This window comes from Stylophora pistillata, chromosome 1 (genome assembly GCF_964205215.1).
Source record: "Stylophora pistillata chromosome 1, jaStyPist1.2, whole genome shotgun sequence".
In the NCBI taxonomy this organism is placed as follows: domain Eukaryota; kingdom Metazoa; phylum Cnidaria; class Anthozoa; order Scleractinia; family Pocilloporidae; genus Stylophora; species Stylophora pistillata.
The window spans coordinates 41,663,561-41,807,739 of record NC_142519.1 but is presented as its reverse complement, the minus strand read 5'-3'; the positions used below and the strand labels follow the sequence as shown (position 1 = coordinate 41,807,739).

Sequence of the window (144,179 nt, the reverse complement as noted above, 5' to 3'; positions counted from 1 at the left end):
AATCAGGGTTCTTTTCAGCTCTGTTTTTATTGCAATGATTTCGCAGAGCTATGACAGTGCGATGAAGATTATATCAGTGTTTTTGGTAATTCTCGTGATATTTAAGAGCTATTCACCGCGTGAGGGTGGCTATGCAGCGAGGTGAATATCCACCGCTGGCTACATGTAAGACACATTAGTCTTTCAGTGTTAACGCCACGCGCCATTTTAATTTGCCGCATATGTTGACTAAGCGTTTGCTAAAGTTTTCATTATAACAATTCAACTTCCGTTTGTTTCCAGTATGGAGCATTTCTTTCAATGATTCTAAGGTCCATTTTTGGAGGTCATTTCTGTTGGCCATCATCTCTACACTGTGATGTTTCGTATGTTTGTTTGTTTGTTTGTTTGTTTGTTTTTTAAAAACCTTAAAGAGTACCTACGTAAGCTGCGCAACGCAGAAAAATATAGACAACTTACTTATATTTTCCAAGTTTCTATGTTATACTACATATTGCTCAGTTCACAAATTTGTAAGCCGCGCAAGATGCATTTATGGTTTGCTTTGTGCCGATTTCTAAAAGCCCCTTATCAAAATACTTTATTTTTAGAGGGGACTGCTGATCACTTTCTAAAAGCTGTGGATAGTGCGTGTGTCTTCCATAACACAAGCACTACATTTTCCGATGGGTATCCCTTTGGCCTGGGTAAGTATGAAACAGTGTGCTTAGCTATTACAGGAACACAATTGCCGTTAATTAAGTAAAATGAAAGATTCAGTTCGTGGAGCGCAAAATTGATTAGTGACCCGATGGGAGGAGAAATTTGCTTCGGTTCCAGTAACAAGGGTTCTAGTTATGGAGTGTGAAGGGTTAAAAGATTATCCCGAAGGGAAATAAAAATCTTGTCGAATTTTCGGGAGGCTTGAAGCAAAAAAAATGTAACCTGCGACGATCCTTAATTGGTAAAAAGGGATACTTTTGCTCATAGATATCAGAGGTCCGGGAAACAGGTTGCAGGCGCGCAACTACGGCAGTTATGGAATTGGATTTCTTATTTTGACACCGTAATGATGATGACATCCTCCATTCCCAGTGTTCTTCTTGTAGCGTGGCACCTTTCGTATTCTTTTTATGTAATCATTTAGAATTTAGAAGCTTGTAAACCTTTAACTTCCGTCATTGTCTGGGGGTCCGTTTCTCGAAGGTACAGTCAAAGTAACGGGCCGGTAAAGCTGTTCTGTTTTTGCGGCTACTGTTTCCTATAGGAGGAATATGTTGTTATTCAATGTGGGGTTTCAGAAGATTTGTAAATTGTGCAATAAAACTATCAGCTAAAGGAACAAATTGTACTGGTTAGAGTGCCACGAACCTGCGAATCTATTTTCTAAATTTTGATTGTAAAATATGGCTTCGGGCCTGTTCAGTTAATGGGACTTTCGGAAAACGGGCCCCAGAATTTCTCCTTAGGGAATTATTTCTTGATCCAATACCAAATTCTCCGAACTAGTTTCATACTATTTGTATGGCTGCCTGTGAGGAGAATTGCTAATGATATCTTGAGAGTGAACGCGTTAATCTCATTAGATACGCATGGGTAGGATTTTTCAAAGGCGGTGGGAAGAGGGATAGGGACGCTGTCACGAGTTTCCGCGCTCTTATGTGAAATGGCTCATACTGCGTATTTGCGCGTTTGCATGCAAGCGGCGAGAATGACGAACAAGTGGAGTATCTAGCCACGGAAAACATATTATGCCATGACGATTCTTTGGATTTGGGCAGTTTTCCAAAAGTGATTCTGAAGATTTGAATGTTGTTGACCTGAAAAGATCGTTTTACAAAGGGAGGGGAAATTATGCGCGCATCGGGACTCCTACCTTCCAGGTACACCCGTGAGTCCATTAGAACCTTGAAACCCCGGTATAGCTCCAGTGCTTTGGTCGGGGATGCACTTTGCCCGTTTTTCTACCTGTTGATTATCGTGGGTTTTGTTGCCCTGCGTAGGAGCATAGTTTGTCGCGGAACTTGCTATAGGTAGCGGGGATGGGAATTCAACGAGTCCTTCAAAGGTACAGGATACTAACTAAACATCATTATTTTATTTAGGTGCTAAAGTAGGTATCAGCACGGGTCTTATCCACGCCCGGGGTCCTGTGGGTGTGGAAGGATTACTGACCACTAGATAAGTAATGACTGGCCAGGGATACACAGACGATGACTTTGCTGATGGAGACCTGCTCAAGTATCTTCACGAGACCCTCCCGATTGAAGGCACTCCTCAGGATTCTATTGACGAAGAAATGACTTCGGATAATGGCGACAGCGAAGTAATACAGAAATAATTACGTAATGCTAAACGTGTGCTTCAGTTTGCGCACAGTACTCGTTATACGAGTCAATGTTATGCTTTTGATGAGCGTATGTTTTGAAACGTCCCGCCCAAGAACGTATTATTATGTTGAATTAATTTAACTATTGCTCTCATGCTTGTATCTCAGTTATCCGTTTTTGTTATCCAACTACAATCCGTAGAGTACAAATAACGCAAAAGACGAGTACAAATATCATGCGGTATTTGTACACCTGAGAACCCGTTAGACAGGTTTTCTCTCATCGCGCAAGCGAAGAATTGGATTAAAGTTACGGGAAAAAAGATGGCGGACAATTTGAATCATATTTCTGACGACGAAGAGTCGGAATGGATGGCAAATATAAATTTAAGTTTATTAGTTGAATCGAACGAGGAAAAAAAAGCTAGACGACCAGGAAACTTTCATTTATTGAAGAAAATAGAAACAGTAACACGACAACGCGTCAATTCCGTCCCACCTCCTGAAATAACAGTTTGGCGGGTTGGATAATAAATAACTCATTAGACGTTTGGTTGTGTAGTATCGCTGAGTATTTTTACTAAGTACGGCACAACTCGTAAAAATACTCAGCAATAATACACAACAAAACGTCTAATAAGATATATATATATCCTATTGCTACACACTAAAAATATCATTGACAAGGAACTTTTTTCTATGTGGATAGCTAAAGCGGAACCCCATTTTTAAGAAAATAGGAATATTTAAAACTGTTTGGTTGGCTTTGCGTTCGACTTAACGCGATCTTGATACCTTGTTTCCGTTCTTGTGCTCCATGCTCAAGCGATACTGATGAATATACCGTAATAATAACTGTACGTTGACCCCAATAGTTGACTGTCACGTTCTCAGGACAGACTATGCAAAGCAGAAAACCTGACTCTTGATTAAGGATACAAAACTGTACGAGAGTTTTCGTGATAATAATAGTTGTTATATTGGTATTACCGAGATGTTGCTGTCAACCCCGAGAAAGCAAGATATTGGTTTACTTCGTAACTCGGTTCTTAAGTCAATCCCGTGCATTTTCCACGATTGTCCGCGGAGGAAAGGGGCAGCTGAAAAGTCCCTGGTCCTGATGCCTGTTACAAGAACATGCACAGTTTGAAAATAGTTCTTAAAGCAGACTCTTTGTGTGTTCGGGGGGAGGGGGGAGAGATAGGATCTGTGCAATCAGTTCTGACATGTGGAAAATGCACAGGACACAACTCTGCTATTTTAGTACGGTTATCGTTATCAGGCACAATGAGAATTACATGAAAAAAATTAATAAATAAAACGGAACAGAATCGTTGAGACAGAATCGTTACGACATCAATGGGTTCTCTCCATCTTCTATTTTCTATCTGCCCTTTCGCCCTCTCTTCCCCTCCCCACGTACAAAACAAAGATCTGGTCGGCTTGCTGACAAGTATTATTATTAACAGTTTCAACTAGCCGTAGCGTATTGTAACGTGAAGGGTATTTTCTCTTGCGAAATACTATTTATTAACAGTTTTATCACCGATGAAGGAGACAGGTTCTACGTAACAGAGACTAAATAATGTAACATTCAGAATAAAACCCAATTAATCAAATACGTTTGATAAGTTCCTTTCTTAGCTGGTGCATATTCGCTCACGTTTAAACCAATCGTGTTCAAGCAAAATTATATGATGGATTAACTATCTGAACGGATCTTGGACATCACTGTCCGCCTGTTATCCTTTTTTTCGAGAGGTAATAATCATAGTCACGTCATTTGCAGCTTGGAGACGAAAGATTCCGGTAGCCCGGCTAAAGATAATACGGTTCTTCACAGCAGTGTCAGTACGCTTTCCCCTATTCTCTCCCAGATCAGAACATGTGGACCGCTATGTAAAGAAATACTGCAAAGTAGTAGAATGATTATAGATTTATTCTTCAGTTTAAACTTATCTTACGTTTGTTCATAGAAGCCAAATGTTCATATTTTTTCTTAATTAAGGTCGACATACTTCGAAGATGATACTGATCGTATAAAAAGTCGTAATTGCTGATCACGCCTTTCAAACTGCCATATTCCTAGCCTCGATCGGATGATAAAGTAGAATTATTGCGTCTCACTGTAAGCCACACGTTGGTAAGTATTCCTTCGCACTTTTCTTCGCACTAATTAAACGGAACAAAAGAGCAAGGACTAGAACCAACTTGTCACCGTGATACTGGAACATGTAACCATTGGACCTTACCACGTAGTTTCTACTGTAGCACTGTATCATTCTGTGTGAGTCCTAGGAGTCTTATTCCTCTTTGTCTATATCTTCCTGCGTAGTAGGTGATGCCCATGGCTAGCGTTCTCCTAAACAAGGCTGTGTGTAGAAAATTACGGCGTTAACATAACAAGTGTGTTCCAGAACACTATCCTCCAATCTTCTTGTATCTAAATGAGAAAAACAATTACAGCCTTTAAGCTTGCGGAATGGACTACGACTTTAAACAGTCGAATGTACAGGGCAGAAAAGTGCAGACTCAGTTTCGAAACAAAGCATGCGTGGTTGGTTACTTGAGGTCCCTCTTATACATGTCTACTTACTCGGTTATAAATCCAGGAGCTGATGCAAAGGGTGGGGCAATGTCCAAATGATCGACGGCGTAACCAATAGCATTTAAACCAGAAAATTCAACACCCAACACAAGGAATATAACATTTGTTCTCCTTAGCCAAATATAGCCTGTTGCCACGATAAATATTCCAGCTAATAAACCTATGGACAGAATCGGAGAAGATTTATCTTTAAGTGAATCTTGAAGTCAAAATTTCATCCAGTATCAAGTGGGGTTTACGCATGGCCCGCATACATCTCTCCACATACGCTCAGACTATATGTTTTGAAAATTTGAAAAGTTTGTTTTGACTAAAATGGAACGCCATAGATTGGCGCGCGCGAAATACCACAAAAACGATTCTACAATAAAAAAAAAAATTTCATTTATTTTCTCAAGTCAGAACAAGAAACTCGCAATTCATCGAAAACATTACTTATTTTCTCTTTTTTTTTTTTCACTGTCGTCACTCTTTTTTTTTTTTTTTTGCAACACATGCGAAGAATGTTCGTTTGTTTTTTTGTGCATCAAAGGCGTACAAGAGAACCAGAGCCGCATGGCTTTCTCCCGACCGGCTCACGTCAACCCGTCTAGCCCTGCACACGTCAGCTTTTGGTACACTTTTCTATGGGTCATATGATAATTTTACTAATCCCTGCGACAAAGACGATCATATGCGAGCCTTAACAGAATCACAGTTTATGCTACTGGCCTTAGCGATTGCTAACTACTTACAGATATACAAATGTAAGAATTACCTGCCCCGTAGAAAATTTTCCTTATTGTACCAACTTTACAAATCTTGTATCTTATGAGCATATCAGCTGTTATTCTTCCTACTGGACCTAGAATGGCTTTAAACAAATACGGACAAGCTGCTAGGAATCCGGCCAGTCTGAAACGAGAAAAAAATAGAAATTGTCTTTGCGTCGGCAGGTGAATTCATAACTTTTATGTACATCCTAAAAAAGCATACGTCTCTTTGGTGGTTTTGATAATGTTTTCTTCGTTTAGCTTTTCATGTCTTAGTCTTGCCTAATTTCTATGAGAATTTACTTTAAGGAGATGCGGAGAAAAGGTTACTGGTAAGGCTCATTTTTTCAGCGTCTCGAGTTGGCCCGCCTGACCAAGACCAACAATGTGGCAATTAGAGAAAAAAAAAAGCAAATTTAAAAACTGCCAGGGAGCTGGATTAAATCAAAGTCATCAACAATGGATAGTTCTCATTTGACTTTAATCCATGGGTTTTAAGGAACTTAATCACAATATATTTAATCACAAAATAATGCTCTCAAAAACAAACATCTGACAGAGTAATGGTAGCAAATTTTAAAATGTCGATTATTTCAGCGATATTCCCTCGTCATAGATCTAACAGAGGGTTAATTAAAGCTCAAGTCTTCTTCTAAACTTTTCAAAACTCGCCACAGTTGCTTACCTAACTCTTGAGAGTCATAAGGAAAAATGCTTATTGTTTGACTTTGCCGCAGAGGCCGGATCCAGTAAGGTGACAGTTTTGATGACAGTTTAATGATATATTACAATATTACAAGAAATATGCACTGCCCGCAGTTAGCAAAGACTAGTCGAGGCGGGCAGTGTTTAATACATATATATAGAGGATATTACATGGCCGCTTGGGGATACGAATTTTATCTTCGAGTGCTTAAAGTATCTCTCACTCGTTCGCTGCGCTCACTCGTGAGAGATACTTTCAGCACTCGAAGATAACATTCGTATCCCCAAGCGGCCATGTAATGTTCCGTTTATTATATAGATACTGATGAAATTTCCATATAAAAGACAAATTTTTTTATTCATTTTCGAAACAGCAATTGGGGAATTATGTTGGTAACCATGGCCACACCAATATCCTCACACGTGAAAGATAAAAATAGTATCTTCATTGCGCGCGGTGAAGATATGATTTTTTAGTACAAAGAGAAATCCTGGTATTTCATCAGTATCTATATAATAATAAAAATATAAAATAAAAAAGATTTAAAAATCGGCAACAGCAATTTAGGGTTTCAAAAATCCTTTTTTTATTTCAACCATGCCCCAGTTAAGTGGAAATCAGTGGCGACGCTGAGCGAAGAAATCAAATACACAGCTTGCACAAAAAGAAAAGAAAGTTTATTTCCTAGGCTCTTAGTTGTAAAATACGGGAAAAAATGATTTACTATTTATCTAAAGTCAGGCAACGTTAGAGCTCTACAACTTAGGCCTAGTTTATACGTCGCTTCAGTCGAATTTAACTCGGACCAATTTAATTCCATTAAATTCGTCGTTCCTTCGACGTAAACCGTGGCGTGGTTTTAAATACGATCGAATTTAATTCTTTTCCCAAATGCAGTACCTCGGGTCGCTGCGGGCTCGCCAAAATAAATTGAAATACATTAAGAAAATGTATGCATTTCATTCGACGCGGCGCTAGTGGGACGTTAAAACTGAAGACGCGTTATCGCTATTTTATCCGTCTTACCAAGACGGATAAAACGTCAAGGACGAATTTAATTTACCAGACGAATTTAATTCGTTTTAGACGTCGCGCTATCGTCAAATTTAATTGCTTGTGGGACCTTGAATTAAATTCGACTGTAGCGCGACGTATAAGCTAGGCCTAATACTTGTCCAATCGCACAACTTCGATCATCTTTTTCCTTGTCCGAATGGAAAAGTTACCGGTCTCGGACGTTAACGCGGGCCAAGTTTTCTGCCCTGCAACTACATTAATACATTTAAGATAAGGCAAGAAAACAGAACAAGCTGGGGTCTTATAGTTGTGCTATTAAAGTAGACAAATCATATTTTTCGAGTCTCTGCATTTTGATAAGGTCCAAATTACATAAAACAACTTTGTGTTCTATAATAATTATGTGGTTGCCATGACACCAACACATGAGAATTTTAACAGTGAGAAACAGTGATAAGAGTTTCCATCGGAAGGTCAACCAGCAAAACTAACATGTATTGTAAATAGTAAAGGAGACAAAACACTATTTGATATGGTGTTAATGCTAAAGTAATCTAAAATTGTGGACAGAGGAACTAAGTTGAGGTAACAGCTAAATGCAAGCTTGGTGTTTGTCTAAGCCTGTGTATCACTGTACAGCATGTATATGTCACACCATTTTGACCCCTACTTCATTCTTCAATGTTGTTTTATAAGTGACTGTGGTTTTTTTTTTTTTTCTTGGATAACATTGATGCTAATGTACATGTACTGTGGATTAGTTTTATTCACATTATAGTGACTTTTGATCCCAAAATGCACAAGTACTTTGCTGAAAACAATACCATTAGTACTCAATGTAACAGTATAAGACTGCTGGTTTAATTAATAGTTGCGAGCATATACAACTTTGTAAGGGGTTTTAGGAGGGCTTATAAATAAAGGGCCTTACAAACACAATGTATATATCTAAGGGAGCTTAAATTTACCAGAACAGAAACACTTTGATACAAGCTGTGGCAGCACTCGTCAAAATATGTTTTACATTTGAGAAATTGAATTCATCTCCTTACATTTGGAACAGAATTAAATTAAAGCTTAACAACTTGAACAAATTAAGCTGGAATGTAACAAAAAAGTAGTTCAGACCTTTAGCTTGAAGCTCATCTTTTCTCTTAATTATTAAAATTTTAATGTTGAATTCGAAGCTGTGAGTGAGGCTTCCAGTTTTGTTATAATTAAAAGAAGAAAAACCATATAATTTTATCTCAGCCAGTAAGAAGTACATTATTATGAAATAACAACATTGACCACACTTTGTAATGGCAATTATGATCTGCCTGGACAATTAGATGCTACAAATGTTTTTTTACTGACGTAAATAATGATCTCTTTTTTTTTAAATGTCCAGAGCAGCAGCTGCTTGTGAACCGCTTGACGTGGTTATTGCGAGTTGTTGGTTTGCGGCAAGATTATCAAGTTGATTTTGAAAATGGCCATTTCTTACCTCTTGATTGTGTTTTTTATTTTTTTGAGATCTCAAGACACAATAATAGCATTCAAAAGATATATTTTTAAAAGTGAAGACCGATTATAACAATCGACTCAGTTTTACTTCCTTTAAAAAGAATAGACAGCATTCTCATCTTCCGACTGCTGTCATCAAACTATTTGATTCCGAGAACACCTTCGCGACGTAGAAATGAATGACAAGGGCACATCAAAACCAGTTGCCAGACACTTTATCTACCTATAATCATTCTAAGCAGTGTCAATGAATGCTGTTCATTTCTACTTAAATTCATTCTTCTTTTTCTCGTCACCCGGTTCCCACCCAGCATTTAAGCTCCACTTTCTGCATATAAACACACACAACACACGATTCTCTCATTCGCTCTGAGGAAGGACTAATGCTCCAAACGTCAGCTTTTTAACTCTTTTACGGTGGTGGCCAATTTAAAATTTCAACTTAATTGATAAAACCAAATTACCATGTTACCCCAACCGACACAGCACCACAGTTTCTTTAGAAACTTACCTCTTTTATTCCTTAATTCTCACATTTAGAAAACAGAGGAGATTTAAGTATGTTGAAGTCATACATGTTTTTACTCAGAGTGTTTGGAAGGTGTATTTAGTAAGCTCAAATAACAAATTGTAGAGGAATCATGATCATTTTTTGCTCAGGTTGACCGAGGACAATAAATAAACAGAACACTTAACTGTCCGAGATAAACACAGGTGCATGATGTTGTCATTAGTAAGCTTGGAAAGAAATTAGTGAAGGACCCAATTTTGTTTATTAATTCAGTTGCAGCCTAAGCATACATGCGAGTCATTAAGTTAGTTGTTAAACACACGTCATGGTTTTTTTAATTGATGTATACTCTTTCGTCAACAATTCCGAAAGAGTTATTTGAGGCTTGATGCTCATGACGATGTTAAGGATTTCCTAAATTTTAAAAGGAATTAATAAAGAAATGATCTTTTATAAGATGTTAACTTACTTGAACCCTTTTCAAATGGTTCCAAAGGTTGTACTTCATAGAAATCACAGACAAGTGCAGCCAAATCATCTGCTCTTCATTGTGTCATCTGTTATAAAAGACAAAACAAAACTAAACTAAAGCAAAAATACACGAGGGAAATAAATTCAATTTTTCATATCCTTATCAGCAAATGTGACTGATTAAGTGTTGTTCAGTTATCACAGAAGATATAGATTTAATGTAGCAAATTTGATCTGCAGATGATATTCAAGCAAAGAAACGATCCTCACAAGTAGACTGTAATTCATATACTTATTATAAGCAATTGCAGAAAAGAAACCAGAAAACATTCAGGCTTTGAAAGGATTCGAGCCCCTGCCTCCAAGATACTAGTTGAGCAGTCCACTACCAACTATCAACTACAAAGCCACATGTTAATAGGCAAAATTTTGAAGCAAATCTAATCAAAATTTTCAATGAATAATCAATTTGAGCTGCAGGTGAAAATTAAGGAATGAAACGGTCCTTGCTGGTGGACTGGACACTACGTCCAGTACCAAGACAGAGAACTGAGCCATGAAGCCTGATTCAGAGCAAAAACTAAGAAAAATTAACTCAGTTGCCCCCAAAAGCTAAAAAGGAAAGATTTTCAACAAGGGTTGTCATAGGGATGCCCAGCATCACTACTGAAAGCTTAACCAGTAAGGTTGAAATTACATAAAAAATTTTGTGTTGACTTCTATAATAAATATGTGGTTGCCATGACACCAACACATGAGAACTGTAACAGTCAGAGAAACAACTTGAACATGCAGTGATAAAAGTTTCCATCAGAAAGTCAACCAGCAAAACTAACATGTATTGTAAATGGTACAGGGGACAAAACACTATTAGACATGGTGTTAATGCTAAAGCAATCTCAAAATGTGGACAAAGAAATCAAGATGAGGCAAGAGAGCTGTCTGTCTGAGCCAAATATATGTACAACTGTACAGCATGCATGTATGTCACACCATTTCGACCCCTAATTCATTCTTCAATGTTGTTTTATTGGCAACTGTTTTTTTCTTGGATAACATTGATGCGGATGTACATGTATTGCAGATCAGTTTATTTCACATTATAGTAACTTTGGACCCCAAAATGTAACAAATACATCTGTATACAAGTACTGCACTGAAAACAATACCATTAATACTCAGCATAACAGTATAAAACTGCTGCTTTAATTAATAGTCTGAGCATATACAACTTTGTAAGGGGCTTGAGAAGGGCTTATAAATAAATGGCCTACTTCATTCTTCAATGTTGTTTTATAAGTGACTGTGGTTTTTTTTTTCTTGGATAACATTGATGCTAATGTACATGTACTGTAGATTAGTTTTATTCACATTATAGTGACTTTTGACCCCAAAATGCACAAGTACTTTGCTGAAAACAATACCATTAATACTCAGTGTAACAGTATAAGACTGCTGGTTTAATTAATAGTACTAGCATATACAACTTTGTAAGAGGTTTGAGAAGGGCTTATAAATAAAGGGCTTTACAAACACAATAAGGGAACTAAGGGAGCTTGAATTTACCAGAACAGAAACACTTTCAATTGATACAAGCTGTGGCAGCACTCGTCAAAATATGTTTTACATTTGAAAAATTGAATTCATGAAAATTTCAATTCATGAAGCTCTTGATACATTTTGTTTCTAGTACACACTGTAAGTCAATATATATATTGTTTTGTTGTGTAGTATTGCTGAGTATTTTTACAAGTTGTGCTGTATTTTGACGAGTCCGTAGGGCAAGTCAAAATACAAACAATGAGTAAAAAACTACTCAGCGATACTACACAACAAAACATCTAAGACGAGATTTATTATCCAACTCGCTAAATTGTTATTTCAGTGTGAGAGAATTTTGCAGATATTTCTGGAGTACAAATATCGCGTGATATTTGTGCTTGCACGTATTGCACGTTATTTGTACTCTTCAAAACACAATTGGATAATAAATATATCTTACTAGTCAGACGTTTTTTGTGTATATAGTATATTGCTGAGTATTTTTACGAGTTGTGCTGTATTTTAACTAGCCCATAGGGCGAGTCAAATACAAACAACGACTAAAAATGCTCAGTGATTCTACATAACAAAACGTCTAATAAGAGATCATTATCCAACACGCCAAATTGTTATTTCAGTGCGGGCGAATTTCGTGGACATTTCTGAAGTACAAATATCGCGTGCTATCTGTACTCGTCTCGCGCGTTATTTGTACTCTACGAAGCACAATTGGATAATAAACGTATATCATACTGACGGACCAAACAGCTCATTTTATCGATTTCTCGCCTCACTTCATGACCGATACTGAGGGAGGTTAAATGACTTTGCACTATATTTCGATGGAAGAATTTAGAATATTTAAAATAATCGCCTAAATTTCGTGGTGTTTGTTGTGACTAACAAAAAGCAAAACGAAAAAATCAAAAGGTAATGGTCTATGTACTTTGAGTTGTCCAACGAGGTTAGGTAAATGGACTGGAGGTCATTGTTTTGTCCACCAATCCATTGCTTGGTGATCAGTTCTTTCAACATTTGTTAAAGGATAAGTACGCAGTGGTACTAATAAGATACATGTCATAGACATTGAATAAGTTGAAAGTCTTTTTATTGGACCTCACCTGTCGAAGTATAAATTCGAATTTTCATCCAGGAGGGTTTGAAGTTACTTCCCACATCCGATGTACAGAGTGAAGAGGAGAATACTCTTTTTTTAGAAAAGGTTGCCAAATGTAACACAGCTGTCGAAACCAACCGTCCTGACTATACAGTGCGACATCAATACTTTCAGTATTCAATCCACAGCCCTCCGCCATTGTGAATGTGGTTGCTAGGTAACTGAGTCGAGACGAACTCATGGCCAATCAGAAATAAGAAACCGCGTTCAAAGAAATCTTTGCTTTTCATTGGAAAATCTGGATTTTGGAAATCCAGATTTCGGATTTTAGGGTGATTCCCTCGTTTTGCACTGCGCAACCTTTTCTGCTCATAACATTGCGACATCGAAGATGGCGGCCGTTCTTCCCGCTAGCGTGAAAAGAACAGACAAGGGACGCTTTGGCGGAGCAAAAGCTTTTATTCGTAATAAGAATGCCGCAAATCGGCTGACACTTCCAGGTCTGCTCTCGAAAAACAAGAAAATGAAAAGGAAGTGCGTGATCCGGAAGTCTGCAGTAGATTTCCATTTCGCGGCCGTCGAGTTGTAGAATTAAATATCCTCACTGAGGCTTTGGACGGCAGCTGTGAAGTGTGTGGGGCAGCTCTAAAGCTCTCCGACTGCGTTAAAGAAACAGTCTCTGGGCTAGGATCACTACTCTACATAAACTGTTTAAACTCCGAGTGTGGAGAGACAAGTATCTGTAGAAGAAATAAGACCCACGGCAGGTTGCACCGGAACAACGCGAGGGAGACCAATCTTTGATGTAAACACGAAGCTCGCTGCGGGTTTGTTTACATTTAATGTTGCTAAGAATATTGTTTTCCACAATAAAAGCACCCATTTAACATCTAGCCAATTCTTAGATAAATTTTAACTTATTATGCCGATTTAAAAATCGACATATTCATGGGGATGCTACACGCAAGCGTAGGTCCTACTCACCATCACTTGGAGAGTCCACGCTGAAGGCTCGCGAGAGGGAAGTAGGGCCCGAAATCGAAAAGTCGGCAAAGGAATCATGTCTGGAAAGTTTAGAAAGCAAAAGAAACCTGTGGAAAGAGAATAATGAAAAGGAAAATGTGGCGATGGGCTAGGAGCGTCATATGACAGGGGATGACTGCGATCTCAAAACCATATCCACCTTTCACGGCAGTTTGTGAGGAAACAAGCACGGTGACGCCCGATTTTTTTTCAGGTGTTTGCTAAGAACAGTCCAATAAAGAATATTTTGGAAGAAAAAATTTTTTTTAGTAGAACATGAATTTTTTTGGGATAATAGTTCCGTACTTGGTCTATTTTGGCCAAGGTCAGGATTCAAGCTAAGAACGGAACTGTCAGAAAAAGTGAAAAATCCCCACAACCAGGCAATCAAAAACAGCTAAAATGAAGCAATACTGCTTATTTTAATAAAAGAAGCTTTAATTTCAAAGTAAAATTTTGTGTCTTTCAAGTTACCACGGCTAAATTCTGATACAGGGTATTCGAGATTTTAACGCACAACCAGGGATAAATATCCCATTTTAGGCGCCTGCTAACGTGTAAACAAGAACGGTGACCCCCATTTTTTTTTATTTCATGAATGTTAAATAAACCAAATTTCAAAAAAGTTTGATAGTCGAAAAATTTGAAGGAAATTACCTTAAGGCAGAACGTGGAATCTAAAAACGGAATACGACGCTGAGAAAACCCGTCCTCAAGCTGGATTTCAATTGAGAAATCCAATTCTGGAGCGCGTGGGTTTTTATGTTTCACGTCTTTTGAGAAATCCAGAGAGGGATTTGCGAAACTGCACCTGTTCAACGAAGGGTCTCCCTAGAAAGTTTCTTTCTCTTTTGACTTCAATTTCGCTTCTCCCCTCTCCCCCCGCGTTGTTTTGTTTTCACGCCTGGCGTGCGTGATTTTTTGTGAACTCGCCAATCGCGTCGGGGACATTGGGCTTGGCCTTGACATTGAAAAGAGGCTGTCGTGTTCATTTTGCTCTTGTATCCTAGTCTTTTTTATTTATTTTCAGTACGCAGTTTACTTTGAATTGTTGTTGTCTAATTCCTCAGTTTGGAATTTTTACAAGTTTAAGGAGTTTTATTCAACTAACCAATGTGAATTTCAATGACATAATTTCCAGGGAGTAAAATGTTAAAATAAAATGTTAATAAATGTTACTAAATTGTTATGATTTCAGAAATTTCTCTGTAGTTCAGCTCTGCCCTGAAATCATACTGAAACAATTGTTCGCCTCAGGTTCGGTAAATTTTTTCGAATAATCTCCTCGAATTCGTGGCTAAAGAACTACCTTAAACGAGCGCACAGTACTCAAGGTCGTGGCCAAGTTATACGATCCACTGGCTGAATTTCACCTCTTTTCACAACGATTGAGACACTCTTCCAAGATCTATGCAAACTGAAAAATGGCTGGGACGACCTTCTCCACGAGGGACTTTCTTTCAGATACTCGCAATAGTTATCTGATCTGTCAAAGGCCGTAGGTATCCAGATCCAAAGATGTTATCTTTCAGACGAGAGCGTAATTTCAATTCAATTACGCTATTTTGGAGATGGATCGGAAGCTGCGTATGCGGCAACAGTTCATCTAAGAGTTGAGACGAGACAAAGAGTCTACATTTGTTATTGTTGTTTTTGATTTTTCGTTCACGCCTATTTTAAATCCCTCAGTTTGGAATTTTTTACGAAGTGAAAGGAGTTTTATTAAAACTGTGATCATTTTAATTACTTATTTTCCGTTGTGAAGAGCGCACCTGTAGGCGAATGATGAGTTGAAAAAAGCGTTCAAGATGACTTGGCAAGGACAATGGTTAGGGACTTAAGCAAATTTTCTTCTTCAAGAAGTTTTCTATGAAGCGTCTTTGATAAGTTCCTTTTACTGGAAAAATGTGTGCAGCGGTAACTTTCCACTGAAACTTTCTGGTGAAAGAATCCTGTAAATGAATACGGCTTATGCTTTTTCTCTTATACGCGTGTTCTCTTTCTCTTGAATGTCAACATAGAGTCATATATTTTTAGCGCTTTGTTTAGCCAAAGACTGGAAACATTTTTAAGACGTATTTGTTTGCAAGTGTCTTATTACTTGACTTTTCCTCGCTCACGGCGCCCTAAAAGGCTTAGAGCAAAATGTGCTCGTTAAAAAGTAATTCTGATTCCATTAACTATATCGATCAAATATCATAAAAAAGCATATGCCTGCCTCAATGAAGGAAAGAGAAACTGCTCACAGCAAAGTAGTCGAAGCCAGGCAATTGAAAGCCACTACATTAGTATAAACTGAGTTTGGTCAGTTGGGAGAGCAAAGATACCGATCACAGACACTTTCTAACAAGCACCACAGGAAATAAGGCAATCTATGAACTGGTTTTAGGGTTGATATGACATTCGTACTTAGCTGCCCGCTCCCGATATTGACGATGATCTTTATTTTGACAGATATACTCTACGAAATGAATATTGATAGATGATTAAATAAGTAATAAAAGGCAATACAAAATAATTAAAAAGCTAACTTCTTGAGTATAAGCTCTTCCTCAGAGCGAATGGGGGAATTGTAGGTTGTGTGGGGGTCTTATGCAGAAAGTAGAGCTACGCTATTGGTGGGAACATGATGACGAGATAAACATGAATAGATTAGTAGAATGAAGAGCGTTCGTTGATACCTATGGGGTTAATAGTGCCCATTTGAAAGATAAAATTTTGTTCAAGAGTTTTGCGGCTCTCCGAGCTACCTAAATGTAAGGAAATAACGCAGATTGCCATACGCTAGTCAGAATGATTAGGTAGATTAAAAGGTCTGGCGTTTTTCTCGTCACCATGTTCCCACTAATAGCGCAGCTCCACTTTCGGCATAAAACCCCCACACAACCCATAATTCCTCCATTCGCTCTGACGAAGGGCTAATGATCGAAACGTCAGCTTTTTAACTCTTTATGGTGGCCAATTTACAATTTCAACTTAGTTGATATTACCAAATGACCTTGTTACCCCCACCGACGCAGAATCACAGTTTCTTTAGAAACTTACCCCTTTATTCAATAGAAAATAATGTCTGTCAGCATCCCCTTTAAAATTGCTAAGATTTTCCTTCCTTGGAGTTTGACTAAAAGAAAAAATAGACAGATAGGTAAAGAGATGAATTTTTAATATAATGAACTATTGATCAATAGAGAGAGCGATAACTCCGATGAATGGAATTTCCTTCTGTATTTGATTTTGACGGACAGGGTAATAAAATTAACTAAAACTGATAGTGAGGATCACGCACATGAGAATATCAGCTGAGAGTTCATACAGCTGAGAGTTCATATTCTCTTGAAACAAGATGATGATGACGTTAAACGGGATAAGTTGAGCGTCACTGATTCACACTGTCACAGGTCACGGATAAAGTTATGAGTTAGGGCCTGTTTACACGGAGGTGCAGGACCCTAGGTAGATGAGGTAACCCGCCTAGCCGTGGTCGGAAAATAAAATGCCTTTACATACAATCTTATAACCCTGTGGTGCCGGGGTGAAGTTCATCGAGGTTATTGTTGCGCTTGTAATTAGGGACTTTAAGAATAGGCGTCCCAAGCTGACGTCTCGAGAAAGACGAAAGATTTATTCTCGGAAACGTTCGTGTTTATTCATAAAAGCGCCACGCGATGTGTTACACGGTGTTAGGTTACGCAAGGAACGTACCGTTGACAATTTGAACCTGTTTTGAACCTAAAAGATTAAGATCTAATTCTAAGCGTGAGCGTGGGACGTTAAAAAAAAAGGAAAAAACAAAAAAAAATTAAGAAAATTAAAAAGGATAATAAAAGCAACGAATATAACGTGTTGAGTCTCCTTACTTTTTTTTCCTCGGCTGCTTTGTCGTTTACAGTCCTTTTAACGCTTTGCTAATACCTACCCGTTCGAGCAGCATTATTATTAGGTATTGATAAAGCACTCTCACGGATGGAAATTTGAGGGATATCGGTCGACTTTTGTAGAATTTATCAGCCTTCGACTGGAGATGGTTGGTGTTCGGGACAGGTTGAAGTGATCAGCCTCCGGTTTTTCTTTATACAGTACAGTAGACTGGTAACACACACTACACCAGTTACAAAGAACGTCGTTAAAACAGTGTTGTAACGACCGTTGGCGATAGAGCGGCCACGGAAATATAATAAGGAGACTTGACATGTTATGTATCCGTTCTAATTTTTACTAATTTTTTTTATAATTTTTTCCCTTTCTTAACGGCTCACGCTTACGCTTAATTCGATCTTATTATGTTAGGTATTGCCGTTAATGACCTTTAGACCCCAAAATCACAAAGCACGCTTGGGTCGCCTGTGTTGATACGTTATACGGAAAAGTAGTGATAACGAAATATGGTTGATTTACAACGCTAATTATTCCGAAATGTGAATATTTTAGACTCCTTGTGTGTCCGTTGCAATTTCTGGTGATCTCTGCTGTTTTGGACTTGCATTGCCATCACTGTTATTCCTATTAGACTCCGTCTTATGGGACGTCATTTGTTTTTCCATAAGATTTTCACCAATAGGTCGATAACATATGAATGCGTGCAGTGTTGAGTTCAAAGTAAAAATGTAAGTTAATCACTTCCGAGGTTTCATTGGTAAGAGGACGTAAAATCTGGTGTTTTACGTTTTAATTCTGTATGGGACAGCTAGGAAAGTTTTACAACACGCTTGTTTCGTATCAGAGCTTTTTACCATGGACGTGGCCTGGCTAGGCGGGTTGGCCCACTCTGAAGCGTTTGCGTGGCAAATTGTCACCTCGGCTGACAGAGTTACCCTACTTGGTAGACCGGGCTACCCGCTTAGGCGGGTCATCCCACTTAAGCGGGTCACTCCACTTAGACAGGCTACCACACCTACCTGGGGTCCCCCACCTCCATGTAAACAGGCCCTTATTCACTTTCTCACTGACAGTTTCTAATTGAACGTTACTAAAGGCTTCTCACTAAGAGAATACGGTTTATAATCTTTTGCTTCTCACTGCCTTTAAACGATGGTGGGGAATTAGTTTTAAAAACTAACTTTAAATGTCATAAGACACAGAAAAGGAGAAATGGATGGTATATTAATTCTAATGCTTCCGTTATGTTTGTCCTTGTATTCGTTTATCTGCGAACGAACGAGAGTATGCAATGATGAGCGAAGCTTCTGCCAACATGACAAGCACTTGATACTCAAAATGTTTCAGAGTTTTAGAGCTAAGACGCGAATGGTGTCTTCTGATCAGTTTCAAGTTATCTTGAATGAATTGTTTTTTTATCTTTTTCTTATACCTTGGGTCCGAGACAAAATAATAATAGTATAGTGATACAAGCTTGGGATATTCAAGAACTTGATAAATTGTAGATTTCAAAAAAAACAAATGGGGATTAATCAGGATAAGCATTGTGCAGAAAGCTTCTGTGTGAAATTTGGTTTGTGTGTTTGTGTACATGAGCGTGAGTATGTCTTTACTTACAGGTACAATATCAGAGACTGTACAAGTTCATTAGCACCAAAATTAGTATTCCAAAGTTGACCGACTTAGCATCACCTAGATGATTATAGACTGAAATAAGCAGTCTATTCTCATTTGCGTGAAGGCCGCCGCACGTCGAATTAGTAGATCGAATAACTCCGCACTCTCGTGGCTGAAATGCTATTGGCCGTAGAAGTCCTCAGGGAAATTCTCAAGACCCTTTATACGCTTTTTGCAAGCATAACTTCTCTCTCCTCGCACGTCTACTGACGCCACGGTCACAAGAACCTACTGATTCGCTGAGATTTGGAAGAAAGCATAGCTTTCTTTGCTGTTGCTTGTGTATAGAATCAACCTGTCTCTATGTCTTTGATAAGAACTCCTAATTGAAAAGTCGACAGAAGGGGCGTTGGTCCCGCGATATTCTTTGGTGCCTAATATTTGGAAACCATGCTTTATTGTGCAAGGTGACTTAACTCACTTTAAAGCAGCTGATCTTTCACATTTCCTGAAATAACAGGAAATTCATTTTAATTCTGAGACGAATCTTTGATCAAAGGCATTGTGGAAGAACTTTCTTAGCGTAAAGCTGGAAACGTTCACCACAAAGGAAATAGCCTTAACCAGTTGATGGTAATATCATTATATCAGATTGACCTAAACTTATGATTATGCTCAAAGAGCGAAACAATGCTTCGCTTGTTAGCTCAATCTACTCTGCTTTCAGTTTGGGTCAGTTATACCAGAGCGGAGTACTGGTGGCTCCTTATCAATTCAGTACAAGATTTAAGATGGAATAAACATGAAACCTGAAATGAACACAAATTAACAAAGGGTAAACACCACAGCGTACACTATTAGAGTTATAGATACACATTGGTGGTTGCTAAGCACGAAAGGGCCGTAAGAGTTGTGCGTGGCGATAGCCGACAGCGACTCTAGCTTCTTGAATGCTAAGTAAACCTCCCCAAGTGCATTAATAACTAAATAATGAACGCTGTAGCGTTTACCATTTGTTTTATAACATATCACTGATAGATTGTAGCAAAGAGTTTTCTTTTATTTAACAAGTCTTGCGTGACCAGAAAAAACAAGCGCGCGCGGAAAACTAGCCTTTGCATTTGCTCACGTCAGCAGCGTACACTAATAGGCAAATGGTGGACACTGAATTGACCAATCAGAGCGCGCGCTTTACTTTGGTTATATTATAGTTCAGTTTAATTTCGTAATAAACTGGCCTCAAGCTTGTAGATTATTTAGATCTTTCCCTTCGCAGTTTTCTGGCTTTATACGAGGAAGTTTCTACCACTTTATCTTTGTCCACATGCGCGTTATTATCTCAAAAAATTAAAACTTCTCTGTTTCCCTCGAGTGATAACCCAGAAAAAGATAAGGAAGGTCTTCTTGCCTATCATAATTATCATAGGAAAGCACAGCTTTCCCCCTCTTTCGTTGCGCTAATTATAACTATTAAAGGAAAGTACAGCTTTCCAACTCTTTCATTGATGCATATCGATTGGACTTAATTTGCACCGCCACGTGCAAAATAAATCTCAAGTGAATGACCATGAATGGCACCTAATTATAAAATGCACCACATAAGTAAGTTCTGCTCGCTAATTGTAACTATTAAAGGAAAGCACAGCTTTCCCCGGCGCCAGTGATAGAATAGGAAAACTATATATATGCTTCCTTATATTTATCATTTTATTAGGTTAGGCTATTTCTAATGAACGCAATCAATTATCTACCTTGCAGTAACATAATGGACTGCTCTTTTGTGATAAGGCAACAAGGTCCTACAGCTTAAACCATATGTAATAGGTGATAAACGCTGATAATTCTCCGAAAGCTATCCAAGTAATGATCTTGGCGAGCATAGTAAAAGGTTTCTGTAGTGTGCAAACCAACAGTTTTCATTATAAGAAACGTGACTAGGAAAGAAGGGTTGGTGCCATGCTGTGACGAATCCGCGCCACAAAGGTGGGTGCCCCCTAACACAAACAAAACACAGAACATAAACGAGTCCGAGAACACACGCCACAATACAACTAAACGTAGGCCTAGAGATATTTATTATGCTAATAAAACAATAAAGCGACTAACAATAACGATAATACAATGATCTAATTAATTTACAGGAATACGCTAACTTAAACTACAGTACACTAAAACTATTTACAAGATTATTACTATTAAGATAAAAAAAAAAAGGTTTTTTTTTTTTTTTTAGTTCAGTTCGGTTGGGTTTCACCTTACGCCCGCGTCCGTGTTCTTCTCTTGTCCACAAATCACCACGCTCCACCAACAAACAGTGCCCTGACAAACCAAACTCCCGTTTCTCCAACCAGGTTCCTGTCTCACCAGTTCTCAACTTTGCTCGTTTCCTTCGTTTCAACTTTGCTTCGTCTTCTGACAACTTTGCAGTTTTCAACTTTTTACTTCTCGTAACTTGACTCGCTCAGACTTGTTATTGAATTAGTTACTATCTCTTCTTCCTTTAGCTCACAGTCTGGTAGATTCTTTGCACACCCGTTCCCCCGCAAATGGTTTTCTACCGTGAAATGGAACGATTGTTCTGAATGAATTTCTCAGAAATGATACTGTGCCGAGTCTCCGTCGACTCAAATTTTTTCCACGCTCTTCGCTCGTAACTCACAAACCTTCACCTCACTTCCTCAAAAAAAAACCACCCAAATCCTTAAATACACATGGACGCAAGGTGCCCGAAAAGAATGAAGAAAACTATTTGATATACACAATAAAGGTTAATTACACAACAGTTTACACAAGTGAAGAATAAAAACTACGTAACAGATACAAATAATCACGAACTACACTGATCCTAAGAGAATAAAAAAAATAATTTACATTAAATAAATAAATTCCTAACACTTCCATGACACATGCCCGAGTGATGATGTTAGTTTTCCAACATTAAAACTTGTACATGTCACCGACCTTTCTTTGCTAGTCACGCTTCTTATAACGAATACTGTACTCAGTGTGTTGTTTTGCACTTTGCACAAACTTTTCGCCGAACTCTTCAAGATGGAATTACATTTATTGCATAGGCGTTGAACATATGTTGACTCCAACGAAGTACTATTACGATTGTACTTGGAGAGGAAGTTAGTGATGCAAAATTTTTGGTTACGTGCGCCAGCAATAGAGTAGGAAAGTTGTGCTTACTTGCATTTATACGTTTATCGCTAGGCTATGTTTTAATTACTCATGTAATTATCTACCTTGCAGTAACAACTGACTGCTCTATTATGAGAAAATAACAAGGTCTAATGACCACCTTACCGCGGTTAGTGATAACCCGATAATTGTCAGAAGGCATAGCTTTCCAACATTATCACTCGTGCATGTCACCAACCTTTCTTTCTATCGTAGTTTCCATTCAAAAGACTTTCCCTTAATTTCATTCGAAATAGAATTAACAAAAACGTTCATTACTACAGTTTCCTACAAATACCCTCAGTAACAAGTTTTCTTCTTGGTGTTAATCTCTAAAAGGGTATATTTAAAAATAAGGACCTTCTTGTTTGAGACACTTGAATAAACACCATGAAGCGCTTTACAAGATATCATCGCCTCTTGAGCAAACTGAATGGGCTGCAGAATGCAATCAAATTGTTAACTTTGTCACTGGTGCATGTCTAATGAGATGTTCAATGCCATAAAACAACTCCTTTATCGAGAATTGCGAGGCATTTTATTTTCTTGAACTTCTTGTGAAGACACTTCCTCAGAAAGGTAACTCCGTTTTAGAAAACTAATGGCGGAAAATAGACAAAAGTTAAGGTCTTGCAGTCAGTTTTTTTTTTTTATATCTCCCTCTTGTTTGTTCATGGCTGCACGAGATTTTATCTTCATATTTAGTTGCGTTTAGAGCAATTGACCCTCACCATTTTGCCATGTCTAAGTTAATTTAACGACACACATTCGTCAGTGTTGTTGCCTACATGTTTTCCTCCCAATAATAATAATTACAACAGAACACAAAAACCCATAAACGGGCTAACGTATAATTTCTTTATTTTATTTTATCTAGATTTGTCTGCCATGTCTCCCAAGTTTGGATTATTGTTGCTTATGTTGGTGCTAATGTGCAGCATTCAATATTGTAAGTATAAACATACGCATGCATGTACAAGCACGCACTGACAGAATTATGCACACACGCGAAGCAACAACTACACCGGGGAGTCCTGACTTCTTAAGTCTGAGGTATGTCGCTTATATACCGAATTTCTCAAAAATTACATTACAACGCTGTGACCTGTGGATTTTCATGTCATGAACCAACGGTATGGGTCACGCTGAGAAATTTTTTCAGGGTTATGGTCTTGCCAACAATGGGAAAGAGACGTGTTTTATCCGTAAGACTTCTTGAGAATTTTGAAAATAAATTGCTCTCCTTACGAGAGAAGATTCATGCTTTGAAACAGGGAGTCGCTCATTCCTGTGTACACAAATCACGGGCAAAAACTGTTTTTCTTTATCGACACAACTAAGACACTGAGCAAAATTAATTCAAGTATTTCCAGTTTCTTCTCTTTAGTTAGTTCAGTTTTAATTATTTTTCTTGTAGGTGGAGCACACGGTATGTTTTTAGATTTGCTGAGTCTACAGAGCAGGTTACCAAGAGGAACTACAAACAGACTTACTTTCCTAGTTGATGGATGATTGTCCCTTCCAGGGATAAAAACTATCGCTTTTTAACAAATGGTAAACACCACAGCGTACACTATTGAGTTATGGATGCACGCGGGAGGTTGCTAAGCACGAAAGAAGCGTAAGAGTCGCTCGAGGCGATAGCCGAGAGCGACTCTAGCTTCTTGAGTGCTTAGCAAACCTCCCAAGTGCATCCATAACTCAATAGTGTACGCTGTGGTGTTTACCATTTGTTTTATAACATAACATTGATACATTGTAGTTAAAGAGTTCCCTTTTATTTAACAAATCTTACGTGACCAGAAAAAACAAGCGCGCGCGGAAAAATAGTCTTTGCATTTGCTCACGTCAGCAGCGTACACTCATGGGCAAATGGGGGACGCTAAATTGACCAATCAGAGCGCGCGCTTTACTTTGGTTATGTTATAATATCTTTTAGCACTGTTATGTAGGATCAAAGAAAGAATGTCTTATTTTTCGGTGTTTCACCGTGACCTGGTTTAAGTAGATGTATTTTACAGTTTATTTTAGATGGTAGTAAGCTCTTCACTTGAAACTGGCAGATCACAACGATATCCCTCCTTAGGCCTTCGATATCAAAGAGCTAAGAACATCATAACAACGTAATATCATAACACTATCATGACAAATGAACTTGCTAAAGTGAACCCAAACACAATCTACGGTATGTACGTCCTCCTGAAGTTTTCTATCGGTGATATTTCCCCCCAAGTACTTTCGAGTGTTTAGCTCGTTTAATCAAAAAAACATAAACATAGGATTATCAATATTAATTTTCTTCCCAGAATGCTTTGACAAACAAGATTGTCCAGGGAAACAACATGATGATTGCTATAATAGCTATGACAAGTTGATGGCTTGTCCCAGAACCTGTGGCGTATGTGGTGAGGATTTTATTGTTTCAATTTATAATAACTTGTTATGCATTGGGTTAGCAGCCTTAACATTATTTTAAATTAGAAATCCCTATTGACAGGCGAGGAGCCGACAAAATGAACTTTAAACAACAACAAACATATGAAACATATGAGTGAACTGCGGTTATGAGACGTATATAAGAACGATCCTTCGCAGTAAAGCACTATTTGAGCAATAGTGGAAATCAGACCTGAAAAAAATTTCAGGCCTGTACGGGATTCGAACCACTGACCTCAATTGAGCTTGTTAGCTCAATTGGTAGAGCGCTGCACTAGTATCGCAGAGGTCAGTGGTTCGAATCCCGTACAGGCCTGAAATTTTTTTCAGGTCTGATTTCCACTATTGCTCAAATAGTGCTTTACTGCGAAGGATCGTTCTTATATACGTCTCATAACCGCAGTTCACTCATATGTTTCATATGTTTGTTGTTGTTTGATTTATCATCTACGGGTTTATATCGAATTAATTTGATGGCCTGCTCCCAGTTGGCTTGTTAGCTCAATTGGTAGAGCGCTGCACTAGTATCGCAGAGGTCAGTGGTTCGAATCCCGTACAGGCCTGAAATTTTTTTCAGGTCTGATTTCCACTATTGCTCAAATAGTGCTTTACTGCGAAGGATCGTTCTTATATACGTAAAATGAACTTTGTCAGTGGGACTGATGCAAAATTGTACCACTCAAATACCGTTCAACGTGTTAGAAATAACCTGTAAAGTATGTTTTCACAAGAGAAGGAAAAATCTTTGTCATCTACGAGTGGTCCACCAGTGTACATTTTTGAACGTTCAACTGAGATTTGAAAGGTTGAGCAATTATTAGCAGAAAACCTCTACTTCTAAGAAAGTGAACAATTATGAGGAGGCCATGGAAGACCACGCAGGCAGTCTTTTCCAATCATTATTTTTGGAAATAAATCGATGAAAATGAATCTACAAAAGGACTTTCTGATGCAGCGGAATTAAAAAACTATATGATCGAGTCTCACTAGCACTTAATTCCAGAACTTACCTAATTTCATTAAAATCTCGTTCGTCACAATCAAGCATTTCACTGAAGTGGAGGCAAATTATTCTTTTTCATATATGCATGGGGGAATAGGTTCAAGGGTTGGTTATTTACTTATTTATCTTTCATTTTTTATTTTTATTTTTATTTCATACATTTATTTTTTACTTTATACAATTATTTAATTTTGATTTTGATACTACAACTACTACTTTTTGTGATTTCTTAATTTAAGTTGCATTAGAAATACGAAACCACTGGCAAATATTAACTGGTTCCTCTGACGATTGACCGTCCCGAGACCCTACAATTAGTATGATAACACAGTGCTATTAATACGAAAATCGGAATCAAAACCAACTTCCCACCTGTAAAATATCCTTTTGCTACCTTTGAATGTCATTCCTTAGGGACCAGTGATTATGTATCTCCTGTGGCGGGAATGAGGATCATAAGAACATTTCAGACCTTTGTTGTGGGAACAGACACAATTTTATTGTGACATAAGTAAAATCTTCCGAACCCCGTCCTCTCCCCTCCCTGGCGGCCCCTTAAAGAGTATTTTCAGCTGTATTCTGTAGTATTGGATTTAAGTTTAAAAAAAACAACAACAACAACAACAACCAATACAACAAAAACAACTAAACAAGAAAACAAAGCAAATCCAAAATCAAACAAAACAAAATAGCTTTCCTTTATTTTTTTTTTATTAGAGTCCTGCTGTGAGGATCACCATCCTGGCTGTAAGGCTTGGGCAGATAGGGGTGACTGTCGTTATAATCCAGATACCTTGATCAGGATGTGCCCTGCTTCTTGTGGTGCCTGTTAGTGATTTTTAGAGACTGTGATCGGTATGTATATCGTCTTTTAGCTACGCAATATTTTTTGTTCACCTTTTTGCTTTCGGTCTATTTGCCTTCCGTTATTTGCTGAAAGCACAATAGAAAAAATGCCTGGTATAAATACCCTCGGTCTCTGGAAAAAAATCATAAAAAATATTGTCAGCTTTTGGATGAACAAAAGAGAATAAAAACATTGTGGAGCCAAGAAAAAATAATCATAACCTGCATTTATTTGCAGTAAAAAGTGTTCCTTAGATATTCAACTCAGTTTTAAGAGGGAAAAAGTGAAATTATTTAAAGCATCAATTTAAGCAGCTAAAAAAACCTACCAAGCTGTTTTTTATAGAAACCATGCTGAGGAAGAACTTTTCAGTTTTTTAGGTTTTTTGTTTTCTTCATCACACTGATGGTCTTCGCAGAAGATGTATTTTATTTCATCTTATTATATTACACGTTCTTCACTCTTAGAGAGAGCAGGTTGAGTTGCGAGACCAAACAACTGTTACAAAGGGGACGGCCATTATACAAGGCAATCAGAATTTATTACATATATCTTGTGGAGGCCTTGTGGTTAATTTCGATGCGAGCTCTGTTTAAGGCCAGCTGACTTTTTTCTTCTTCTTCTTAATGTTTTTTAATTTTTTTTTTAAGGCTCGGAGGGATAGCTCAACCGATTTTACAACAGACTTTCAAGAAAACGGAGCGATGCTTTTATTCACTGCAACTGTGTACAGCAGTCAATACTAAAATGCTGACAATTAAACTGGGTTAAAAGTTGAATTTTTGTACTCTTGGTTTTTTTTAAGAGGGTTAGCTTGATGCTTTTTAAGTTCAGTCCAAGTTTTTTAGGAAAAATCTGATAATTGAGATTTAACTCGGACAACATAATGTTTCGTTACATGAAGTCCATGGCCACTAAAGACATGGCAGTGAACGTGCGTCAGACCACTTATAAATAAGTTTGCTGGGATAAGGAAAAGTTTAAATTTCTTTTTTTTTTTTTGAGATGGGTCTGTAGAAACAGGCACAATGGCAGAGCTTTCTCGGCATAAACTCGGAAAACTTTCTTGACAAAGAAAACTTTCCTAATAATGTAATCTCTGTAAATGGATTAAGCATAAATACTGTTGGAAGCTGCAATGTCGACCAGCTGAGGAGCTTAGAATATTGAACGCCTATTATTTTTGAACTTTTGTCAAACAAAAGTAGTCGCTCTGATAAAAAAAGAATTATCACCGTGTGACGAATCCGCGCCACAAAAGTGGGCGCTCTCCAACATACATAAAACACTAAACATAAACAAGCCCGAGAAGACACTCCGAAACACAACTAAATGTAGGCCTAGAAATATTTATTACTGTAACTAAGACAATATGGCAATTAAAAATTACAAACAATAAAATTAAAAAACAATAAACTAAATTATTTACTCTAATTACAATACTACAATAAAACTAAATTGCTAAATTATTTACCTAAATTACTTTATAAGAGTTTACAAGAACGTAATAATTTTAAACTAGAATGCGCTAACTATATTTAGAAGAGTATTATTAAGATAAAAAGGAGGGTTTTTTTTTTCAGTTCAGTTCGGTTAGGTTTAACCTTACGCCTGCGTCCGTGTTCTTGTCTTGTCCACAACTCACCATGCTCCACCAACAAACGGTGCCCTGCCGAAACAAACTCCCGTTTCTCCCACCAGGTTCCCGTCTCATTAGTTTTCAAATTTGCTCGTTTCCTTCGTTTCAGCTTTGCTCCGTCTTCTGAAAACTTTGCAGTTTTCAACTTTTTACTTCTCATAACTTGACTCACTCAAACTTGTCGTAACTTGACTCACTCAGACTTGTCGTAACTTGACTCACTCAAACTTGTCGTAACTTGACTCACTCAAACTTGTCGTAACTTGACTCACTCAAACTTTTCGTAACTTGACTCACTCAAACTTGTCGTAACTTGACTCACTCAGACTGGTCGTAACTTGACTCACTCAAACTTGTCGTAACTTGACTCACTCAAACTTGTCGTAACTTGACTCACTCAGACTGGTCTTAACTTGACTCACTCAAACTTGTCGTAACTTGACTCACTCAAACTTGTCGTAACTTGACTCACTCAAACTTGTCGTAACTTGACTCGCTTAAACTTGTCGTAACTTGACTCACTCAGACTTTCGTAACTTGACTCAGTCAAACTTGTCGTAACTTGACTCAGTCAAACTTGTCGTAACTTGACTCATTCAAACTTGTGATAACTTGACTCAGTCAAACTTGTCGTAACTTGACTCACTCAGACTTGTCGTAACTTGACTCAGTCAAACTTGTCGTAACTTGACTCACTCAAACTTATCGTAACTTGACTCAGTTAAACTTGTCGTAACTTGACTCACTCAAACTTGTCGTAACTTGACTCACTCAGACTTGTCGTAACTGGACTCACTCAGACTGGTCGTAACTTGACTCACTCAAACTTGTCGTAACTTGGCTTAGTCAAACTTGTCGTAGCTTGACTCACTCAAACTTGTCGTAACTTGACTCACTCAGAGTTGTCGTAACTTGACTCAGTCAAACTTGTCGTAACTTGACTCGCTCAAACTTGTCGTAACTTGACTCGCTCAGACTTGTTGTTGAATAAGTTACTGTCTCTTCTTCCTTTAGCTCACAGTCTGGTAGATTCTTTGCACACCCGTTCCCAGGAAAATGGTTACCTACCGTAAAGTGGAACGATTTCTCTGAATGAATTTGTTAGAAATGATATTGTGCCTAGTCTTCGTTCCCTCAAATTTATCCACGCTCTTCGCTCGTAACTCGCCAACCCTCACCTCATTTCTTCGTAACCTTGGCCAAGTCCTTCATTAAATACGGATGCAAAGTGCGAGAAAAAAAGGGAAGAAAACTACTGAATATTTAGAATAAATAAATTACATAAGTAAAGAATAGGAATTACTTGACTGATACAAATACCACACATTAGACATATCCTCAGAGAGTAAAAAAATGCATTACATAATCCTAAGTTAATTCTTTTGAATGCGTTCATGACACTCTCCGAATTTTCGCAAGCTGGCTGTTTGGCTAGCTGTTGTTTTTTGCCTAGTATAAGAAACTCTGTTTTGTCGTCATTTAGCATTAGATTGTCCGATATCATCCAGCTCCTGAAATCACTGATGCAGTCAGTCAGACTTTATAGCAGCATCCGCTTATGGCGACTTTGTCGTCGACATTATCCAAAAGTTACGAACTTTGTAAGTCCGCTCCACGCACTTTTTCTCTTGCACGGGATGAAAGCGGGAAATCCAGAGCAGGTAAGATGGGCCCATCTTGCCCGCTCGGGTAACCAATCAGAACATACGATTCGCTTCGTCTTGCCAGCTCGGGTAGCCAATCAGAACATAAGATTTCGCTTCATCTTGCTTGTGGGCGCTGCCAGCTCTATCAGCCAGCTATATAATGAATTAAATCATCGCGCCATATTTTATTTCTATCGCTCGATAAAATGTGACATGTCTTCTATAGGCCACAGTAGAAAACAGTTTTTTCAGTCTTCCTAACAGTTTTCTTAAGAAAATGCGGTTGTAAAACAAATCACCTCCGTTTCTGTTGCAAACAGCCCAAAGAAAGAAAAACCTTCATGAGCACATTTTTGGTTTTTGAAATTTTTTTTGGTCGTTCGGGACAGCGAGATTTTAGTCTTTTTCTTCAGACAAAGTTCACCAAGAGAACTAAGTCCATGATCAGCCATCTTGAGCTCCCCTCTACCAACTAACTATAGCTACAAACTAAATCCAATATTGAAATTATTTCGAGGCAGTTTTCTCTTTTTCTCCTCCTTTGTATTTTTGGGGTATTCCAACGCGACATGCGTGACCTGATCAATTAATGACTCACGTTCAGAGACCTTGAACGTGACACTGGGATTAGCATGGACTCTCCTTTGGAATTAAGTTGAGTTTTGTGGCCTTTTCGCATCATGAATTTGTCGCTGGTTTTTTAATTGAAATGAAAGACTTTTCCAAGGCTTTATTTTCATTCAAATGCTGAACGCAACGTAAACGTAAACATATACTTCATCTTTGTTGGCGGAGTTTAAATTATAGCAAAAGAAATAACATGCCGGCAAAAGAAAAAACCTCGCGGCAAAAGAAATAACCTCGCGGCAATAAAAATAACCGAGCGGCAAAAGAAATAACCTCGCCGCAAACGGAATAACCGCACCGCAAAAGATTATCTTGCCGTAAAGGAATTAACCTCCCGGAAAAAGAAATAGTCTCGCTGCAAAATAAATAGTCTCGCAGCAAAAGAAATAAACTCGCAGCAAAAGAAATAGTTTCGCAGCAAAAGAAATAATGTCGCGGCAAAAGAAATACCCTCGCGGCAATAGAAATCGTCTCGCGGCAAAAGAAATAATCTCGCGGCAAAAGAAATAATCTCGTGGCAAAAGAAATAACCTGGCGGCAATAGAAATAACCTTGTGGCAAATGAAATAGCCTCGCGGCAATAGAGATAGTCTCGCGGCAATAGAAACAGTCTCGCGGCAAAAGAAATAGTCTCGTAGCAAAAGAAATAATCTCGTGGCGAAAGAAATAACCTCGCTGCAAGAGAAATAATCTTGCGGCAATAGAAATAATCTCGAGGCAAAAGAAATAATCCCTCGGCAAAAGAAATAATCTCGCGGCACAAGAAATAGCCTCACGGCTGAAGAAATAACGTCGCGGTAAAAGAAAATGACTTACGGCAAAGGGAAAAACCTCATAGTAAAAGAGATGATAATAATAAGTGATACTAAGGGTACTGCTTTAATACGCTCTGTAGTTTGTCTGTAGAACTTGTGACACCTACTTAACAAACAACATGCAAAGGAAAAAACAGAGCAACAGAGCTCATTGATGCCGTCGTTATCAGTGGACAGAATCCTCATCGACAACTTCAAAATATTTTTCTCACTTTTAATTGGGTGTTTTAATATCTTTCGTTTTGGGTTAACCAAAAGCGTTGAAACCTCTGCAAAGCAGTATCTATTTTTCTTTTTGTCGAGACAAAGTATGAAATGGAGGCGAGACTCACCAAGTGACGTTCCTTCTTGCTTTCCGAAGTTGGCGATCCTCTTCGATTATCTCCTTCTCTCTCTCGACTGCAACAAGACCGCATAAGTGGAGAAGAAAAGAAAAGTAGTACCTCGTCAGTAAAGTGTTTTAAAGACGATTGATTTTGAAAGAAGGTTAGTATTTGAAAACGTTCCGAACACGTTTGCGCTATTAGGAAGTTCAAGGAATGATAATAGTCATAATAATAGTCATAATAATCATGGTAATGACAAATATAATAATCATCATTATTACCATCATCAAATTAATCATAGTAATAATTGATCACTCCCCCAAAGTGGCTTTTCAGGGCCTTTTCGGTCGCCACGATATCAACAAACTTAAATTCAATCGTAGCACTAGATTTCCCAATCTTTCCTCTAAAGAGTGGCCAGCGCTAAAAAGCCTAAAAAAACGCAAAGACATTGTTATCAAAGCGGCCGACAAGGGCGGCGCGGTAGTTGTTTGGCGGACCGACCTCTACCAAAAAGAAGCTTTGCGGTAACTTTCTGACACCTCTTGTTTTCGAAAGGTTGACAAAGATCTCACCTCCATTAATCAAAACATGTCAAAAATACGATTAACAAACTCATAGCTGAAAAAGAGTAGCCGCCACTGTAAAAAATCTCATCGTTACCACTCCTAGAACCTCTTGTATTACTTTTCACCTAACATTTACAAACATAACAACCCAAGCCGACGCATTGACTCGGCTTGCATTTGTCCTATGGTCATGAAAGCATGGTAGTTAACAAAGAATTTCTTTAAGTGTAGGTGATTCATTCTTTTACTCTCCGGAGGCAGCGTGGCCTAGTGGTTAGGGTGCTGGACTTGTAATCCGGTGTCCCATTGGATTTGTTTTTGGTTTCCCTTAGTTCAACTCTTTGGGCAACGATTTATGCACTAGTGTGTATTAAAAACCTAGACTCACATAGTTACTTGCTGTAGACATCTATATTTATACAGGATAGCCCCTTCAGTGTGTTAAACACTGGTATCAACGTGGGTCCTGTTAACCACCCATCCCACCCCAGGAGAGGACATCCATCACGCAGTAATCTCGTGCGTGGGAAATTAACGTCTCCTGCCCCTAACCCTGCAGGAGACGGGACCTCCATTTATTCGTCCCTATCCGAGAAGACTAGAATATCTAGACATTTCTTGATGTTATAGAGAGGCAGCATATTCTTCTCAATTATTTTAAGACCCTGAGTATTGGTCCAGCCGGGGCTGGAATCCTCGACCTCCCGCACAACATTCCAGCTCTCTATCCATTGAGCTAACCGGGAGGCGGTTAGTATGTATCTTTGCATCCATCTTATTTCAAGAATCCCATTCCCTTTTCTCAGTTTCTAAGACTTAGTCGTTTCTGTAGTGTTGACTGATTTTGTCGACAAATCAAGGTCACTGTGCCACTTTTTCGAAAAACGTGGCCACACTGTCTCTGTCGTTCAAGTGGTTCACTACCGCGCCCAACTTATTGATCGACAGTCAGCACTACAAACGTCAAAGAAGGAAAATTCTGACCGCACCCTTACCATAAAAGATAACCTTGAAGTATAACTTCAAGTATACTACAAGCATACTGCACTCTACATCAATGATAGTTATACTGCACTCTACATCAATGATAGTTATACTGCAATCATACCTCAATAACCCTTCAATAGTACTTCACTTAGTTAAGTACAACTGCAGTACCATTTTTGAAGTACACTTTAAGTATACTGTTTAAGTGAAAATCATTTTCTTTGTTGTTAATGTAGGGTACGAGTATACTTTAAATGTCTCACACACATGTAAATCAAGGTCAGGTCTGATTAATTAGGACTGGAATAACTCTACTGAAAAGGTACTGATGCTTCAGTTGAAATATTATCAACGAACATTTTCCATTTCATTAATTCATTCTTGTTTTTCTCGTCATCATGTTCCCACCGATAGCGTAGCTCCACTTTCTGCACATAAACACACACACAACCCACAATTCCTCCATTTGGTCTGACGAAGGGCTAACGCTGCAAACTTTAGGTTTCTTAACTCTTTTACAGTGGCCAATTTACAATTTCAACTTAGTTGATAAAACCAAATTACCTTGGTAACCCCCACTGACGCAGCACCACAGTTTCTTTGCTGAGAAACTAATACCCCCATTATTACTTAGTTTTCACATTTAGAAAATTGGGGAGAAAGTATGTGCAAGTCATACATGGTTTTCCTCAGGCTGTTTGAAAGGTACATTTAGTAAGCTCAAATAAAAAAATGTAGAGGAAGCATGATCTTTTTTTAGTCAGGTTGTTGAAGGACAATAATAAAGAAAACATTATTGTCAGAGATAAACACAGATAATGTTGTCATTAGTAAGCTAATGGAAAGAAATTAGTGGAGGACCCAATTTTGCCAATTAATTTAGTTGCAGCTGAGGCATTCTTGTGGAAAAATAAAAAACATGATGAAGTAAAAAGTGCAGTAATATGTCAGCTATTCTCTCTCATGGTGGTGTGAACCTCCCAAATGTCCACACTGTGGTAAAGTCACTATACTTGAGCCGTTTAGGCAGGTTTCCAAATTTCACATATGAGACCTGGCAAGCTATTCCTAATGGTTATTTTAATAAATATGGAGGATTATCTTTCCTACTGAAATGTTCTTACAACTCTAAGCACTTTAACAAGAAAATGCCCCTTCTTTTTTATAGCGAAATGTTCGACTATTTCGAGGAATTACGCAGGGGTTATCCTGATGTGTACATTAGTGAATTTATTCTTTGGAACAATAAAGAAATTACAATAGAGAGAAAATCTATTTTCTGGATATATTTGTTGAGAAAGGAATTTATTTCATACAAGACTTATTAAATAGAGACAGTAAGTTCTTATCTCTAGAACATTTTCAAAGGAAATATAATGTTGAACTAAACTATCTAAAATATTTTCAACTTATTGCTGCAATCCCAGACTATTTCAAGAGTAAAACAGAATTATGTTAGAGGAATGGAATATTTTCTATCTGTCTAAAAACAAAGTTATCTCTTTAACTAAATGTAGATGTAAAGATTACCACAAATTACTTCAGGAAAAGATTAGGATGGGATGCCCCTCTCGATGAGGGACTTTTTTTGAGGTACTCGCAATGGTTATCGGATCTGTCAAAGGCCGAATGTATCCAGAACCAAAGATGTTATCTTTCAGACGAGAGCGTAATTTCAATTCAATTACACGGTTTTGGAGATGGATCAGAAGTTGCGTATGCGGCAGCAGTTTATCTAGCTAAGATTTGAGACGAGTCAACGAGTCTACGTTCGGTTGTTGTTGTCTTTGAGTTTTAACTCGCGCTTATTTTAAATCCCTCAGTTCTGAATTTTTACGTAGTGAAAGGGGTTTTATTCAAACCGAGTGTTGTGATCATTTTAATTACATATTTTCTACGGAGTTCGGACTGTAGTTTGTTTTTTCGCTATTTGATTTTTTACAGCAAACAAAACGGAAGGAAAGAATGTAGCATACGCAAGCATGCATCAGTTGAGTATGATCCTGGCCCCAACGCACGCGCTCACGCCGTTGCCAGACTCCTCGAATCGCTTTTTTCCCTCGAATCGCTATTTTTCCCTCGAGTCGCTATTTTCTCTTTTGTTTGTTGTTGTTGTTGTTGTTGTCACGGTTTTATCTTTGCAGGAAGGGCCTAAGTATAAAGATGGACCTCGGGATGATTGCAACGATTACAGGCCAATCTAGGTCCTTTCAGTTATTTATACAGTTATCGAAAGGCACGCTGCAAACTCTTTACTTGCTTACTTACAAGATAATGGCTTGATTTTCCGAGTGCAATCAGGATTCCGACCAAATCACCCGACGGAGACGGCTCTCATCAAGCTCACTGATAAATTTCTGTTTGACGTGGATGGTGATAAAGTATCAGGCCTTATCTTTTATTGACTTCAAAAAGGCCTTTGACCTGGTAAGTCATAAAGTTCCATTAGATAAGATTGGAATATACGGCCGACCTGTTCGATCTGTCAAGTGGTTTAAATCGTATCTGAGTCAGTCTGTTGAGGTTAATAGCACTATTTCCTCTCTTATGTCAAATAAACAAGGAGTACCCCAGGGTTCAATTGTTGGACCTATATTGTTCTTGCTTTTTGTTAATGACTTGCAACTCTATGTTAGTAATTCTAACATTGATATTTGCGAGGATGACGCAACCCTTTCATATGGTACAACCTGGAATAATGATAAATCATCACTGGAAAAGTATATCTCAGAGGATTTAGAAAACATTGGAAATTGAGCTAGAAGAAACAAAATGTTCCTCAGTGAAACGAAAAAAAATCCATGCTATCGACTGGCAAGCGTTTAAGGAAGCGGTCGGACATAGCAGAAGGAAGTCCTGATATCCACCTAAATATTACCAGGATCGAGCAATTTAGGACCCATAAACTCCTGGGTGTTGAACTTGATGCACTTACTGGTACTTAATGTAAAAAGCTATCTTAGGAAATTAGGCTTCTAAAGCAACTCAGCCCCCTTTTAAATCGCCCACAGCGGGAAACGTACTCTATCGCAGTAATCTAACCCACTCTTTAATACGGATCAAGAGTATGATCATCTACAAACAAGGTTAATCTGGACAACATTTTAAGACTTCAAAAGAGAGCAGCAAGAGTAATTCTGGATCTGCCTCTCAAATCAAGACCCGTGGACCCATTTAAAACCCTAAATTGGATCCCATTCTACCAAGACTCAAACCTCAACAGAAGCTCACTGCTTTATAAGAGAATAAAGAAGAACACTCCTAAATATATGAACGATATTTTGAAAACAAACTCAGATATTCATAGTAGAAACACTCGATATAGCAAGTTAAATCTAAGGTGCCCGACATATAAGAATGTAACTGAGGGCGGCCGAAGTTTTACCGTGCGTTCAATTCAGGAATGGAATTCCTCTCCTAAAGCACTTAGAGGATCTAAAGCATCATTAAAAAAGGACATCCTAAGTAAATAGGAAGTTGATTTAATGTTTTCCAAATCATGGATTATAGATATCTATGTGTTTCAACAGACTAGGCATTCGCCATTCTAAGTTTTCCATACGACTTTTAGGTCTCTGCAACCTCCATCTATAGTAGCTTATAGATTGAATAATTAACAATTATTCCACTAGCGTGCGTTGGATATGAGATGATAGATAGCCAACGAGGCGCGTAGCAGGCTATAGTTATCTTATATCCAACAAGCGCAAGTGGAATAATTGCTTTATTAAAAAAAAATGCCCCCAAGATATTAAACAAATCTTCTCGACTTTATTAGAGGAAACCGGATTCAACAATGTACAGATATTAGGTTATGGTATATTGGCTCATATACCATAATGGCTGAACCAATAAAAAGTCTTGAATTGCATTATCTAATGATCCAGTTTTCAATAAATAATGACTAGTAATTCTTAATTTTTATTTCAACTATTGTGATACCTTTTCATATTTTACATTTTCACATTTTTAAATCGACCTATTTATAAATTTTGGATTTATTTCTATATTTATCATATGATATATGTTTTTGTTTTGTTTTATTTGAGGGCCACCGGGTCATCAATTCATTAGTGCTGTCATGTGTCACCCACATTAAATAAAGTTACTTACTTACCTTCTTACTTACTAAGTGAGTATCGCTACGAAACTATAACATCGTCACCCAGTAAAATGTCAAAGAGTAGTGGCAAGCATGAAAGTTGACAGAGAAAATGAATTCCTACCAACATCCGCATTGTTTGGCTTTTATTGACGTGCTTTCAGCCAATACATGTATTGAAAAATGACAACAACTGATTCCTGCTTATGGAAGCGCGTGCATTATTGATCAAGTTTGGGCACCACTGCTTTTGAACGCCTCTTCAAGCAACGCAAATCTTTCAATGTGAGGACAGATAAAGCATATTTAACCTGCGGTTGCCAATAACCTTTCACTATAACCCTAACGCGAATCGCGCAAGGTAACACGTTAAAATGTTACAGACAGACACTCACGTGCTTATAAATCTCCCTAAACACGCGCGCACAAATCACACTTCACGCAAGTCACACTCCACGCAAGTTAACTGTAACGGTCTTCCTAACTAGAGACATATTCTGTCTTACGTATGATGCACGATCCTCGCAGTAGATAGCGCTATTTAAGCAATAGCGAAAATCAGACCTGAAAAATATCAGGCCTGTACGGGATTCGAACCACTGACCTCTGCGATACTAGTGCAGCGCTCTACCAATTGAGCTAACAAGCCAACTGGGAGCAGGCCGTGAGGTATATATGAAAATATATAAACATATGAATAAAAATATATAAATATATGAACTTACATAAATATATGAACTTCATATATTTCATTGTATCTGATACTCTGTCTTCTCTGAGATGGCAGAAACCCTGAGAGTACGAGTACGACTAACTTCGGATTACAAGTCAATTTGCAATTAAAATAACTTATAACCTGGTTGAAAACTTTTTCTGTGGTAGCAACTGATGAGCTGTCACAAACGTCTAAGGTAAACCCGTAAAAGTATCGATCGAATGGAAACTCCGACTTACCCGCTGGTAGATCAACCGCTCATGTCTTAAGAAATATTGGTAAAATCCGTATCAGCCAGTTATATATTTGGGACGATTTGAAATCCGCTCTTTTATAGTTTTAAATCTCCTTGATGAAAGATGTAGAGACGCAATGTGTAGGTATTCCCATAGTTTCATATCCGAGGGGCAAATGATACAGGGGAGGGAAGATTTGATCTTCTAGTTTGATATTTTACGTCTGGTCTAAGGTGAAGGGCCACTTACTTCTTCATTATGACATTACAGCAGTTGAGAATTTAATTTTTTTTTTCAGGTTTAAAATTTGAATAACAAAAACTTCTTAGATTGGAATGTACAGGTTCTTGCCCGACGAGGACTGGGAAGGGGATAGGGGAATGGCACTTACAGCTATTCTGAATGAATCGTTGAGCTTGAGATTTCTCTGCAGTGTCCGTTCGATCTGGAGAAGCCGTCGTGTGACCCTTTCCGCCTTTTCTATAAGAGGCTAAATACTTTCATTCTGATAATGATGTTAATCGAAAGGGTGAAAACTACAGTTTATCTCTACCAACCTCCCTTCAACAACAGCTAAGCATGAAAAGATAAATTTAAATAATGTTTCTTTGTCCCATTTACACTCACTTCACCCTTATAGCTAGGCTAAGCCACTTAAATAGCTTCGCTGGTTACAGGGCTTTTTTTTCTGTCTCGTTCATGAATTTTCAGATGCATTCGGGCCGTGCGAGGGGACTGGAGGTAGTTTGGGAAGTTCTGCGTCTGTACCAGGCCTTTGCACTGCCCTTGATGAAGTCCAGTGCTACTGGTAACCTGCAGCGATCCCCTGCTTAACCTGCAATGGACGACAGAGTATGTGTATCACGCAATCCGAAGGAAGTAGCTATTAGTGATATTTCCTATCCGCTGGTGTTACTTTCTGTTATAAGCCTAAGATACGATTCTGCAATATTGGTGGCTCAGCCGAATAGCAAGAGTGAAAAATTTTTATAAAGGAGACAATAAGACAGTTTCCTAGAGAGCCTTGCATTCTGTGTGCCAAGCGCAAAGTATTTTATGTCATATTACTAAAATGTGCACCACAGTTACTTATCACCAACCTATGCGTGAGCGCATCTGTATTCTGTGTAAGATTTCTGTCGTCTCGCTTGGCAAGTCCTGTTTAATAAACTTCGTTTCCATCACTTGAATAAACTTCACTTTAATAAACCTCGTTACCATCTTCATCATCATGAACATTATTATTATAACTACCGTTTCATTAAGCGCGTCAAAGAATTTTCTTTTTTAATATGGTATTAACCGAGTGTCCTGTGAGTAATGTTCCGCACTCAGAAAAGGTGAGCATAAATTTCATGCAAAGTGCTTCTTTTAGAGTTTCAAAGACAGTCAAATCAAGAGACGATCTTTAAATATTTCTAGTTAGAATATATATCTTGATTTTGAAAGAAATCTAACAAACTGAGACTATACTAGCTTGGTCCGCTTAAGGAGCGATGCACAACTGAATAAATGTCCACAGCTTCTGCTCGAGTTCCCATGATCTTAAATGTCATTGTCAGAGAAAACCGGGCCGGAGCAAAACTTCGAGGTCGGCGTTTGACCTACACCTTTTTACCATAGAAAAGCTACCTGAAAAGATTATCAAGGGTGTTATTTTCAGAAGTTGGTGGGTTTTTATTTCAAGACAAAATCTTTCCTGTAATCAGGGCTCTCCACGGACATAAAATGGCGTGATTTTCAGCCAACTTTCGTCGACCCCATATGAAAGAATGTTAAGTGAGAAAAACTTGCGATAGCTTTTTTTTCACACCTTCAATCCACAATGAACTGATTGAAGTCTAACAATCTTTCTTTTGCTAAACGCTATGTTTTCAATGTCGCACTTAATATGAGGACTGGATTGATAACGAATGTGAGCCAAATTTTTGCCCTTTTCGCAGTGCTGCTTGTGAAACGTGCGTAGTTTACTTTTAAAAGAAAATTATTGTATCAATAGCCTGTTGTGCCTTTATTAAAATACAGCAAACTTAGATCGCTAAGACCGACGTCGAAAGTTACATGAAAATGCCATTCAGCAAAACTTTTTCCGGCCGCCAAATTTTGAGAGAAGAAATAATACAAATTTTTTTTTTTACTGGACGATAGATCGAAAATTTACTGGACAGTGCTCAGCAGGGTAATCAGGTTGTTTAATTACCGGTGGACGGTATTCACTTCTAAATAGCGACATAAGTAAGCGTTTAAACACTTGAAACATGAAACACCCCTTAGACAAAACTGATTTTTTCCCCCGCTAAAAATAAGTTATGTGGCACGCGGCAGTAAATCTCCGCAGAGTTCGACCGTCACAGGCATAAGAAAAACCATTCAAAGCTAATAGTATGAAGGTGATCTGAAAAACTGTGTCAATTCAGTAAGGTAAAAATATAAATATACCAGACTAGCCGTCTTGTTTACATCTGTACTGGTGCCAACTGTTATGAACTATTTTTAATCCGTGATTTTTTTCACTTGCTTTTGCCTCTTAATAAATGTAATGCCCAAATGTAAGTCTTCAAGCTCTATCAATCACAGAGTTTTTACACTTAAAATTAACTATTGTTATATTTTGTTTTTGTTCTTTTTTTCGAGGAAGAAAATCAGTCAGTTTCGATTGTTAAAGCGTAACAAAGATTTCACTACGGACCAGCCTGGCAGTAAAAGTGACATTGTCGTTAATAACAGATGAAATATAAAGAAAACTTCCTATTCCTGAAAGTGAGTTCACCCAATATCTTTAGTTAAATTTTCCAAGGCCACGTGCTTTATAAAAGGGTTTTCCCATATTTCGTTCTCAACGGCACCTCTAATAAGTCCTTTATACTTGCTAATCGGGACTCTGTAAAACGAGGACCGGATAGATGCGGATGGCGGATGGAAAAATGCGGATGAAAAATTGCGGATGGAAAAATGCGGATAGGAAAAAAATTAGAAAGTTCTGGTTCAGAAAGCGGGGAGTTGCCTGTTTTTGAGATCACATGGTGAGTTACTGTTACACTAATGGTTTTGTCATTTTCAATTTGGCTGGTGCTTTCTAACTTCCTGAGCAAACTGTATCATTTTAAATCTGCGATTTTTTTTTTTCCGATTTGCCATTCGTTTTATTCTTACTATTTTGGTTTACCCGCAATTTTTTTCCATCCATCGTCTACAATCCGAAGAATTCTTGGAAGGACCACTCGGACAATCAGCGGCGAGGGAAAGCCGGACCTTTTTGTAGATCAGGATCAACGATATAAAGTAATATTTGAAATTGAAAGCAAGGCTGATCGGACAGCTATGGATTTTTAATAATATATAATATTAGCCCAATATTTCGACTAGACAAAACTAGTCTTCAAACGAAAACTAAGTGAGAATGGAAAAGACGGTAACATTATAAAAATAATACAAAACTTAGAAATAAAATATGATAGGTGGAGGAATACCATAGAAAAAGAAAAAACAAGTATGAAGAGGTATCATAAAAATACACGTCATAAGATTAAATCTCATCGCCTCGGTTCATTCCATAGGGTCTATCTCTGTCTGAATTAATGAATTGTAATGGGATGAGTTCTATGTCTTTTGTGGAATGATCTGGAAGGAAAAAGTGAGAAAAGTTGGAAAAGTTTATAATCGAACCGGCCTCGCTATTTCGAAGCCCCAAGGGAAATAGAAAAAAGTTCGAGATAGCGGGCTTTCGAAATAACACCGGAGAAGCGTAAAGGAAGGGTAAATCCTAGGGAAGTCGATTTTTGTTCGAAATAGCGGGACTAAGGACTTGAATTTAACCGAGTTCGACATAGCGGGGTTCGACTGTAATGAAATATTTAATGTTGTTGTCGTTGTTGTTGTTGTTGTTGTTTTTTCCAACCGATTTTTTTTTTTATATCCGCATTTTTCCATCTGCAATTTTTAATCTGCATTTTTCTATCCGCATCCGCCATCCGCAACTATCCGGTCCGCGCTTTGCAGAGTCCCCTAGCTAATCAGACACCGTTAATAACAAATGGAATCGGCATTTTTTTCTGATTAGAAGCAAACTGCATGCAAACAAAATAAAACAAGACTTAAAATGCTTTCTACTGTCTGGTTGATATCACATTTTAACTTTGAAAATACGAAAGTAAATTGTAAGTAAGGTAAAATTCAATGGTTCTTCTGATTGTAAACAAAGTATTTACTGCTTAGGGCTATTTCGAAAGACACCACAGGTCTCCATTGCGGGCTGCGCCATAATCCGTAATATTTAATTATATATTGCAAAAACTCAAGAGAGTGCTTCATAGAATTAACGATGGCATTCGCGTTAACGCTTATTTTCCGCACGCGTGAAACAGGTGCAACATTAATTTAGCGTACAAACTTAAGGATTCGATGAATGATTTCTTTCTCGCTAGTGAACCCGAGACCTCTAATTCAATACTTTCGCACATTTCTCTCAGCTCAGCTACTTTCATTATCTTGAGTTTCCGCTTTCCAAGGTTCGCACAAGCTCCTATTTCGGACAACAATAGGATACTGAGGTGCAGTCACTTGAAGGTTCACTGCTATACGTAGATTCTCAAGCGAAATTTCATTTTCTACCGCTTCTAAATCATGATCCTCCTCCGTAAATTCCTGGCTCGTAGGATTTTCACTCTGTCTTTTTCCATTTGTGTCTATAGCTGGACTGCTGATAGCCGTGAGAAAAAATTATTTATCTGCTGTGCTGTTCTCCATTGCTGTGGGGTGAACAGCAAATGTCCAGCACCGTCCTTTACAATTTTCATTTCTCGAGCGACCTGAACCGGATGTGCCTTTTGGCCAGTTCTACAGCCTGTGTCAAACTTCTGAACCAAATACGCTTTTACATGAGCCTCCATTCACGACGGCTTCTTTGCCGTTTTAAGTCCCCATCCCATTGGATGTTGATCTTTTTTGCTCGAAGGGGATATGAAAAGTCTATTTCTTCTCCGGAGTAAGTTCCAGTTTCATGAAAGCCGGCTACATTAATGCCAGTAAGCCTCTCGGCCCACTTTTTACTGATACTATCATACAGGGACTCCGATTCCAACTCTCTTACGTGTTTTCCTGAATCCATGTGTTGTTCAACCTCTTCGAGTGTTTTAAAACTGAGAACACATCCAGTTTCCGTGCTCGGGAAAATTTCAGTGAGAGGCCGAGTGTTTTCTGCAATATTACCTCGTTCTTTCGTTCTGTCACGAAAAGGCTGATATTCTCTCATTCCAGTGGCCCCTTGCCTTTCGATAATTACTTTGTCATGTGGAATGAAACAACCTGGACCAACATTGTAAGCTTTCCAAGCACGGACTCCCCTTTCCTCAAATATGAAGTTGTTCAGAAGGCTGATTCTAGGCATTTTGTTTTCCACGCCAACCTACTTAGTGGTATCAACTTGTACAACAGCTACTCTACAGCCCTCGAGGCCACCGTGGGATTCTAAAGCCTCTTTCCTATTTTCTGCAGTTATCACGTCATGCTTTTCATTCACCCATCTCTTGATGTGAGCTTTCATGGGGGCAATTTTCCGGTCGCAAATATCTTTTTCCGGCCTCGGGGTCGGACAAGTCGTAGCGTAATGGTATTACACCAGATCTTGTCCCGATGTACGGAGGGCTGAGGATCAAGGGTCCACTGTGATAACAACCAGCGTTGTCTGATCGTAAAAAAGCTTTGTTCATTGAAGGATACTCAATCATCATGTTGTTGAGTAGATGCTCAATGACTGACATAACCGTGAAGCTGTTTTGCTTGCAAGTGAAGAAGAGATGCACAAAGCATTCAACTTGACATTTGCCCTGCTCTACCCCATTTTCCAAAGAACTCAGACATCTGCTCTCTGTAGTGCTGCGGCAGATATTTCATCGCCCAGTACATGATAATCATCATGTTTCTTCGTAAAGCTGAGTAGGAGAATTCTGTTTTGCTTCTTCCTGATTAACAGAACGAAGTAAATGTGCTCTCCAGGCTTGGAATGCTCGAGAGTTCTCCTTATTCTCGAAGTTTATTCTTGCTCTCGTTTCGTCGCTGATGACTAACTCATAGATCTTTTTTAGTGTGTCGCGGAAATTCGAATCAAGGGAGTCACATCTATCACAGTGAAAGTCATGGCAGTGTGGACATTCTTCATAGAAGTCAGGATTCTCCGGGTCGCTTAAGGCATGAACGGTACAATGGTCGCTGTTGTTTTCGTTTCTACCTACGTGCGTTGAATTTTATAGTCCGTCTTCAAATATCTTTTTGCCTCTTTCAAGTCTCGTCGCATTTTTTCAGCCCAATGCTCCTCTACCTCGTTTTCCACTTAAGTGTAGACGATTGCGCGCAGGTTGTCAAATGCTTCAGTCCCTTCCGCTCTAATGTTATGAAGCCCATGAAGGGACCTCTGCATCGACGCTGAGCAAATGTCGAGCATTCTAAACAGAGAACGTGTGCTTGCCGGCTCAAGCTGCTGCTCTCTGCAGTAGCTTGTGTACTGTTCGATAATTCTGGAGGGAATCAAGGTCCGCACAACAGCCGGAATTGTAATGCGTTCGCCAGAGTCAAGCTTAAGAGTTTTTGTTCCAAATGCAACATCTTGATGCAGCTGTGGTTGTGAAATATAGCTAATGAAATGATCAACTTTCCCCGACCAATTCTTTTTCAGGAGATTGTTTGTTCGGGAAGAACTTGTCCTTTTCTTGCGTCAGTGGCATGCTGACGAGCCTGGTCAATTCTCCACTTAGTTAAACCAGGGATTAACGTTTGCCATTCTCTGCGGCTAAAGTCATTTGCGAAAAGAGATAGGATCTGGCGTTTAGTTTGCCACGACTTCTCTTGATAATGAGCTTTGATTAAGACATCAATGAGCCCAGTGTTTGTGTCGAAATGCTTTCTTTTGGATGAGCTACTCTCGTCCCTCTCGATTATGCCTATATCATTTTGGATACATTTCCAATGGTCCTTTTCTTGCCCAGGACTAATGCCTGACAGCGCAACTGCAACAGCTTCCCTGGCCTTGCGAATATAGTCCTTTTGCTGGGTAGGTGAGATATTGTCCCATGAGGCATTTAAAGTAGAAAGGATTGGACTAAAGCGTCCACTTATCAGGTTTCCCAGGGTATCGTTCAGTGCCTGTCGTCTCTGATTTTGGATTTCCTTCTCGTCGCACCAAATGCTTACTTCTTCCTCAGGACCGCTGATTTGAAAGGCCTGAGACAATAGAGTCTCGACTGCGTCTTCGCTAAGTGGCTGATCATCTTCAATCACGGTAACTTCACATTCCACTGAATTCTACCTCCTCATTTTTTCCTGGAGTTGTCACAAAGCTTTGCCCTGAAGAGGACTGTACACCAGCTTCCTGTAAAAAAAAAATAGATAGATAATAAATAACGATTACTTGCCACGCATAAGTCCAATAGTTGAATTCATTGACACGGACTGGCAATCTCCGCCCTTATTATACTGCGTTTATATGTAGTTACATTGAAAGCACTTCTTCTCTATTCTGAAGTTTCATTATTGGTCAGTTCTCAGATCACAGCAAACTAGTTGATGACATCTAACTAGGTAGTGGATTAATGAATCCTAACGTCAGTAGCCTGGGACCAGCCTCCGCAGTGGGGGGAAAAACGAAATGTCAGATCAGCAAGGGCGAAAATAAATAAAGGGCAAAATAAAGCGGTAGTCTGGGAAGGGGAAAGGGTGGCGCTCTGTTTCCTTTCGTTTTTTGACTTTTTTTCCCGCTGTGGAGCTTATAACGCTGTGCAGATTATAACGCTATTTATTTTGCACATTTTAACTCATGTAAACGAACCCATGTTTTTTATAAATTAGTCCTTACTACATAAACGCCATTTAAATAGGCTAACTCCGAGTTCCAAAAACCCTCACTTTCAAAATGAGGCCAAGTGCACAACCTTTCTTGTGAAAATGAGTTTCATTTGCATGAGCATGAGAATGAAAAATCATTTCCATGTTAAAGGCTGATCACTTAACCTCGTTTGATGCAGAGGCCCTAGTGAACTCGGAAATGGTCTATTATTCCTCAGAAGATAAATAATGTAAACAATAGCATAAAATATGCAGCCCATCATAGAAGAAAATATTTCAGTTGCCTCAGTTGGTAAGACCATTGCATCTTCAAGATGGGGTCATCGTGAGTTGGAATCCCGTCATGTCAAATTTTTGATGAGGATTTCTCGTCAAAACAAACGTTATACAAACATGGACTCGGCTATCCCCCCTTGGGTTAAAATTTTGGGAGTCAGACCGGTCTTCGAGGACTGCATGGGTCCAAATCCCTTCGTTCAGGTGTCTTTATCATTGCAAAATCACATTGTTTTCCCAATTTTAATTTCATCGACAGTTCCAACTATCTAATGTAAACTTCTAGTAAACTCAAGTAATTAGTAAGTCAACCCTCGCTTTCGTTCAGGACTGGACTTTATGCAATGCTATTTTAAAAGCTGACCTGTTCCATGCTTTTATCCAAATGCACATCAAAATCAATCACTTCAGTCTCACTTCTCTCGCGCTTTTTATAGTGTTCCAGCCTACAACTTGTGCAGATTGCTATCAAGAGTAATGAAAACCAGAAAACAGTCAGAACTGAAGCCTGCTCATTTTAAAGTGCCACACCCATACCTCTCCCTCCCAGACACTTTAGTAAAAATGAACAATGCAAGAAGATCACAATTCTTTTTGCTACACCAACAGTATTTTTTGTTTTAATTTTTATATTAACATAATGCATGTTTACTGAAAATTTTGTGTTGAGAGTTTAACATATAACTGCTAATCCTCTCACCAGTCCAATTTTTATATGAGGCATAATTCGCAGACTCCATACGGCACGCGCGCAATGCAAACAGCAACTTTAAAAGAACTTTTAGATAAGACTGATTTTTGATAAGCGTGAACGTTATCAACTTCGCTTTATTATATCGGCGTCTTTTATTCTATTGGCATATACGTTTTGTAACTCGTGTACTATTTGTGAATCACCTCCACATGGTTTTGTGCTGTTTACTTTGGCTCAATATTACATGCCTTTAAAAACTAAATTACTTGCACACGAAAGAACAATGCAATGAACCGCACGTATCAGACGTCCCATAACCTAAACAACAAGTGAGTACGCGAGAATTAACTAAATGTATAAAGAGACGTTCTTCACTTACTGACTTACCTGCTCCGATAGGAACAATCTCCTTGAACTCAACAAATATTTCTGCTGATATTTTTGCATTAACACGCCTGGGGAGACTAAGTCGCTTTTTCAACCCCTGATGAGCCGGATAAGAACAAATGTAATTCTTACGGCCAGGCCAGTCGGTAGTTAAGTGTTTTCTATGTTTGGGGAAGATGGTTAAAGCGTCTTTATCATCCTCTCTTAACTTACCAATACGTCCCGCCCGGCTTAGTATCAGTTCCGATTCGCTGAACAAACAAACGAACAAACAAACGAACAAACAAACAAACATTTTATTTACCGATGGTAGAATTCATTATTACCGGTTACCCGGTAGTTTACATAATGGCCCCCAACAAATTCTACTTAATATAAAAATACCTAATAAAAAATTCATAATACTAAAAATTGTACTTAAAACGTCCTACTGATCTTAAAATGCTCTATCGAAGTATTTTCTTTAATAAAATTTTTCAGTAACATTATCTTAAAATTTGAGTGGGAAGTTATGTTTCTAAAAGAGTTTCCTAGTTTATTCCATAGCCTACATGCATATACACTTTAGTGGAAAGTTCTAAGCCCTGAGTTTCTTTTACAAGATGGTGTTAGAGCATCATTGAGGAGAGCAGATCTTGTACAATAACCATGTGTATAGCTGACATATTTAAAATATGAACTAAAATATTCAGGACAATGACCTTGGCTAACTTTATGTAGCATACAAAGTTTTCTAACGCGTACAATGTCATCAATAGGTAACTAGCCTAATTTATTAAAAAGTTCAACGGAACTATCGTTTATGGTGGCGTCCAAAATTAATCTCCCGCATCGTTTTTGTACTTGTAATTTGTACTGACTTCTGCGTCTCCTCGACCACGCTTTGCGCTAATTCCAAGACTTATGAGGAGCGAGGTAAGTAAGTAAGATATATTCATTGTATCTGAATTATCATTACGGGTTTATTACGAATGAACTTAACGGCCTGCTCCCAGTTGGCTTGGTAGCTTAATTGGTAGAGCGCTGCACTAGTATCGCAGAGGTCAGTGGTTCGAATCCCGTACAGGCCTGATTCTTTTCAGGTCTGATTTTCGCTATTGCATAAATAGCGCTCTCTACTGTGAGGATCGTGCATCATACGTAAGTAAGTAAGTAAGTAAGTAAGTAAGTAAGTAAGTGAGTTTATTTATTCACGTTGAACACAAAAGAGCTTACGACAAAGCTCGTAAGAACGTGCACGTGCTAAATACTTAGTAAATAAACCCCTTCGGGCGGCTGGTATGTCGGCTGATAATGTCCGCGGTTGAGAGATTGTCCGAGATATTAAATTTTGAAGGCAGTCTCTCAGCCAAGGACATTATTAACCGACATACCAGCAAGCCAGAACGGGGTTTATTTATTTTATAACCCTCCCATTCATTTTCACATCGCAATTAACTTGCGCGTAAACACAGTAAAAAAGCCAGTGGTGATCTGATGGCGAATGCGCGTGATTGACGCAAGCAAGCAAAAAAAACCAGTTTTGTTTCCTTTCATGTTTTAGGAGAACGGAAAAGTTGAAACTCTTATGTTGAATATGTTTCTTTTTCACGGAAAAAATCGGAGTACAAATATCGACGCGGACGGGGGTTATTGCGTGATAACTGTCCTGTGACTATGCACCACCTGACATAAAGTAACCAATGAAATCGCGCCAAAATTAATGGGTGGGTTATAATAAAAAATATTTTATAACATATAATAAAAAGTATGAAAATCGTAATCTTTACAATTTATGATTTATGACCCGTCCTTTCCAACCCGAAAATGTGCAGTAAGAAATCCCCAACTACTAATTACTGTAATGTACTGTAATGTACAATTTATCATTAATTAACCGTCCCTACTAACCCGATTTATATATGAAATATGTAACACTAATGGAATCCCCAACTACTATAGCTATAATGTACAATTAAATATCGGTACCTCTATTATCAAAAATGCCTCTTGAAAAAGCAATTCTAAGTCAAACTTCCTCAAAGCTGTTTTAAAAGCCTTGATGTTTTCACTTTTCCTAACCTCCTTAGGTAACTTATTTCATAGCTTACTGGCAATGAAGGAGAAAGATTGATGCAGCCACTCAGGATTAAAATGAGGTTGAGCCAGATTACTACCTTGACCTCTGAGATTATAGCCTACATGTCTTAAATTTAAAAAGTCAGTAATATAACTAGGACCAATAGAATTAAGGCATTTAAATATCAAGATCAATGTCTGATACAATACCTACGCCGTCTTAAAATACTCGATTTAACTAATTCTAAAATTTATTTTTAACTTTAAATAACGTTCTCAAAATGAAATCATTAGCGTCTTCAAGTCTATTGGCCTGTAGTTTGCCAAGACCAATAAATAATATGCCACAATATTCTAAATGTGGGACAATGAATGCTTTATATAATAATATCATAGTGTTCGCTGATATGAATCGGGAAATTCTTTTTAAGGCAGCAGTCTTTGCATAAACTTTCTTAAGCTGTTCAGTGATATGCTCCTTAAAGGTAAGCCTTTTATATATCCAAGCTGACGCCCAAGATTTTCAAAGTGGGTTTAACATCTACTTTGACGCCATTAATTTGGATCTCATATTCATATGTCGAAGAACCAAGAATCAAGGCCTGAGTCTTTGTATAGTTAATAGAGAGATAATTTTGTTTAAACCATGTAATAAGGGTTAACAAGTCTTGGTTAACCATAAACTGTAATGCTATCGAAGAAGCATCAGATGAATTATAGCTGGTGGTATCATCAGCATATAATCTCAGTGCCATATTAGATGTACAATAATCAATATCATTTATGAAGATATTGAACAAAAGTGGACCAAGTAAAGACCCCTGTGGAACGCCCCCTTTAACCATTCTCCAGTCAGAACATATGCCTTCAATCTTAACTCTTTCTCGACGATCTTTTAGGTATTCACCCAGCAATTTTGTAGCTGCTTCAGAAAAACCGTAAGCTCGTATTTTAGCCAACAGCAAATCATGGTTTGCGCTTTCGAACGCTTTGCTGAGATCTACTGATACAGTTGCGACGGTTTCTCCTTTGTTCAAACTTTCACGCCAATCCTCAGTCATCAAAATTGATGTTGCAAAGTACGAAAACAGGCTTCAGACACATAAATATAACTGAAAAGACGTTATTGAGTAATTTCCTAGCGATGTATGGCTGAGTTTGTAATACTTCGAGACCATTATGTCATGATGATTTCACCATAAACCGTTACTGGTATGTTTTATAACATATTTCGTGGTTATTAGAAAAAACAACTTAAATTTCCCTCGTACCACATTATCTTAATCCATTTATGATAAAAAAAAAAAAAAGGTTAAAACCCGTTGATATTTTACCGCGGCTGCATCAGCGCTATGAAATAAATACCATCCGTTGTGCAAATAATGTACAATCTTTCAAAAGAGTTCTTAAAACTCACCCATTCCAAAAGGCTTATAGCTTAATCCAATAGTTCTATCTAGTTCTGAACTTACCTAGTTTTATGAGTTATATTTTAAATTTAATTATTATAAAAATAACTGCTGATTGTAAAGCGCAATTATAATATCACTGCTGATTGCAAGATTGCAAAGCACGAGAGAACATATCCCTATGTTTTTTTTTTGTCAAAGCAACCTTTCGCCAAATCTCTCCTTGTAGCAACTTACAATGTTTGCCCCGAGGCGATCCCAGAAATCTTCCCGCAAACTGAAGGATCCGTTCATTGATATAATCGATTTGTCGCCATACTTCATGATCATGACCAATATTGAGAGAAGGAATATGACTTGAATCGCGTTTTATTTCAAAGGAAGTATTTTGAATGCCTAAAATAGTCGCAAAAATATCGTGTGGTTAATGCTTAACAGAAAGAAAAAAATCAAAGGGTTAGTCCATGTTAGGATTTTCAATCTGAGTAGTTAAGAGGCATCATGATGCCACTTTCGATAAATTTCTAACGGACAACTTATATTTGGCTCTGTCATGCTTTGTCCTCGATACATTTTCTATTGCAAACCTTTCAGGGTAGAGTAGGTGGCGATTATAACTGAGCTTTTGATCTGGAAGGACTTTAACAAATAAATTTTTAAAGAGTGCACCTGTAGTTTAATGATGAGTTGAAAAAAGCGTGCAAGATGATTTGTCAAGGACAATGGTTAAGGATTTACGCAAAGTTTTTCTTCAACAACTTTCCTATGAAGTGTCTTTAATAAGCTCCTTTTACTGGAAAAATGTGTGGAGCGGTAACTTTCCACTGAAACTTTCTGGTGAAAAAGTGTTGCTGTAAATATATACCGCCCATGCTTTTTTTCTTGTAAGTGTGTTCTCTTCCTCTTGAATGTCTACACGTGTCAATTTTTTTTAACGCTTTGTTTAGCCAGAGACTGGAAACATTTTTAACACGCACTTGTTTGCAAGTGTTTTATTGCTGACTTCTCCACGCTCACTGAGTCCTAAAAGGCTTAGAGAAAAATGCGCTCGTAAGAAAGTAATTCCATTGCCATGAACTAAATCGAATATGTGAAGGTGTAGTCTGATCGTCCGGGTGAGTGTAGTCCTGAGAAGGACTGTTGTCGGTGGCAGTGACTGACGTTTCGACAACCTGTGCGGAAGTCATCATCAGAGTCAAGTGAATGATTGTTGTCAGTAGAATGTTCTTATTCCAGTTCGTGTGAAATGATCGGTTGGTTTTGCCGTGATGTTATTGGCTGTAAGACTCAAGTGACGTAAGTCGGTCGTGATTGGTCTGTTTCGGTCTGTCGGTAAAGCTAGGTTGTTCTTTTTCGGTCGTTTGGGATGTTTATGTCGTGAATGAGTCGTTTGTATGGGGCGGGTAGTTGTTGACATCTGTTTAGGGGAGTCTGTTTTAAGTTAGTAAACCAGCTTTCCAGAGTCAGTCGTTGAAAATAGTCAGTGCTGTAGGTTAGGCATTGCGCAGAGTCCCAGTCAATGTTGTGGTTGGTAAGTCGATGGTGTTCAGCAATGTGATTGCTGACATCACCTTTTCTCGTCGCCCGTCTGTGTTCAGTCAGTCTTGTTGTGAGGTTTCTGCCAGTCTCACCGATGTAGGAGGCTTGGCAGTCGGAACAACTGATCTTATAAATCGTTCCCTGTCTGTTCCTCGGTTCGTCTTTGTCTTTAACGTTGGTTAGTAACTGACGTAGTGTGGTGATGGGTTTGTGGGCGACGCGGATATTGAAGGGTAGTAAGGTGCGCGAGATGTTTTCAGACATGCCTTTTATGTACGGTATGGTTGCTGTAGTCGTAGGGGTTGCGGTGTCGTTTGTTTCGGTAGTGGTAGTGGGTCGGTGAGTGTTTCGTCGGATGAAGTCGTTGTTGTAGTTGTTCTTCTTAAAAACACGGTGAAGGTATTTGTTCTCGTCGGATAAGCTGTCTGTCGAGTCACATACTAGTTGTGCGTGTCGTGTTAGAGTTCTGATAGTTGTGGCTTTGTGTGATGTAGGGTTGTAGGATGACTCGTCTAGTAATTATCCTAACTATCCTTCTCAGGACTACACTCACCCGGACGATCAGACTACACCTTCACATGTTACCCCCGGGTTCAAACCATTTACTGCATAAATCGAATATCATAAAAAATATATGCCTGCCTAAATGAAGCAAAGAGAAACTGCTCACAGCAAGGCAGTCGAAGCCGAGCAATTGAAAGCTATCGCGTTAGTATAAACTGAGTTTGCAGTTGGGGAGCAAAGATACCGATCACAGACACTTTCTAACAAGCACCACAGGAAACAGGGCAATCCATGAACTAGCTTTAAGGTTGGTATGACTTTCATATTTAGCATCCCGCTCCCGACATTAACGATGGTCTTTATTCTGACAGAAATACTCTACGAAATGAGTATAGATATATTATTAAATAGGTAATAAAAGGCAGCAGAAAATAATGTCGATCATCATCCACTTTAAAATTGCTAAGATTCTCCTTCCTTGGAATTTAACCAAAAGAAAAAGAGACAGACAGGTAAAGAGATGAACTTTTAGTTGATAAGCTACGGAGTAATAGAGCGATAATTCCAGTGAATTGAATTTTCTTCCATATTTGATTTTTACGGACCGAGTAGTGAAACTTACTAATAATGATAATGATGATGATGACATAAAAGAGAATATCTGCTGAGATTTTAAATTCTCTTGCAAAGTGATGATGATGACGTTAAAGTGCATGACTTGAGCATCATTCACACTGTCACAGGTCACGAATAAACTTGTGAGTTAGGGCCTGTTTACACGGAGGTGGAGGACCCCAGGTCGGTGAGGTAACCCGCCAAGCCATGGTCGAAAAATAAAACGCGTTTGCATGCAATCTTACGACCCCGGGATGCTTGGGTTAAGTTTTTGGAGGTTGTTGTTGCGCTTGTAATTAGGGAGTTTAAGCATGAGTGTCCCAAGCTCACGTCTCCAAGCTTAAGCAACTCAAGCGCGCTGGCATAGACCGCAAGTCTCTAATTCTATTTTATTGTGCGTGCATACGTTCCGTTCTGGAATATGCATGTCAGGCCTTCCATGCTAGTTTGCCAGCCTATTTGTCTGACCAAATAGAGAAAGAGTTCAGAAAAGAGTCTTAAGGATCCTATTCCCAGGGGTTTCGTAGAGCAAGGCCCTGGAAGATGCGGGTTAAAAAACACTCTTCCATAGACCTGAGGAATTATGTAGCAGTCTGTTTAAACAAATAGTAGAGAGTGACCAGCATAAACTAGCTGGCCTGCTGCCCGCGCGCAATGACAGTGAGAGATATAATTTTAGGACTAGGCGTATGTTTTAAATCCCGAATGTGAAAACAAAGAGGTTTAGAAATACTTTCATAATGCACTTTGCAATCAAACAACAATTGTAAATAGAAAATTAATACTAGTATAGTTAGGAATTTTTAAAGTTTGAGTTTTTAAACATGTTGCATATAACACAAGTAATTCAGCTTATAGCTGCAAGTTGTGTTTTTCTTTTTTTTTTTTTAATAAACGATTTAATAAACGATTTACACGTCTCGAGAGAGACAGAAAATTTATTCCCGGACACGTTTGTGTTTATTCATAAAAGCGTCACGCGTTGTGTTAGGCGTGTTAGGTTACGCAAGGAACCGTTGACAATTTGAAACCGTTGATACGTTATATGGAAAAGTATGGGAAACGAAACATGGTCGATTTACAACGCTAAATATTCCGAAATGGGAATATTTTACACTCCTTGTATGTCCATTGCAGTTTCTGGTGATCTCTGCTGTTTTGGACTTGCTTTGCCTTCATTGTTAGTCTATCATACACTGACGTAATTTATTTTTCCCTGAGATTTTCGTCAATAAGTCGATAACATATGAATGCGCACAGTCTTAAGTTCAAGGTAAACTTTAGAGGTTTCATTGGTAAGAGGACGTAAAAGTTGGTGTTTTTTAACGTTTTAGTTCTGTATGGGACAGCTAGGAAATGTACATACTTTTAAACACGCTTGTTTCGTTTTTGAGCTTTTTTCCAGGTCAGGCGGGCTACCCCACTGTTTAATTACGAAGGAATCGTTTCAATATCTGCCATCAAGTGTTACATCAACTGACCCGTTATTAGAAAAGTCCGCCCCTTAAGTTTAAACACTAACACGAGGCTACTGCTAAACATTGCCTATTGTTACACCCACCTTGAGACGTTTACATGGTAGACTGTCACCCTGGCTGACAGGGTTACCCTACCTGGCAGACCAGGCTACCCGCTTAGGCGGGTCATCCCACTTAGGCGGCTCACCCCACTTAGGCAGGTTACCTCACGTACCTGGGGACCCCACCTCCATGTGAACAGGCCTTTATTCACTTTCTCATTAACAGTTTCTAACTGAACGTTACTAAAGGTTTCTCACTAAGAGGATATGGTTTATAACCTTTTAGTTCTCGCTGCCTTCAAACGAACCTGGTGAATTATCGCACAGTTTTAAAGAAAACTAATTTTAAACAAAATAAGCCCACAGGAAAGGAGAAATGGAAATTGCATTAATTCTAATGCTTCTGTTGTGTTTGTCCTTGTATTCGTTTATCAGCGAACGAACGAGAGTATGCAATGATTAACGAAGGTTCTGCCAATATGAAAAGCACTTGATACTCAAAATTAAGATACGAATGGTGTCTTGTGATGAGTTTCAAGTCATCTTGAATTAGTTGCTCTTTGATCTTTTTCTTATACCTTGGGTCTGAGACAAAATAAAAATAGTATAGTGATACAAGCTTGGGATTTTCATGAAACGTGATAAATTGTAGACGTGAAAAACAGAGGACTATTCAGCATACGCGTTGTGCAGAGAGCGTCTGTGCAAAATTTCGTTTGTGTCTTTGTGTAAATGCGTGTGCGTATGTTTCTGCTTACATGTACCGCCAAGTGCTATACATGTCCATTAGCACCAAAGAGTACTCCAAATTTGACAGACGTAGCATCACCTAGATAGTTATAGACTAAAATAAGCAGTCTATTCTCATTCGCGTAAAAGCTGCCGTATGTGGAATTAGCAAATCGGCTAACTCCACGCTCTCATAGCCGAAATGTTAATGAGCGTAGAAGTCCCAAGGGAAATTCTCAAAACCTTTTATGCGCCGTTGCATGTAAAATCTCTCTTCTCGCAAGTTTACTGACGCCACGGTCACAAGAACCTACTGATTCGCTGAAATTTGGGAGAAAGCAGAGCTTTCTTTGCTGTTGCTAGCGTCTTCGATAAGAACTCCTAATTAAAAAGTCGACACAAAGGGCGTTGGTCCCGCGATATTCTCTGGTACCTCATGAGTTGGAAACTATGCTTTATTTTTCAGGGTGACCTGTTTCAGGGTGACAGGTTTATTTTTAAATTTAAAGCAGCTAATCTCTCACATTTCCTGAGATAACAGGAAATTAATTTTATTTCTGAGAAAAGTCTGTGATCAAAGGCATTATGGCAGAACTTTCTTAGTGTAAAGCCGGAAACGTTCATCACAAAGAAAATAGCCTTAGCCAGTTGGTAATAATACCATCATATCAGACTGACCACAAACAAACAACTTGCTTTTTATTACATACTGAAAAAACAGATTCCACTTAACCCCGTGTCACCTGTGCATGGGTTTTTATGTCATGAACCAATGGTTACGGATCGCGTTGAGAAATTTCTTTAGGGTTATGGTCTTGCCAACAATCGGAAAGAGACGCGTTTTACACGTAAGACTGCTATGTGGTCATTGGTAGAATATTTGCTGGCTTGTTTAGTGTCACTGTTGTTAGTTTTTCATTATCTCAATTTTACTTCAGAAGTATTTCTGAAAAGTAATGATTTTCATCCCTCCTATTCAATACAGTTTTATTTATTACAAGTGCGTATTTATCATAAGATTATAAGACTGCGAACATAAAAGTCAGTCAGATCTATTTAGAGGTTTGAAAAGCATACATGTACGTTATTACTCATTAAACTGTAGGGTCTAAAAGTGACAAACTGAGACAAGGAAAAAATATAAAACATCAATTTTATTATTTCCTAAAAGTTCTTGGATAAGTAATTAGGAATTAAAAAATTACTTGAACTGTAATAAGAGAAATTGTAATACCACACCGTTCAAACATATTAATTTGGGATCAATGCTGCCATCTGGGCACGGCACACGAAATCGAGTATAACGAGGACGTTAAAAAGAACGAGCGCGTTCTACACGAAATCGAGTATAACGAGCACGTCAAAAAGGACGAGCACGTTCTACGCGAGATCGAGTATAACGAGCGCGTTCAAAAGAACGACTACGTTAACCTTAAAATCCAATACAACGAGGACGTTAAAAAGAACGTCCTCGTTTATACGATTTCATCGTATGGTTCAACAATCTTTCGTAACATCGTGCTCGTTCTCGAAGAACGTGTTCTTAGACAACGAGCACGAATCAGATCGTTAACGATATTGATCGTTACGAATCAGATCGTTGACGATCTAATCGTCGACCTTAAATCGTGTCAACGGAGCAGAAGTACAGAACGTGGGTTCTACGAAATTCCAGTTAATATCTCGCTTTATTTTCAAATCAAAATATCTTTGTGCAATTACAGAACGTGGGTTTTATGAAATTTCAGGTCAATATTTCATTCGATTTTCCCGTCGTAATATCGTTAGATAACCCACAAAAGGAGGAAATAGAGTAAATAGGGCGGGAAAAGGAAGAATGTAGCTTACAGTATTTGATGATTGATGTTCTAAGCGATTATTTCGGAAAGAAAGAGAAAACCACAGTAGATAATTCTTCAAAGACCAGCATTTTATTAAACATTGATCCTTAGGTATTGATCCTTAGGCCGAGATTTTCCCTAAAAGGTTTTTTCCAAATATTGGACATGTTCACGGAACAACGCATGACGGGTAATTGCTCGACAAAACCCTTTTTCGGAAAAAAATTCAATGCTTGTTTTAAACTAGCAGAGAATTATTTCATCAATTAAACTATCAACAAAATCACTATGTCTAATTCTCTCCTTTGCGACTCTCATCGTGATAAAAAAAATTGACACATGATACTTCAAAGTTATCTTTATTTAATTGTTTTCCAGCCTCAGGAGAATTTGTTTGTCATTTCCAGCAATATCCCTAAATATTGCACTTGGCGGGACTCTAACTGAGACATTTTCTCCACTATACATCCGGACGACGACACCAGCGTCTCTTTCTTGGGCAGTGAGTATGCTCTGGTTTGAAAAATAAATACAAAATATATTATATTCCTGCATTTTTTTGAAAACAACATGCAACAATCATCATAAAAAACATCCACGAGGCTCGTAATAGTATAGGCGCAACTTGTGACGATTAAAAGTTCTAACAGGTACGGGCATTCATCACGATCGCAATAAATTCAGAGATTCCTAGCTCAAATAAAACAAATGTTGAAGGTCTAAGTGGATAAAACGTGTCAGTGTAAGAACTGAACAGTCGAGTAGCATCAACATATCATAAGGGAGGAAATTCGTGAAATAAAGCAATCAGTAGGCATCAGAGTAGGATCAACGAAAATTACAGATTGGAGCTCACAACAAATCTTCCTCACAGCTTCTGAAATATGCAGGGCTGTATTAAATTACTGAATAGAAGGTACTGAAAATATTACCATCAATTTGCTCACCTCAACGCATCTTGATTTGTCTACTGTCAAAATGATTATGTTTCCAGAGGGTTTGACCACCTTCACGGAGATTGGTGTTTTTGCGTCTGAAAAAAAGTATTGTCAGTGAGCAATAGATTGTTACAAGTAGGTCGCTTAATTAATTTTTTTAAAAGTTTTTTTTCATTTGCATAAGGTTCTTTCTTGACATGCTTATTACTTTTCAAGGAAAAAAACGGGGAGCCGTGGTAGTGCTTCAGTTACTTGTTGTTTAAGCTAAGATAAAGGGTGTTTTTACGACGCTATAGTGTTTCTATGGTAAGCTGTTATTCCATGCGTATATAAATTGATAGTATGGATACATCAAAATAATATACCTTGAAAATTCTGGAAACCTGAAGCAGCCACCTCAATTTGACTTTTCTGCGAATACTCCCATTTCGACTCCGCGTGGTCCTATTTTGTCCAAACCTTCGTTCTGTGTTAGAAATCTCGCCATACATAACTCACCTTAAGCTTAAATCTCACCCAGATACAGTTGTTTACGCCTCTATAAAAAATATGGGATACTCTGATAGAAAGTAAATCAATCAATTACCTGCGTAAAAGAACAATTATATTCGAAAACAGCGCATCCAACTGCTTCTATTTCTGCTGCTGCTGCTGCCGTTGCATGACCAGCTGCTGGTGGTATTACTGCTACTGGCGATGCAAGCACCTATCGGTACAATTAGTTTATATCAATGTAGAGCTTTACACTCAACCATAAGAAAAACAAATGTCGGCGAGTCTTTCTCGAAAACAAATGTATCTGGTATTCTTATTTCGTGGATGTAAGCTTGCGGGAAAAAGGTTGGATGGTGAAGCCATGGCATTAAGTTATTACAGAATGTCAGTGTTGAATACTAACAACAATAACTCTTACTCTTACTGTGCATCAGCTTTTTCCTATAACAAAATAAATACGATGTTAGCTGTAAGCTTCGTTTTGAGTAAATGCACCTTCTTCATCTGAATAAATTAATTGTAAACAAAATTCAAGTGCATTGTAGATAATGTAATTAATCTTGGTGTTAAGCACTGACATCCTGTAGCCTTTTTCAGTTAATACTTTGCCGATGCTTGTAACGCTCTATCTTGTTGGCGTCGCAGTTCTCTATGTGTCTTCCAATTGTTGCCGGTCATAAATGGGGTTAGATTGGCCCCATCTCTCAAACATTCATGTTCACCTGTTTTTTCTATTGTACCTTTCGAAACAGACATTGTTAGTGAACATTTAAAGAAGGTTAAGAAAATAATTGTTCGACAGCACTTTTTTCTGAGGAATCACCTTTCTTTTTCCTAATTCGTTTGGAGCCAAGTCGGGCTACTGCTATGCACGTTCATAGCGAGTAATTAAAATCGCCTAACATGCCAGCATTTGTCTAGCCCCTTTGAAAGCTACCTGACAATTCTGCTAGCCATGTCATATTGAACGGCAAAAAATGACGAAACAAATCTTGTGATATGTTTCTTACAATACCACTGGTTATGAATCACGAGCATTGAAAATGCTCTTAATAAAATACCTCGTGGGGTTTACTCCCGCTAAAGTTGAAGTATTCGTAGCCAGTAGGTTTGCAATCTGACTAGAGGTGTGCCTGGTAGAGAATTGAATATCCTTTTGCTCTCCTTTCCTGTATCAACGTTTCCATACGTGATCTTCGAGGAATTGCTTTCTTCGAGACATCCTCTTCTCGCAAGAGGGCAAAAGTTCTTGTAACAGATGTGTTTCTGTTTACATTATCTCGCCACCTTTGCAGCAGGGTTGAGGCCTGTACGTCTACTTCAGATTAATCGATTGGAGCGGAAACTTGGTCTTCAGACATGTTCTAATTCCTTTTGAGTAAGTCTCGGCCTTGCGAACGTTTCGCACTGATCAGACGAGGAGAGGGAGGGGACTTGAGTTAATGTCAACTCGACAGCCTTTTTTTTAACTGCGACTAGGATATAGAGTAGTCGGAAATTCACGTGGTCGGTAGGAAGAGAAAGGAAGCTTTGTCTTCAAAATGAAACGTGACATTTCAACGACGGAGTATGCTGATATGATAGCCTGCAGAGCATGGGTTTTTGGTTTAAGAACGTTCATTTATCCGGAAGCTTATTGGAAGGCAGCCCTTTTTAGAGATTGAAAATAGTTTGTTTGGTTTTCTTTTAGTTTGCGTTTTTCCTTTTTTAGTTTTCACTTTTACTGAAATTTTACAATTCCTCCTTTGGTGCGAGAGAAGTGTTGTTTGTGACTCTCAAGCCGACTGGCAGGAAACTGTCATTGAATTTCCTGCCACAAAGGCGAGAGAATCTATTTTTTGTCGTCAAAGCAGCTTGCATTTTCGGTTCGCTAAACAAAGAACGAGTTGTCGTACTCTTCCGTTGTATTCCAACGGAAATCGGCGAAATTGCGCCATCGGTTCTTGTTGCACCACGACCTCGAAATAACCTCACGCTGGAGAATAGCCTGTTGAAACCGGCACGCCAAACATCCAGTTGTCTCTTCTTGCTCTTTGTCGACGGTTTCCTTGTATATAGATAAAACCGTTGATAATTTATCCTGCAAGGAATATCCCTTGGAGGATTCTCTTTTGCCGTGTGTTTGAGTTCTATGTTATCGATTTTCTTTCAGAGGATTCGATCAATTTCTCTACAAATGTGGAGGAGGCGACGTTGTGATCAAGTATTCTGCTTGAGAATAAAGGTGAAGGCAGACCGGCACGGACTACCCATGTCGCTTTTGTGGTCGCGTCGCATTATCGCCTTCAAATTGTATTTTTCCTCTCACAAACGTGTCTTATAGGATTTTCCTTTTTTGGTCAGTGATCTCATTAACCCTTTCCTGTGTGTTATATTTTACTATCGGAGTTTCAAAAACAAAATGTTACAGAAATTTTGGAATATAACAGCCTTTTGCAAATCAAACAACGCGACAAAGCGAGAGGGCAGCCAGAAAGAATCATAGACAGGTCTCTGTCGGGGGTCAACTTTGCCCCAGACAATCGGCTCTTACACATGCAGAAAAGCCAAAAGGTCACGAACGTTTATTGTCATTTGTCACACCGTACCCCAGGCAGTTAAAACAGTTTACACATCCCATCAATGTGTTTGCCCTCATAACTGCCGTTTTGTCAATGATTCAATTAACCCTTTCCCGGTGTGTGTGTGCGTGTGTGGGTTTTTTTACTATCGGTGTTTTGAAAACAAAATACTACAAAAATATCGGAATATGACAGCCTTTCGCAATTCAGACAACCCAATAACGCGAGAGGGCACCCAGAAAGCCTCATAGAATGGTCTCTGTCAGGCGTCAACTTTGCCTTTAAACAATCGGCTCTTACACATACAGAAAAGCCAAAAGGTCATGAACGTTTACTGTATTTTGTCACACCACACGATAGTTAAAAAATTAAAAACACTAGAGTCAGATGTACAATCAGACCTTGCAGAAAACATTTTTCATAAACCTCCGATCATCTTTTACAAAAAGGAAAAATCCTTTCAAGACAGGCAAGTGAGAGCAAAATTGTCATTTAAAGGTGATAATGATAATACCACGCGACCACAACAGCCACAAAGGGAACTGTACAGTTCTGTCTTCACCTTTTTTCTCATAGACTTTGAATAAGGGGCCAACCATTTAACAGTTAACTCTTAAGGGGAGATGGGGGATTTTGAAAAAAATTTCCTGCAACAGCTTGTTTGAAGGAAAAAATTGCATGCAGGCCAAATGTAACAGAAAAAAAAAAGAGCACTTAGAACGGAAAAAATATACTGCCCAGCAGATTGCTAGAAAAAAAATTTCTTGATGACCAGAAATCACCCACCCACCCACCCACCCCGCCCCCGTCAAATGTTAAATGGTCGGCCCCTAAAGCTATACTGCAGATTAAACTTAAACAATCATGCATCTTTTCATCAGGAGAACCTATTCTTATTTATTCAGCATGTTGTTCTTCCACGTTTACGTTAGAAATCAGCAAGAACTTGTTCATCTGTTGTTGCGAGAAAATACAGGTCAAACAATTTTCCAATTATCCCGATCTCCTTAAATGGGTTGCTCACCACTTTTGTGAAATCAAAAAAAAAAAAATAGAAACTGCTAGTTTCACCTGAGTAACACGAGCACTATTTCGTTAAAAAAATTGTTAGGAAAAAACGTTGGTGTGCAATCAATGTTTCAATGCTCGAAGATTCTTTTACAACTAATCGGCGCACTCTTTTAAACAGGCCACAGTCTACGCGAAAATAGAGAGTAAAGATACTGTCGTTCTGACTTGGGTGGTGCCGAATGACTGGAAGTGGCCCATCGCTTCTCCTCCAATAGAGGCGTTTGCTAGGAAGTGGAGACTTGTTCTGGCTAGAGGAAAGCTTTGGCTCCAATATTACAGAGGTGTCGAATCTATACGAATTGCTTTCGCGTGAGTATATCAACGCCATTCAATAGTACCCGTATGGTTAGGCAATCCCTTTAGTTTCTCAGTGATAAAAAGGACATTGCATATCACTGAAAACAGAATTCATGAATCATGGCAGGCTGTGTTCTTCTCATACTGTTGAACAACGATTCGGTGTCCATTATTGTACACTAATGTATAGCTCAAGTTGTTCGTCAAAGATTTGAATTAGCTTCAATAACTCGAAACAATTTACCTAGTAGGGGATAACCTTGTCCTATTGTAAATTTACCTGACTTTGGCAAATTGTTGAATAAATAGATAAACAGGCTAAACTTTTATTTTATTTTTTCAAGGTTCTTCATTGAAAAGATAAGAAACAATGGCAAGAAAGTTATCATCAGTCGGAGTCACATCAAGTTAAAGGAACGGAGAGGGCACGGCTTCATGTTCCCTCCCGAGTTTGCAGAGGGTACAGAATTGCGAGTGAATTGCCGCGTAATCGAGGTAGCCGCTCTCCTGAAAGAGAAGTCTTGAATGACTGTTGAACTGTATAGACATCCAGTACTAAAACAAGTTAGTACTCTTTGAGCCTAAAAATATTAACTTTAATTTAACACAAACTACTGAAGCTTACTGTGTAATAGTATATTGTCTAAAAACAATGGAATGCTACCGAACGAATTCACCGATGAACAAGCGGATTGGGGAGTGTTGTTATACTTCATTTCGTTAATATTTTATCCAGGAATGTTCTTGATTGAAGTGAGAGAAGATCATATTTTAAAATTAGTCACAATATTCCCTAAACTGGGTTGTTGGTGAGATATCGTGAGAGAACTTCAGTAATGTTATTGCAAACGTGAGCCTCTCCTCTCCAGTCTCGCCACATATGCTCATTGAGAAAAAATCGCAAATCATAGTTCCTGACGCCTTTCCTCATCTTAACTTTGTATTTTAATCTAGACCAAGCCGATTCCACCTCTTGCGTATGCACGCCAGTAACCGGGTCCACAAAATTACCAGCATACACTACAGCTCGGTGGGTCTGGACAGTTCGTGCATGGGCTGTTAAGTTGAAATAAGCACCCCAATAAACCTCCGATCATCTTTTACAAAAAGGAAAAATCCTTCCAAGACATGCAAGTGAGAGCAAAAAGGTCATTTAAGGTGATAACGCCACGCGACCATAATAGCCACACAGGGACCGCGTAGGTAAAGGTTTATTTCACAAATAAATACATGGCAGCCCTCTAAGGGGCTGAATTGCGTATTTACAAAAATTGTAACAGATATCTAATAGTATGACTAATGTAAGAATAATAATAAGCATGCTCAATACAAGATCTCATTAAAAATGTGTTCCTGAACCTATTTGTTTTCCACCGTGGTGTTTCAAAACGCCTGCATCGTCTTAGATGGTAAGACGACTTATGGGCTGAGGGTAAAAGATTATTTAACCGGTTACTCTTACCATGTAAAATAGAATTAAAGGTGTTCTTACAAATATTTTCATTGTAACGTTCAATGCTTGGTTGTTTATTGCTGACTAAAGCATCGCTGTAGTCTATCCCCGTGAAAATAATAGCCAGCGCCCTAGCTCTATACCTCTTGTAGTACTCTCATAAATCGCAAGTGAAGAGCATCTCAGGTTGAGGAGTTAGAGCAGTACCCATGAGGGAATCCTATTTCATGTCCGCCATCTTGGATTTTTTGGCCAAGGGGTAGCATTCATTCATTCTACTGTAACTCAATAACCTTATTGTTGAACAACTTCAAACCTACAGGCATAAGAGATGAGACATTTGTCTTTCTTATGGTATTCTTAATTTATGCAAATTACGTTGATTGCTACCTGTAAATTTAGGCTGACTTCTGTCAATCACAGCAAATATTTAGTTTTAAAATTATAAACAAAATTTAACATAGTAGATAACGTCGTTTTATTTTCTATTTTATGCTGGTCAAATAAGGTACAGTTAATGTTTTGTTAATTTTTTAGAATTTTTCAAACGTCAGGAGTTAGGCGAAAATAACGTAATCGTGAAACGGACAGGCACTCGTTAAATCTACTGTTACTCAAAAGCCCTCATTGTTCCGGCCTTCAAACTTAGCAGGCATTAAGTACGGAAACTGTTCCATTGTATGTGTAAGTATTAGCTGAATGGATAGAAACGCTTAAGATTTATGGCGTGTAAAAGAAGACGAAAAAGGTTGGAAAAATCAATCCCTTTTTTTTAATTTTAATGAAAAGTACTTTCAATTATAATGACATTGGTGTAAGTGTAACGAAAAACCGATAAAAAGTGAATTTTTTACGAATTTTTAAAGACAAAAAACATAGATCCGCATAGCGTACATATGAGACTCGTGTTGCAAGAAATTTCATAAAAAAATCTCACATCAACCATTTTCTACGCTAATTACAGCAAACCATTGTTAAGGAAATGGAAAATTATGTGTATATCATTTCGTGTCAGTTTGGTTCGATTTTTAAGGTTTCTTAGCCCTACAAAAACAGACTCAAAAAACCCCTTTTTTCGAGCTCTTTTGGTCTCTAGCGCATGCCCAGTAGTTATTTCAATACTTTTGAATACATCAAGTTGTAGTCCTTAATACGACCTTTCCAACGATGTATAGCTTGTCTACATTCAATGAGATGGTGCTTAAAAAAACGCGAAAAGCCCTTAAGCCACAACCCTCACTTCTCTCAAAATATGCAAATTTGACGAAAAAGGGCTAAAAAATCCAAAATATTAATTGAAATAACTTGAAACTTGGTGCACGTAATAGAAAGTATGCCATAAACATCCTCTGAAAATTTCAGCTCTCAACTCCCAAGAATAAAGGTTTTAGCAGTTTTGCGATCTAGCCCTAGTTTCAAGGTTGAGTTTTGTGTCAAGCCTTGTGTAGGATATATACCTATACCAAGGATTTTTTGCTTTACGTTAGATTTCTAAAATTAGAGGGAATGGACGTTACTTAAAATCACTGAATAGGGAATGGTGCAAACTATGTACACACCAAATTTGGGCTTCTTTGAGATATTTTTTTTTGCCTGATTCTCCAGAGATGTTAATGTCGTTACCCAAAATTTAGCCCTAACTGCGATAATTTCTACACTTTTTAATCAAATGATATAAAACCTTGTACAAATATAGTAAGTAGCCATGTCTACACATACGTGAAAGTGCGACTTCTTTACTTAAAACCTAATTTTTTTATGAATTTTTTTTGGCATCAGGGCTAGTGGCTAACTACCTCAACCTTTCAATCTCTTAGCGTCTCCAGCACATGTGGATTCAAACCTTTAGAGAATATAAATACACCGATGTGTTTCCCTTACTTAGATCTTTATTATGGTATATAAGTTGTTGTAGTTTGATAAAATGTTGGCAAAATAATTGGACATTTGTCATGATCTTCACGTCTCATTTTCTGAAAGTTGAAAGATAAATATTAATAAACTGAAAAATATTTAATGAAATAGTATAATATAACTTATTTTATTATGAAGCATAATCTCCTCAGACTTGAATATCAGAATTTCATGGAAAACGTTCCTTAGTGCCTTATCACTTAACTTTTCAAGCTTGTCGGAGTCACTTTTCAAACGAAAGTATCGGACAGAAGAACAGTAGCTTGGATGGGACAGAATAAACCAATTATTGTTCAGTTTAGCATCTAAAGGAATAAACTAGTGAACGCATACATAGACAGGCCATTGGTTCATGAAAATTAAATTTGTGTGAATAGTAACATCCATAAGTTTCATAACATTTTCTTTCTCAAGTTTTTGGTTTGATGCATGGAAATCGAAATCTGCAAAACATCTGGCGGGAGTCACCCAAGGGTTTGAATTCTGGGAAAAATTACATTGACGGAGATCACTGTAAATCATCGTTCACATAGTGGCTTCAGTGGCATGCGACACTCATGACTCATCGTTACTTTTAAAACTTTTGAAAAGGGAGGGGCCCAAAAAGAGATCAAAGACCAATCAAAAAATCTATCACAATTTTATCACGCTGTCTGCATCGAACCAAAAGGCTCTTAGTCAGGCAAATACTTTGTAATGACAGACAATGAAGAATATGGTTGTCTAGTAGGTTAGGGTGTCGAATTCGAAATCCCAAACGAGATCTCATGATACAACACCCAATGAACGTTTCCCATCAAGACTTTATTTCCAATACTTCAAATAGCCGACCAGAGTTGGCTCACAAGTGGTACATATAACTATTTGTTCAACTGGTGCATGTGGTAGAGACAATTACCAAAAACTGCGTCAAAGATGAAAAGACGGATAACACCAAAATGGATGGATAATTTCCTTTATCTAGGTGTTCATTACCTTTGAAGACAGGTGTTACCTAGCCATTTGTATCTGACCCATGCAAATGCAAAAATTGATGAGCTCGGATAACGGTTTCATTTTGCGGCACAAGCCATTAACAGCGAGGTGATACTGGAGCGAGGAGAGATAATCGAAAGTAGACTGGGGAGGGACACTTTTTACACCCTAATAATCTGTACCGTTGTACCTATGTCCCCTTATTAATTATTGTAGCTATGTCCTCTGACGTAATGTGATACAGTGACCAATCATCTGTTGCAATCTATCGAGCTAAACGCGGCCTGGAGACTCTGTTGTAGTTGTGTCTTCGGGCAATAGAACTCATTTTTTAAGGAGATCTGGATAATTGGAAAATTGTTTGACCTGTATTTTCTCGTAACAACAGATGAACAAGCTCTTGCTGATTTCAGGGAAAGTTGCCACCCACAGGGTCATTGCGAACGAGTTCACTAGGCTCACTCGCACACACATTACTTTCCCTGAAGTTCTTCGTTACAGCCGTGAGATCGCATCCTTGTTCTAACGTAAACGTGGAAGAACAACATGCTGAGTAAATAAGAATAGGTTCTCCTGACGACAAGATGCATGATTGTTTACGTTTAATTTGCAGTGTAGCGTTAGGGGCCCGACCATTTAACATTTGAGGGGTGGCGGGTGGGTGATTTCTGGTCATGAAGAAATTTTTTTTCTAGCAATCTGCTGGGCAGGATATTTTTTTTCCGTTCTAAGTGCTCTTTTTTTTTCTGTTACATTTGGGCTGCATGCAATTGTTTTCTTCCAACAAGCGCTTGCAGGAAATTTTTTTCAAAATCCCCCCCCCCCCCCTCAAGAGTTAACTGGTTGGTCCCTTATTCAAGGTATATGAGAAAAAAGATGAAGACAGAACGGCACGGTTCCCTTTCTGGCTGTTATGGTCGCGTGGTATTATCATTATCACCTTTAAATGACAATTTTCCTCTCACTTGCCTGTCTTGAAGGGATATTTTCTTTTTGTAAAAGATGATGGGAGGTTTATGAAAACTGTTTTCTGCAAGGTCTGATTGTACGTCAGACTCCAGTGCTTTAAATTTTTAACTATCGTGTGGTGGGACAAAATACAGTAAACGTTCGTGACCTTTTGGCTTTTCTGTATGTGTAAGAGCCGATAGTTTTCAGACAAAGTTAACACCTGACAGAGACCTTTCTATGATGCTTTCTGGGTGCCCTCTCGCGTTGTTGGGTTGTCTTAATTGCGAAAAGCTGTCATATCCAAATATTTTTGTAGTATTTTGTTTTCGAAACGCCGATAGTAAAATACCGCACACACGCACACACACACCGGGAAAACGTTAATGAGATCATTGACAAAAGGGCAGTAATGAGGGCAAACACATTGATGGGATGTGTAAACTGTTTTAACTGCCGGGGGTATGGTGTGACAAATGACAATAAACGTTCGTGACCTTTTCTGTTTGTGTAAGAGCCCATTGTCTGGGGCAAAGTTGACCCCTGAAAGAGACCTTTCTACGATGCTTTCTGGCTGCCCTCTCAATTTGCAAAAGGCTGTTATATTCCAAAGTTTTTGTAATATTTTGTTTTCGAAACACCGATAGTAAAATATAACACACAGGAAAGGGTTAATGAGATCATTGACCACAAAAGAAAATCCTATAAGTCACGTTTGTGAGAGCATTCATACAATTTGAAGGCGATAATGCGACGCCACCACGAAAGCGACATGGGTAGTCCGTGCCGGTCTGTCTTCACCTTTATTCTCAAGCTGAAGACTTGATCACAACGTCGCCTCCTCCCCATTTGTAGAGAAATTGACCGAATCCTCTGAAAGAAAATCGACCAGAAATTTAGCGAAAATCAACATAACAGAAGTCAGAAAAAGGCTTTGTTCGCTGCTAGTTGGGTGCTTTGGTAAATATAAGACTTGATTTAGCCGCTCGAATTCCGAGTAATATAAAATGCTAACATTTAACAATTAAACAAGAAAGTATCGCTCTGGAACGAATTGTTAAACTTGCTTGACAAAACATTAACTCTTCTCGCTGTATATCCGGTTATTTCTTCCTTAATTTAGCTGACAACACAATTAAAGGAACAATACACCAGGGACAATCTGTGGGGAGCGGAAGTATCTGAACAATAATTAGAAATTGACCAGAGCTCAAATTTGTTACAACTGGAGTTTAGTGTCACGTCTTAAGTACATCATTGGTTCAAGATTGTTTCGGGTTTTTTTTTTGTAAGAAAAACGTAGCAAGTCAGGTATACGAAGGGACAATATTCTCTAGGGCCTCCAAGATGCCACATTTTTTCCATTATTGAAAGACTTTTCTGTAGGTACAGATAAAAATTCAACCACAAAGCAAGGGTGATAGCGACATGTAAAACACGTCAATGAAATAGAAAACATGGGGAACAGGACTTAATGGTGTAGTGAATGAATCATTACTCGGGTCAAAGATTGAACGTTGTTTAAAACATACTTAATATTTATAATATTTTGTAAATTTGCAAATTTTGATAACATTTCATATTGAAGAAACTGCCTGCTTTAGTGAAGCTTATCCATGTATGCTAATTCTGAAAACATATCGAGTGACGTGAAATATAACTGCTCTGTATTCTCCAAAGACCGTGTAGGAATTCAAATGAGACATTTTTGATAACATAGAATTCAAACCCACGGCAAAAGAGAATCCTCCAAGGGATATTCCTAGCAGGATAAATTATCAACGGTTTTATCTAGATACAGGGAAACCGTGGAGAAAGAGCAAGAGGAGACAACAGGGTGTTTGGCGAGCCGGTTTTAACAGGCTATTCTCCAGCGTGAGGTTATTTCGAGGTGGTGGAGCAACAAGAACCGATGGCGCAATTTCGCCGATTTCCGTTGGAATGCAACGGAAGAGTACGACAACTCGTTCTGTGGTTGGCGAACCGAAAATGCAAGCTGGTTTGACGACAAAAAATGGATTCTTTCGCCTTTGTGGCAGGAAATTTAATGACAGTTTCCTCTGAGTCCTTGAGAGTCACAAACAACACTTCTCTCGCACAAAAGGAAGAATTGTGAAACTTCAGTAAAAGTAAAAAACAAAAAGTGAAAAACGCAACGTAAAACAAAAGCAAACGAACTATTTTCAACCTCTAAAATTGGGTGCCTTCCAATAAGCTTCCGGAAAAATGAAAGTTCTTAAACCAAAACCCTTGCTCTGCAGGCTATCATATCAGCATACTCCCTCATTCAAATGTCACATTTCATTTTAAAAACAAAGCTTCCTTTCTCTTCCTACCGACCACGTGAATTTCCGACTACTCTATATCCTAGTCGCACTTAAAAAAAAAGGCTGTTCAGTTGACATTAACTCAAGTCTCCTCCCTCTCCTCGTCTGATCAGTGCGAAACGTTCGCAAGGCCGAGACGTACTCAAAAGGAATTCGAATATGTCTGAAGACCAAGTTTCTGCTCCAATCGATTAATCTGAAGTAGACGCACAGGCCTCAACCCTGCTGCAAAGTTAGCGAGATAATGTAAACAGAAACACATCTGTTACAAGAGCGTTTGTCCTCTTGCGACAAGAGGATGTCTCGAAGAAAGCAGTTCCTCGAAGATCGCGTATGGAAACGTTGATACAGGAAAGGAGAGCAAAAGGACATGCAATTCTCTACCAGGCACACCTCTAGTCAGATTGCAAACCTACTGGCGACGAACATTTCAACTTTAGCGGGAGTAAACCCCACGAGGTATTTTTTTAAAAGCATTTTCAATGCTCATGATTCATAACCAGTGGCATTGTACTTTAAATATATCAGAAGATTTGTTTCGTCAGTTTGTGCCGTTCAATATGACATGGCTAGCAAAATCGTCAGGTAGCTTTCAAAGGGGCTAGACAAATGCTGGCATGTTAAGCGATTTTAATTACTCGCTATGAACGTGCATAGCAGTAGCCCGACTTGGCTACTGAAGAAAGGTGATTCTTAAGAAAGAAAGGTGATTCCTAAGAAAAAAAAGCTGTCGAACAATTATTTTCTTAACCTTCTTTAAATGTTCACTACCAATGTCTGTTTCGAAAAGTACAATAGAAAAAACAGGTGAACATGCTTGTTTGAGAGATGGGGCCAATCTGACCCCATTTATGACCGGCAATAATTAGAGGACACATAGAGAACTTCGACGCCAACAAGATGAAGCGTTACAAGCATCGGTAAAGTATTAACTGAAAAAGGCTACAGGATGTCACTGCTTAACATCAAGATTAATTACATTACCTACAATGCACTTGAATTTTGTTTACAATTAATCTATTCAGATGAAGTAGGGTCCATTTACTCAAAACGAAGCTTACAGCTAACATCGTATTTATTTTGTTACAGGAAACAGCTGATGCACAGAAAGAGGTATAACAGTTATTATTGTTATTATTCAACACTGACATTCTGTGATAACTTAATGCCATGGCTTCACCATCCAACCCTTTTCTCGCAAGCCTAAATCCACCAAATAAGAATACCAGATTCATTTTGTTTTTGAGAAAGATTCACCGACGTTTGTTTTTCTTATATTTGAGTGTAAAGCTCTACATTGATACAAACTAATTGTACCGATAAGTGCATGCATCGCCAGTAACAGTAATACCACCAGCAGCTGGTCATGCAACGGCAGCACCAGCACCAGAAATAGAAGCAGTTGGATGCGCCGTTTTCGAATATAATTGTTCTTTTCCGCAGGTAATTTATTAAGACTTACTTTCTATCAGAGTATCCCATATTTTTCATAGAAGCGTAAACAACTGTATCTGGGTTAGATTTAAGCTTGAGGTGAGTTATGTATGGCGAGATTTCTAACACAAAACGAAGGTTTGGACAAAATAGGACCACGCGGAGTCGAAAAGGGAGTATTCGCAGAAAAGTCAAATATTTTCAGTACCTTCTATTCAGTTATTTAATACAGCCCTGCATATTTCAGAAGCTGTGACGAAGATTTGTTGTAAGCTCTAATCTGTAATTTTCGTTGATCCTACTCTGATGCCTACTGATTGCTTTATTTCACGAATTTCCTCCCTTTTGATATGTTGATACTACTCGATTTTCAGTTCTTAAACTGACACGTTTTATCCACTTAGACCTTCAACATTTGTTTTATTTGAGCTAGGAATCTCTGAATTTATTGCGATCGTGATGAATGCCCGTACCTGTTAGAACTTTTAATCGTCACAAGTTGCGCCTCGTGGGTGTTTTTTATGATGATTGTTGCATGTTGTTTTCAATAAAACGCAGGAATATAATATGTTTTGTATTTATTTTTCAAACCAGAGCATACTCACTGCCCAAGAAAGAGACGCTGGTGTCGTCGTTCGGATGTATAGTGGAGAAAATGTCTCAGTTAGAGTCCCGCCAAGTGCAATATTTAGGGATATTGCTGGAAATGACAAACAAATTCTCCTGAGGCTGGAAAACAATTAAATAAAGATAACTTTGAAGTATCATGTGTCAATTTTTTAATCACGATGAGAGTCGCAAAGGAGAGAATTAGACATAGTGATTTTGTTGATAGTTTAATTGATGAAATAATTCTCTGCAAGTTTAAAACAAGCATTGAATTTTTTTCCCAAAAGGGGTTTTGTCGAGCAATTACCCGTCATGCGTTGTTCCGTGAACATGTCCAATATTTGGAAAAAACCTGTTAGGGAAAATCTTATTAAGAAAACGTGCTGATGTAAATTGGCCTAAGGATCAATACCTAAGGATCAATGTTTAATAAAATGCTGGTCTTTGAAGAATTATCTACTGTGGTTTTCTCTTTCTTTCCCAAATAATCGCTTAGAACATCCATCATGATCAAATACTGTAAGCTACATTCTTCCTTTTCCCGCCCTATTTACTCTATTTCCTCCTTTTGTGGGTTATCTAACGATATTACGACGGGAAAATCGAATGAAATATTGACCTGAAATTTCATAAAACCCACGTTCTGTAATTGCACAAAGATATTTTGATTTGAAAATAAAGCGAGATATTAACTGGAATTTCGTAGAACCCACGTTCTGTACTTCTGCTCCGTTGACACGATTTAAGGTCGACGATTAGATCGTCAACGATCTGATTCGTAACGATCAATATCGTTAACGATCTGATTCGTGCTCGTTGTCTAAGAACACGTTCTTCGACAACGAGCACGATGTTACGAAAGATCGTTGAACCATACGATGAAATCGTATAAACGAGGACGTTCTTTTTAACGTCCTCGTTGTACTGGATTTTAAGGTTAACGTGGTCGTTCCTTTCAACGCGCTCGTTATACTCGATCTCGCGTAGAACGCGCTCGTCCTTTTTGACGTGCTCGTTATACTCGATTTCGTGTAGAACGCGCTCGTTCTTTTTAACGTCCTCGTTATACTTGATTTCGTGTGCCGTGCCCAGATGGCAGCATTGATCCTTAATTTGTAGTCATTGGCCTGCTCTTTTGATTTCCCCACTACTTTGTTTACAAAACATTTCGTTACAATGCTTCAAGCTACCACTTAGTTTTGTGTTTGGTATTGTTACACAAAGTAAATAAAAATGGATTCCTGTAAATGCTAAGAATTTTCAAAAGCACGTAGTTTCAGCGGACATTTACTCTCTGGAAATTTAAATGTTCTGGTTATACAAGTTTTCGTGACTGCATGCTCATCCCTTCTTCTGTAACGAGCGCTGAACGGCAACGGACAACTACATTATATCAAGCAGAATCCAAAGAGCTGCCTTCAATGCAAAAGATCAACAACCTATATTCACAGTCATAATTATTCTATCACAGAGGCGAGACATATCACAAATAGTTACAGTCTTATGATGGTATTTGATAACATGCACGAGCAATCGTCACAACTTTCAAATGCTTTTCTTTCATTTGTAAGGACTTCCATAACTTTCTTCTCCATCTCCTCAAGGGAAATGGTGACTTTATTCATTGATGAGAAATCCCGTTTCAAAGCAAAAAGATCTATAGCAACAATGTGAATCAAGTTCTTAATGCATAATCAAAAGATCAGAATGCCACAAGGTCTCTCCCAATGGGAGAAGGTCTGTTGAGAATTATGATTCTATTTTAAAAGTAAAATTATATGAAGAGGCTTGCTTGGTTGTTTTCTTATCATAATTAACACAAAACAACTGTTGCAATGAAAAGTGGACATGTAATGCTAAATATTGGGCCAAAGTTTACATGACATTCTTCACCCAAGTGGTGTTTTCCGATACAGATGATAATGTATTCTTTTTGTCGCAGCCATTTTCTTTAATTGAGCTGGAGAGCATAAATTGATCTTGCAAGAAAAAATTCAACCCATGTGAGAATGTCAACAAAATGTCAAAAGAAGGCTTGAAGGGAAGAAAGTTTAATGTTATGTCAAAAATTTCAAAATTAACACTGGCTTATACTCTTGATGAAATATAACAGTGAGAGACACATGATGGCTAAAGACCTTTTCATTTTCTCAAAATAAGTAAGGAAAAATTCATATTTCATGCTGCTGTGTGGTATTGTGTAGGTTAAGGTTTGTTCTTCTATTAAAACTTGGCCTTCCTTGTTCCTTCTCCAGTTTCTTCTTCCTCTTTGGGGTTTGTCTCCTCTGGGAGAATACATTGATTATTTTAAGACTCTTGAATGTAACCTGTTTAACTAATAACCAAATGTATCTTAACCTCTTTTCACTTGACCATACCATAATATTCTTACTACTGTGCATACCTTGTTGATCTGTTGTAAGAGGGGACCATGGTAATTCCAGAGTGGTGAAAAGATGCAACACACAATCTAAAATACGGTGGCCTTGTCTGCATATGGATCACAGTTTGGCACAAGCTGCCGCAACCAGTGCCATGACTTTGTAATTCGCCTTCTATATTTGACCAGATAGGTAGATATTTAATAATTATTCAAACTCCTGCATTCCATTTCTCAAAAGTTGTAATCTGCTCTTCATAATAATTAACAAGCTGTTTTAAAAAAAGAAAGGACTGATTCTGCAGCAGCTGCTACAGCACATGTAGCATCACAATAATCATTCTTCAGATTAAAATTATGATGAATTCTGGCTTTAGGCTTGTAAAATTAATGGTGACTGGCTTTCCAAAAGTGTATCATGATCCCTGCAGAAAGTTGAATCTTTTCTCTCCCAAGATCTAAATGTCAATATGGCATGGAGAAATTCAACCTTAAAAGGGTTACAGATGGATGATATTGTGCACCAAATAAATCGTTGACATCTGAATAAGCATACAATTAAGTTTTTTCTTCTTGTACTTGCCTACTGAAAAGCAATCTTTGAGTTTTAACTGTCTCTACCCATGCCAGCCATTGAACAAATTAAGGTCTTGCTTGCCTGGGAATGCAACAGAGTTGCCCTAGCAGGCCAGAATTTGACTATCTCTGGGGCCTTCCTTAGTGGTGGATGCTTATTGGCAACCAAAAAGCTGATCGTATATATTGTTATTGGCCTGAGCATTATAAGCTGGAAATAAATTCTCCTCATCACTCTTGGATACTGGGAACTAACAGCCACATGTAAAGTACTGTCAGTTCAAAATCAGACTTACAGCCCTTACCGTCCCTCTTTTAGATAGACACTTTTATGAAAGATGCTTCAAGAGTGGCAGCTCTTAGTTTTCTGACTTTTTTTTCTTTTCCTTGTCCAAGTGATGTTCTTTTTGTTCAAGGAAAGTCAAACCCATAGACCTAGGTTTCTTTCTTTTCAGTCCAGTGGTATCACTTTTATTTAATGTTGAGCTTTAGAAAAATAAATGACCAAAAACATGTCAGCTTATCGTTTTAGTTAATAATAGACTGATATTATTGGAGTTCACACAATGGAGATCACTGAGTTAGACAACCAAGTTTGTTCCATAGCAATAATCAAATATCATACCTTGTAGTTGTTCCTTAATGATAGAAAAGCTGTGTCAAATTTCCTTTTCCTTACAGTGACAGGCCTCTTTGATTTGGGAGTGACTGCAACAACATTTTGAAGAAATTTCAGACAATGTCTCCCCTGTAAAGCTATCAAATTATTATCTGGCATTCATGAATGATATTTTGGTTTATTAATTTACAAAGTGTGCAAGTATTCACCAGAGTGCAAAGGGCTATATTGCATGTTCAGTTAAAATAAAAATGAATGGGAAATGAAGTCAAATTAAAGTCAACTCTAGGTTATAAATGACAAAAAATTCTCAGAAGTGATTAGAAGTATTACAATTTTCTGAAAGGGACTAAATTGTGTATTGCTCTGCCAACAACATTATCATCATGCACACAGCTTCACTGCTTGATTATATTAATTTAGTGTCCATCACAAAAAGGCTGTTTGTCCAGGGAGAAACTGAAAGCCACAACAAACATGCATTTTTCACAAAATGAGCCACCATTCATTAGAGAAGAAGTTACAAGTTTACAAGTTTATTAGGTCTTCCAAAACAATTACTTACAATAAACACCGCCTGCAAATAGCGAGCTAATCTAGGCGGGCAATGTTAAGGACAAACAAACACGACATACTAATTGAAGACATTAAAAAAGTCGATTTTAAATACATTATTTGTCAAAAGAGGAAAAAAAAGAGATAAAAAGTGAAGAAAGATATAATTATAATTTATGATTGAGTTGTTATTAAGATGCCTTTTTTTAATTCAGAAATAAGAGTACTAGTGTCAGCATAACTGTCCAGAGTTTCTAGAGTTTCAAACAGTAATGCTTGAATATTCTTTTTGAACATGACATTGTGCTTTGGTAGTTTCTGATAGCTTTCGGGAATGCTGTTCCAAATTTTAGCACCAACAATGGAAAAAGAGTTCTTATGATGAATGAGCCTAGAATGATTAGTAGTAGTTACCAGAATATGATGAGCGAGTATCATACTGAGGTAATTGAATTATAATTTATGATTGAGTTGTCATTAAGATGCCTTTTTTTAATTCAGAAATAAGAGTACTAGTGTCAGCATAACTGTCCAGAGTTTCTAGAGTTTCAAACAGTAATGCTTGAATATTCTTTTTGAACATGACATTGTGCTTTGGTAGTTTCTGATAGCTTTCGGGAATGCTGTTCCAAATTTTAGCACCAACAATGGAAAAAGAGTTCTTATGATGAATGAGCCTAGAATGATTAGTAGTAGTTACCAGAATATGATGAGCGAGTATTATACTGAGGTATGTCTTGTGTAGAAGTAAATAGATTACAGAATAATTATAGAGTACATATGGAAGAAACTGTTAATTAGTGGTTTGATTTGCTTGCAGTTAATTCCATTGCTTAGTTATTGTAAGCAATCGATCTAAATACACAACACATCCCAATTTGACTACTATCCAGGTTTTTTTCCTTTGATTTTCAATTTGTCTTTTTTTTGGAAGGTAATCTATTTAAAGAGCAATTCAGGCAGATTACACCATCCAAAATTCCCTATAACTCTGACTATGTGAGACATTTAATTTAACTGAAAAAAAGCTAGCATGAATTCCCCAAATGCTTCATGATAGATACCAGCAAATTGTCCTGGTTGTGTTATCAGGCGATTTACTGCACTTCCCAAATCACATTCCAGTGTCAAGCATTTGAACACAAGCTCATCAATGCACTGCTCTTGCATCAAGTATCTCACAGAATCTAGGGGTAATTTCTAAATTTAGTTATGACACAACTGCAACAGAGAACTTTTACTGTAAGTTAATTAACTCACAAAAATAACATACTACATTATAGTGTTGCAAAGAATTTACAAAGTAGGATCAAATTTATTTTTGAGAATAGTTCAAATGGTTCAATCTTTCAGACTGGTCAATTAGGAAACTCATAGCTGAGTTACCTTTGGTAAAAAAGCTATATTTTTAAGTTACATTGCTTTCTACTAAAGTATTAATTTGCATGTCCAGCTATAATTATCATAATCAACATATTAAAAGACTGAGAAACCTTTGAGCCGACTCAGAAGGGGCAATTAAGATATATCTGTATATATGTACCTGACTTTGTAAAGTTGTTGTTTTAGGTAAGCAATACACCACATTTTCCCATCATTTGCTACAGACTCCATTAACCCATGTAAGTTAAGGGATTACTAGAAGGGATGGAAAATCACTGACCTGATTTAATTTCTTCTTGAGTTTCAGTGACATAGCTCTATCATTACAGGTACAATAAACAATACATTTTTGACTACTCTCTTTTTCTTGGGATTTCTTTTGAACAATATTTAGATTTCTTAAGGGCCTCAGTTCTTAAAGCACTGGTCAGTGAGGCTGGCTCTGTCTCCATGAACTCATATAATTGGTTTCAGTCTGTCAGAATGAATAAGGGAAGGCTGGTTAGGCCAGTAACCATTGTGATATAAGTAACCAAGGAGAAAGGGACAGGTTTACCTGACAGGGGTCCAGTAACCAAGGAGAAAGGGACAGGTTTACCTGAAAGCCTGCATCCAGAGGAAATAAACATAATGGGTGTGTGCTCATTACATGCCTTTGGTGATCTGTTGAAACAAAACAGGGTTCATCAAAGAAGCCATAGAGGCTATAACTGTCTAAGGGAGAGAGAATGTTCATTAGTTTTGGGGATCGAAGCAAGTAACACAAAATACAGAGTGACAAATTTTGGAACGTTAAGAAAGATGAAATACAACAATGTTCAGAAATATTTAGGGCTTTAAAGCCTTAAAAGGGCAGTGCAAATTAGCCTCTATATTATCACTAATTGTTTACAGTCCACAATAGGAAATCTTTAAATTACCAATTCACACACTGTTTCAAAAAAGGAGAAAAATCTCAGGACTTCAGTAAATCATTATGTTGATCATAAGAAATGCCCAGAAGACTTAGTCATTTCTTAAATTTAATCCAAGGCTACAGCATTTTGAATTAATCATGTTCAGGTAATGACATTTTCAAGTGAGAGTAATTTGGTGTTAATCAAGCACAAATAAATTCTTCACAGAAAACAAAATTAATTTACAAGAGAACATAAAGCAAGTGTAATTTGTAGTCTTTGAAAACTTTTCAAGTGCTTAATTTAACTAATGCTACAGTGCATGAGAAATCATGTTATTACTTATCAGCAATTTACATGAAAAAAGCATCAAAGAGCGTCAAGACACACGACCATTTGTGATTTAACACTGTCTTGTGTTACAACTTTGCACTTGTTTATAATTCTACATTTGTGTTACATGAAAAATGCACTCACTTGCAGCCAATTGGAAGCGCATAATTTCTTCATGTACATAAAAAATTAACGTGTTTATAATTTACTTAGTCTGGCCGCTCACGATAAAAGAGACAGTCACTTCTTAAAAAGATGACACTTACTTGATAGTCTTTATGAATTTGTTTTCTTCCCAGCTGATGCAATGCTTGATTCCTTGTTAACAGCAAACCCTAAGGACTCCAGCTTTTTGTAGATGATTGTTGTTGAATCTGAACTTTTTGCTGAGGACAAATATATGCATGCTCCTTTTCCACTTTCCTCTTTCTGCAATCAAAGTTAGCCATAGTAATTCACTGCACCCCTTTTAAAATGCACCATACCTGACTACATATTAAAAAGTAAATGACAAGGAAATGCTGTTTGTTTCCTAAAACTCCACATTTTGTACTTTGAATGGTCATATTAAACATGCAAATGATGTCTTTCTGAGGTCAGTTTGTCTACTTCTATAATCGACCTCTCGAGAAAGGCATAGCTTACTTACCCACAAAGTGCTTTCGTAAACAAAAAACTTCAGCCCAAAAATCCCTAGCAACGCGCATGCCCTGTTTATCGCGAGCTAGGTTTTTAAGGTACTGAAGCTTTTGAAGGATCGTTTCGAGCGATGAAATGATAGAACATCACACAGACTCACCTCGGCGCTCTTTGCATTTGTGTCAGAATCCTCACCTTTACTTTCGATCATTGTTCAATTGACGCGAAGAGGTACTAGGTTGTGATATGATGTTGGACTTTGCCTTCAGAAGGCATTGAAATTCTTCAACGTTTTTGCTTTGTACCTTACGTCCAGGCATATCTTCTTGCAGAGACATCCATGAAATCTGTCAGGCATTCTATCGAGTGGCCGCGGGAAGAGTTGCACGAGTCAACAAAACGTGCGGTGACAAGTGCACGTGAACCTGCACGTGAGGAACATACTTTCAGGTTAATTAAGGGGTATTGTACACAACAAACGAAATGAGTATGATAACAAGAGTAGTACCTTTTACGCCGAAAAAACTGTTTTTGAAATCTCATCGCGTGGAGGCAAACACAAAGTAAGCTAAAAATGCAAATATCGCGTTGAAGTTCAAATATTCGCCTCATTTGTTGGAGGAATCAGAGTTGAAGATGACACTTCATAACGTATTTACCTTGTACTGTTTGAGTGATTTCTGCATTTTTCCACCAAACTCGCCTCGTTGAAGGCTGTTCCGTGTAGATGGCTCAAATTCTTGCGAGAATGCTTCACAAGCTCCGGAAGATCTTGCTAGGTGTAAACTCAGTCACTGAATCTCTCCTCGTCCTCAAGAACGTCGCTCTGTCACCGCCGCAAGCCAATTATTTGTCAGGTATGTGTTCCAAATTGTGTTGAAGTGCTTGTATAATTTTTTGGAATGAAACACTTTTTTTCGAGTTCTTCTTTGAAGTCTTCATTGACTCCTTTTTTTGGAAGTTTTTATACCTGACTTTTCTAAGTCAAAATTTAACGACAATTTAAGAACTCCCATTCCATTGTTTCAGTCTGAATGTTTGCACACTCTTCTGCAAACATAAACCCTTTAAACCCAAGAGTGACCAGTTACTAATTTCTCCTTACAATATCATCCCTGAATCACACATCAAGGTCAGGAGAATTAAGGAAATGATCACCAACTAAAGAAGCTCTTGATTGCTACACAAATTCTCCCTGCCAGCACCACAGGAAATGTGTCGAGACAATAAGCAATTAAGCAATTTCATAGCAACGGTATAACACCAGTTAACCTCCAATAATGAAGTTTCGTACTTGGTCTTTCAGTCGTAAAACCTATTTCCAATTCATCCACGGTAACATTATTTATTATTAAAAGACTAGTGTAGTGTTTTGGAAGTATTTCCAGCCCTTCTGTCTGCCGACTCATGCTTCTATCTCGCGTTCAGACTTATCTGTTTCATCAGACAACCGTCAGAATCTGTTTGGTGTATTGGACATGTACGGTTTTTTAACTGATAATTTAATTGAAGAGAGAAATTTTACGGGAGACTAGTTAAAGTGCTAACTACCTATAACCGGAAAAAAGAAATTACTAAAAGACTAATTCCAATTATTTGTACCTAGGGCGGAATGGAAGATTTTTGAAACTCCACGGGGAAAGTCAGAAGCGACACTGAGCCGGGAATTAAGACTGACACTTGGAGACCACAGAGCACGATCTTCCTTTAAAATTTAAGGAGAGACAAAAAAGCTTGTTGATGAAATCTTTACATTCTACTCGTACTCCTACTATCGTTTCTCTGTTTGAACCTCAGCCTTTCTTTAGGGGGGTTCACTTCCCGTATGGTCTGTTGATCATTCAACCGGCAAATCTGAATCAAATCGTTTTGAACAGTCCTTCAACAACTGAAATGTTTTCCAAGTTACCTTTCAGCTATGAGATTGTGTTTAAACTATTGAACTCCACGATGGTTCAATTATTAGATAACAAAAAAAGAAACATGAGAGATGAAATATTATATTTTTTTTTAATTAGGTACTAAATGCCTTGACAATAACTTAAAGAACATTTAACACTTCTAAAAACATCCTCACTTGGGTTACACTTTTGTAATACTTTTCCCTTTCATTTTTGTTCAAGCTCCAACAAAATTAACTTAATGTGAGTAAATAAATGAGGCAGATGAACATGCATTATCTGACCTGTGCACTTAATACATATGTGCGGTGGGGTAAATACGATTAGTGGCTTGGCATTATCATAACAAAGAAACCACCTAGTAAATAATACTTGTAAACTTAATAATATTGGAATAATATAAGTTACGGAAACTTCTGACAACACGGGCGGCGCAATATAACCGTAAGGATGCTTTCACGAGATCTTATTCCGCATACCAAATTCCCTCCCTTTCGGACACCCCTTGACGATCAAACAATGCCGAACAAACATCACGAGTGCGAGTTAGTTACTTTGATTTTTTTTCGATCATTTTTTCTGAAAATGTTTTTGGTTAAGTAAATGACACAACAGTATGTAATCTTTCTACTTCTATTGCAATAATTAGAACTAAAAGGACTTGATAAGTCAGTGCTACCGGTTACAAACGTGTGTCCAGCACCATATCATCTTCGTCTTGCTCTGTTGAATAAAAGTAACCAATTATCAAGACACTTCAGCTATACATTGTTACCTTAAAAAGAAAGATAACAGTAAGTTTTGGAATAACGAAGAAGTTTTTCTTCCACCCAACGTGATGAACGAAAAATTAATTCCCCAAAACTTTAGAAATTAGCGGAAACGGAGGCCGGGTAAAACATACCTTCGTCCATAATCTGCTGGTGCCGTGGTGATTCATCTTCCATAGACTCTTCACCCCGATGTTGGGAGTCCTCGTTATCTCGCTTTGACTGCTGTTTTTTGTCCTGCAGTTGAACTTGGTTTACTTCCTCATCCACTCCTCTTGGTTTCTCTTGTTCAATTTCTACCTGTTTTGGACCTTTGTGGTCTTTTTCTCGCCATTCTTGATTAGAATCAACTTGCTGATTTTCGGTTTCTTCATGTTTCTCTTCTTGCTCTTGTTCATCTTGCTCATTTTCTTCTGGTTGCTGTTCACTTTCTTTTTTATTTCTTTTCGACTTCTCGTCTATTTTAGAACCAACCTCTAGCCCATGGTCGATTTTCAGTTCTTTTTCCTCTTCTTTCCAAGTGCGCAGCTGTTTGGATTCTTGGCCTTCCCCTTTTGGCCTTTCTTCAACAGTTTCATCTTGCTCACGCTCAGGTTCTTCATGTTCTTCTTTCAGCTCTTGGTCTTCTGGCTGCTGTTTACTAACTTCTTTGTTTCCCTTTAAATGACCAGGTCCAACTTCCAGCTTTGTGCTAGGTTCTTTGTGCTCATCGTTTGGTGCTTCGTCTCGTTTTGATTCAACTTGCTCCTGTTTGCTGGTTTCGTTTTGGCCTTGATTTGGTTCTTCGTCTTCTCTTTCAACTTGCCGCTGTTCGGTAAGTTCGTCTTGGCCCTGTTTTGGTTCTTCGTCTTGTTCTCGTTCAGCTTGCTGCTGTCCAGCAGGTTCGTCTTTGCCTTGTTTTGGTTCTTCGTCTTGTTCTCTTTTAACTTGCTGCTCTCCAGTAAGTTCATCTTGGCCTTGTTTTGGTTCTTCGTCTTGTTCAGGCTCAACTTGCTGGGGTTCAGTGGGTTTCTCGTTTTTTTCGCCTGATCCAGCATGTTGTTCCCTCTCTACCCATTCTTCCTGCAACTCGTCCTCACTATCAACAGCACTCCCCATTTCTTCTAGATTTTGTACTGTGTTCGATAAAGAAAACACAAAAAGGGAATAAGATTACAAAGTGCTCTCTCTCGTGGCTTTAGTTCGCTAGATCGCCAGATTTGTTGAATAAGCCACGTTGTGCGTTTTGCATTTGGTAACCGTATCGTGTAACTTCTCCATCCTTAGTAATTTGCGTCCCGCTTTTGCTTTTTCCGAATATCTCTTTTCTCTTTAAGAGTGAATGTTACCAATGGTCACACAATTGGTGGTAACAGCTGAAAAATAAATTTCGCCCATATTTGAAAGTTAGGTAGGTCTCAATGAGAAATAAATCACTGCATACTTTGTTTGGCTGAATATCGACTTATTTTCGAGAAAATCGATAATAGCTGAGTTCCGCCAAAATGCCGCTTTTGAAGCTCAAAATTTCACACGAGTCTTGGAGAGTCGCGCCACGAATTGAAAACAGTCACTTGGACCAGTGAAAAGTACCAAATCTTGAAAAACCACATTCAACATAGGTTGACAGCAATTTGAGCAATTCTTGATTGTTTATTTACACAATCTAATTGAATTTATCCGATCATCTTCTAGCTAGATCAAAAATAGGTCAAAAGTAGCCCGTTACTGATTAAACTATGTGCTAAAAAAAATAATCGACTGAGAATCTGGCTTTTGGAAGGCGAAATGTAGTTCTGTTCGATCCCCGAGGGAATTTTTGGGGATATCATTCGGCGTGAATTGTTGACGGTGCCATCAGTTAGCAGAAAATGTACATATCCACACGCAAACACGGTTGTTTCGCGTTTTACATCGAAACTACACCTTTTCCAACAAAATATCTTCTTACCCTCCCTGTTGATGTATCACAATAGAGGATTGCAGTCCTGGAAATCTTGCATCGATCGCTCTCAAAGTAGCGATATAACTTATAAGGGTAGTCTCCTGATAATGATTGTTTGAAATAACTACTCTTTGCCTTCCAAAAGCCATACTTTCAGTCGATTACTCTGTTTATGTGGTTTTCGTATACTAATTTTATTAATTGTATTTTTTGTAAATAATCTTGAATTAACATTGTTATTAAACGAAGTGTGTATCCATGAGCTTTTCTTAAAGTTTTACGAGACATTTTCACGCATTTTTTTCGATTATTAAGCATTTTATCATAATTTTTGTATATACTTTTAGAAATTATAGTGAATAAAAGTTTTTCTTTTCCACGATGATACATAAAACTTAATAAATAATGATGAAAAGTAGTCAAACTAATAAAAATTAGATTGTGTCTACAAACAATCAAGAACCTAAATTTGAGTGTTGTTTTTCAAGATTTGGTACCTTTCATCGGTCCAAGTGTTTTAAATCGGTCACGCGAGGTTCGTCTAAAATTTTGAATCGATATTCAGCCAAACGAGGTATGCAGTGCTTTGTTTCACTGTAAGGCCCACATGACTTGAAAAAGTGAGATTAATCGATTTTTCGGCTGTTGCCACATTTGGAAACTGTTCAATTTTTGGCCACATTTGCCCCTAAAAAAGGATTAAGACACAAGTCAACACTCTGGCCATAATAGCAATTTACAATACAAGCCCGGAAAAAATTAATCACAGAAGTAGCGAGAGCGTTTTAAAATAAAGGGCCACATGCAGAAAGATAATCAGAAGCCAGCAAGCTTATTAGCTAGAATCTTTGGCTCATACCAAGGTCTTTACAACACTAGCAGACAAGATAAGTATGTAATCGTGGCTCACCACTATGAAATACAACAACTTCAAACTTAAAAGGAGTGAGGAGAAAAATGACTCATTAGATTCGCCCCAAATAGCAATAGATATAAATCTACATAAATAAGGAATAAAACCTCCTCTCATGAGGCCGATTTGTTCAAAGCCTACAGAAAAAACGGCCTACGTTTTGGTTTGTTTTGAAACGAAGCTAGCGCCTCCAGCGTTGGTATGTGACGTCATATTGACAGTGATCATTTGACGGCGGCTTATACGAGAGAGCGATAGAGCCACCCCCTCCCTCCTAGGTGATGTAGATAATTACACAAGATATCATTATAAACTCACACCTCATTTACTGGGTGTAATGTAAAAAATTGTACCTTGTGTGGAGTAAAGGCTGACATAGTGTGCTTCAGGGACGTGTCCCAACAAAAGTGTCTTGCCTTTGTCAACAGGGCATTGTGGCCGTAAGATAACATCGTGAGAAGCGTTAAGACTGCTGACCACACGAATGCAAGTTTTGTAGCAGTTTGCTGCGGCACATAGAACAACATGGTCACCCCATGCGCCATCTTGCGCCATGTACGTTAAGTAATCAGCCCATGATTGATGTCCATGGACGAAGTGAAACAGATCTGTTCCATTCGGCTGTGAGAAAAGTAAAATAGAGAACGAAACTTGGAGAGTAAAGTTAATGGTACACTGGACCAGGTTGAGTACATTGGAAGGAGTCATCGAATGAGTAAAATAACAGATACTAAACAACAGTAAGAACGGATAATAACATATCAGAGTAATGATCACAAGGATCTGCATTGGATGTAGCAGTCTCAACTCCTGAGTTTGCCCTGCGAAACATCGTATATCTAATGTCCACCTTACCCAGAGTCAAGGTTATCCAATTAGGATTGTCCCTTCTAGGGGAGATTCAAGTGCGAAGTACTTTAAAAAAAAACCTCGGGTCGGCTGCTTTCTCATCAAGACAGAGCCCTTTCATTTTATCAAGGAGGTTTGAATTCCTCCGTGACCCGGACATGGTCTATAAAAAAAGACACTTGAACAACACAGCGTTTTTTTTACGAGCAATCCAGAAGTATTGAACAATTATTCTCCGAAATAAAGGGTGAATAGGGGTGAGTATCTTCCGAGGCAAAGAGGCAAGGTAATTATCCACCACTTTCACCAATCACAAGGAGCGCGCGGTGTGGTTTATACTAAACGATGATTTCAAGGTATTTGTGATCCTTATTATCCCCTACAGAACGAGTAGTGATGTGTTGACCAGTTTGCCCACATGTGGATCCAACCTTTATGGTGCTCCTAAAGTAACAGAGGTGAACACAGAGTGCAAGACATCAACTTACTAATTTAGGGTTTTTTCTGAGGTATTGGACCAGTAATTGTCTTAATTCGTCATGCTTGATTTTGATTCTCAAAGCAATTTCCAGTTGATCTGACAAAGCATAGAACATGCAATCTCCTGAACCTTCATTGTCGACGATTCTGAAGCCCTTGTCTGAAGCAATTTTCTTCAACTCAGTTTTTAGGTCTGTCTTGTCATTGACTTTGCTTGCATCGAGATGCATCTGCTGAAGCTGAGCAATTAACTGTGCAGAACCTAAGTGAACAAACGGATGGAGGAACAGAGGATAAATACCACCATGCTCGTGATTTAAGGAGGCCAAAACAGAACAATTCTACGTTTTAAATACTTTTTCTCTAGGTTTCCACGAGTTCTTAATAATAAGTTTCTTTGATATATAGAGGAACGTTATAGAAAAGAAAGTAAAAAGTAATTCTTAGCCAACTGAGGTACTTCAGGTTCGTTTTCACGTAAGTTGGGGTCAAAATGGCAAATATTATTTAAAATAACTAGATAACTCTCCATAATATCATCCAGATCAGAAATTCAGAGGAACGTGATTTTCTTGAGACTAGCGTTTGAACACAGCTAGGTGTCCATTTCAGCACGTCTCACTTGTTCTAAACATCCTTGAGAGGCAGTCTCTCTAAAAGCGGTAAAGTCCATTTCGGCAACATTCCGCCTGGTTCGCGGTTCGGTTGAAGACTTATATCTAAACAAAGACCTCTTGAAGTAATTACAGCCCCCTTTTCAACGAATTGGGTATAGAGAAACCCCGTGAACAATCGTTATCAGGAGGGGTTGACTATTCTTCCGAGTTATATCACTACTGTGAGAGCGATGCAAAATTTTCAGAACTGCAATCCTCTATTGTGATACAGCAACATGAAGGATGAATGAATATTATGTTGAAAAAACTGTGGTGAAATGCGAAACAATCGAGTTTGCGTGTGTATGTATACAGTTTCGACTAACTGTCGGCACTGTCTAATCAACGCATTTCATCCACTTTTAAAATTTAATGAAATCGCACTGAAACATTTCCCCTAAAACTCCTTCGAAGATTGAAAAGAACTACCCTTCATCTTCCAGAAGCCAGATTTTCAGTGGATAATTTTGTTTAGCACATAGTTAAATAACGGGTTACTCTTGATCTATTTTAATCAAATTAGATAAAGGTCGGATAAATTCAATTAGTTTGTGTATACAAAACAATCAACAAATACTCAAATTGCTGTCAACATATGTTTTGATGTTGTTTTACAAGATTTGGTACTTTTCATCGTGGCGCGACGTTCCGAGATTCGTCTAAAAAATGTTGAGCTTCTAAAGCGGCATTTGGTGGAATTCAGTTATTATCGATTTTCTCGAAGATAAATTGATATTCAGCCAAACGAAGTATGCAGTTCTTACTTTCACTGTAAGGCCTACCCAACTTGAGAATATGAGCCGAGTCGATTTTTTGCCTGTTGCCACGATATTGCGAAAGTGTGCGATTCTTGGCCACATTTGCTCTTGATACCTTATCAAAACCATTATTTCTAGAATTTTAACTGTCGAACAAACAAGTAAATTCTAAGTTGCTATGCGTCTGTTCAATGATGATACACGGGGCGCAACGGAGTGTCTGTGATGTTCTAAGCCCATTTTTCAGTGAGCAATTTCAGAATAGACCCACGGCAATATGGAATCCATTTGTTTTTTTTAATAAAAATAGAAATATTGTCAATGGTGACTTTGTCTATGGATATTTTCTTCTCTAGATCATACCAAGAATCAATTAAATTAGATTCAAACTTACTATACATGTACAACGGAAAATTGCAGTCATTAAAGTGTTTCAAAATATGGATGATTGTAAACTTCAAGCTAAAGGTCAAATTTCTTTTTACACCTTCGTTAGAATATAAAAAATTGGAAAAAAAAGTCAGCTGGAACTTTTTCAGCTACATAAATTCCTCATTGTTCTTTGATCATTCTGTCCTGTTCTTGGTTTTTGGCTGCCAGATGTTGCATTCTCAAAATTTTTGCAGTCTGTGGATAAGTGAATTGAGTGCGTACCTTCTTCGATAACTCTCATTTCCATTCCCTGATCTTTAGCTGGCACAAAATAATAACACAAGCGAAAAAAACGTCAGCAACAAACATATTGTTCACTCATGAGGTAGTCATATTTTTCAATGAGACTGAGTCTAACTAAGTGTTAACATGAAATAAACAAGCTTGTTATTACATGTAGATACCTGTCTATTTCTTATTCACTTGACTTATGGGTCAATTTGATTTATAAACACGCGGGATATCTGTTCTTAGAACTGTTTTATACGTAGCTTTATAACATGAAACAGAAACAAAAAATGAAAGAACGGGGAATAACACTATACAAAATGACGAAAGATTAGTTAAAATTGTTAAAGGTTACCTTCATTTTGATTTCGGCCAAGTTTTGCTATCAGATAATCCCACAACGGTCGGAGTTTGGCGTTGAGGACACCTCGAACCTTAATACATCGAAAAAAAAAAAACAAAAAACACAGTTGTAATCAGTACACAGTGCTTTCTCCCCACTCCCCATATTAAACCTTCGAGTCTTTGATTTCCCCTCGAATGCGAATGAATATAGAAATGGCAAAATTAAACTTAATCGCCGAAGATATACTTTTCAACCGTTCAAATAATGACCTCGTGTACCTGTGGGGTAGAAAAGGTGTAGAGAATGGGATTGATGGCAGAGTTAACCGGCAGAACAAAGACTGCGATCCAAACTGCCATGTCACCACGTACACGGAAGGACTTTTCCAGGAGAGACCTCACTCCAATCACCACGATAGGCAACCAGCAGACACAGTCGGTAAGAACGATGAAGAACACTCTTTTGGCGAGCGAGGCCTCCCTCCTCAGATCGGCTGCCCTCTGCTTGGCTTTCATTTTCCTCTCTCTTTCGGTTCCTTGCTTAGCCAGGCGCCGATTTGATGCGCAGGACTTAAAGATTATCATTGAGTAGGCCACAATGACACATAACACAAGGGAAAAGTTTAGACCAACAAACATGGCAACAGAGTACTCCCAGCCTGAGGGCTTATCAGCAGAAAGCTGCAATGGGAGACAAACAACTGATCTGCCATAAAAATGATGACCCTTCTGGCGACTACCAAAGTAATCGAAGCCTACCGTGGGAATAAACGCAATTATACCACCAACAATCCAGATAAACACGCACAGAAGGTGCGTAACCCTAATTGTAAGGGACTTTCCGCTGTAGGGATACATGATATTTTTAAGCCGATCGGCAGAGAGCAAGCAGATGAGCATCAAGGACACCTCGCTTGACAACACGGAAAGGGAACCTGTCATCTGACATGGCAAACTTGAACGCCAATAATAGTCATGCAAGAAATACTGCCCTGCCCAATTGGCATCCATCACACCTATAATGATCAGGTACACACCCATCAGTCCATCAGACCCGGCCAAATTTATCAACATGATAGCCTGTATCTTGTTTTTCTCCTTTGTTTCCTTAAACACCAACCGCCACACGATCACAAACACAGCACCAACTAATGTCATAATTCCTACAACCCAGAGACAAATCCTTGGAGCTCGATCTTTGAGCATCCTTTCACAACTTGCAAAGCTGTCGACATAAGCAAAGTCGCAATCCGCGTCCTCCTTCCTCAAATGGCAACACATCAGGTTGGTGTCTACAGTCCTACGGTTTATAAAAAGAGTTGAAATGGATCACAAAAGTGAAAAAAAATGGGAATTTTTGATTCGTCACAATATTTGAATTTAAGACAAAGAAAGGGTGATAGTAATACTCTACATGCTGCCTTATTGTATACAGATAAATGAAATTCTTCAGTTAAACATCTCCAGACATCGGGAATATTCTTCTGACTTACGTTGTTATCAAATTTTTCATGTTCGAGAAGAAACCGTCGGGTAGTTCTCGCATTTGGTTGTAATGGAAGTAACTGCAATTTAAAGGAAAAGCGATTCAATTTAATACCAATATTTCATAAAGATACTGCTGTTTTAACCCTAAGTATTTTCAAGCTTTTGGGTTCTCTTCTTTCCTTTGCTCCACCCAATCCTCACTTCCCTCAAAACTTCAACTCTTAACACTTCATGAGACTCCCTGGGATTGAAGGGAGAAGGAATGAACGGATGGGTATACCATCGTCAAAGAACAAATTTGCCTCAGTTTCGTTGATACCCAACCAGTTAGGAGCCTAAGTAATGGAAAAAATGGGCATTTTAGAAGACGAGAGAGCAAGTAACCAAGACTTCCTTTCCAACATAACTTAATAAGAATAACCCGTTACTGAGTACGTAAAACACACTTAATATCTAGAAATATATATACATACGATATTACAGTAATCTACTTGAGACGGGACGTTAAATTAAGAGGAAGCCCTCATTTAGTTTTTCCCAAAAGTTTTCCAGTGGTCAGATGTGATTGTTTTAGGAGTATAAAATTCGCGCGTGATTAACGATATAAACAACCTATCTTTATTTTTACACTCGTAGAAGCATCAATGGGTAATTCGAATAACGCAACTCTCAACTTGCATGATTCGGCCAATTGGATTACGTGTCCGTGAAGATAGGGGGGGGGGAACGCTAATCCGAGAATTAAGCACACTGTCTCACTTGAATGTGGAATTAACTCTCGGTGAAGTTTAATCACACGTACGCCTTGAATAGAAACAGTTTTTTCAAACTCACAGGAATCGAATACTTGGCGCGATATCTTTGAATTGCTCGTTGCTCACTGTGCGGATTTTGTTGAAATAAAAGCTCCTACAAATGAAAATAGAATGAAAGAGTAACTCGTAAATGACAAACATGAAAACATAAATTTAGATTAAAAGAAGAAATCAGAATGAGTGACTGCGAGTGAGTACGAGTAACACCGAATGACCACGAGTGACCACGAATGACCACTAGTAACCCCGGCTGGTCGTGATTGACCACGAGTTACCATGAGTAACCACAAGTGACCAAAAGTGACCACGAGTGACTAGAGTGACCACAAGTGGGTAAGAGTGGCCACGAATGACCCCAAGTGGGTAAGAGTGACCACGAGTAACCATGAGTAAGCCCACGTGACCATGATTGACCACAAGTAACCAGGGCCCGGTTGTTCAAAAGACAGGTTAAACTAACCTCTGGTTAGGCGTAACCGGAGGTTAAATTTCCTAACCGTCAGTTTGTTAACTCGCTGTTAACTCGCATTGTTCGAAGCCCGGCTAGAGGAAAAGTTAGCTAACCTCGGGTTAAGCGCGTTTAACCCGCGGTTAGCATCCCATAATAAACTATTCGTACAATGTTACCATCCAGCGATCGACTGGCATCCCATCCAGGGGGAGTAGAAATACTCCTAGTCGCTTCATGCTACAGAAACCGGAGTTAAGCTCCGGAGTTAAGCACCGTCGATTTCACGCTGAGTACCGGCTCTAAATCTCCTTTCTCGTGGTCGCCTTCTGCGTAAATCGCAAAACAACAAGTCCACCATCTTTATTCCTGATTTAACAGGAGTTTAACAATCTAACCCTGCTCGCACGGTGGATTAAATTTAACCCATCGTTTAACCCGAGGTTAGTATTAACCTTCCGTTGAACAACGCAACTAACCTCCGCTTAAAATTTAAGCCAGGGTTAGGCCGATTTAACCCTGGGCTTAGCCTTAACTCTCTTTTGAACAACCGGGCCCAGGTGGTTAAGAGTGAGCACGAGTAACCCCGAGTGAGCGACCACGAATGACCACTACTCTCCGTGAGTGACTCCGCGTGATCAAGAGCAAATAGCTAGTATGCAGTAATCAAAGGAAGGGAAGGGTGGTGTCATCTTCCTGCTTCCCGCCACATGAATCTTCTAACCGGTTTCAATCACTCGTCACCCTTCTCCGTCAACCTTTTGTCTTTGAGTTTTTCCTTTTTTGTCGTTTTGTTTTATCTTTTTTTGTCCAATATCAAGGGTTTTTGCTTTGCTATTTATAGCTCGTTGTTTTTCCATTAATTTCTGTAACTTTCTTTCTTCTATCTTAGCATTCTAGGTGGAAACGGGCTCATTACATAACATTTTTGACAGTTGAGTAGCTCTGAGACCTGCCCTTTGAATCAAGGAGGTGATACATTGTTTGCATATGTCAGTCTCCGGAAATGGTTATCTACGGTGAAATCATAGGTCTTTAGATGAAGTCACCTGATGACAAGGAAACTATGATGTCACTCAAATTTATGACCACTTTACTTTGATGACGCGTAGTCACTCTTGGTTGTTAGTGATCACTCGTGTCCATTCGCTGGCGATCTTGGTCACTCGTGTATACTTTTTGACACAACCTACTCAAATGACGGAGATGAAGACCATGCCGACGATTGCGCTCTCACAATGACCCCAGTTTTTCAGTGCTTCACTAACGTAGATTAAAAATGATAATGAGAAACAGAGACTTACATGGATTGCATGTTTGTCAATCCTTTAAAAACTCCAGGCTGCAGGTACTCAATATTGTTTTCATAAACAGCCCTTGAACGACAGAGAAGAAAGATCATGATCAGTTAAAGTACAGAAAACTCTAGAAGAGAACTTCCGTTGTAGAAAAACTTTTAATGGCTTCATCGACTTTTCCATGTCTTATTACAAAATATCCTTATGAACTATGTGACACTGAAAAGTAGATTGAAAATAGACAAAAACTTCACTGCAAGGGACTACTTAAAAAATTAGGTGAAGGCAGTTAGCGGTTGCCTTACTTAATCCGAGTATGAGTACGCGCTGCTTTATGTACGGGAAAGAATTGCTACATCCTTTTAGTAATTGCCTTCTTTTTCTGTCATGTGAAATCTTGTCAGTAAGATCCGAGTTGGCAGTTGTTATCCTGGATGTTATAGTAACTTCAAACTCGAGCAACGTTAACGTGACTCAGGTAACCTCCAATGTGTCTGAGTCTAAGCCTGTCAAAGCACACTAGTTTGAGTAATTCAACGAGACCTTGAACAAAAGGGGGTGAGGGAATAGGTCTGTTCACCCTTTGTATTACGCCACGGATACAATTTACTCATAAGTTAGAGAATTATTTGTCCCTCAAGTAACAGGGTAGTTTTTTTATGATTGTTTTGTTTTTTCGTTCGCAATCGCATGTCCTCTAACAGAAATTTTAAAAGAACCAAATAATAAGACAGCAGCTGATGAACCTTAATTACAGATCAGATATTTGTAAGATTACGAATTATTACAAGTGCGGTTAGGTATAATTTCCGTTCGCCACCTCGTTCAGTTAAAATTACTGGGTTTACTTACAGGTCTTTCAATTTGGACAAGCCTTGGAACTGATCCTTTGACAGGGTTACGAGGCTGTTGTTCTCCAGGTATCTACGCGTTAAATTAAATGTACGAGACGCTCTGTACCACTATTATATATCACCAATGAAACACCTTGTGACTCTTGTGAGCTTTCGCGCGAAAACGTGATATCTTCCCAGCGTGAATATCGTGTTATCTTCACAAGTAAAAATATCGCCGCTACCATGGCTACATAAATTGCACCTTCTGCTGCTAAAGCGAAATGGTTTCGTTCTTTATTTCTGTTTACATAATTAATAGAATATTACATGGCCACTTGGAGATACGAAATTTATCTTCTCGTGTTGAAAAGTATTTTTTAAAACTCCAAGAGAAATTTGAATGCCATATACTATCCTCCATATGTTGCGCTACCTTAAAATCATGATCCTTGATAATTCTTATTTTCTGCGTCTATTTAATTTTAAAAGTTACTGCATATTTTTTCGATTAAAATTAAATCCTTAAACAAACTTTCTTAGGTCCCAAGAATAATCGGTAGACTACTTCAAAGCATCCTTTTGATTAATGCTTATTAAACAAAACACGCACTAAACCAGTTTTTATCACAGACACAAATCACTTACAAAGTTTCTATCTCGGAGAGATTTTTTAACTTTGGCAAACGCTGAAGTTTGTTACTGGAGAGAAAGCTTAAAAAAAAGAAACAGAAGAAGTTGAAAAATAAGTCAACTGCATTGGTATTTGAGACTCTCGGATAGCTTTTTATTATGTCATAGAAGGGACCTCGTAAATTGACGATAAAACTTAACTGTTTATTTGCAAGGTAATACATCTTAGCTGAATACCTAAACCTTTTGTTCCTAAACTTGAGAATGTGAAAAAAAGGTGGCATTTGTACTCCCGCTGTTTAAATGGTCGTTTGCATATAATGATATGAATTCGCTTCTCCGTATTGGTGCATCGAAGCTATGAATTCAAAGTGTTGCTCATATCGCAAATCAAACTTGTGGGAATTAAACGTAACGTTTTAAACCTTCCCCGATCGCTTGGCCAGAGAAAACATTTAGTGTCCAGTAAACTGGAAAAAACACTGAGCGAAGCAGTCGAAATATTTTATTTAATTTATATTTTCTTTTAACTGCTGTTAATGACCAAATCCACTAAAGTTAGCATTATATACCGGGGTGGAGAGGTGTTCCAATCTCTCTCTACCCTGTTATATACTGAAGCTAGTGAAGCGTATGGGGCAGTTTACCTTGATATGTGAATTGCAATTGTCGAACAATTTTAGCATGCTATTAGGAATGGCCACAACGAAAAGGTTTTACTGAAAGCTCAACATAAAAAACGCACGGTTTCACTCGCTGTACAAAATGCCACTTACAGCCTTTTCATCCGAGTAAGGTTGCCAAAAACATCTTCGGGAAGACGCTGAATTTTGTTGTTTGACAAATCCCTTAGAGTGTTTATTGAGACATATAGTAAGCTAACATTTAAGAACATAAATTCTACTTAAAAAAATGGGACAGTCCCACTCCTTAACGTATTTCATGTGCTGGACAGGAGCCAAAATCGGCTAGCTGCCTGATAGTACAATACTAGTTATTTTTTTACCAAGTCAGTAAATTAAAAGCTTTTTTTTTTGTGTCTCTGAAAATATTAAATATGACCAGGAATCTCCAATATGCAGCATCTGGACTCAAAGGACATATTTATTCCATGTATAATGCTGAGAGACCTTCTGTTAAGACAAAAATGGCAGGGAGACACTTCATTGTATTATGACATCTATCACTTGACCACTACTTTACTCTCAATCGTTAATTTCCAAACGAGGCTTAATTCGAAAAAGCTAGATATAAGTGATATTTTCGACTAATTTTGGACCACCAACTATTAATGTTAATATCTGACCGGTAAACCTTTTTCGAACAACGGAAAGTCCTACTTACAGTACTTTTAGGTTGGTATTACTGCTTAGTATCCCTCGAGGCAAACTCTGCAACTGATTGTAGGACAAGTCCCTAAAGAACGTGTTTGGAGAATGAGATGATTGCCAGTTAGGAAAAAATAAACAAACAGACAAAGATTCAGTTGACAAAGTCCATTTCCAAGAGGGAGGCCTATTATCACCATGTGCGACTCTGACATTTTGTATCTTGAATGACTGTTTTTCTGCCGAAATTCTGATCTGATAGAACTTAGGTAGTTGCAGTTCATTATTCAGCTACAGTAATCGTTACATAAGTAACAAATATTACGTTCATACATTAGAAAGAAACACATTGGGAGATTTTGGGTTGATAGCCCCTTATCGATTGTGCTAGTAAAAGTAGCTTATTATGCTACTAGCAGTGCCCGATATTTTTCCAAATTATGCTCCTTTTTGAAAATTATACTACTTTTCCTTAATGTATGCTAAAAAATAAAATGAAATAAAAACACAAAACTAATCCAAAAACCATTTCCTCTCAGGCAGCCGTTCTCCTTCTAAGTTACTCGACGCCATTTTGTTGCCTGTGGAAGCGGGAACTGGGACCGACGCAATATTTATTTCCGGTTTGCCCAGTCCTCTAGACGAATAACGACGCAGTATTGCGGTAACCTACCTCCCCTCCCCCAGACGAATGAAAATATACTGAACTATGAACTTGAAAATAGTCAATCTTAGACTCTGACCAAGCAAGTTACGACTCTGGTAACGTTTCCTTAAAAAAAAAAAAAAAAAGATATGCCGATTATATTAGAAGTGCTACTTTTAGAAAAAGTGCAAAGATTATACTGGTTTTTCTAAATCATGCCAAAACTTAAGCTAGCACAATCGATAAGGGCCTATGGGTTGAACCTGTGAAAAAGTCTTCACATCAGTTTCTAAATCTTATTACCGGCTCATAATTTTTTAATTGAGGCCCCCTCTCTGAAAAAAAATTAAATTTAACGGTCCAGTTTTTCTTGGTTTTCATTGCGTTTACTATATAAATACACCTTATTTGATGGTTCATCAAAATCATAAGACAGGCGGATGATTTGTGAGTTCCATAGTATTTTTCTGAGTCCTCTATTGGCGAGGAAAGATGGAAGCATTAAGCTTTCATCTTTCCTTCCATTAATTGTTTGCTTGTTGAATAGGGTAGAAGGTAAATTCAGTTGGCTATAACTCTAAGTTTTCTTTTTTTTTTTTGGCCATTGGACTAGATTTGGACAACTGTCTAAGGAAGTGAGTGCAAGCCCACTGGTGAAGTCATCTGGACACACCCAATGTCACGTGAACCAGAAAAAACCCTACCGTTCTCATGAAATATACGATTTGACTTTTTCAAGTCTCTTTTAATATGCACAATTAGTAAGTGTAATCAAATGGCGACGAGTGAACTTAGGAAATAATCTCAAGCGCGTTTTGTCAAAATTCTGATAAGCCTTTAGGCGAGGGAAATTATCAGAATTTTGAGAAAACGCAAGTGAAATTATTTCATAATTTTATGAGGAAACCATTTGATTACCTTTTAATATCGTGGGTGACAAATTACGTTCACAACCGTAATTAATTGTTTTTACTGATTTATTCTATCGAAAACCGAGAACATGAAGAAGGATACAGTTTTCGTTTAAAGCATTCATTATTGTTAAGTTCGTAATTTTCTGAGTTTCTTCACAAAAAATACCTTTCGAATTCTTCGTGCCTGTTAATAATTTTCGGCCGTTTCTTTTAATTTCGTAACTTCTTCAAGGGTCACCTTTTTAAATCTCGACGCCATCTTGGCTCTGATCGAGATACAAGAGATGTTACCATGACAATTTTGTAATTTCACATGTGAAATTAAAAATTAACGCTGAAATTTTGTGCCAAAATTAAGGAGTAATTTGTCACCTAATTTGTGACCATCATGTTCTGACGTGGAAGCTCTCCTCCTACGATATTCGAAGGCCGATTTTGTGCTGGATCATGGAATTTTTAACGAACCGTAAGCAAAGGATAAAACTGAGCCGCGATTGCTTCTCGGAGTGGGAAGCTGTTCCTGCAGGGGTGCCACAGGGGACGAAATTGGGCCCTTGGCTGTTCCTTATCATGATAAATAATCTTTCTATTGCAGACACAATTATTTGGAAATACGTTGATGACACCACTCCTGTCGAATCAGTATTGAAGAATGAGTCTAGCTACATGCAATTACGTGTAAATGAACTTGTAAGACAGTCAGAAGTTGATGGCTTCCAATTCAATGAGTCTAAATGTAAAGAACTGAGAATATCATTCTCCAGATCATGTAGTCTGTTTGATCATATTACTATCAATGACAAGCAAATCGAAGTTGTTTCATCCGCAAGGTTGTTCGAAGTGATAGTCTCGGACAACCTCAGGTGGAATGCACATGTAGAATCTATATGCAAAAAGGCTGCGAAGTGTCTGTACTTCCTAAAACAGCTAAAGCGTGCTAAAGTTCCATCTGAGGATATGCTACTTTTCTATACAACATGTATACGCACTGTATTAGAATATGCGTGCCCAGTTTTTCATCATTCTTTGCCGCAATATCTGTCCAATGAAATGGAAAGGTTGCAAAAACGGGCTTTGCGGACGATTCAACCTGACTTATCCTACGCTGAGGCTCTAGTAGCTCTTGACATTGCGTCACTGTACGAGAGGAGGGAGATCTTGTGTGATGCTCTATTTGATCAGATTGTAAGGGACGAAAACCACAAGCTCCATGATCTGCTGCCTCCACGCAACGAGTCCACCTATCGCACCCGTAGCCAGAGATACTTCAAGCTACCGATTTGTAAGACAACTAGGTTCAAAAACACCTTTATCATGGCGAACAGTTTTAATTATTAGTAGCTATCTTATTTATTTGTATTTTGGTTTTGATACCTCTCTTATTGTATTTTATTGTAGATTACACTTTGCGGCTCTTATTGTAGTTATCTTAGAGTAAGAGATAATTTATTCCCATTATAAAGTAAGTCGTATTTCAGCCGGCCCGGAAGCTGCAATGATTTTACTTCCTAATAAAACTATCTATCTATCTATCTATCTATCTATCTATCTAAAGCTATCTATCTTACTGCAAAGGAAAGAAAGTGCAACTTTTCATTTCCGAGAGCAGTAAGTTTTTGTTTGCAACGAAAGTAGTGCTTCATTCTGCAATTCTATAATTTTGGAACGTCCTGTTTCTGAATCACCCACTCAACAACTGATCAAACTCCGTGACCGAACTTTTGACTACTGGCTACGATCAATAAATCAAGAGCGAGAGGTTTTCAAAACCATATCTTGAACGACTCAGTGAGAACGATAGATCACATACGAATGACATGCAGAGGAAAAGAATATCAATATTGACAAAAAATCTCGGGGAAAAAATCGCAACATTTGTACTTACACTTCTTCCAAGGCGGACATTTCTTGTAGAAGGTTTCCAGGCAACTTTTCCAGCCGGTTCCCTCTCAACCGCCTACATTGAGACACGATAAAAATGATCTGACCGGACGAAACTTTAATTATGTTAAACGAGAGTTTTCATCGTAACAAATCGGCGATGGGATACGAATTGATTCTCACAGAAAAAAGAAAATGCAAATGAGGAGAATGCAGAAAGTGGAGACTGAAAAATAGAATTCTATATTGGACTGGGTATTACTCTCCGCAATTGCTTAAATCCACGAGGATCAGTTTGTCATTCCTCATAGTTCATGTTTTGTCTGTAACCATTTATTTTGAATACACCAAGCCATTAATAATACTCTGAAAAATAACTCTTTTTTTAACTCTCGCTCTCGCTCAGAATAACCGGCCGTCATTACAGATTATCTGCTCATTATCTAACCTTGCAAACTCTCTCATCAGAGAAAGATGTCAAATGTAATGTAACCGGTTTTAATTTAACAGCTATTTCCTACACCCTTCTACCGCCTTTCCGATTAAGAACGATTCATAACTCAATACTGTTCTCGTGGACGGGATCACCGAATTTACACATCGACATGTAAACTCCCCTACGAATCTGCACGGCGTGTTTTTAATCGACAGCAAAACGCTGGGCTTAGGCGTAGGTCTGTCCATCGTGAATTTTACTTTCTCGTCTTTTCATGTTTCCTTCACTAAGCTGAGTTTCTTCATTGTATTCTGTACTTTTAGCACGACGATGCACCAAGGTAATCATGCGCTAATTAAAGTTTAGTTCGGGGAGCTTATCACGATGTGTAGATCAACCGAGCGTGGAGATTTCTCTGATTATCTAACCGTGGTTTAAATCTCCACCATCATCAACATTTTTTGGCGCGATTTGCTGGTTTCAGTCTGAATTAACGCGTAAAATTGTTGTTCAAGTTAAAGAATAAATGTGGAAACTATTCCCCCGAAAAGACCCCTCCACCTATTGTTTATGTTTCACGGGTCACCATCAGCTTCGCTATGGTGTTTACACGCTTAGTTTATTTTCCACCATGTCACCGGAAATTTTGAAATAATCTCAAAAGCTACTCTCCGGTTCTAACTTCCTAATTTTTTGATTTGGTCATCAAATATACAACAAGTGGTTTTCGTCAAACAACATGGCGTTTCCAAAAACCTCTAGGTCCATCTGAGGTAATCTCAGTTGTACATGCGCACGAAGTAACGTGCCACAGGACACTACTCTCTCTAAGTAAGCACTGATAATTAATTGGTAGAACCATTGTGTTAAACACCTTTGTTCTTCCCCTTGATCAACTCTTGGTCACAACGCTTGATACCTGAGCCCGTAAGATACAGTGTGTAACTTGTTCGAGATTTCCATACTGAACTGTTTTTAATTTCTGTAGTGCGGGTCATGCTTAGATATGTTAAAGAATGTGTCGCACAACCGATGCAATTAGCACCTTCGCAAAAGCACCCAGAAATGCACAGGCACAAACATGTAACTAGCAGGTTCGTACTCGCTCATACGCCTTCCATTGTACATAAGTCCATAAACGTCATGTATTTAAATGATTAAACTTTAGACACTAAACTAAAAGTTTTCAAATGATATCATTTTCACGCCACTAACATTTGTTACTAACATTTGTTATTCCGTCAGAAACAAATGAGAGAAAGTAACTTCCCAAATGTGTGTTTGAAAAAGTGCTAAATAATTGCTACTCACAAATATTTTAATTGATCTTGCCCTGTGAAGAGATCTTCAGATAAGTTTTTTAAGTTGTTGTTTCCCAGCCACCTGTAAAACGCATTAAAGTTAAATGTCCATTAGCATTTAGAAAGATTTTCACTCCTTGTACTGACTAAAAATTGGGAGATGCGTAGCTTTTTGCCTAAGGTTTGTTCTAGAATTCAAATCAACATGTACTCAATGAAGTCTTTAACATCTCTCTTTTTTGTTTACCCCACCATTGACTGCGCTTAAATATACTCATTCATTGCTATTCTTGAGTTTAACAGGCCATATCACCATAATATTCCTTGTAGGGTTCCCTCAACTGAGACATTTCCAGGTATATTATTAGAAAAATCGTTTTAAAGGCTGCGAGCCAAATTAAAGTCGATAATGGCAGTTCTCGATAAGCAGAGAACATAAACAGATTCAAACCTGAGGTGATTATGGGATTATTTTTTAATAAATTGTCATATGTCTAAGTGATATGTCATTCATTTGTCATCCAAAGGAAAAGAGTGTTTGTGAGGCGTGTCTCTTTCCCCCTAATTGTTAACTATTTTTGCACGAGAGGATTTCCGTAAGTGCCTGATGTTTGTCAAATTCAGTTATTCATTAATTAATAGTCGTTCCTATTTAAATTAAAAAAGGTTTGATTCGTTCGTGAGACTCAGTTTTAAATAAAAAGACCATATAGAAAGGAGAATCGATCCAAGTCAGCGGCAGTCAACTATATTAAGCTTCAGAACGAATAACTTACAGGTCAATTAACTTGAAGCGCTTGAACAGATCGCTTGGAAGAGTCTCCAGTTTGTTAAAGTCCAGAGTTCTGTGTAAAAAGATACGGTGTCCTCAATTATTCAGTTGGGAGTGTATGATTCTCTTTTGATCTTGCACACAAACGTAAACAAAATAGAGACGAACTGCGGTTGCACACTAGAGCTAACACTGAAAGTTTGAACAAAAGCCTGCACATTTTTTTATAAATGCACGCACGCATGCAATTGAAACAAACTCAATACAGAGTTCACTGATTTAAAAAGAAGGAAAATTCAAATGAATTTCAAGTTAATCTAACTGAAGTTACAAAGAACAGTTTGACGGTCAGTAATACCTATTACTAATAAATGAAAAAAAATTAGGTATACTAAGCTAGCCAGCTCTGTCATACAAACCTTGCCTATTGTTACGGTTTGATTCGTTTTCGGGCGATGGCCCTTTGCTCGTTATACTCTAGGACCTTTTCCACCAGATGGTTTATATCGAGCTTGGCAGGCGGTCGAGTTCGCGTTCATTTTTAATTCTCTCCAATATTCAAGAATCAAACTGATTTAAAATAAGTCTTAAAGGTACAATTTATGACTGAAAACAAGATGAAAGCAAAAACCAGCGATATACTTGAATCCTGTAAAGATTTTGTTTTCTTTCTCAATGCAAGCCTTTCTTGCTAAAAGTTTTTCCAAAATTTGAATGATCAACTTAAAGTTTTTTCTGTGCCGAAAGTTTTGATCAGCTTATAAATAAGATTGATGTAGAACAAAACCTATTAAGTTCAAACTAGAAGGGATTATGATTAAGTCTCGAAGAGCTGGGTTTTTCCTGTTTAAAGCACTAGACCAGCCAATCACAATTTAATTCTCATTATGGAGCTGTCTGTCTTCCGTGATTATTTATTGAGTGAAACCTTTTATCGCGATCGATACTAGTACGTTGTGAAATTGCAGTTTTTAGACCAAATTCGACCACAGTTTGGAAATCTGACCACAATTATATTCAGAAAAGGAATGCAAATGCATATAATCGTTGTTTGAAGTACTGTGTTCGCTCTGCAAGTTTAAGCAATTTAACAGGTACGTCAATCCGTACGCAGTTCAGAGCAGAGCTACTCAACTTACTTGCAGCCAACTATTTAACTTTAACATAAAAGTGCTCTTTAAATTAATTAGAGAAAGCCAGCGGAGATTCAATCAACACTCAACAAGTAACTCATTCATTCTTTAGCGAGCAAGGATGCGAACAACCCACTTCCGTGGTAAATATGAACAGTTTTTCCCCAAGATTTATAACTCTCAAATTTTGAAAAGTTGATGTCAATTTGATTTTCAGGCTCACAAGAGCAAATATTCTAAAAAACCTACATAGAAACACAAAATGATGCAACCTTTCCCGATGATCGACTTTCAAAATTAGTAAACTAAGCGAGATGGCCGTGTTTAAACTCAATACAAATGATTTCAAATAAACTACAAACTTTTTCCTTCAAAAAATCTTGAGCGAGCATGTGCTTTGTGTGTTATTTAAGCTCAGTCGGCTGCACATTCACAACCTTTACTGAACAACAAATCATTGTGTAGCGTTAGGTCCGAAATTAGGATATCGCTTTCATTCAGCCTTAAATCTTCAGTCAAACAAGACTGAATAAAGTAAACCACTTCTTGAAAATACGTATCGTTTAAAATGTTTTCCGAAAATGTTATGATATTCTTTCTCCAGAGAATTCGAGATCATTTACTATTACTTATCCAACGCTTCCCGATCAAGATTATGGCGTAATCCCTCATGCTTATAAAATTTTATCTGCCTCTTCACAATCGGCTCTGAGTTTATGAGGAGAACACTACTCGAACTCCTCATCCGATACTTGGACACAAATTGCACCCTTGCTTCTGATTGGTGAGCTAATAACCCCCGGCTTGTTTTTAAACAGCACTGGGGACTTAGAGCTACTATGTCATCAAGTTCTGCGTAATCCATCGCATAAAGGCATAAAAACTCAAAAATTGAACTCCAATCGTAGGATTCTTCTAATCAGTGTGAGAAGCAAATTAAGAGCGGCTTTAATTTGTAAATTGACCGAGTGAAAATCGAAAAATGTGGCACATGGTCGAAAAATTGAAAATCTTCATATTTATCCCAGAGACACCTTATAGTGAACATAGAAACGTGGTAAGGTTTTTTTTTTCAGAATTGCTTCTTTATCCTAGAAAATTCATGAAAACTGAAACGAGCGCCGGTAGCCGTAAATTGGACGAAATCAATGCCCCGATAAAAGGTAAATGAACTTTGCTCGTGAAAAGCGCAAAAGAAAACAAGTTCAAATCAATTTTAAAAAATTTGCATAGGAAGGAGAGAGGTATGGATGAAGTGTAAAACGGGACCATTTCATTTAATTTGAAGCTCACGGAACGCTTTTGAAAATCACCAATATTTCAAAATCCTTGTATCGCATTTCGTAGCAAATTTTCAATTATCATTTTCCCATCCGGTATACTTCAGAATCGGTTCAGGTTAAGCTCATGATAAGTAGAAATAGCGTTATTTTTGAGGATACAAAACTTAATTTGGGGCTTTTCATTTCCGCACGGAAAAACCAGGCTGAACTTTGTGAAAATCGTAACAGCGGCAATTACGTCACGACATAATCTAAATTAGGTAACCTGTGGTTAACTCCGGAATTCCAGGCACATTTTAGCAGTTAGCACCGTGTTCGATCAGGAAATCAATACAATAAGCTAGCCTTGCATAGCTAACGACGACAGACTGGTTTTTATCCCTGCTTTCCTTTCAAATTCTCATCCATTTCCCATGGCGAAATTGTTTACAATATCGCATTCCGTAAGCTAGAGTAGGGCGTCTGTTTTCATCGGTATATTCGAACATATTTAATTTTAAAGAGAATCGCATCATTGAATACAGTCTCGCATTCTGATTGGTAAACGAAGCGAGGTATTTAGTGTGGAAATGCGAGTTGAAAACGAGGCTAAGGGAAATTGTTTCGCATCTACGTAAGTATAACAACTATCGTCAAATCGTTACAAAGTTTGGTTTCTGAGTCAATTTAAAATGTTTTCAAAACCAGTCACCTTTTAAAGAACCAGAGACAAAAAAACGTTTCTCAAAGTGAGCCTGCGGTTCTTTCTTGTTTTGAACTGAACTGTAACTTCTTGGAGAGGCATGAAAAACTTCTTTCGCTCCCGACAACGCGAAAGCGAGAAAATCCGGTGAACACGGCCCAGAAAAAAAACTCTTCGAGCTAACACGTCACGCCAATCCGGTTCAATATCCACCTACAGCCATGAGTTTTTAGAAAAACAGCCAAGGATGCCAAGCAAGTTGGCTGAGTTTTCAGCCGAACCACTACGACTGTCACAGCACAAGGGGCCCATAGAATCTGTCTGTGTAGCAGACTGTTGTTTTATATAGTGAATGTACCAGATTTACCGTTTGCCTCGCTTATAGTGATATATTGCTGACTATTTACATAAATAATTGATAAATAAACGTTTAATTACTTTACCTGTGGTGTATAGTTGTCCTTTTGCCTCAAAAATGTTTTTTTCGAGCGATTTTGGGTAAGTCTGAGTTCGTCGTTAATGTAATGAATAAAAGAAAGACAAGGGTGGAAGCCTTGTTTTGAAAGAGTCTAGGCTCCCGAGCGATTTTCCCCGTGAAAATCGCATTGCTTCGCTTTCAAACTTCGCAGCATTTAGGTCAAAAGATGCACGATTCTCCTCGTACCTTCCAATCGAAAATCCATCCAAACGGACCGGAGCTAGCCCTCGAAAAAAATCAAAATCCCACAATATTTGAGCGCCTGGGATGCGTAGCAAGATTCTCATGTGCCAGCCAGAAACCGTTACTCTGATTGCCCCTTTCTGATTGGACGACTTTATATTAGGGACCTGAAGGAGGCTCGATAGGGTTTTCCACAATTAACAGCAAGTGCCAATCAGCAAAAGATATCAGGACTGTCAAACTTATCATCAGGATAATGACTTGACATATGCATAACACTATACGTTTGATGCACGATCCTCCCAGTAGATAGCGCTATTTATGCAATAGCGAAAATCAGACCTGAAAAAAATCAGGCCTGTACGGGATTCGAATCACTGACCTCTGCGATACTAGTGCAGCGCTCTACCAATTGAGCTAACAAGCCAACTGGGAGCGGGCCGTTAGGTTGATTCGTAATAAACCCGTGATGATAAATCAGATACAATATATATATAAACTTCATATATTTTGAACCAGTTGGCTTGTTAGCTCAATTGGTAGAGCGCTGCACTAGTATCGCAGAGTTCAGTGGTTCCAATCCCGTACAGGCCTGATGTATTTCAGGTCTGATTTTCGCTATTGCATAAATAGCGCTCTCTACTGCGAGGATCGTGCATGAAACGTATCTAATACCGCCGTTCAAAATATATGAACCTCGCATAACACTATGTTAGGGCAATCTTTTAAGGGGGTTCGTCAGGCATTATCTGTTGCCATGGCAACAGTACAGTAGTGAATATGAATATAGTTTATATCTGACCACTTGCAGCCCAGAGGCTGAATTACGGGTGCAGTGTAAGGTTGAGAACAGACGTCAGCCTATCAGGCGCCTCTGGCAGCCGCTTCAGTCTATCGATCTCACCTTCCCACCCATCCCACCCCAGGGGAGGACATCCATCACACAGTAATCTCGTGTGTGGGAGATTAAGGTCTCCTACCCCAACCTGCAGGAGGCGGGACCTCCATTTATTCGTCCCTATCCGAGAAGACTAGAATATCTAACCATTTTTGATGTTATAGAAAGGTAGCAGATTCTTCTCAACTATTTTAAGACCTTGAGTGTTGGTCCGGCCGGGGCTCGAACCCTCGACCTCCCGCACAACAGTCCAGCGCTCTATCCATTGAGCTAACCGGGAGGCTAAAAGCTAGTTAAGACCCTCTGAAACTAAGTTTTTGAAAGATATCTCAAAAACCAAGTGGGTGACCTAGTTTTTTTCTTCAAATTTCTTAAACATCATCACATCTTCTACCTGTATGCGTGATATTAAAAAAAACTATTTAGTAGAACTTGAATTATTTGGGAAAATGCTGTTTTAAATTGTAAAAATATTTCCACCAGATAATTTTTTTAAAAATTTTCTACAGGAACGCGTAATGATGAAATTCACTTGTACACAAAAAATCAGGGTAGGTCTCCGAACTAATTTTTGAGATATTAGTTCATCAACTTAGCAAGCTTTATTTCCGGTTTTTGCAATTTTAGCTCACACTTTATATCAGGTCACGCGTTTTAAACGATACCGCTGACTCAAGGGCTCATTTTCGCGAAGATGAGTCCGTGTCTGCGCGATTAATCGACGGATGGCCTCAGCGCGGAAAAAATCGTTCATCCTGAAGATGGATTCACATTGTTTTTTGATTTTACACATTCCTGAAAAGTGAGTCATCACTTGAGACTCAGACTGTTTACCGTTACGACAGTTTGAATTGAACACCGGAGAGAAACTCCGTAGAGAATTCTGTAGAGGAATTGAATAGCTGTTATTACAGTTGAGCCCACGCTACAGCGGTATTAGTTACAGAGTACGCGAAAGCGAGGCTTTCGGGTCAATCTTTCAAGAGAAGGCAAGTGCCTAATGAGGAAAATTCGAGAAAAATATATGATATATGACGACAAGTTGATTTTGCAGATGGCGCCAACCAGTACTCCATTGAGGCCGTTAAATGTTGAGTTTCTCGTGCAGAGATTGTAGTGTAACATGAGACAAACCAGCATCTGCCAGCTTCTGGACCATGTTTGTCGAAAGATGAAGCTTTCCATCGAACGTCTGGATGGTATCTTATCGTTGTTCCGAGCTGAAAAGATAGCTTGATCGAAGGCCTCATTCGACGATGCACATTTTCCATGATTGACCGATATAATTGTTCATGTGCAATTTGAAGTGGAAGAGTGAAAACAATTTGGATTGAAAAGAATTTGCTTTGACGTCTTCCAGATTGTCACGAGCGTCAAACTCAGCGGAAATTAAGGTTCATATACATCAGCAATTTGTTGGTCGTCACAGATTTCGCGAGTTTGTATAATTTTCGAGGTACTAGAGGTATCAACAAGCCTTGGCTTAATTTTTATTTTTTTCTCTTTGCTATTGTCATAACCGTGAACTTTAATTATTCCGTTTAATTGGAAAACAAAACTAATTTTGCAATCCTTTCTTGACAAATGCGAGTTTGCATTTTCGAAATTGTAATTTACAGTTTATCAAGGGAAATATCAACAATCTTTTTCACAAGTTAAAGATGAATATTTTATTTTAATTTTACCGTCTGTGGTTGAGTTAGAACTAAAGTATCACCTACATTTTTACGATCTCTTGTTTACTGAGAATTATGTTTATTTTTATGGCAACATTTACAGTTCTCCATTTCCATTAATAAAACTGTCAATGTTTACAATCCTGGATCCAACAATGATTTCATTTTCCTTTTCATCTTCCAGTGAGTTGTTTAGGAAAGTTTTCGGTCATTTCATTTTATTGGGAATCAAATTCAATTCGAAACAAATCGTGGCACTCAGAGGTATCCACTTAAATTTTTCGCGGAACAAAGTAAGATCTACCGAGTACCGAATGCTTTCGACGCGACTTTATTGATGGGGTGTCCACTTCACCATCCTCCTTTCGCTCGTTAAATAACATTTTTTTTACCACTTTCGGCAAGAATCCTGCCATCCAAACATTTTCCTACCTGCTTTCAAGAAGTAAACTCACCATTTTTGTTTCTCAAACAACCACTTCCGCTGGAAACAATAGAGGTGCCGGAAATTTTGAAACGCTCATGGCGGCCATGTTTGTTTACAACTCGCCCGCAGATCTGATCGCGCGCGCTATCGCTTATTTCTCTCGCGAGTACTTAGCTTGCGTGTATCTTGGAATCCATTCTCCGTGCGGTAAAAAAAAACTCTTTCGAGCCTCCTTAAGATACTGGACGCAGCTGCCTCTAAGAACGCGGTCACATCCGAGAGGGCATGGGTCGAGACCGCCTCCTTTGCGCGGGAAATACGAGCCTTAAGATTGGCGTTGTGGAAGCGGTCACCGAAACACATAACAACAAACACATTCAGTCAGAGAGTAACTGCTGGAATCAGGCGGTTTTGCTGCTATGACGTCCTTTAAGAAGGCCCGAGAGCTTTTAACAGGCTCTTATTTGGCCGACATCATTTCTAAAGGAAGAGAAAGTAGAATTTCAATCAAATCTCTGGCGCCATTTTTATTAAAACAAACACGAGTCGAAGAAAGATGGCGCAAAATAATATAAATAATGCAAATTCGTTTTCTAAAGCGGTCCTAAACTGCCACTGATTAATTTTACATGATAAAAATGAAGGTTAAAATGAAAAATAGAGCAATACTGTCCGAGGAAAGTTACCCAGATTTACCTGCTTTTCGGATTCCTTTCTGAAGACTTGACGTTCACACAAAAAGCCTCTATATCAGGGTTCGTACAATTTGGACCTGCTAAAATTCCATGACTTTCCATGAATTTTTCCATGATCTATTGAAAGATTCCATGACAAGAATGCAGTATGAAAGAATGTTTGCAAACATTCTGACACTGCGTGCTTCTGTTTATTTCTGATTTTTGGACTCGTCAGTTAACTTTTGAACTTTGGGTCTTATTGCTTTTCACTCATAGACAGCATATTGACTTTCCATGACTTTCCATGAACTACACCTGAATTTCATGACTTTCCAGGCCTGGAAAATAAAATTATGAAATTCCTTGACTTTCCAGGTTTTCCATGACCTGTACGAACCCTGTACATGCTCGGTAAATCTGAGTTATGAAAACAAAAATGAACCAGACAGTTTAGGAATCTATTTCTTTTATAATAATGTTTGCAAATTTTATGCAAAACTTGTTAATTTAAGGGAAGAATTCGGAAAAATGACTCACCTTTCTGAGAGGCCGCCAAAATGAACTTCGTCGCCGCCGCAACTTAGGTGGTGGCCGTCAAGTGGCGTGACACTTATGCAAATTAAAATTGAGACCTTGCGAATTTATTTCCGGTTGACGTCGTCCTTGGCCGCGTCCAGGGTATCTTAAACAAGGACCCTGACTATAAAAGGGATAGCTCCTCCCCCGTCTTGTAACGCAATCTTTGCTTCCATGGCTAATCGAAGATGGCTGACTAATGGAAGGTGAAGGGGGAAAAAGAGATTTGTACACGAAGACCGATATCCTTGTCTTGTTTCAATTGATTTCCACTTGAAAATGTTTTTATTGACGATTAAAAAGGGACGAATGGAGAAATACTGATCTTCATTTGCAAAAATCAAAAAATTAGGCTATCGCAATTTGAATTTCGCGTTCCTAACGGCTCCTCCTATCGCGAGATGGTCGTACTGGCCCTCTGACTCCCCTCCGTTTGCCTCAACTTCTTGAGCCGTCGATATCATTGACTAGAGGATCTCAGTACTGTGACATGCTCAGAGAGAGTGGTTTTCATGTACATATATGTACATTTATGTACATGTATGTAAATGTGTGTACGTGTATGTTGCGACATAACTCATCTTCCACTTCGAATTGATCCATTTTACGGTTGCTACAGTCGCGCACTAACTAGTCTTTAGCTTTAAAATTGCATTTTATTTTGCCATGGCGGATTTTCCATCAAAAAAAGCCAAAATAGCGGCGCGAGGTCTACGAGTCCGTTATACACTGGGGCTGGCGGTCGAACCCGGAATGGAAGAGCGATTGGAAAGCGTGAAGACAAGAATTCAGCGGTTGAAGGAACGCCTTCATTTAGCGAGTCGAACACCGATGGCAAATGTTATTTTGATGGAACGACTCTTAGACTTATTCGAATGGTCTGAACAAAGAGGTGTGGTAAGTGAAAGTCACTCCTCTTTGTTTACATCTTGCTCGTTCGCTCAGGCTTCTCATCTCGCCAGCGACGCGGCCGCCCAAACCGACATAAACGGGTCCAATGTTTTATCGCACGTTTTGAGTTATGGGGAGAAAAAGCCTCAAAAAAGGAAAACAAATAGAGCGAAGTTCGAGAATAGGTCTCTTTGAAAGGAACATAGTTTTCTAAGTATTTTGACACGGCACTATGTAGGATATTTTTTGCCTGAACATTTTAGACGCGCGTTGCAACGAGAAGCCTATTTCACTAGCTACTTATGAAAAGGTCGAGGTTTTCAATAGTTCTTGAGGCCCGTTCAGGCAATATAGCCGATGATAATTTGTTTTCCATCGGATTTCAGTCAACCAGACATGTTTCCAATCCGTGACCGAAATTATTTTATATGAGCACCCACGGGATTCGTATTTCAACACCACATATTCCGTTGGAGAAATGGCGCGCGATTCAAATAAAAATTATATCCAACGTGATCTCTTGTTTAATTGCAGAGGAGTTCTTGTATAAGTGTCACATGAAATCCCGTAGACAAAACGTCGAAGAAACTAACCACTTTATTACAACAATACAAAACCGGTATGAGAAGAGGATTTTTGTGAAAGATAATAAAGGTCATAAAAGCTAGTCCTCACCGCTAGCCCTCTGGCCGTTTGCCTTCCTTACAGAAATGACATCCCAAGCGGGTGTACATTCCGTGGAGCCAACTGAGTGGAGCCGATCATCTTTTCTTTGCCGTAAACGAAAATGGCAAAATTCGTAGAAGTTTGAGATATGCGCTGGCTGCAAGTGACCTTTCGGTTACAATAGTTTTGCCGATATCGCACGGTCACGGACTGGTTGATGTCGACAGTTCGGTGTCAGGGGTAAAATGACTGACGGCTTGCCCAGGGCAAAAGTCCTTTTATAGTCAGGGTCCTTGTTTAAGGTCCCTATTAATTAGGGAGCTTAAGCAACCACGACGAAAGGGACGACGACGACGTCAAGTAATCGCCGAGGGACTGGAACGAGGACGTCGTTTTTAGCGGGAAAATGAAACTTAAGCTGTGAAGTTGCTCAAGGACGACGACGTCTGAAATTTTTGTTTATTCTCGCTTCGTCAGTTTAAGAAATGACATCGTTCAGAGACCTCCAAAACCTTCTTCTCAGTCATGGATCAAGCTTTCACCTATATCGGAAGTTCGAGAGTAGGTTATTCAATTCTTGAACATGAAAAGTCCAATGAATTATTAAGCGTTAGCTTTATTTACAATAATTTACGCATGATAAAAGTTTAAAATATAAATTTTACGGAAGTTATTTGAGATTTAAATTCAGTTCTAAGTGCTGCTGGTATAAATAAACCTATTTTTCCCAAGGCTTGCCTGATTTTCAACATGCTTTAGCCTGATATGTTCTACCTTTGATGCTCCTTCCTTTGGTGGGCAAACGACGCAAGTCTGTCAATTTAATCAATGCTAGCTAGCGATCGGTACAGATCAGTCGTCGCACTTCACACAAGAATACAATTTTTCCCGTGTGATTTTGTCGGAATAATTTTTATGGCTGTAAATCTAGATCTTTATCAAACATTTTGAAAATAGATTCGCAAAACCTGAGAGGTATTCAAACTCATGTTGACACACCGATCTGAAGAATTCTTTGCTGTTTAAAGCGTCTCGACGGAAGAACAGCAACACGCAAAATTTTTTAGTAGCAATAAACCGGCAGTTCCATACACACAGCTTTTGACCGAACGCAGAGGTGTATTGCACTGCCATTTAAACCTTTTCATTCAATAAAAATGATAAACAGCACTCTTTCATAAAATATACTCAAATAAATTTAAACATCTGTTGAGCGGAGGAAGGAAAATGAGTTTGTGGGTTTTCGAATTTTATTTGTTTAGAAAACTGAACAGGGAGGTTTAAATCAACCGAAGAAGCGAATACAAACTACAACCGGCCATAGACTGTAAAAAAAAAACGGCAATAAAGCCACACCTTTTGATGAGAAAAACTGCTTTGAAGTTCAGAAGTTCACGACGATGTGAAACTGGTCCATCTCAAGTCGTCGACGATAAGACGACGACGGAATTCTTGGTTCGCGCTTACGCAGTGACATTCTCGCTACTTCTGGTCGTCGTCCTCCGTTGGTCGTCGTGGTTGCTTAAGCTCCCGTAATTAGGGACCTTTAGCACTGACGACGAGAACGTGGACGACGACGTATATTACCGATTTAGGCCTGGGACGGGACCGTCGTCCGTGGCGGGAAACATAAATACTTTAGCACATCGGTTACGTGGACGAGTCCTTTACTGCTAATTTAAAAATGCAAAAATTATCCACTAAAACAATTTCTTTTCAGTGTCGTAATTAAAGTCAAGAGATTCAGAGCTAAGCTAAGTTTACATACACAGTCGATCCGAGCGGTTCGGATATTTTTCAAAGCCCAGAAATCTTCTTAAAAATGCCAGCTGGTATAAATTACAAACCTATAACGAAATATCTGCGATTTATATTTAGAAAAGCATTTATAAGGCTACGTACATACCCTGCAGCACTTTTATCATCATCCGCCATTGCTTTTTCCTCTGTAAACTGTAAAGCTCAATCTGCAACTCAAAAGAAATAAGGTTTTTTTCCATCAAGGTTCGATTAAATTACTTTCGGCACTGTTTCTATTTCCTAACTGACCCTTTAGATTGAAGAAATCCCTTAGATAGCTAAGTAGAAATTAGAAAACAAATAAAACATACTCACGTTCTCGTCAAGACGGCGAATGGCAGCAAATGGCGTGCTGAACGAGATGTGGACGACGACTCGTGCTGGATTGGGCATGCGTGGTAGCATCGAAGTTCGTTTTCCCAACTTCCGGTCGGTCACGTTCACGTTCTCGTCTGCACTGCTAAAGATCCTTATTATTTTGAATTGGACGACGTTATTTTGAATTGGTCAATCAGACGTGACGGTTTCTGGCTGGCACATGAGAATCTTGCTACGCATCCCAGTCGCTCAAATACTGTGGGATTTTGATTTTCTTCGAGGGCTAGCTCCGGTCCGTTTAGATGGATTTTCGATTGGAAGGTACGAGGAGAATCGTGCATCTTTTGACCGAATGCTGCGAAGTTTGAAAGCAGAGTGATGCGATTTTCGGGGGGAAAATCGATCGGGCGCTTGAACCCTTTCAAAACAAGGCTTCCATCCTTGTCTTTCCTTTATGCTTTACATTAACGACGAGCTCAGACTTACTCAAAATCGCTCGAAAAAAACATTCTTGAGGCAAAAGGACAACTACACACCACAGGTAAAGTATTTCAACGTTTATTTATCAATGATTTCTGTACATAGTCAGTAATATATCACTATAAGTGAGGCAAACGGTAAATCTGGTACATTCACTATAAAACAACAGTCGGCTACACACACAGATTGTATGGGGCCCCTGTGGTCACAGCTGCCAACGCCAGCGGCGGTCCACGCACTGAAGCTTTGGGAGAAATTAATGTCAACAGCCTTGCACTTCCATCAGTAGTCGGCAATAACACTACAACAATGAATGAAGGTAGTGATGGTCTAACAGCAAGAGTTCTAGGTCGACTAATTTGAATATATCAACAAACTGAAGTTGTATATTGGCCACCGTTACAATTATAAAAGCTGACGTTTCGAGCGTTAGCCCTTCGTCGGAGCGAATAGGACGACGAAAGGCTAACGCTCGAAACGTCAGCTTTTATAATCATAACGGTGGCCAATTTACCATTTCAACTTTGTTGATATATTCAAATTATTTCGTTACCCCCACCGACGAAGCCCCAAACAGTTTCTTTAGAAATTATCAGCCTTTATTCTAGGTGGACTGTTCACCAATGCATCGTTCAACAAGTCTCCAGTGAACATTTCCGTCAACTATCAGTTGAATGCTCATCCCAACAATTCATCCTGTACTGAATTTCTACAAATATGAAATGAAACACTTCTTTGTTTTTAAAGGAATAAAGTATCGATCAATACACGTATTTACACTTCAAGGCACTTACCTTATATTAATCGCGATGTTATTGGCCTTGAAATCAGTGCTTTCGCTTCATTTCTCTCAGTTTGCCACCAAAGAGGTAAAAGGTGTAGATAATTTTCCTTCTCGAGCAAATTACTTGGAATTTTGAAAAAAGATGTTAACGATAACCGGCTTGTAAATTCAGTGAAATACCACTATTATCCTTCAATAGTGTGAAGCTTGTTTAAAAAGTTCAAAAATTATTGTAAAATCAAGCACGGGGTACAAATAAATTGTCGAAGGTTTAACCGTGTACGACTTACCTTACTTTCTATTCGCTAACATAATGACACTTCTGACAGTTGGCTTTGAAATGGCTTTCTATAGCGCGCGCTCGGGATAAAAACAAACGATGATATTGCCGATTTAATTTCTTGTTTTCTTATTTTCATTCAGTTATGAGATTCAAGGAAAATTCATTACCTGACTAGTGAATTCCGCGTTAAATTGCACTGGAAAAGCGATATCGCACTCATCGCCTCGCGATTTGTGCGATATCGGTTTTCGCGTGCCATCTAACACGGAATTCCCTCGTCAGGTAATGAATTTTCCTATAAAATTGAAGGTTAAAACTGAGCTTCATTATCTAATTGAAAGAGGATAATTCAATCATTTATGCCGGTAGGTCAAATACTCTTTGCCGAAGACGTTGAAAACGAAAAGCAATCTGATACTGCTGTAGATGTAACATACTCAAGCATTTGTCACCCACGCTGAGACTATTTAAATCAGAAGAAAACATTTTCTTCTTCCCATCTTGCGATTTTTCGGCCCCGAAAATCACGAGTGATAATGTGTAAATAATACATGTTCATGAGATGATATAGGATATGATACCTTGGAAGAGTGTGTCTCTGAAAAGCAGATACAACTGTAGGAGGACTCACCCCACCCAGGTGAAAACCCCTTTGGTAACTGTTTTTAACTGAAAATAATTAGCCTCAATCGTGAGTAAATGAAGACACTGTGGCAGGGTTTTTTCCGGTGATTATCAAACAGATAGCATCGGTAGATGGAGGGATACTAAAATTAATATGCCAGAAGAAAATTGATGTGTTCATCAATTGGAACTTCATCATCACCTCCCCTCAGGAATTTTAACTTTTGAAGATTGGTAATTTCGGCACCCATGGGCCAAAATCATGTTCAAATGCCCTGCCCAAGAGCCATATTTTAGTGGGTCTCAGTGGAGTTAACCGTTAGCCGTAAAACGGCAAAAAAAATCAGCCGTTAGGCGTAGAAACTGAATGTACTAATTTTACTCTTTAGTCGTAAGAAATGTTGACCGTAAAAAAATTAGCGTTAGCCGAATAAAAATGGCCTGAATTTCAAACGTTAGCCGTGAGAGCCGTCTTTCCATAGAGACCCTCATTTGATTGTCATCTGTTGTAAAAAAGGAAAGATCAGCTACCGTTACTATTCAAACTTCAAAAACTAGACCCCGTAGATCCTATCTTCTGAGCTTTTCGCTTTAAGTGCATCTATATTAAAGATTAACCTCCAGTATTCCACTGGAAAGGGTAGACCCTTCCAGTTCAAATTCTCAATAATCTGTGTACAACGTCACCGGCACCGACTCAACTAACCGCCTCCCGGTTAGCTCAATTTGATAGAGCGCTGGACTGTTGTGCGGGAGGTCGAGGGTTCAAGCCCCGGCCGGACCAACACTTAAGGTCTTAGAATAATTGGGAAGAATATGCTACCTTTCTATAACATCAAGTAATGGTTAGATATTCTAGTCTTCTCGGATAGGGACGACTAAATGGAGATCCCTTCTCCTACAGGGTTAGGGGAAGGAGACGTTAATTTCCCACACACGAGATTACTGTGTGATGGATGTCCTCCCCTGGGGTGAGATGGGTTGGTTTTAATGGGTGGACTACTCGCATGGATCGCATATGTTCCGTTCTAGTCCTACCCTACTGTGGTAATGCAGCGAAAAATGGTGAGGAAAAAAAAACATTTTTTGAATGTACCCTACTTGCCGAGGCGAGACAACTCGCACCCCCTCCCCTCCCCCCGAGTTGTCTCGCCCTCCCGAGACGAGTTCACAAACTCATGTAAACGGGCGGCTGAGTTTTTTAAAGAAGTAAATGAAAAGTTAGCTCGCCCAGGGTAACTCGAGAGGAGGGCTGACTCGGGTACCCGAGGCCGTGTAGAACACTCAATTTGGGAAGAACCTCCTTGACCTAGTTATGATGCTTTGTTTACTTTCTATTAACGATTTCAAATAGCATACCGTTCATTATGCATTTATCGTCAGTTCTGGTACACTTTGGTATTCTTCTTCTATTTCAACCATTTTATACTTTGCCCTTGTTTCGTGTTTACTCTGACTTTTAATCCTTTTAATTGTTTTTTATCATAATTTTTCCCCTGTTTTCTTTGCTCTCCCATAGCTATTTATTGTTTTGTGCTCTGCTTATTGGCTCTTCTAAGTATGTGATATCACTCAGATACATTCAATTCTGCATACGTCTCTGCGAAGTTAACTAGTCTCACAGCAATGACTTACTCCTAAGAAAATTTATCACATTGACAAGTTTGTTAAAAATCGTATTCACGGATATTCGAGGTTGTAAAATTACAAGATGGGAACAAGATTGAAATAATTTCAGCGATGCGTGACAAATGCTTAAGTGTGTTTCATCTACACTAGTATCAGATTGCTTGTCGTCTTCAACGTCTTCGGCAAAGAACATTTGACCTGCCGGTAAAAATGATTCAATTGTTCCCTTTCAACTCCACAATGAAGCTAAATTTTACCCTAAAACTTTCTTAAAAAATAGATCCTTTCGAATATGCCAAGAAAACCAGACACCCTCCGCCTGCTTACAGGATGCGATATTGTGGATGAGAATTTGAAACGAAAGCAGGGATAAAAACCAATCTGTCGTCATAAGCTATGCAAGGCTAGCTTATTTTATTGATTTCCTGATCGAAAATGGTGCTAACGGCTAAAATGTACTCGGTATTCCGGAGTTAACCATAGCGCACCTCATTAGATTATATCGTGAGGTGATTGCTGATGTTGTCATTTTCACAAAGTTCAGCCTGGTTTTTCCGTGCGGAAATGAAACGCCCCAAATTAAGTTTTATGTCCTCGAAAACAACGCTATCTCTACTTATCATGAGCTTAACCTGAACCGATTCTGAAGTATACCGCATGGGTAAATGATAGTTGAAAATTTGCTACGAAATGCGATACTGGGATTTTGAAATATTGGTGATTTTCAAACGCGTTCCGTGAGCTTCAAATTAAATGAAATGGTCCCGTTTTAGACTTAATCCATACCTCTATCCTTCCTATACAAATTTTATTCCTATACATTTTACGGCTACCGGCGCTCGTTTAATTTTTCGTGAATTTTCTAGGATAAAGAAACAACTCTGGAAAAAAAACCTTACCACGTTTCTATGTTCACTATTATGTCTCTGAATGAAATATGAGGATAGTCATTCTTCGGTCGATGGGCCACCTCTCACTTGGTCTTGAAAGAGACTCGCTTAAGAGATTTATCATTGTGTTGCTAATATCGTTGTGTTCCTCATTTCAAATCAAATGTAATGAAACATTTTTTTCCTATAGGACCTATAGGATTTACGATGAGTCAATAAAAATGTTAAACGCTGAGCCTCCTTCCATTCTGGAATTTTGAAAACCTTTATTTTTCCTCCTTGTCTTGTGGTCCAAGTTTTGCAAATGATTGCTGCTTACAAAGGTGACACATCAAAATGAGATGAAGGAGTTAGCTGTTTTTCGCTCCCATCAAAATTGTTGTATGCTTTTAGCTTATCAATCACCATATGCATCCCGGCCTCTCTAAAATTACTTTGCTTCCATAAATATATCACAGAAATTCATTACGAGAGGTGATTGAACTGAAACACGCATATTTTTCATGGGAAACTTTTGGAGCCCAGTATGTTGTTTCGTGACAGATCTTAGGCTTACTCCCCAGGAGTTTCGTAGCGCCCGTCATCCTCTCCACAGCATCAAAATACCCACAACCGTTGGGAACTAGTATGGTCTATATAGACCTTAGCAAGTCATTTGTTATGCTGAGACGTCTCCCCCCTTTTCGGTGGATATACTTTTAACCAATTTTAGCGAGTCGAAATCTGTAAGTTTTGTCGGGTTGCATAACAAACCATTTAGGAGATACAATGAAATATATGAAATATGAAATATATGTACCTCATTTATCACTTTCACGGGTTTATTACGAGTCAACTTAACGGCCTACTCCCAGTTGGCTTGTTAGCTCAATTGGTAGAGCGCTGCACTAGTATCGCAGAGGTCAGTGGTTGGAGTCCCGTACAGGCCTGATTTTTTCCAGGTCTGATTTTCGCTATTGCTTAAATAGCGCTATCTACTGCGAGGATCGTGCATCATATGAAACCATTTAGGGTTATTCTAATGTAGTCTTATTCCTTAAGATAAGAATTAATCTTAAAATGAATCAATTGAATAGCGGAATTTTGATGAGACATCAGAATTTATTTCAAAATTTGAATTATCAACATCAAAGTATATTCTTGGCAAGAGGTTTGAAACGGCGTGAAAGTAAATTGTGGTCTGAGGCTACGCCGACGTCATCGCCCAGTAAGTGCGTGCGTAAGTTCTTAACTTTTCTGCAGGAAGCCTAGTTGAATACTTGTTCGGAGTATCTCAGGGGTTCGAAATTCGCACTCGATACACATTTGAGTTCTTTCTTTTTGTGATTTCTGGCATATAGCCACTAGCACATTATATTTTCAATTTATGCCATGAAACTAGGGAAGGCAGAAGAACACGATAACATCTCACAATCATTTCAGGATTTCGGGCGATTTTAAGTTTTTCTTTCAGAAATATCTTTGTAAGTTGGATCGGTACATCATGAAACTTCGTGGAATATTTTTTCTGCGAAGAGAGAGTTTTTTACCGTTTAAATCAGCGAATCATGTAGATCCGAAGATATATTCTTTTTGAGTTCTTGCCGTGATAGCTTATGGCACTACAAGGACTTGCCGTGACGCAATGAAGCGATACACATCTCATAATCATTTCAAAATTGTACGCGATTTGAAACATTAGTTTTCCTCATAGAAACATGTTAATAGGTGTGATCGGTGCACAATAAAACTAAGGGGAAAATCTTTTTCCTTGAGGGGTGTAATAACCAGCAATAAAGAGTTTGTTCAAACACCGCACAATTCTCATAATAAACATCGGGGGGGCGATCAAGTTACGAGTCATGGGACTTACAACTTACCCTCATTCCTCCCCTCTAGACTCCCACTTAGGTATAGTGAATAGTGAACAGTCCTGACAGCGCATGCAAACCAAAACAAAAGTGATTCCTCAGTTTAAATCTAATGTCACACTGATAGTCATACAAATATGCAGGTCGAGCCCGTCTCCGCAGAGGACGAGACTGTTTAAGGGTGTAATCTACGGGTGACTTGACAGGTGATGTTGACAGAGGCTTGGGGGTTTCTTGATTTCCTGTTTTTTCTGGAGGGGTAACAGATTCAGGAGTGGCAACAAGGACAGAAACTGCCGTAGGTGTGTCCTCCAGTACCTTAATAAGCAACTGTATCTGCAACCGCGTCCGTTTCACGCACTCGGCCATGGTCTTGGTGTCGTCGGACTACTGATCCATCATCCAACTGAACTCGATTTGATACTGGACCTGTCTTGTCCACCCTGTACCCGGTATCCATGTTTTCTTATATCCAAAATCTTTCACGTACACCACTTGACCTTCATCGAAGGTCCTCTCTTTAGCCCGATAATCGTGTGCTGCTTTTTGCTGGGACTGTTTGCTGTCAACGCGATTTGCTATGCTTGGGTAGTGTGAAAACAGGTTTTTGCCTTCACAAATAAGCGGACGGTCGGCGAACAACTCAATAAACTTACTCTGGGAAAAGGCTTTCCTGGGGGCACTCGCTGGCTGCGGGAAAGCCGGGATCTATTACGGCTGTCGACTACCCTTGAGACAATGACTAACAAAAACAGAGTTGGCTCCAACGTAGATTTATTCTGTACGCACCACTGAACTGACCGGTATTTGACGAAAGGGAGTTTGACCTGGCTCGACCCAAGAAAACTCCACAGAACAGCTCTATTTAAGCCTAACGCATAAAGGATTAGGTAATGCCATGAATTATCTAAAGGATCACGTAATCTACAACCACGATTGGTCAGGCAGGAATTGCATCTTGTACAAGATTAATCACTTTCCAAACGCTCTGGTGGATAACAACTACACAAAAGGCCATGACAGGTGACGATTACAGTTTAACACTAATTATAGTCATGATGTAATAACAAATGTTTACGATTGACTGAATGGGAACTGGTAGCATTTACGCTTTGTTGAGCTTAGCAAGATCTCACAGTTTCTAAGTTAAGTTATATATATTTTTTTAAGGACTGGCATAAAAACTTGATAACTTAAAAATCCTATCGTTACAGCAGAGTTGATCCAGCTGGGTACTAACATCCTCTTCATCGGTAACTCGGCTGGTGGAATTCCGGTCGTACTGTGAGGGGTCGTTCAATAACAGAGAAGAAATCTAGATAACTTTGTTTGAAAGCTCCTTCCTCTCATCTCCTCAAGGCCTCCCTTAAAGACACGAGGCAGGGGGATGTGGTGCTCCCTTGATGTGTTTAATGGACTTTTTCGTCATAAACTCTTCAAATTCTGAGCTGGTAGAATTACTGCCATTGTCACTGACTAGTGTTGTTGGTAGACCATGTATGGCAAATATTTCTCTGAGCTTCTCAATTGTAGCACTTGAGGTTGTTTACTTCATAAAGTGTACTTCCAACCACTTTGAACAAGAATCGATGACCACAACGAACATCTCTCCTTTGTAAGGACCAGCGTGATCAACATGAATTCTTGCCCTAGGAAGTCATGGCCACTCCCTAGGGTGTGGGGGTTCTTCAGCTGGGGATCTCTGGTTTTATTTGGCATTTATCGCAACTCTTCACCTTCTTCCCTAGATCTTGATCTAGTCCGGGCCACCAAACATAGCTTCGGACCAGCGCCTTCATACGAGATTCACCTGGGTGGGCCTCATGTCACTCATGCAGAGAGCGGTCTTTTCTTACACTTAGGTAGCACGGAAAGCAGTAAAACTCTTGAACAAAAGCTCATCTTTCAAACCGGCAGTCTAAATCACACAGGGATCAACAAACGCTTTTCATTCCACTAATTTATTCGCGTTTTTCTCGTTGCCATGTTCCCACCAATAACGTAGCTCCATTTTCTGCCTTTAAAAGCACACACAACCCACAATTCCTCTATTCGCTCCGACGAAGGGCTAACGCTCGAAACGTCAGCATTTGTAATCGTTACGGTGGCCAATTTACCATTTCAACTTTGTTGATATATCCAAATTATTAAAGAGAGCACTTTAGACCTTCTTTGGGAAGAGGATACGACAACTCTAGTTCCCTAAATGATGCAGCCATCTTCCACACTCACCTCAGTACGTTAAGTGTAGAAAGGGGCTAGCTCTTCCCAGTTTCCTAACTTGGGCCATCCTTCCAAGGTATAGTGAAGTACCCGAGAGAGTACTGGATCTCTTTTGGTCCATTCCTTGATGAGCCCGCTGTGTAAAGGAGTGCCTTCCAAATGTCTCATCAGCAGGATCGTTTCGCCAGGGAGAGGAACTGAATCAGGCGTCACAGGTAAGGGTAATCTACTTAAACCATCTGCGTTACCATTTGCTTTACAAACCTTGTACGTTATCTTGTACCCATATGCTACAAAGGTAAGTGACCAGCGCTGGATGCGTGATGCTGCTAGGGACGGAATGCCCTTGTTTTCACTTAATAACCCTTCGAAGGGTTTTTGAACTGTCTTCATAGTGAACGAATGGCCATACAGGAACTGGTGGAACTTTTTAACACTAAATATTACGGCGATGGCTTCTTTCTCCTGGGTGGAGTAGTTCCTTTTAGCTTCCCATAGGGTTCTGGAAACATATACCATGGGTTGTTCAGTTCCATTTTCCATCTTGTGGAATGAGACTGCACCCACTCCATAATTGGAAGCATCAGTTTCAAGAATCAGTTTTTTTTTTTGGCGGGGGGGGGGGGGGTCAAAATGAAAGTAACTCTTTGGCTTTGTCAAAAGCTGTTTGCTTTTTTTTCAGCCACTTCCACCTCGCCTCCTTCCTGAAGAGCTGTTGCAGGGGCTCAAGCCAAGAAGCTACATCATGTAAGAAACGGTGGTAGTAGTTGAGTATACCCAAGAATGCTCGTAATTGACCAACATTCTTTGGTTCTGGGGCATTCTTCAGAGCATCTACCTTTGCTGCCACAGGATGGATACCGTCCCGGTGATAAAACAGCCGCATTATGTGACTGTGGGCTGCATGAAAAGGCATTTGTCCAGTCGCTTTAGCCAAGCTGTGGAAATGTTATTAAGCACCCTCTCGAGATTAGCTAGGTGGTTAGGGTCATCTCTGCCCCTAAATACGATGTCATAAATTCGCACAATCACGTGGGGTATCTCTTGAAGTATTCTCTCAATTATGGGCTGAAATATCCCCGGTGCAGACGAAACGCCCAAGGGTAGTCTATTATATTGATAAAGTCCCTTATATGTGTTTATTGTTGTGAACGGTTTGGAATCTACATCCAGTTCCATCTGCTGATAGGCCTGTGACATCCAGCTTGGTGAACCCGCTCCCACTATGAAGTGTTGCAAGCAAATCCTCTGTCTTCGGAATTGGGTAACTGTGTAACTTAGACATCTGATTTACAATACACTTGTAATCTCCACCAATGCGTACTGTTCCGTCTTGCTTCACTACAGGAACTATGGGAGCTGCCCACTCTGAAAACTCAACTGGGGATATTATGCCCTCACTCTGCAACCGATCCAGGTCCGTCTCAACCTTTGCTTTGAGTGCGTATGGTATTGGTCGAGCCTTCATGAACTTGGCTGTAGTCCCAGGGTCAACATAGGTTTTGGCCTTGGTACCCGGGAGTGTACCCAGTCCTTTACTAAACACATCCTTCAAATCCTCCAGAACCCTTTGTAGCCGAGGGTTTTTTTCTTGTGTGTTAAAGATTTTTTGCCAGTTAAGCTTCACCACCTGGAGCCAGTCTCTACCAAGGAGATTGGGACCAGGACCTGTAGTGTATTGTACCGGAAGTGCGAAAAGGTTGTGTTTGTAGGCATCCCGTGATGCCTAGGGAAAGTTGTTGTTGTGATACTCGTTGGCTGCCATGTGAGTAGTGTGTTGATTAAAATATTCAAATCAAAGGACATCGAGGGTTTTTATCGCTGTATATCCGAATATCACATCTGGCCGACGAGGATGGGATGGAGAGGAATGTCCTTGTGCTAGTTTCTTTTTACCATTTTGTGTTTGGAGGGGACATACTTCTTTGCAATGCCTGGCGGAGAATCGAGTGAGGGAGATGGCGGTTCGGCGAGCACAAGTAGTGGGGTGTCGACCCCAGTGGCTGTGGAAGTAGGCAGTTTGTAGCCTTTTCAAGTTAAAGGAGATCCGCATTCGGTTTCGCAGCGATGGAGAAAATGGAAAAGAGCGTTTCAGTTATACGCGCTTGGTAAAGGGATCACGAATGACTCGCAGAAATGTGGCCTGTTACTTCACACAGCTGGACTCGATGTACAGGAAGTTTATTTCACACTGGTGCCTGATGGTGCAGAGAAGAACTACGCCGAAACTTTCAAGGTACTGGATGACTATTTTATTCCTAAAGCTAACGTACCGTTTGAGAGACATTTGTTTCGGCAAATTAGTCAGAGTAATGAAGAAACCGTCGATCAATTTGTTTGTCGGCTCAGACTACGAGCCGCTTCGTGTGAGTTTGGAGAGCGGGAAGATGAGTACATCAGGGATCAATTGATTGACAAATGTTACTCGGCAAAATTGCGTCGGAAATTTTTAGAAAAGGAAGGCAGTGTTACTTTGAATGATCTACTAGTTACAGCTCGGGCACAGGAAGCAGTTAATTTGCAGATGGAAGCAATGGGGGCTAACAGTGGTTCAGGACAAGTGAACACTGTTGTTGACGATGGGGCAAGGGGAGGCGACATAAGTTCAGAGCAGGTTAACAGTGTGGTAAATTTAAAAGGGAGCACTAGTAGCGAGAAGAGGGGCTGTTTCAATTGTGGTCGAGAGGATCACTTAGCCAGAGATTGGAGATGTCCTGCTCGAGGTAGAAAGTGTCTTCAGTGTGGAGAAATTGGACATTTCAAGGTCAAGTGTTGTAAGAAGCTCGCTAAGGATTCCCATATGGGGCAAAGACAAGGTGACGGTCGGCGTGATTGGAGAAATACATCTAGTATGAATGAAAGAGGCAGAAAGACAAACACAAATTATGTTGATAGTAGCACTAAATCAGGACAAGACTCAACACCTAACTATGTGTTTTCAGTGGAGGATAAGCCTGACCAAAAGAGTGGAATAGTAACTGTTGTAGTTGGAGGTACTCATTTGCCAAATGTCCTTGTTGACTCAGGAGCAACATGCAACCTTTTAGGCCAAGGAACTTGGGAGTGGCTTAAGTCACAGAAAATCCAGTGTCAGACCCGAAAGGAGGCCAAAGCCTTATTTCCTTATGGAAGTACAAAGCCATTGCCAACACTTGGAACACTTACAGCAGATATAATGTCCATTGACACTGGTGTGACCTGCAAAGCTGATTTTGTAGTTATAAATGGAGATGGCAGAAGTCTCCTCTGCAGAGAAACAGCAGTGAAACTTGGTTTGCTACGACTTGGGCCTAGCCATGCCGTTAATGCCGTCAATACAGAAGCTGATATCAAAGAAAAGTACAAAGAACTTTTCAGCGGTGTTGGGCTTCTTAGGGATTACGAGTTGAAGTTAAATATCGATGATTCGGTGAAGCCGGTGGCGCAGCCAGTCCGCAGGATTCCATTCGGTGTACGAGAGAAAGTCGAGAGAAAGGTAGATGAATTGTTGGAGAGTGGAATTATAGAGGAGGTTCCTGATGGACCAACAGGGTGGGTCTCACCACTTGTGGTTATACCCAAGGCAGATGGAGATATCAGGATTTGTGTAGACATGAGGTGTGCCAATCAGGCAATAGTGAGGGAACGTCAGCCTATCCCTACAATAGAGGAGGTGCTTCTAGATCTTAATGGTAGCACAGTATTCAGTCGTGTAGATCTGAAGTGGGGATTTCATCAGATACTTCTTGCTGAGGAGAGTAGACATGCGACAACGTTCGTGACTCACCGTGGTCTCTATAGATATACCCGACTCATGTTTGGTGTCACCTCAGCACCTGAAAAGTACCAACAAATCATCCGGGACGTATTGCGAGGCTGTGAGGGCGTGGCTAATATAGCAGATGACCTAATAATTCACGGACAAGGGGAGGAGCAGCATGATAGGAGGCTCTTGGCTGTGCTCGATCGATTGAGGGAAGCAGGTCTGACACTGAACAAAGACAAATGTGAATTCAGATTACCCAGATTGACATTTTTTGGTCACGAAGTAACACAGACCGGTATAGAACCCAGTGAAGAGAAAGTCGCAGCAATCAGACAGGCAGGTCCTCCACAGAATGTTAGTGAAGCCAGATCTTTCCTCGGTCTTGCCCAGTTTGTGTCTAAGTTTGTCCCAGATCTGTCATCCATTGCAGAACCCATTCAGAGGTTAACCCACAAGAATACTGAGTTCAAATGGGGCAAAGAACAACAGTTGGCATTCGAGAAGTTAAAAGAGCTGATCACGCACGCGGATGTCCTAGCTTACTTCGATGTAAACAGAAGAACAAGAATTGTGGCAGATGCGTCACCGGTGGGGCTTGGAGCGGTTTTAACCTAGCTACATGGAAGTGAGTGGCGTGTGATTGGGTATGCTTCGCGACGCCTGTCTGATGTGGAGCGGCGATACAGCCAAACAGAAAAAGAGGCCTTAGCCCTGGTATGGGCTTGCGAACGCTTTAATATGTATGTTTTCGGCAGGGAGTTTGAGCTTGAGACGGATCATAAGCCGCTGGAGTACATCTATTCTCAGAAATCGAAGACTTCTGCCCGTGTGGAAAAGTGGGTCCTTCGCCTACAGGCCTATCACTTTAAGGTTGTTTACAGACCAGGCAAGACCAATATCGCAGATGCCTTGTCTAGGCTAAATTGTGGGTTCCAAGGTAACGACGGAGAAGATTATGACTTTGTGCATGCTGTGGTTGAGAATAGTGTTCCTTGTGCTTTGACACCTGCTGAACTAGAAAAAGCCTCAGCTGAGGATATGGAGCTGAACCTCATCAAAGAATGTGTCCAAACAGGAGATTGGAGTCAGTGCAATGTACCTGCATACCTGCATGTGAAGAATGAATTGTGTACATATGGTGGGCTGCTTTTACGGGGTTCCAGGCTAGTGATTCCCCGAGAATTGCGACCGCGTGTTTTGGAGTTGGCCCACGAGGGACATCAGGGTATTGTTAAAACAAAATGTAGACTGCGCAGTAAAGTATGGTGGCCCAAGATGGATGCTGATGCAGAGAAGCTGTGCAGGAGTTGCCATGGTTGTCAAGTGGTCAGTGAATATGCTCCCCCAGAACCTATGGCACGAGCTCTTCCTCCCAGTGGCCCTTGGGAAGATTGTGCAGCTGACATTCTTGGTCCCTTACCTTCAGGGGAAAGTTTACTGGTGGTGGTAGACTATTTTAGTAGATATTTTGAAGTGGTTATTTTGAGGTCAACTTCTAGCACAAGACTCATTGAAGCTCTAAAACCCATATTTGCCCGGTTTGGAGTGCCGCATACACTCAAGACTGACAATGGGCCTCAACTGGTATCTGAAGAATTCGAAGCCTTCCTTGCAGAAAATGGGATAGAACACCGCACAACAACTCCCCTGTGGCCGCAGGCCAATGGGGAAGTAGAGCGTCAGAATCGCACATTGATGAAGTCAGTCCAGATAGCTCACATTGAGGGGAAAGATTGGCGTCAAGAGTTACAGACGTTCCTAACCGCATATAGGTCAACTCCTCAGATGACAACTGGGGCAACACCCTTCTACCTGATGTTTGGAAGGGAAATGCGGTCAAAGTTGCCAGACTTGCGAAGGGAGGCACCTATCACTAATGAGGAAGTCCGCGATCGAGACTGGTCAAGGAAGTTATCACAGAAAGAGTATGTTGATGCAAAGAGAATTGCTGTTGCAAGTGAAGTGGAGGTTGGAGATAAAGTACTCCTGAAGAACTCGAAGACTAACAAATTGTCTCCAAACTATGACCCAAATCCTTGCGAAGTAATAGACAGGAAAGGAGGAGAGGTAACAATTAGAAGTACAGCCGGTGCCGAATTTAAAAGAAATGTCTCATTTGTGAAAAAGTATCAAGAGAAACCCTTGGAGGCGAAAGTCGATATTACTCCCGTCCATCGAGAGCAAGAAGGAACAAACCAAACAGAGGTAGCAAAAGGGGAGGATGAACTCCCAAGGCCAGGGCCAACTGGATCATCGATGTCTGTTCAGCAGGCCACTGCCACTATCCGAAGTCCACTTAACCAGATAGTTTGTCCTAGGCCAGCTCGGAATGTCAGACCGCCTAAACGATTTGACGACTACGAACTTTCTAAGGGATAATTGAATGTTATTTGTTGTAGGCTCATTGATATTATGTTAGGAATCCGACTGGACTTTGTTTATGAACAGTAGGCCCGGGCCTGCGTTTATATGCAAGACATTGTAAGAGTTGTGTTATTTATGTTTGGGTTTTCGCTCTAAATTAAGGAAAAACAGGGAGGGATGTAGTGTATTGTACCGGAAGTGCGAAAAGGTTGTGTTTGTAGGCATTCCGTGATGCCTAGGGAAAGTTGTTGTTGTGATACTCGTTGGCTGCCATGTGAGTAGTGTGTTGATTAAAATATTCAAATCAAAGGACATCGAGGGTTTTTATCGCTGTATATCCGAATATCACAGGACCCATCACTGCAATGGCTGGCAAATTGTACTGCTGATCTTGATACTTAGCTGAAACAGTCACATCCCCTGTCATAGATATCCGCTCGCCAATATATGTGCTCAAAACAGCCTTTGAACATCGTCACGGAACTAGTTGTAGGCCCCTTCACTCAATATACTTCTAGCCGCATTAGTGTCAATCTCGAGTTTTGCAAGTTTCATTACAAAGTTCATGGAAACTTCATACGGCTTTTGTTTGTTTTCCCCATGAATGTGGTACATTGTCGCACCGTAAACATCTTCCTCGGACGTTTCCTCGACTAAATGTGTCGGCTATTCCTTTTTCTCTAATCTGGGCCTGCCACTATGTTGTTGCTTGCAATTGTTTCCCCGTTTTCCGGACTCGATGGTTCCTCAGCTTGTTTTGCCTGAGCTCACACTACGACATACTTTAGCCAAATGGCCTCCTTTTCACATTAAAAACACTGAGCCTCTTACTGAATTTTTCCGTTATTCATACCATATACTAAACGATCTCGGAGCATTTCTGGCAGTGCTTCGCCGTAATTACGATGTTCAGACAGCTTACGCAATACTACCACCTACGAAGCCACTCCTTCGTCTTCTTTGCGATTACGGCTGTTGAATTTAAAACGCTCCACTATCCCGCTGGTTCTTAGTAAATGGTGCTTTTCTAGAGTTTCGATAATCTTCTTGAAAGTTGTCTCCGCGGGTCTTCCTGGCTAAGTATATCTCTTGCAAGATAAAATCAGCAAATTATGTACATCCGACGATACAATCTTCTCAGCTCTTGCCGTACTTAAAACTGCTAAAGACAATAAACGTCTCAAAATAATTTCCGAGTTCCATCCACCGACGCATAATTGTCGCACTAGAGTTTTTTTTGCCTATTTAAGTGAAAAATCTGTCAGCAAACAGCATAAAGTGAGTGCGACCCCCAATTTGAAAAACTTACCAAATTCTTACAAGTCGCCAAATTTTCACCAATCTTCAAAGAACCCAATGTTCGATATCCTGCCTGGGAGGCCTCCAAATTTTGGCAAGACAAACAGCCAAGCTTTTTTATGACCATGTCTTTTTTAACCATTTAGCTGTCATGATATGCAAGAAATGTCTGGATAAAATTTTATCAGTTTGGCGTGCGATAGCAGGATTTTCCTGATAGGGTCTAAAAGTACTTACGAGTGATCATCAGTGACCACGAGTGAGATTAAATCAAAATACCTCAGTTTTCTTACTGTGACGTCATTACGGAGTTATTTTCTCTACATTTCATGAAATAATGACTTACGAAAACTGAAGTTATTCACTGTATAAATGCATAGCGGACGATTTGAAAAACATGAAAAACAGATGCGGTAATATTTAAAAGCTTGCAGTCTGGACTATTCATTACAGATTGCACAGTTACGATAGGTTTTGCTGTAGTTATGGTTTTTTAAATATATTTTTTAGAATTCTTTTCAATTGTCGGACGTATGCCGCGGAAAATATTAGTCTCCTTCCTAATAGGTATTTGATGAAATGATGTGAATTTGACTGCGTAATGACGTCATAGTAACATAACTGAGATATTTGGATTTAATCTCACTCGTGGTCACACGTGGTCACTCGAGGTCACTATTGGTCACTCGTGGCCACTCGTGGTCACTCGTGGTCACCCGTGGTCACTCGTGGCCACTTGTGATCACTCGTGGTCACCCGTGGTCACCCGTGGTCACTCGTGGTCACTCGTGGTCACTCGTGATCACTCGTGGTCACCCGTGGTCACTCCTGGTCACTCGTAAGTACTTTTAGACCCTATCGGATTTCCCTCGTCCACGAATTTGAGCGCCGCTTTTACTTAAATGTCTACAATCGTAATCCGGGTCTGGTTATACTGGCAGCAATTTAAGAACACAAGGCTTGAACGAGAGATTCTCCTTCCATTGCAAGTATTGAAGCCAGCCCAAGTAGCACAAGCGTCAACCAAAACGCAAAAGATCAGCTGGAAAAGAGGATCCGTTCCACCGTCGCATTTCGCTCGATATTTTTTCTATTTGTTTTTAGAATGAGATGGGTTTGTGATTGACGTTTGAATCAATCAGTGAGTATGGAAAATGCGAAGAATTCGTTCCGGTGCGACCCGGCCCTTTCCCCCGAAGAAATATCTCAGTAGATGTGATCTGCACATCAGGTAAGCTTTGAGGAAAACTTTTTTCCTTGAAAAGAGGGCATTTTAATGTTCGAGTCAGCGACTTTTGCTAAAAAAAGGCCGCTAAATCTGCGAAGCGAGCAAGCTGCGAAATACGATACCTTTAGTTCTTAAATGGAATGATAGCATTGAGGAAAGGTGGATGGGCGGAATGGCGGAATATCTTAAGACGCAGAATGACGGAATATCCTGATACAAAAGTCTCAAATAATAAAAAAAACTATTTCCAATCAATAGGTGAAATTAAAGGAAGCATATTTAATTATCGTTGGAGCACAAGGGATAGGAGAACCACGAAGCTTTCCAGCTATTCCCTTAAGTTTTTTATTATATATATTACTATCGTTATCATGATTATCGTTGTAAATATTAATATTTTTTAACCATTTCGATTATTGGTTGAATGTCAATCTTGTAAAACAGGGCACTTATAAATGCATGGGATGCGGCAGATTTTCTGTTTTGCATGTGAAACAAAATATTCTGCAACACTACCTCAAAGCGTCAATATACAACTTCTAGGTATTTTTAATGCTGCGAACGTTGCGCCATACCAGTAGCCACATGCAGTCTTTGACTGTCGGTTTTTTGTTTTTAATCGCCGTCATAAGGAAGTCAATCGCTAGGTATTTTTAGACCTCAGATACGGCAGAATTACTCAACTCGAGAGGATAAAGATTCGTAAGCCACAAAACTTACAGGTTTTGAAATCTGTATTCACTAATCCCCTCTTCAGGAAGTTGATCAGAGGATAAATTCTTTATTTTGTTGTTGTTCAGAAATCTGCAATGTTGAGAAGGAAACCGCAAGAGTAAAAAATCATGGGGTTAATGTGATTTACTTTGTACTGTTACTGCAAACCTGAAGATAACAAGTATAACAAGAGATCAAACATCTTGCTGACCACTTTACTTGAGACAGCAATTATAAGTGCTCTTGATAAGATTTGACAGATATTAAGAGCGAATGTCTACTGGCACCGAGCAGGAGGTGGCACATAATGTAAAATAATTTTCTACAGCCCTATGATAGGACGAGAAATGTGCCGGCTTCGATTTGCTTAAAAATATCTTCTTATCACGAAACCCGCTTATCTCTACTAGGGGACCGAAGCTCTGCGTGACGTCGCGCTAGTTTGCAGACGAGATTGACGGGAGATAAAAATAATAACTGCTAATGTGGGATGAATTGGCCACAATAGTGACGCTTTCATTTCAACCGACATCAAGAACATTGATATAATAAACATCACGCAATCTCTAATGCAAAGGTGGGGTTAAATATCGGCAAAGAGCCAAATACGTATAAAAAGGCAATAAACGCCTGAAGAGAGGGCCGGAGCATGGGGAGGGGGCGGAAAAATTCTTCTACAGTACCGAAAATCTGTGTTCGGATGTTAACACGATGGAAATGAAGGTGAGAAGGACCAGGAGAGAAACTGACCTTGCCTATAACCTTGGTGCTATTTGATCTGACCTCATTTGATTGGCTTAAGATCTGTGATTGACAACGCTCCTTGCCCCATGCAAAGGCACACCTAAATACTTAGCTCTATATATGACGGGCCTCGAGATAAAATCACATTACACTTCTGTAATAATGCTGGCTTTTAAAATTGAAAAAAAAATTGAAACTGATAATGCCCCTGGTGTCTCGAAAACAGCTGATATAAACATAAATCGCACCTTTCCGAAGACTTTGCTCTGATTCATTCGCAACTCTTTAAAAAAAATTTTCTACCAAAACGATCTCTTACCGAGGGGGTTGAACAATTTTACTAACCTATTTAAATTCCGCTGGATTTAAATGTTTTGTTTCCAGTATGGCTTCAACAATCGCTAAAAAATTTGCATATTGAAAGAGTAGAGAACGTAACTCCTGGTGTTAAGGTCTGGCCTGTTTACCGAAATTGGGGGCATCTGTTAAAATTAGTCTTCAAAATACTGTAAACTGCTTCTAGCAGTCTATAAAGTCCCCCGTAAAGTATTGTTAAGCGCTTAGAAGCTTGCGATAAGCGCGATATAAATTGTTAGTTATCATTATCATTTATCATTATATAAATTGTAATTTTTTCTTATCATTTATCATTATTCTCGTAATACGGTGGCTGGTTAGGGCCATAATAGAAACACAATTTCTTTTTAGGGATTGATTTAAATTAAGTTACCAAATTAAAAGTAACCCTGTTTCGAAACATTTATAAATAGCTGCAGCACAGCATTCCAATTGACTTCTACTTATCTACATTGTACTACCAACTGTAAATTTCCACTTAACTGTAAATTTCCACTTATATTATAAATTTCCACTTATAACTGTAAATTTCTACTTATATCTGTAGATTTCCTCTTATACTTTACATTTACAGTTTTAAGGGTGAATTTCCACTTATAACTGTAAATTTCCACTTATAACTGTAGATTTCTACTTATATCTTTAAATTTCCTCATACTTTACATGTACAGTTTTAAGGGTGAATTTCCACTAATAACTGTAAATTTCCACTTATAACTGTAAATTTCCACTTATAACTGTAAATTTCTACTTATATTTGTAAATTTCCTCTTATAGCTATACATTTACAGTTACATATGATGCACGATCCTCGCAGTAGATAGCGCTATTTAAGCAATAGCGAAAGTCAGACCTGAAAAAAATCAGGCCTGTACGGGACTCGAACCACTGACCTCTGCGATACCAGTGCAGCGCTCTACCAATTGAGCTAACAAGCCAACTGGGAGCAGGCCGTTAATTTGATTCGTAATAAACCCGTGAAAGTGATAAATGAGATACAATGAAATATATGAAGTTCATATATTTTGTACTGCGGTATTAGATACATATGATGCACGATCCTCGCAGTAGATAGCGCTATTTAAGTACAAAATATATGAACTTCATATATTTCATTGTATCTCATTTATCACTTTCACGGGTTTATTACGAATCAACTTAACGGCCTGCTCCCAGTTGGCTTGTTAGCTCAATTGGTAGAGCGCTGCACTGGTATCGCAGAGGTCAGTGGTTCGAGTCCCGTACAGGCCTGATTTTTTTCAGGTCTGACTTTCGCTATTGCTTAAATAGCGCTATCTACTGCGAGGATCGTGCATCATATGTATCTAATACCGCAGTACAAAATATATGAGCTTCATATATCTCATTGTATCTCATTTATCACTTTCACGGGTTTATTACGAATCAACTTAACGGCCTGCTCCCAGTTGGCTTGTTAGCTCAATTGGTAGAGCGCTGCACTGGTATCGCAGAGGTCAGTGGTTCGAGTCCCGTACAGGCCTGATTTTTTTCAGGTCTGACTTTCGCTATTGCTTAAATAGCGCTATCTACTGCGAGGATCGTGCATCATATGTATCTAATACCGCAGTACAAAATATATGAACTTCATATATTTCATTGTATCTCACATTTACAGTTCTAAGGTAAATTTCCATTTATAACTGTAAATTTACACCTACCCCTACTTATTCATGAAAATTTACACTTGCAACTGTAAATTTACACTTACAAGTGTAACTTTACACTTATAACTGTACTTTACACTTGTAACCGTAAATTTACAGATATAACTATAAATTTACTCTTGTAACTGTAGATTTACACTTTTAACTGTCAATGTACAGTAATAATAACTATAAATTTACACTGGTGATTGTAAATTGACACTTATAACCGTAAAGCAAGCATCAATCGAAAGGCAGTCACGTGCTTTCGTTCACGTGTAGTGGAGTGCAGTCGACAAGATGGGGGAAGGCGCAAGGGGAATGGAAGAGGTACGTTGCGGTCAATTTTATATGTAGTGCATGATATCAAGAAAGGCAGGGAGAAAGCGAAATCTAGGAAATCAAAAGGCAGCTAATTGTAATAGGCATTCCGGGAATAATATCTCCGGAGCACAGAATACAGTAAAGAAAGAGAATGTAGAGAAAAGAAAGATCACTCTTGGTTGGATGCACTATTCTACAAAAGAGAAACGGTTTATAATGGTACTACTAACCAGTGGAGGTGGCACCCGTAGGATTGATGTACCAGCTGGTCATTCTACCAAAGGAGACGTTATAGCAGAAGCCTGAGAGCTCTTCTTCCCAGGGGTTCTTTCCACGCACGAAGAAGAAAAGGAAATGATCTTTGATCTTGCCAATTTTAAAGCGGAGCCTATTTAAGAACTTATTGGAGATGGAGAAACCACAGATGACATCACTGTCCAGAAGTATATCGAAAAACACAAACTGACCTTAGCAAGGTTATTTAACATCAAAGCCTCCATCTCTCTTTACTCTCTCTCTGATGTAGCCTGTGATGATGATGATGCAAATCTCAATTCACCAACGTTTGAGTTTGTGGAGTCATCAAAGTCTAGGAAGCGTCAGCAAGACAGGGGCAAGGCATGGCTTATGAGGTTTGCAAAGCTGGATGTAGATGCATTTAAACTGGAAGATACATCCCTCAATTCTGTTCCTGATGACTTTCCTAGTTACGATAGTGTTGACTTGGCATGGTTAGGCCATTCACTTCTCGATACATCCGAAGAATGCCAACAGTTGTTGCAACAACAAGAAGAGTCATTGCAGCAATCTATCGAGATTGACCAGCGGACTGAGCTTTTGATTCAGCAAGATCAAGAAAGGGAGATACACGAGAGAGGAACTGCACGATTGGAAGCCGTAAGATCATCCGGGTCTTCGAGAGTACCTGCTGAACCGGCAGTAGGAGCCCCACGGGTAGGGATAGCGGTTCATCATGTGACCAGTGGAAAACTTGTGCGCTACTTTTCCAGCAGTGACAAAATGTTGCCAGTCTATGACTGGATCGGCTTGCTGGCTAAAGAGCCAGAGAACTTTAAACTGTGTTCTTCGCCCGAAGTCGTGGCGATGCCGTGTGACCCCGTTAGTAGCTGCACCTTGTACATACAAGTTACGGACGATTCAGTATTGTCGTTGGAGGACTCTGACGTTACGTTCAAAGGGTATGGTAGTGAACAGAGGTATGTATTGACAGGCATGTTGCTTTTTTGGAGAGAATATATTTTACCAGCGAAATATTAAAGACCCATGACCGACAATTAGTTTACACTGGGCGTTTTCGTTTTCTTTCTTTTTTTCAGGAAACCCGAAAATTTGTACGGTGTTATTCGACTGCAATTGGCAAGTACACCTCCAGATTCCCTAATGTTTGGTGACGAGTGCTTGGTTGCAGATCACTAAGAAGGAGAATTGTTAATGAGAACTACACCAAGGTACAAGAAAAGCAGGAAGAGGAACTGCATGCTCTGAATGGAAGCGTCCGTGTCATTGTCAATAAGGAAAACATTGTTCAGGATCTTTCTTCTATATGTAAAGATCCCAGCATCCTTGAAAAGAATGTTGTAGTTGGCATAGAAGGGGCAGAAGCATCAGGTGGTGGTGTTTTGCGAGAGGCTTATTCTTTGTTTTGGCACAGTTTCTTGTCTCAAAGTGATGGCGATAGCGAGCACTCAATTCCAATTCTCCCAAATCTCAACCAGTAAGACTATGTGAGCATTGGTAGAGTTTTGACACATCAATTTGTGCTTTGCGGAATGTTCCCAGTAAAGGCGTCCCGGGCATCAATGCAGCACACTCTTTTCGGCCGCGCAACCGACGAGTGTAAGATTGAGACTTTTCTGCGGCTTCTACCACCAAGGGAGAGAGAGTGTCTATCAAGGGCATTGAAAGGTGACGGACCATTCCCACAGGAGAGATTATTCACCTACTCGAAGACTACAGCGTACGCTAGTTACCTACTGCAGATAACATCAAGGCTCTTGTACTGTCCGTAGCAACCGCTTAGTTTGTAACAATGCCTTTCTTGTGCTCAGCCAGCGTGCGAGAAGGAATGGGCCAAATGTGAAAGAAGGTGACCAAAGGAGATATTGTATCATTGTACGAGATTTCCAGGCCAACCGCAGCCGGCATCATTGCAATATTGGAGTGCATCTCGGAAAATCCAAAAGAGATCAAATCTTTCGCTGGTTGGAACGCTATCTCAAAGGATCAAGCAACGAAATTCTTTCCAAATTTCTCCGCTTCTGCACTGCTACAGATGTGTTATTGCCTGATCATGGCATGTCAGTGCACACAGAGGTCATGCCACTTTTAGCTATTCGCCCGAAATCGTACACTTGTTTCCGCAGACGAACTCTACCCAGAAACTATCAGTCGTATTCACAGATACGAAACAACCTGGAATTTTACCTTCGAGACTGTAGTATCTGGGATCTCAATGACTAGTGGCAACTTACTCTACAATAACATCCAGACCGTCATAGCTCAAGGGATTGCTTCCTTCTCCCCTTAGTACCCAGTCGTCAGTTATGTATAAAGTCTCAATTCATGGCTTTTAAAGAGAAATCTACAGTTTTAAGTAGAAATCTACAGTTGTAAGTATAAATTTACAGTTACAAGTGTAAATTTACAGGTATAAGGGTAAATTTACGGTTATAAGTGGAAATTTACAGTCATAGACATCTATATTTCTTTTTATACAGGATAGCCCCTTCAGAGTAGTAAACACTGGTATCAACGGGGGTCCTGTTAACTACCCATTCCACCCCAGGGGAGGACATCCATCACACAGTAATCTCGTGTGTGGGAAATAACGTCTCCTGCCCCTAACCAAAAAGTACTGAACCAGAGTAAAGAATCTCAAACTAAATATAAACCACTAGTTGACAGAATTATAGTCATACACTAGCAAGGATATTCATCCTTAAGCTTGTAAAGGGATTGTTGTTGTCACTGTCAACTTATTATTGTTTTAACCTTCAATATTACTCAAAAGAAAAGTTGCTGTATCAATTTCTTGAAGAACATGTCCTAGGTGTAAAGCCTCTATGACGAACATTTAGGTACAGGCAAATCTGTAACAAGATTCTTGACAAAGAGAAAAAGTAATCTTCATTATGAATCAAAGGAAAGGCTACTGTACCTATTCCTTGAGGAATTTGTGTTTGTCATGAAGTCGCTATATATTGTATTTTAGTATTGGTAAATCTGCATGAAGACTTTTATTGAATAGTTAAAATTTCAGCATATTAAGTTAACATGTAGCTGTACCATTTCTTGAAGAATTGGTTTTAGGTGGCCTTACGGTAAAAAGCATGCAGTAGATAACAATCCCAGGGTAGCGACGTAGGTGGTTCAAATCCGCCCTCCACGAGTTATCTTTGCGTTTTGCTTAACTTCCTTTTTTCTTTTCTTTTTTTCTTTTTCGGACACAAAAATAATTTTCCTGGATATGTACATTTAAAAATAGAAGTATTGACGCCATAAATAAAATATACGCTGCAAGAGATAGAAGTGTTTTCGGAGATTGGGCAAACTTTAATTAATTCACAAATGAAAAACGTATACTTTTTTACTCTCTGAAGTTTATTATTGGCTTCTTTTTGACCCCAACACTATTCTTAGCAAGAAAGGTCACCATTTCGTTTGTTTATCACTCGCCAAAAACTATCAAATGCATTCGAAGGCCTAAAATAGAAAAAAGTTTACAGGAATCGACCAATCGAGCGAGCGAGCGAGCGCCATTCATTGCACCATACCTACAGCTCGCTCTTGCGCATACGCGCAATTCACGAGTTAATAAGGAAGCCAATATCCGAGAAATATTCCATTTCTTTACCTAGATTTCACAGTATCTTTCTCCTTAGTTATCGTGACGTCTTATTGAAATTAACGTGACTATTCCGTGACCTAACGTACTGCTTCGTAACCTTCGAACACTACCAGAGTAAGGAATTTGGGTAGTATCTTATTCAAGGGATTTGAAAATGCCGTTTTTGGATGGTGTACAATGCGGACGACTACATAAATCGATTGAAGGGGGAAAATGCGGGCTTTCGCTTGTCTCTGCGAAAAAACCTGCTGATCGTTCACTTCCACTGGATATGTTTGTGTTGTGGGTTGATGTATGGCATTAAGGTTGGATATGGTTGTGTTGTATTGATTGAGTATATACTCAATCCACTCAATCTACTCAATCTGAATGCCACATAGACGGAAAAGTGGCGGACTGGTATCACCATATAGACGACCTCCTTGCATGCCTTCAGGTACTTTACTTACTTGAGGCGCTTCATTTGCTTAAGATGCTCTATTTACTTGAGGTGTTCTCCTTACTCGAAGGGCTTTAATTACCCGAAGTACTTCACTTGCTTAATGTGCATTACTTACTTCAGGTGCCTTATTTACTTAAATGCTTTATTTACTTGAGGTTCTTTACCTACATAAGGTGCTTTATTTACCTTATGTGCTTAAGCAAGTAAGTAAAGCACCTCATGTAAGTAAAGCGCTTTAAGTAAAGAAAGCGCCTTAATAAGGAAAGAGCGTCAAACAGGCCAAACCCAAACGACGTCTGAATAGCAATGTTGAAAAGACTTTGAATACAATAACTGTGCGGAAGGTGTTCATGAACTTTTAATCATAAATACAATTACGTAATAACTTTTGTTGTTGTCGCATGACGTATGCGACCTGGTAGCGGGATGTTCTAAAGAACCGTTCCGAGGGATCTTGCGATTAAGTTATGTTTAGAGTCTCTGCCAAAGGATCTCGACATTAGTTTAGTTTATTTTTGGTGTCTCGTTCGGCCAGGTGATATCATACAACCATTTTTTCGCCTATTTGGTTTTCAGCCATGAAGTATCTGCCCAACCGTGATGTTGAGAGGCTTCTTTCTCAGCACTGGCTCAAAGCCCGAAACTAATTTTTACACCCACTGTTAGACCAGCTTTAATTCTTCTAGGGCTATCAATTTCAGTTCATCCAATGCATTACCGGGAACAAATAAGTTTATTTGAAAAACTACGTGAAATTGCAATTTATTCGAAAGCGAATTTTCGTTCATCGGCCAACCATGGCCACTAACTCAGTATCATTCACAGGAGTAAAATTGGATTCAAGTTACTCGAAAACACCTCAACAGCGGCGTTATAAGCCCCAAAAGGAATTTCTTGACGCACATTCGAAAGGTGTCACTTAGTTGCAGATCACTTTTCAGGTCAATTGGGCTCGTAACGGCTTTTTTTTTTATTAATTTTCAAGTTTTAAAAAAATTCACATTGAAAAAAATCCTACCACGTTTTTAAGTTGCCATGACCTCAGATAAAAAGTAAAGGGATGTTCAATTTTCGAGAAGAGCCACTTATTTTTGTTTTCGCTCGGTCCTAGTACACCATTAAAGATTAGACAATTGGAAGGCAGACTCTAATTGCTTTTCTCTAAGCAGATAGGGTCAGTAGCAAATGTACCGACGCGAAATTAACAAAAGAAGTAAGCCGGCAGAGTAACTGCCAAAGAAAGGAGAAAAAATTGATCATACGCCTTTTGGCAATCCGTTCTTCTTGAATGTTATTAGTGTCAGTTTAGGTCATTAGCTTCGCCGACAGGCAGGGACCCCGCAACAGCTTGCGCCAATTACTGCGGGCCCTAGTACCCACCTATCCCACCCCAGGGGAGGACATCTTCCACACAGTGATCTCGTGCGTGGGAAATTAACGTTTCCTACCCCGACCCTGCAGGAGACGGGGCCTACGGGTTGTTCGTCCTTATCCGAAAAGACTAGATAATATCCATTTCCTGATATTATAGAAAGGTAGCACATTCCCCTCAATAATTTTACGACCTTGAGTGTTGGTCCGGCCGGGGCTCGAACCCTCCACCTCCCGCTCAACAGTCCGGCGCTCTATCCATTGAGCTAACCGTGAGGCCGTGTCTATCATGCTAACGAAATAATTCCCAACAGAAAGATGTTTATTAATTTTTTTTACTCAATATCGAATGCAGATAATGCCATCTGCAGGTCCAAACTCGCTTTACGTTTGTCATTATGTCCACCATGTTCACTTCTGTTCTTAAATTTTTCTTTTGTCTTCTTAATTATTTGCCACTTCATATACCAAGTTAATGTCAACTTGGCTAGATTGCGATAGATGGCCGGGAGAAGATTGCCTGGCGTATTGTAGTCTTGGTGACGACGGAATCAATTACAGTTGAATTGGACCTAAGTGGGCTGAGCTCGTTAAAACTGAGCTCTATAAAATGGGGACCTGGATCTATTCTGGCATATTTGTGTCATCAATATACTTCAGTGGCTACTTATTATTTTTTTGTTTTCATTTAATTGGTCTTGTTGTTGTTGTTGTTGTTTGCTACGTTTTAAGAAAATGTTAAAAAAATATCGATCGAGATGTTGCTATAGATTGAAAAAGCTAGACCTTGATGAATATCGACTACAGCAAGAGATTATGGTCATCATGATCTATTGATCTTAGCCACGTGGCGATGTGATAAAGAGTTATTTTCATACACATCATATCACAAGATTTAGTCAAGAAGAATAAAACGGAACAGTAGCCCTATATCAGCTATAGCAAAAGATCTACTTACAGTTCTTGAAGGTAATTATTTTTAGAGAGAGCTCTTGAGGGAAGCTGTTCCAGGTGATTATAGGACAAGTCACTACAAAAGAGAAAACAATGTAAGCCCAGTAACGAGAAATCAGGGCTATGTGACTCAATGCCTGAAATCAACATTTGCAATTAAAATGTTCTCCGGCTAAAGAAGTTGACATATTATTGCCCCCAAAGCAGCAACAATGACAAAAACGACCAGTTATTGTATTCGTTCCCAATAACTTACAGTAATGTTTATTGAAAAAAAGAAGAATATCTGAGTATAGTGGCACGTCGGAATGTACGAACTAATGAAGCTCGCACCCTGTTATTTCAGTGCGTGTAATGAGGACTTTTATCCTCTAGAAAAAAGTGCTATGCGCTTGCTTTCTGTGACTGACATACTGAAATCAGGAAAACCCTTCTTCAGAATTCATAAGCATTTGGCGCTGAATTTTTGCAGGCATAGACCACTTTCATAAATGGCTGCCGTATTAATATTCCTTTCTTTAAATTTAAACAAGCCCCTCTGGCCTCGTTCTCCAGTACAAAATTCAAAAGAATATATTATCCAAGCGAGGTCAGAAGGGCTAATTTAAATTTAAAAAAAAGAATATTAATCCGGCAGCCATTTAAGAAAGTGGTCTGTTAACAGTCTTAACGTAACAGCTCGATCAAGGGGGGGAGGGGGGTGTGGAATTAATGACAATTGGAAGAATTTGATTGATGTAGATATATGCTCCGCCATAACGCCTAAGTTTAACTTCACGGAATTTTATTTACAACTGCGGGAACCAAGCTGCCCAAGAAAAGTGAAACGCAAAAAAGCGATCACGATGCTCAAAAACTGTCCAACAAAATATTTTAAAAGAAAACAAATTTGACAGGAGTGGATGCATTACAATCAGGTCAATGAAGACAACAAGTATATTGCAAAGAAAAGGACACTCTGGCTAGGAGATAAGTAACCATGGGCCAAGTCACTGACGTGTTATTTACTGAGGTTAAAATTAAGAAAAAAAGATCTGAGAATGCACACACACAACAAGTTGCAATTTGAAAAGACGAACAAACAAAAAATAATTAGGCCTAGTCGAATGACTCATGGTGATTTCAGTTTATTTCACCATCCCATTTTCCCCGCTGTTTTCGAACGTTCTCTTTACAACAGTGTTCAACAACTTTACCGCCACACATGGTGTATCACATATTTGAAAGGGAGCAGCTTAGCACAGGTAGCCACACCTCACTATCACTCGTTGCAAAGGTAAATATCAGCTTCACAAAATTATGAATAAGTCCCTTCATCAAAAAGGCTACACAAATCCTTGCACTGTCATTATGGCCAAATAATCCATTTTTTATTAACGATTGACCTAGACATAAGTCATCTTTTTATTGCATAAGCTCTCCAGCATAGGCATGGCGCGCTTCACCAGCGGTTCAAAGTCCTTGGTGATGAGAGATGAGAAGATCCGTGTTTTTTATTTATACCTTTAACTGACTTCTTCGGTGTAGCGTTTTATTCCCACGTATTCGCGTTATTCTTCTTTATATATCCTTATTGCTCTCGTCCTGTCCGGTGGTCGATAACGAGAGTGGTTTCTTTTAAATATTTCTGCTTTAGCGTTTAGAATAAATTGGGCGCCATTTTGTCACCATCTAGTTAAGATTTTGATCTGTGCATTTACCCTACAAAGTCTAAACAATATTAATGACACTTTTTATCCTGCTGAGTAACCCTTATTGATCTAACGAATTTTTTTTACTTATAATGTGTCAAACAAGCAGAGGCGATCGAAGGGCGAGTTTTTCGCACATGTGACTCACGTTCGACTCTGTAACTCTATATGTGCTGTTTTTTTTACATGGATTCCAATCTTGCTTTAAGCCACGTCTCGATAAGTTATTCTTATCGAATGTGTAAGTAGGGTACATATGCTCCCTTAGTGAAGGCTGGCCTTAAATACTGAGGACCATTCTCAGGGGTAATCAGGGAAACTCAGTACCAGCTCACAATGAAAAATCATAGCAGAAATTAGCCACCACGTGTTCTACTAAAACCCCATTTTTAAGCAAGTTTGACCTGTTCTGAAGACCCGAGAGCTTTGCAGTGCTGATTCTTCGAATCCTAAATAAAATTAGAAACGTAAGTAGACTGTATATGCAAGGAACCATTGACGATATGGCCAGAACAATGCCAATAAGAACCAAACGTTACGTTCACTCCTTCCTTCTTCTTTTTCTCTCCTTTTAATATCTTCGTCGATGCACCAGTTGACATGCGCTTTGCATAGGGGTGGTTGTCTGCAACCTTATAATTTGGCGATTAATAATACCATCACAATTGAAATCACTCAATGATATCTCGTAAGATCACCGCCAGTTTACAGAAGTGCCGTTCCTGGTCTGTTCCTGGTGACACGGCTAAAGCCGCGCCCAAAGCCGACTTTAGGCAACATCTCTTCAATCTAAAGGATTGTCTAAATATAAATCTACTTGTGAAAACACCGTTTCACAGACGTGGTGGGGAGGCTGAGTAATGAGCACCAGTCTGTAGGTAAAAATTCAGTTCAAGTAACCGACTGAACGCGGTAATCG

The 144,179-nt window shown here is 39.0% G+C and overlaps 2 protein-coding genes, 5 long non-coding RNA genes and 2 pseudogenes across 8 annotated transcripts in view; 3 read left to right on the top strand and 6 right to left on the bottom strand.

Annotated features, from left to right (window-relative positions):
* LOC148742586 (delta-1-pyrroline-5-carboxylate synthase-like) overlaps window positions 1-3,639 on the top strand; it is an 8,274-nt pseudogene extending 4,635 nt beyond the window's left edge. Inside the window, exons 8-9 of the transcript XR_015996386.1 lie at window positions 591-686; window positions 2,085-3,639. The product of XR_015996386.1 is annotated as a delta-1-pyrroline-5-carboxylate synthase-like (transcript). The remainder of the gene's footprint in view (window positions 1-590; window positions 687-2,084) is intronic.
* Window positions 3,640-4,229: 590 nt separating this feature from the next.
* Window positions 4,230-7,608, bottom strand: LOC148742585 (vesicular glutamate transporter 2-like). The gene is made up of 4 exons (XM_088757619.1): window positions 7,546-7,608; window positions 5,674-5,810; window positions 4,905-5,076; window positions 4,230-4,751 (listed from the first exon to the last, which is right to left on the bottom strand). Exons 1-4 carry the CDS (start codon window positions 7,569-7,571, stop codon window positions 4,730-4,732), a joined length of 357 nt encoding a protein of 118 aa, XP_088613745.1. The 5' UTR covers window positions 7,572-7,608; the 3' UTR covers window positions 4,230-4,729.
* A 14,696-nt stretch (window positions 7,609-22,304) lies between these two features.
* Window positions 22,305-23,711, top strand: LOC111346008 (uncharacterized). The gene is made up of 3 exons (XR_015990023.1): window positions 22,305-22,367; window positions 23,115-23,186; window positions 23,655-23,711. It is a non-coding gene; the product is annotated as an uncharacterized LOC111346008 (long non-coding RNA).
* Window positions 23,712-24,557: 846 nt separating this feature from the next.
* On the top strand, window positions 24,558-27,302 carry LOC148742584 (uncharacterized). Its single transcript, XR_015995994.1, has 3 exons — window positions 24,558-24,642; window positions 26,394-26,531; window positions 27,174-27,302. It is a non-coding gene; the product is annotated as an uncharacterized LOC148742584 (long non-coding RNA).
* A 15,568-nt stretch (window positions 27,303-42,870) lies between these two features.
* On the bottom strand, window positions 42,871-51,169 carry LOC148742583 (uncharacterized; annotated as a pseudogene).
* A 6,766-nt stretch (window positions 51,170-57,935) lies between these two features.
* Window positions 57,936-58,636, bottom strand: LOC148742582 (uncharacterized). The gene is made up of 2 exons (XR_015994813.1): window positions 58,540-58,636; window positions 57,936-58,105 (listed from the first exon to the last, which is right to left on the bottom strand). It is a non-coding gene; the product is annotated as an uncharacterized LOC148742582 (long non-coding RNA).
* A 15,092-nt stretch (window positions 58,637-73,728) lies between these two features.
* LOC111347323 (uncharacterized) lies at window positions 73,729-76,620 on the bottom strand. Its single transcript, XR_016000291.1, has 3 exons — window positions 76,196-76,620; window positions 75,019-75,169; window positions 73,729-74,899 (listed from the first exon to the last, which is right to left on the bottom strand). It is a non-coding gene; the product is annotated as an uncharacterized LOC111347323 (long non-coding RNA).
* Window positions 76,621-81,991: 5,371 nt separating this feature from the next.
* LOC111344670 (uncharacterized) lies at window positions 81,992-99,844 on the bottom strand. Its single transcript, XM_088747940.1, has 14 exons — window positions 99,798-99,844; window positions 99,540-99,611; window positions 96,111-96,182; window positions 95,543-95,614; window positions 94,782-94,847; window positions 94,153-94,224; window positions 93,307-93,378; window positions 91,574-91,648; window positions 90,745-90,816; window positions 89,531-90,551; window positions 89,262-89,340; window positions 88,901-88,939; window positions 82,801-83,781; window positions 81,992-82,619 (listed from the first exon to the last, which is right to left on the bottom strand). Exons 1-14 carry the CDS (start codon window positions 99,842-99,844, stop codon window positions 82,579-82,581), a joined length of 2,781 nt encoding a protein of 926 aa, XP_088604066.1. The 3' UTR covers window positions 81,992-82,578.
* A 1,434-nt stretch (window positions 99,845-101,278) lies between these two features.
* Window positions 101,279-132,633, bottom strand: LOC148742581 (uncharacterized). Its single transcript, XR_015996375.1, has 4 exons — window positions 132,629-132,633; window positions 131,852-131,935; window positions 102,049-102,117; window positions 101,279-101,354 (listed from the first exon to the last, which is right to left on the bottom strand). It is a non-coding gene; the product is annotated as an uncharacterized LOC148742581 (long non-coding RNA).
* Between the last annotated feature and the right edge of the window lie 11,546 nt (window positions 132,634-144,179).

Bases quoted from the DNA above. Each gene is read 5' to 3' on its own strand.
- LOC148742585 (XM_088757619.1), bottom strand. From the start codon at position 7,571: ATGATCGAAGTTGTGCGATTGGACAA. The intron at 5,811-7,545 runs GTATTAGGCCTA...TTCTCGTTTCAG, and splicing joins GAAGTTGTGCGATTGGACAA to ACTGGCCGGATTCCTAGCAG. The intron at 5,077-5,673 runs GTAATTCTTACA...TTCTGTCCATAG, and splicing joins GAAAATTTTCTACGGGGCAG to GTTTATTAGCTGGAATATTT.
- LOC111344670 (XM_088747940.1), bottom strand. From the start codon at position 99,844: ATGAGGAATGACAAACTGATCCTCGTGGATTTAAGCAATTGCGGAGA. The intron at 99,612-99,797 runs GTAATACCCAGT...GTCTCAATGTAG, and splicing joins GATTTAAGCAATTGCGGAGA to GCGGTTGAGAGGGAACCGGC. The intron at 82,620-82,800 runs GTATGTTTTACC...TTTATTCAACAG, and splicing joins CCAGCAGATTATGGACGAAG to AGCAAGACGAAGATGATATG.